General features: G+C 34.0%; 1 long non-coding RNA gene across 1 annotated transcript; it reads left to right on the top strand.

Annotated features, from left to right (window-relative positions):
- Window positions 1-5,210: 5,210 nt before the first annotated feature.
- LOC116419983 lies at window positions 5,211-120,348 on the top strand. The gene is made up of 4 exons (XR_004230304.1): window positions 5,211-5,262; window positions 6,682-6,788; window positions 12,818-12,881; window positions 120,162-120,348. It is a non-coding gene; the product is annotated as an uncharacterized LOC116419983 (long non-coding RNA).
- Window positions 120,349-126,445: the final 6,097 nt, after the last annotated feature.

The following is a 126,445-nucleotide window of genomic DNA, read 5'->3' as shown; positions in this document are numbered from 1 at the left end:
CCTTATTTTCTATAGCTGTAAAATGGAGTGATAATAAGCAGCACCTACTTCATAAAGTTGTTCTGATGATGAAAGTCAAATAAAGAAAAAAAGAAACCTTCACAACCTATAAAGCGCTGGCTATTATTATTATCCTTAAATATTGTATGAAAAAATAAGGGAATCATACTTTTAAAATCCCTTGAAGTTCTGACATATTTCAATTTCTTTTCCCTATCTTCCTCTCATTTCCTTTTTCAGCGACTTTTCTTTCTGGGGGAAAAATAAGTCATGAATCTTATAATGATCATCACAATTGTGGTCAGACTTTCTCTACCTAAGCCTCTCTCTTTGGTCCTCCACCTATTCAGCCTCTCCAGAACAGTGTGCATTAAATCTGAGGATTCTTTTAGCCATCTCCCGAATTATTTTGGGAGCTGTGAATAAACTCAGCATATGTCCTGCAATAATACAAATGGCTTGAGCAGTTGTTCTTCTGTTGAATGTTTAAATGATTTCCCCAAAGCCCATTAGTTTGGAAGTCTTTCATTATGGGTAGATTTGAAGGCCTGTCCTGCATTAGAGTAGATGGGGGAATTGGTAAGAGATAAGAAATTCAGTTCCCAGGTGTTCTTTTGGGGATTCTTCAAGGCCTGTTCTCTTTGAGACTTTGCTCAGGGTAAACTCTGTCTTGGTAGGGCTGGATTACTTTGTTCCTAATGGGAGACATCCTTCACTCCATATTGTCTGTTAAACATTTTCCTTATATATACCCTCTCATTTCTCTTTTATGCAGATTTGGATAAATAGACATCTTTGCAATTTTCTATATGTGTTCAATCTAATCATATTCCCTAAATGAACAATATTTAAAGGAGGAGATATAATTCTTGCCCAATAATCCTTCCCAACTTCCTGTTTCCTAATCCTGGCAGAAATGAAAGTCTCCCTTGGAGAAGCAAAGGCTAGAGATGGGTCTTCTGCCTTTGAACCATGTGGTGAGAAGCCCTGCCATAAGTAGACACTCAGTATACATGTGGGGAATTCTCTTTTCCTTACAAATGTTATTAAGGAAAACATATGAATGGGAAAGGGCTTTGCAATAAGTCAGAAATACTATTGCTTCAGAGAAAAACAAATGCCAAAGGTTCTAAACGTTCTTTGTTTTTTTTCTGGACTCATGTGTGTTAGAATCTTCTACCTTCTTTATACTTGGAATACTTTCCCTCTTCAAGTCCACTTTTTGAAATCTTTCTTATTTTTCAAGACTTAGCTCCAAGTACCACATTTTCCCTAAAATCTTTCCTAATTCTAGTTGGTGGTAATTTTCTGTTCTCTGCATTATTCTAATACTTTGAACATCTTATATATACTCAAATACTTGAGGGATTTATAATTTTTTTTTTGTTTTTTGGGAACTCCTAGTATGAGTACTTTCTCTAGCTACCCAGATTACAGCCCATATACAAATTACAGTATTAGAACGTTGCACAAAACTTATAGTGGCTGTTTATTTATGTTTATCTACCCCTGTTTATCTAGGTTGGAAGCTCCTTGAGACATGAGTACAATGTCAAACATGTAGGAGGACATTATTTTGTAAAAATTCTGTTTTGTACAACTTGATATGCCTGAAAAATACGGGGTCACAACAAGCAATAACCAAAGTTGGCATAAAGCCTAGCTCCTGATAAATTAAAGCATTTTTGAATGCTGATCTTTGCACTCAGCACACTTTTAGGATATAAATTTGTTTTCTCTCTTGACTGGATAAAAGCCAATCATATTGCCAATTTTTGATTTGCCAGTTTTTAGTTGTATAAAATTTCTTAAAAGAATTGTTAGAAAAACATTTTCTTTCACAAGGCTCTAAAGTAAATTATTTCATGTTGTCAAGTTTTGATGTTGAAATGGCCAACTTACAAAATTTATTGGGTCCATTCAAAATCTATGGGAAGAAGAACTTATTTTACCACAAGTGCTTGTCTTTCATCTGGTGTGGGCAATAATAATAATAAAAATAGCTAACTTTTTTTAGAGCTTACTATGTGCTAGGCACTGTAATGCTTTATAATCATTACCTCATTTCAATCTCACAACTTTTGGAGCTACATTGTGCCCTATAGAAATATATTAGATGTCAATTCTGTAAGAATGGGGATTTAAAAGTTCAAAGAGTAGAGTTTTCAATCATTCCTTTCCTTTAAAAAATTGTTATCTTTGTCTGTGACATATTTATCTCTAAATTAATCTTTTTTTCTGCCAGAGATAATGAGGCATCCCTTCTAAAAGAGATTAAGCGGCGGGGGGAGACACAGTTCAATAAAAGCAAGCATGTACTCAGTCTGACAGCATATGTAATATTTCACATCTATAATCCCCCACTATGAAGGAAAGAGATGTACTTTTTAAAGCTCAGGATAAAACTTGTTATTATAATTGCACAAAACTCAAACTTGTTTTTGTGTTCTTTTCCTTTATTATCATAATAAAATCAATCAATAAACAATTATTAGACCCCTAGACAAGTATCCCTGAGCTTCTCTGAATTTTTCTTTTTCCCTGTTTTGTATGCCACAAAGATATTACATTTTATTATATAGCATAATCTATTCCCTAAATTATGGTCTTTTTCTTTGATGATGACAAATAGTCCCCAAACTATATGTAAGGATCCCTGTAGGCTGCATGTTGACTTAAAAATCATGTACTAATGTAATCTATATTTACTATTATTATTATTGAATTTACTTATTTTGTTAATTAGTTCCCAATTACATCTTAATATGGATTGGGCTGTACTAGAGAGTACTGTGAACCATTTTGACACCTCAGTTTGCAGCCCTTTGCTACTACCAAAAGTGTTGCCAATGTTTGGGTCTATGTGGGAATCATCCTGTCTTTGTATTTCCCATTCTATAAACTGGGAGTGTGCTTCCACTCTGTAATTCCAGAGATATAGTGATTGATATCTGTTTTTATTTATCTAATTATGAACAATGAGAAAAAAGTGGATCTTAAAATCAATTAGAATTCTAAAGGTATTTCATTTATATTTAGTTCTTTAACCAGGAAATCTAAGGTATAGAGAGACAGTATCAGTCCCAATCAATGTTAATTTGGAAATTGCCTGTGCTGTCACTGATTCAGTCACCTGGAGGCTTGCTCCTCATTTGCTGAGTCTTGGTCTGTGCTGGTGTGGCCTGTGTTGGACAGTGCTCTAATCCTGATGCAACAGATCTTTTCTGCTTGTCTTCTAACTTGTCTTGGGCTGGAAAATTGTTTTTCTCCATATTTTTGTGGGTTCTTTTGTTCTGGAATTTGTTTAGAGTCACTATTTAAAGGTAATTAGAGGGGTTGGGGGAGAGTTCATGGAAATGTCTACCTTTACTCTCTATCTTGACTGTTGCCCCCAATCAATAGTCATTCAATTCAATTTGATACACATTTATTATGTCTTTGCTCTGCTCAGAGACACTGTGCTACATTGGAAAGACAAAATACAAAGACAAAAAAAAAAAACAGTTCTTCCCCTCAAGGAGTTTCCATTTTCTTGAAGAAAACTACACAAACATTCATAAAATTATCTTGCTTTTTCAGCACTTTAAGAAAAGGAAGGGAAAAAGGATCTCAGATATGGGATCATAGAATGTGACACAGAAGAGGTGATGGCCAAGCTAAGTCCTAAAAAAAGTTAAGGGTCATGAAAAGCATGACTGAGAAATAAGTACATTGTGGGGAGGAAAAGCCATGGCCTTAGCCAACGCAAAACGTTGGGTGATCAAAGGTCTAGCTTGTAGTACAGTTACTAGGAGAAGCTGGTTGAATCATAGAATTCATGCAGGAGAATTATGTGAAATAAGATTGTAAAGTAGGTAGGAATTATATAATGGAAGGCTGTAAAGGCAAGTGTTAGAAATTTACATGTTAATATAGAGTAAAAATTCTAAATTTGAGGTCCAAGACCATTTATATATATATAAACATATATATATATATATATATGTAACTGCATTTCAATATAATTTGTTTTTTCTGTAATCCTCTGTATTTTATTTTATGAATTTAAAATATTAGTCTCACAAAGCACCCAGAGGCTTTATTATTGTGCCAAAGAACATCATGTCACACAAAAAATAGTCTAGAGACTATGATCATGGAAGTCACAAGAAATTTTTAAGAAGAATCACTTGATCAGGTCTGGTTTGTATTGGACTAGATGGCCACCTATCTTCCCTTCAGTTAAAGATGTATGATTTTATAATCTGAAGATAATTTTAGTGTCTTTGTGGAGCATAGATTGGGCTTAGACAAAATTAGAAACTAAGGGATCCATTAGGAAGATATCATAATAGTACAGTTAAGAGATAGATGGTAAGTGACTGAACAACATTAGGATTCATGTTACACACTGCAGACAGTGTGAAGGTAGAGCTTTTTTACTGTTATTTTAGAAATTAAAGCTGGATATATAGATGTGATAGTTATCTGGAAGGAAAAAAATTTCTGTCAGTGAGATCTATTTGAAAAAGGAAGGACTGAAGCAAATGCTGGATGACTACTTGTCAGTGGTGTTGTAGAGGAAATCCAATGCTTAAGTTGTTGGACTGAGTGGCCTCTCAGATCCCTTTCAACAACTTTTGTCATTTATTTGGAAAATACTTAAAATAGGCTTCCATTTATTTCTTTACATATTCTTCTTATCAGTGGTTTCTAGTATGGATTGCATTTTCTCATTAAAAAAAATCAGCACTTTGACAACTTTGCTTTTCAAGAGAATCTAATTTTTTTTAAACACTGCTTTGTTTTTTCTGAGTTAATTACGTAATTGTTCAGAGAACAAGGGGACGGGAATGAGTAGAATGCATCCTACTTCAGAATAATGAGCTATGGTAATAATAAGGGAAGTAGAGGAATGTATTACAGATTAGCACAATTACAAAACTTGAAGTAACCAGAGGCCATCACTAAATTAGACTTGATAAATGACATTTCTCCTAATTTGACAGACTTCCTTGAAAAAAAAATCATCTTTCATTTGAGAAGAATCTCATTTAAAAAACCTCATCCCCCAAATTCTTCAGTGTCTTAATTTTTTCTTTTGTTTTCAGTGAAAAGTCTGAAAGACAAAGCCCCTCCAGAATCAAATCTCCTATCCTCACCCTTTCTGTGACCTACTTCAGTTGATGCTACATCATTGACAACATGATTATTTAGTCACAGAGGGTCATTTTTCATCTTGTTCCATGTTCTTATAGAGGAAACATGGAGATCTTTTTTGAGGTAAGATCATTTAGGGCAAGGAGTCCATAATTACCAATATATAATTTACACAGCATACAGATAGATTATTGCTTTCTTCTTTTATTCCCCATGGGATATGTAATAGGCCAGCAATTTATAAGAAGGTGAAATTCACTTTTCTGGATGACAAAATGTCCTATGAGGAAAAGGGTTTCTAACAGAATTCACTATCCTTTTCACTTACTCTTTTATGCTGTGCAGGTATTGTTATTTAATGACGATTCTCCAAATGGAATTATAATAAGCTCAAACCTCCTCCACTCCCAGAAATGGTGAAGACATTTAGGATAGCAGGAGACTTTTTTTTCATATGTTTTTAAGTGAGCTATGATAAAATGAAAAGCTCTCGAACAATAGTATTCCTGGAGCATTTTTCTTTTTGCTTGATCTCTACTATTCAATAGGATGGTGACTCCCTTCCTGTCTCTAACACTGAAGCTAACTTACTGTTTAATTATGTCTGAGTGCACACAGTGACTGACATAGGCATTATGTAAAGACCTTCTAAATGCAATTTTCCATTTTAGAGTTATACTATTTGTTCAGTGCAAAGTCCATAATTTTGAATATTTTCTATATTAAAGAAATGAAAAAGAAAACCAGCTTTACCAAAAGTATTAAATTCAAATAAAAATTCTTTTGCAAAGCCCAGGACAATACAGCACTGTACATATCTAAATGCCTTTCCATATTACTAGAATTTGGTAATTCTTGAGCTTATTCAACACTATATGACATTTCTCCCTCAAATATACAGTTAAAAGTTTGGAACAGAAAAGTAGAAAGGAATTATTGGTAAAAGAAGAACATTTCACAGAAAACTGTAATGCTTTGTACTTATGAGTCAAGTTTGAGCAGTTTAAAAGAATTTTCAAGTGAGAGCCTGTTCAATTCATTGAGTTTGCAGAATGGTGACATTTTGTATGGGAATCTATAAAGGTTGTCAATAAGTTTATTGGCATCTTGTCCAGACCACTAAAGCCATTTATTGTCCCAGTGAGTGGGACTGCTCCCAAGATGAATTGGTTGGTTTGGAGTTACTCCTTGATATGTTCTGGAGGATAGTTTTTAATAATAGGGACTTTGGCAAAATGAGCTGACTGGCTACTTTTGGGAGAACAGACTTTATGGGAAAAGCCATACTTTTGAGCTGATCTATAAAAAGAATCTAACAAAGCAGAGAACTATTTTTTCCTCTTTCTACATATTTCCCATAGAGATCACAAAAGTTCAGCAGGTGTGGGTATTGTGGAACTGTTAAATGCCAGGAGCTATTAATGGAAGCTTTGAAAAAGCACAAGGAAGAGATTGACCTGTGCTTTTCTATACAGCTTGGGCAAGGAGTTTCTGAATCTCAGGTTCCAAACTCCTTTTAAATTTATTTTTCCATTTTTTGAGTCCAAACTAGGGAGATGAGATGCCTGAGAATTCAAGAGTTTGGGTTCAAGAACTAGCAGATTGAGGAGGCATTGGTGCAGTATTAAGAGCTTCTGAGAGACACACAGGTAAGAGAAATTAAGACTAGATATGTAACTAGGAAAAACTAGTATAATTAGGAAAACAAGGATTCTCAAGTCCCTTATGCTATCATACCCTTATCTTTAGGTACTCTTCCCCCCAAAATATAAATTTTGATCACTGAAACCTTGTAAGATACTTTGGGTTTATAGGCTAGATTTATTTCTTAAGGACCATGCCTTAAACCCAAGTCATTCTGGCTCTCATTGATTGGCCAAACAATGGGTCTCAAGCCCAAATCCCATGTGGTCATTGTTTGGGTCTTGTTAGCTTAAAGTGAATGTATATAATTACTGTTTCTGGTTTTGGCCAGCCCGACCTTACTTAAATACAACACATTTGTAAGTCACATCATCACCTTCCTCCTTCCATAGTCTTCTTGAGAAAGAAGGACAAACCAAAACAACAGTGACATGTCAGGGAGAGTGGGAGGCAAAATCTCAGATATGAAACTTTTTCAATTTATATGTTAACCATTCTGTTAAATTAGATTTTTTTGGTCATTTCAGTTTCATAATAGATTTAAATTATATACACTTACAGTGAGGTTTATGACTTTCTTTTAAAAAATTTTAGTGTCAGCTAGGTGGTGCAGTGGATAGACACCAGTCCCAGAATCAGAAGGACCTGAGTTAAATTTGGCCTTGGACACTTACTAGCTTTGTGATCCTAGACAAGTCACTTAACCCCAATTGTCTGTTTCTTCATCTAGCTATATCTCACACAGATATTGTAATATATCTGGTTTTCTTTGTATATATATTTTATTTTATACTCTTGAAGATATTATGTTGACAAAGGGTTTCTTTGTCTTTACCAGGCTTCTAAAGGGGTCTAGAACTCAAAAAGGACTTCAAATCCTTCATTTTACTATAAAGATAACTTCTATGAGTACTCAGGCAGAACCAAGGACTCAAGAACCCAAAGTCTCTGATTATAAAGCCAAAGCTGTATTCCACATAAGTCATGTAAAACTCAAATAGAAAGGAAAGCCACTAATCCAAGGATTCCTATGGGCCATATAGTAACTTACTTTTAAAATGCAACATCATCTTTATTTTAATGTATTATTATTTATATTGTTGAATATTTTCTAATTACATTTTTTTCCTTTCTTTTTTTGGTAAGGGAATTATGGCTGACATGCCCAAGATCACACAGGTGATTACTGTTAATTGTCTGAGACTAGATTTGAATTCAGATCCTGTGCTCTATCCTCTACACCATCTGGTGCCCCTCTTAATTACATTTTAATATGGTTTGGGTCTCATTTGGAATTATTGTGGACTTCATGTGACCTTTAGGCCACATGTTTGACATTTCTGCTATGTACCATGCTTGTGTCATCTTGCAGATGACCATTTTATAATAATGGTATTAGATGTATTTGTCTTTTGAAGTTGAGGATTTGTTTTTCTGATAATAAAAGAACACCATTTTCAAAATAAAAACATCATTTGCCTTTATTCATTTTTTAGATATGATGGACGTACCTAAAAATAATTTTCTGCTTCCCTTTGTAATATTTTTTGTAAGATATATCTTTCCCCTTTATTTTCAATCCCTCTTTGCCTATTATTGATGCTCCAGAAAACTCCCTTTTACAAACCAAGCATTACAGAATTAGGAACAGAAACTTAGGAGAAATGGTATAGGAAAGAACCACAACAGAGGGATAGACAGAAAATACAAGATTGAAGTTAACAAAAATATTTTTGTACTAAGAAATCAAGCTTTCCTTTAAGTCAGCTATTCATTTCTTCCTTCATTTTTTCCCACTCATATATCCTTTCAAGTAAATAATTTGTAGGTTTCAAATAACTAAGGTTCATATTTCTTTTCCCACTAATAGTAACTGTGAAATTTGTCCATAAACAGAAAAGCTGCTCCTTCTCTTTCACATAGGAAATTCTATTTAATGTCCTAGGGCTCTTGTTTTTTCCTAGGCTGAATTAGAATTTTAAAAAATAATGGACAGAACAGATTTTTGATTTCATATTCTACATCCTTTGACTTTTAGTCACTTTCTAGTAGTTTATGATATTCATCTAACTAATAATTTTCCAAGTTTCTTTTATTAAGCATCATCAAATAAGTTAGAAAATTCTCCCTCCTCAAAGATATTATGTTTTATTTTAAATTCTAATATCCTGGGAAAGGCCTCCATTACATCATAAATATAGTTAATCTTTACATAGAATTTTTCATGTTCTTTTTTCTGTCATCCTTCTAATTATTCTGTGAGATAGAGATACTACTAGTGTAAGGATGGGGGCCAATTGCAAGTAATTGCCTCATTCCCCCTTAAAATAAATGACAAGATGGTACATCCTAATATCTTAACCAGGTGAGAACATTCACTGATTGTTTCAATTCATAATTGGCTTTAAATAAAATGCAGAAGTCTTAGTTCAATTAAAATATCTTTGAAAATCATTGGATGGATTGGAAAGATGGTACACAAAAATTAAATTCAGATTGATGAAAAAATAGCAAATATGCTCAGAACCCAGAAATTTAAGCATCTGGAAACTTAATGATGGAAGCTAAAAAGGAATTACTTTGGAGTGGGAGGAAGAGGAGCCCTGGCTTTGGTTTTCAACTCATTTTTCCCTTCTGATTTTTTCTCTTTTGGAAGACATAGTGAACCTTACAGAACCAGAGGATTCAGATTTCCCACTGATATCCTAGAAGTGTCCCTGAATAGCAAAAGGCAGAAGACAGTGTCTGCATCAGGAAGTGTGAACCAGAGACCCTGAGGAAAGACAGCTTCTAGAACTCTCCAATGAGCCCAACAAGAAATCTAAGAGGAAAATCTTATGGACACTAACAAAAAGACTACCAAAAATTGTGTTATTACTTTTGCCACAAATGTTCTCAAAGCCAGAATGAACTTTCCTCTGGCTTCTGGGACATTGTGTTATATATACTTTTAGAGGGAGATTACATAACAATTCTTAGTGTCCAGATGAGTGTGGGAATCACACCATTGGGAGCTAGTGAATTATAACACTAAAATCTTATAACTCTGCTGGGGCTATAGCCTTTGAACTTTGGTTTCCTGTTTTGCCACCACCAATGGGAGGTAGGAGATCTCTCAACATAGTTCTAGATCATGAAGTTCACAAGTATTATTACCCTCATTGTACAAATGAGAAAATGAGAGATGAAGTAATTTACTCATGATCAGAAAACTAGGATCAAATTAATTAATGTTTATAAAATATCTTATATTAGTTCTTTCTGATGTCAAGTCTAGAACTCTTTCTACCATAACTGTTTGCCTTTGCATTATTTTTTTTTTGAGGAACTCTAGTACTTCATATTAGAAGAGGGTATTATAGAGATGGATAACAATAATGGGCATTTCTATGTCACCCTTAAGGTTTGTACTATATCATTTGAGACTTCTACCAACTGCATGGAGTAAGCAATGATTATTAATTTGTTTTCATGATCTAAAAAGTTATGAGCACTATTGATCTTTAATAGTACTACATTTGCACATCAACACAGAACAAAGTTCTGGCCCACGGGTCACACAACAAAGCTCCTTTTACATTCGTAGGTTGGAGCTGTTATGTGTAGTGTCTATTACTATTTGTGACTTTTCCCTTGGACATTTAGTTTTTGTTCATGATGGAATATCTCATTATGGAATATTATTGTTGCAGTCCAGCCTTGTCTATCTGCCACTGCCATTTCTTTTTAGGCTATGTCAAAGTGACATTATTTGAAATTGTTTTCAGAGTCTCGTTAAAGTATTTTCTCATCCTTTTTAGATCATAAGTATTTGGGCTTCCTTCCATAGGACAGTTTCTGAGGCATCCTGTTACTTGTAAAGGCCTCTATAACCTGACCCCCTTTACTAACTCCACTTGGTTTCTCTTCACTTCCCAACACAAATCTTCTTTTCAGTCTAAGGCTGGATTCCTTAACATACTATCACACCATTCTAATGTGCTTGATGTCTTTGTTATGTTGGGATTCCCTCTTTCCTTCCCCGTATTTATTACATCATTCAAAGGCAAGTTCAAGTTCTATTAAACCTATTAGATAATGGTAGACTCTTTCTAATCTAATTTCTACAGCACTGTACCAATATGTCTTTTGGTACATTGTTCTGCATTATTCTTTAATTGGTTCCAAGAAGCTGTGAGATTCTTGAGGATAGAATTCATGATTTATTCATTTTGTGTATCATCTTTCCATACAATGTCCAATAACATACTAGATAGATAGTAGGTATAGATTAAGAGCAAGAAAATCTGGGTTTTGGAGCAGCTCGGTGGCCCAGTGGATAGAGCACCAGCCCTGAAATCATGAGGACCTGAGTTCAAATCTGGTCTCACACACTTAACACTACCTGGCTGTGTGACCCTGTGCAAGTCACTTAACCCCAATTGCCTCCCCAGGAAAAAAAAGAAAGAAATAACATCTGAGTTTAATTACAACTTTTCCCACTTGTAGCTAAGTGATCTTGCTCAGGTAACATCAGGTAGCTAGGGTTAATTTTCTTGATTTATAAAATTAGGAGCTTGTACTATGTCATCTTTAAGGTTGCTTCAACGTCTAAAATCAGATAATCTTATGAATTGAGTTAAATAATTCATCCTTACATAAATGTAAAAATAGTAGCAATTGTATTCTTTCAATGGTGGTAGTATAACAACATAGTAGAATGACATTATTTCTGATCATTACATGCTAAAATTAATGGCATAATGGCTCATATATGATGCTTATAAAACTGCTTAGAAAGTGGCTAGAAATCTTTTGTTCATATAGTAGGCTAAGCACCTCTAGTAGTCTGTAAAATTTGAATTTCACTCAAGTGTGATATCACATCGATGTGAGGCTACCATTCCATCAAATAACAAGTTTTGTTTCTTCTAAGTGGTCTGTGTTTAGTGTAACCATAATGATGGATAGAGCTGACCTTGGAAACAGGAAAAAGTGTTATTAGGACTGTGTGACCCTGGGCAAGTGATTTGATCTCTCAACATTCTAGTCAGCTCTTTACAACTTTAAGTTGGAGAGAATGTGCTAACTTGCATTGAAAGAGTGAATTTCCTCTTTAAATTTTCCCTCATATTTATGAAATCACAGGTCCAAGTCCCCTTTCTTCTCCTTATCATCTGATGTAGTTTTATAGACTTCAGTCATTGCTTTCTACTAAAGATCACCAGTGAGAAGCTTTTACTCTAGGCTTTTCATCAGCATATAATCATCAGCATATACACAGACTGCATGGTCCATAATAATTTGCTGCCTTTGGTTTATGTTTTACAGTCACCATAACTAGAAGAAAGACACTCTTGGCTGATTGAAATTTCCTGCATTTTAGATTGAAATTATTAAATTGAAAGAGTTGCTCAGAAAACTAATTGTTTTCTTATGATGTTTGCTAGGATAATATACTTTTTGTATATCATCTCTCTCAGTTCTTACTACAACCCAGAGAGTCAGGTGCTATTATTGTCTCCATTTTATGGATGAGAAAACTAAGGCTGGGAGGATAAATGCCTTACTCAGGATCACACAAGTACTAATATCTGAGGCAGGATTTGAAATCAGGATTTCTTGATTCTAAATCAGGCTAATTATTCTTCCTAATTATTTTTAATATTATTTTATGAAATCCAGAGATTTTCTTCTTTTCATTACTATCATTTTAGTACTGACAATAATAGTTCTGCATAAAGTCCATGTTATTTGATCTTGAAATAACATTTCACATGAATTTGAACATTGATTTTGGAGTTTGTGCTAAGAAAATTATCTGAGATTGGCAGGGATCTCCTTTAGGTTCCCACTCTATCCAAGATGAAGGCAATTTGGTATTATGAATTATAAGGTGTAGCTCCTGTCCTGCTTTCCTAAAAGCAGTTTCCTTTTTGTTCTCTGGATTATCAGCTTGTGTTCTTGGCCCTGTTTAGTATGGCTCATAATGATTATGATTGTCTGGGGAATCTATTTTGGAAAGACATTCATTCATTGCTCATTCTGTTACCAGCATCTGGGATGAGATGTCTGTTCTGAGACGGAAGCCAAGATCCTATGGAGCTCAAGGTTTTATGGTGAGTCACTTAAATGGTCCACTTTCCATTTTGCATTTATAGATGAGAAAGATTAGGACATTTTAGGAGATTTCAGAGGCTTACATAAATTCAAATACCTGATCCTTTGCAGACATCCCACTAACAAAAAATAAGTTAAAAGCAAATAACATTTCTATATCATTGTTGAATTCATGCTATCTTAAAGTTGTGTGTGGTAGGCAGGACATGATATTGGTGATGATAATCTAACTGCTGTGAATTTGGAAGTGTGTCAGTGTTCCTCATATGGGATGGTTAGGGTATAGCCAAGTGATATTGAGTGATATTCAGTAGGTTTGGCAAGTTTAAGAAATCAATAAAGTGGAGGCAACAAGTGTGTACATGTAGGTGAAATAGGACTCCAATCAGTTCACAGGAGAAGACAAGTCAGGCATGGGAGAAAACTGGAATTAAAAATATTCAGGATTCAAGAATGTTTCTAATATGATTAATAGCCTCATGGTCAGTACAAGCATTGATGGAAATCAGGACCCCGGATAGCTCAAAGAAAATTAAGACAAAGCTTTTGAGCTTTTAGCCAAGCAATTGAAGGGATGACTGCAGTTCCTGTGGAAAAACTTTCTGAAATTTAAGGTACCCTTGCTCATTATTGAGTTATTTTCTTTGTTGGAGAATGTGTCCAACATTATTGACTTAGAATCCTTTGGTATGTTGGTAAAGCCAAGTCTTTTGACCTGACAGATTGTCAGAGGGTACTTAAGTACCCTGAGATATGGGACAAGATCTTGTCCCATATAGAGAAAGAAGCACATAATTCCTTCTTCTCTTTTGGAGTTTGCATTTCTCAAACTCTCTATTTATTCTGAGGTATAGACCAGAATCATAAGAGAACTTGAAGTCTTGATGCTAGGCAGAAGCAGGATTTTTGACATTCTCTTTTATAATTTCATGAGTTCTAATGAGTTCTAACTAGAACTTTGAACTAAAAAAGTATCTTAGAATATATCTAAAAACCTCTTTATTTTATGTATGAGAATAGAATTCAGAAATAAAATGACATGCTTAATGTCACTCTGATGGTAAATGACACATCAGGGATTTGCATCAAAGTTCTTTGGCTTCTAATCTGTAGAATATTACATTATTCTACCCATTTCACTATTTCTATTGATCCTGTGACCTTAAAATGTGCCTCTTAAGATTTAGCCACTTTATTTCTAGCCATATGAAAAGATGCTCCAAGTCATTATTAATCAGAGAAATGCAAATTAAGACAACTCTGAGATACCACTACACACCTGTCAGATTGACTAGAATGTCAGGGAAAGATAATGCGGAATGTTGGAGGGGATGTGGGAAAACAGGGACACTAATACATTGTTAGTGGAACTGTGAACACATCCAACCATTCTGGAGAGCAATTTGGAACTATGCTCAAAAAGCTATCAAACTGTGCATACCCTTTGACCCAGCAGTGTTACTACTGGGCTTATATCCTAAAGAGATTTTAAAGAAGGGAAAGGGACCTGTATGTGCAAGAATGTTTTAGCATTCTTGGCAGTGCTCTTTGTAGTGGCCAGAAATTGAAACTGAATGGATACCCATCAATTGGAGAATGGCTGAATAAATTGTGGTATATGAATATTATGGAATATTATTATTTTGTAAGAAATGACCAGCACAGTGATTTAAGAAAGGCCTGGAGAGACTTACTTGAACTGAATTTGAGTGAAATGAGCAGGACCAGGAGATCATTATATACTTCAACAACAATACTATATGATGATCAATTCTAATGGCCGTGGCCATCTTCAACAATAAGATGAACCAAATCAGTTCCAACAGAGCAGTAATGAATTGAACTAGCAACACCCAGCAAAAGAAGTCTGGGAGATGACAATGGACCACTACATAGAATTCCCAATCCCTCTATTTTTGTCCATCTGCATTTTTTATTTCCTTTACAGGCTAATTGTACACTATTTCAAAGTCCAATTCTTTTTGTACAGCAAAATAACTGTTTGGACATGTATATATATAGTATTTAACTTATACTCTAACATATTTAATGTGTATTGGTCAACCTGCCATCTGGGAGAAGGGGTCAGGGGAGAGAGGGGAAAAGTTGGAACAAAAAGTTTTGCAATTGTCAATACTGAAAAATTACCCATGCATATATCTTGTAAAAAAAGCTATAATAAAAAAAGATTTAGCCATTTTAAACATATTAATGTTTTTCCCCAAAAGATTGCTAATGATTTCATATATGATTTATTACAAACATATTTGGAGAATGAGAACTCTTTTTCCTAAGAGGCAGAATCTAAAAATCATAAGATTGTAGGATTGGAAGGGACTTCAGAGGTATCTTAACCTACCTATGCTCCAGACCTGAATCTTACCACTAATATTAGTGATGAGTGGCCATTCATGTTCTACTTGAATTCTTTCAGTGATAGGGAAATCATAGGAGAACACATTTTATTATTGGAGGATTCTAATGATCATGACTCTCCCCTTATATTAAGATGAAATCTCTTTCTTTTCTCTCATAATTTCCTTCATTGTGGTTTTATTTCTCTGGAGGTCAAATAGAATAAAACTAATCTTTCTTTAACATTATAACTCTTCAAACATGAGAAGTCAGTTAATTATTTCCTCTCCAGATCTTCCACTCTCCAGACCAAACATTTTCAGTTCATTCAACTAATTTTCTTACGCATGACCTGATCTACTTGTTAACCTGGTCACAATCCTTGAGACATATTTTAGATAATCAGACACTTTTCTAAAATTGTGACATTAGGATCATCTGGAAAAAAGTATAATAAAACACTAGACTTCTATTTATATAATGTATTTTCACTTAAAAAATTTTTGGCAGCTAAAATACTCTAATGACTTTTACTGGGAAATAAACAGCAAGAATTCTTGGTACCAAAGTCCTTGTCAGTGTCAAATGATTTGGTATTAGAAAGTGTTATGATTTTTATCAGTAGGAATGTCATTAAAAAAGATGAATTGATATCTGCTTTGTCACAATACCTTAAAGACCATGAGACTTTTCCATTGGGCTTATGTTTGAAATCTTCCATCTGTGTTGTTGTCCTCATTAGAATATATGCTTCTTGAGAGCAGGAAGTGTTTTATTTTTCTGTTTGAATTCTCAGTACTTTGCATATAGTAAGAACTTAATAAATATTTCATCAATCAATAATTTAAATCATATGCAAACATGTTGCTACCTACCAATATAGCAAAACTCAAATCTTTTCAGATATGCTATTTTTAGTTGTATATCTTACCTAAGACATACTTTTAATTCTAAAACGTCATCAAAAATTTGGTTCTTTTCCTGGATGCAGATGACATTTTCTGTCCAAAATCAATGGGAATTGCTTTGCTTCACTGAACTACTGAGAAGAACCAAACCTTTCATAGTTGATCATCTTGTATTCTTGCCATTATTATGTACAATATATTCCTGGTTTTGCTTGTTTTGTTCAGCATCATGTAAATCTTTCCAGGTCTTTCTATAATCAACTTGTTTTTTATTTTTCAAAGAACAATAATATTCCATTACCTTAATATATCACAACTTGTTCAGCCATTCCCTAACTGGTGGATAGTCACTTCTTTTCTAATTTTTTGCTACCACAAAAAGAGCTACTGCTACAAACATATTTGCACATGTGGGTACTTTTTCCTCCTTTATGATTTCCTTTTGGATACAGAACCAGTAAGGGCATTGCTGGGTCAAAAGTGATGTACAGTTTGATAGCCCTATGGGCATAGTTCTAGATTGCTCTCCAAAATGGTTGGATCATTTCACAACTTCACCAACAATGCATTAGTATCCCAGTATTCCCACATCCCCTCCAGCATTTATCATTTTTCCTGTCATCTTAGCCTATCTAAGAAGTGTGAGGGGTACCTCAAAGATGTTTTATTTTTTCTTTCTCTAGTCAATAGTGATTTGTAGAATTTTTATATGCTTGTAGATAGCTTTAATTCCATTATCTAAAAAAAATTGTCTTTTTATATCCTTTGACTATTTATCACTTGAAGAATGACTTGTATTTTTATAAATTTGGCACAGTTCTTTATATATTTTAGAAATGAAACCTTTATCAGAAATACTGGCTATAAAGACTTTTTCCAGCTTAGTACTTCCCTTTTAATCTTGTTTTGTTTGGTTTTGTTTATGCAAAATCTTTTTAATTTAATATAATCAAAATTTCCTATTTTGCCTTTCATAATGTTTTCCAATTCTTCTTTGATCATAAATTCCTCCCTTCTCCAAAGATTTGATAAGTAAATTATCTTTTGTTCTTCTAATTTGTTTATGGTATCATTCTTTATTCCCAAATCATGTATCTGTTTTGACTTTGTTTTGATATGAGGGAATGAGATGTAGCTCTATGCTGACTTTCTGACATATTATTTTCCAGTTTTCCCAGCAATTTTTATTATGTTAGTTTGCCTTAGCCATGAAAAATGGATATATTTCATTTTGTTTAGATCTGATTTTATTTGTGTGAGAAGTGTTTTGTAATTGTGTTCATCTAGTTTTTGGGTTTGTCTTGGGAGGGAGACCCCCAAATATTTTATTTTGTCTACAGTAATTTTAAATGGAATTTCTCTTTCTATGCCTTTCTGATGGATTTTGTCAGTAATATATAGAAATACTGTGTGGGTTTATTTTATATCCTGCAACTTTGATAAAGCTGTGCATTATTTCCAGTAGATTTTTTTCTACTGGATTTTTTTTAGGATTCTCTAAGTATATCATCTGCAAAGAGTGATGGTTTTATTTCCTCATTGCCTATTCTAATTCCTTTAATTTCTTTTTCTTTTTTATTGTGAAAACCAACATTTTTAGTTCAATGTTGTAGAACCAGTAGTGATAATGGGCATTCTTGTTTCACCTCTGATTTTTTTGGGAATACATGCAGCTTCTCTTCATTACTTATTATTTTAAGGAAAACTTCCTTTATCCCCATGCTCTCGAGCGGGTGATGTCTTTTGTCAAAATCTTTTTGTGCATCTATTGAGATTATTGTATGATTTCTGTTGGATTTGTTATTCACATGGTCAATTATGGTAATAATTTTCCTGATATTCAAATAGCCCTGAATTCCTGGTATAAATCCCACTTGATCATACTGTAGTATATTGCCAATAAATTGCTGTGATCTCTTTGTTAAAATTTTATTTACATTTTGGCATTAATATTCATTAGGGAGATTTGGTTTTTGGTCCTTCCTGGTTTAGGTATCAGTGCCATATTTGTTTCATAGAAGGAATTTGGCAGAATTCCTTTTTTTATCTATTTCCCCAAATACTTTGCATTGTATTGTAATTAATTGTACTTTAAATGTTTGATAGAGTTCACTTGTGAATCCATCTGGTCCCAGAGATTTTTTCTTAGGGAGTTCATTAATGACTTGTTCAATTTCTTTTTCTTAAATGGGACTTTTGAAATATTTTATTTCCTCTTCTATTAACCAGGGACATTTATTTTTTTGTAAGTATTCATCCATTTTGGTTAGATTGTCAGACTTGCTGCCATAGAGTTGGGCAAAATGGGTTCTAATTATTAGTATAATTTATTTTTGATTGATAATAAGTTCACCCCTTTCATTTTTGATGCTTGTGATTTATTTTTTTTCTTTTCTTTTTCTGATCAAATTAACCAAAGGTTTATCTATTTTGTTAGTTTTTTTATAAAACCAAATCTTAGTTTTATTTATTAGTTTAATAGTTTTCTCTGTTTCTATTTTATTAATTTCTTTTGAGTTTTAAAATTTCTTATTTGTGATTTAATTGGGGGTTTTATTTATTTTTTATTTTTTAGCTTTTTTATTTACATGACAAATTCATTGATCTCTTATTTCTTTATTTTATTTATGTAGTTATTTAAAGATATAAAATTTTCCTTAATAACTGCTTTGGCTGCCTCCCATAGGTTTTGGTATATTGTCTCATTATTGTCATTTTCTTGGATGAAATTTTGAATTGTTTCTGTGATTTGTTGTTTAACTCACTCATTCTTTAGAATTAATTATTTAATTTCCAATTGATTTTTAATCTAGATTTCCATGACCCTTTATTAAATATAATTTTTATTGCACTGTGGTCTAAAAAGGAAGCATTTACTATTTCTGCCTTTTTCTATTTAAGTGGAGGTTTTCAAGCCCTAATACATGTTCAATTTTAGTGTAGGTGTCATGTATTGCCAAGAAAAAGGTGTATTTCTTCCTGTTCCTATTCAATTTTCTCCAGAGGTCTTTCATATCTAGGTTTTCTAGGATTCTATTAGTGTCCCTAGTTTCTTTCCTGTTTATTTTGTTGTTAGATTTGTTTGATTCTGAGAGGGGAAGGTTGAATTATCCCACTAGAATAGTTTTGCTGTTTATTTCTTTCTGTACCTGGCTTAAAATCTTCCCTAGGAATTTGCCTGTTCTACTACTTAATGCATACACAGTTAGTATTTTACTACTTCATTATTTATGGTACCCTTTCTCAAGATATACTTTCCCACCCTATCTCTTTTAATAAGATCTATTTTTACTTTTGCTTTATCTGAGATTAGAATTGCTGCCCCTGTTTGTTTGTTTGTTTGCTTTACCTGAAGCATCATAAATTCTGTTCCAGTCTTTTACCTTTACTCTGTATGTGTCTTTTTGTGTCAAATGTGTTTCTTGTAAACAACATATTATAGATTCTGTTTTTTAATCTACTCTGCTATTTGCTTCAGTTTTATGGGAGAGTTCATCCTATTCACATCAACAGTTTTGATTATCAGCTCTGTATTTCCCTCCATCCTATTTTCTACCCTGTATATACTTTGTTTTTCTCTTTCCACACTGTCCTTGGTCTTGTGTTTTTTTAACCCACTCCACCCATTACCTTATCTTCTATCACTCCCTCTTCTCTTGCTAGTTTTTTTTTACCCACTCCACTCACTACCTTATTTTCTATTAACTCTTCCTCCTTTCTTTTATCTTTTATCCTAGTATTTCTGCCCTCCCTTCTATCCTGCCCCTCCCTTTTCTTTCCTCTTTCTTCTACTTCATTATAGAGTTAGATAAATTTCTATACTCAACTGAATGATAAAATTCTTCTATCTTAAAGCCAAAACTGATGAGATCAAGCTTCAGACAATGCTCATCCTCCTCCCTTCTTTCCCTTCATTGTAAAAGATCTTTTGCACCCTTGAATGTCAACTAATTGTCCCATTATACCTTCCCTTTCCTCTTTTTCCAGTATAGATAATTTCTCATTCCTCAATGTCTTTTTCTTTGATCTCATCACATCAGGGACCATTCACAACCACACCTTCAGTCCATGTGATGACCCCCTCTGTCTACCCCAGTGACAGATACAGTTCTCAAGAGTTATAGATATTATTTTCCTCCCTAGGGATGTAAACAATTTCATATTCAAATATATTTTCCTCTGTTTACCCTTCTATGTGTCTCTTGAGCCCTGTGTTTGTAGATTAAATTTTCTGTTTAGTTCTGTTTTTTTTTTCAATGGAAATGATTGAAAGCCTCTTACTTCACTGAAACTCCATCTCCTCCCTTGGAAGATTATACTGTCTTGAACTTTCGGTCTTTTGCCTTCTGGAATATAGTATTCCAGGCCCTCCTATCCTTTATTATAGAAGCTACCAGATCTTGGCTAATACTAATTGTTGCTCCTTGATATTTGAATTGTTTTTTCTGGCAGCTTGGAGCATTTTTCCCTTGAGATTATAGTTTTGTAGGTTTGCAACAATATTCCTTGGAGTTTTCCTTGTGGAATATTTTTGATCCTCTTTGATGGGTTCTTTCAATGAGTATTTCCCCATCTGTTTCTAGAGTATTGGAACAGTTTTCCTTAATGACCTTCTGTGGAATGCTATCCAGGCTCTTTTTTTGGTCATGACCTTCAGGTAGGCCAATTTTCTCTCCTAGATCTATTTTCCAGGCTGGCTGTTTTGCTAATGTTGTATTTCACACTTTTATCCATTTTTTCATTCTTTTTAGTTGATTTTCTTCAGTCATCTTTTGTATCTCTTTTTCCATTTGATTTATTCTACTTTTTAAGAAGAGTTTTCTTAATAAAATTTTTCCTTCCGTTTCCAAACTTTTGACTCTCTCATGAAAAATTCTCATTTTTTCTTTTACCTCTTTTTTTTTGCCTTTTGAAATCTTTTATGAGCATTTCTAAGAAGCCTTTTTGAGCTTTAGACCAATTTACATCACTCTGAGATTTCTCTTTCTCTGAGTTTTTGTATTGAACAAACAGCTTGAACAGTTTCCTAACTTTACTCCACCATCTTGGCTCCTTTTGTAATTTCTTAGTAGCACTAGCTACTTGCTTGTGTTTTTTTTCTGCACAGGTAGCCCAAATCTGTCTAATCACCAGTCACTAAGTTGGACTAAAATAAAATCCTTAGGTTCTGCTTAGATTATGAACTTAAACTACAGGATGTTGGAATCTGCATTCTTATTTGCAAAAGACAGGAATCAGGAGGACTGACTTAGACTTAAATCACAGTAGCCTTTGGGGCTTTGGATGTTGAGATCCAAATACTGACAGTAAAAAGTCAGACTATCTTTTGAAAATCTTAGTAAGAAGGAATTCTTGGCACCCTTCTCCCTCTAATTTGTCCCTTGTTATCATTATTCCAGTTCTCAAATCTAGATTCTGTTCTTTTCTGTGTAATTAAAAATTCTTCAATGACCCTTTTCTTTCTTTCTTTGGTGGGGAGAGGGAGAAAGGGAGAAACCCCATCTTCCATCTCTATCCTACAAATTAGAGAAAAGAAAAATCTTGTAACAAATATGCATAGTCAAGCAAAAAAAAAAAAAACAACAACAATCCTACAACCTCACTTTGGTTATGTTAAAAATAGTATTTTATTCTGTTTTTTGAATTTATCAATTATTTTTCAAGAAATGCTTCATCATCCATCCTTTGGAATCATGTTTGGTTATTATATCGATCCACATTACCAAAGGGTAGCAGGAAAGCAGTACTATTAATCAGGAATCAGATCTCACTGAAGTCCAGAAATTGGAAAGAATGAGAAAGTAAGAGATTTAAGATGAAAGAAAGTTTGTTAAGACAGAGTAAGAATTCCAGAAGGTACAGTGGAAGGGCAGGCAGATTGGAGTGGGATGTTGTGGGGCTAGGGCTGAACTGGACAGGAGCAAGGAAATAACTATTTGGGGATGGGGAACAGGGTGTGTATACTGGCACCTAAGGCTTTTGAACTGCAAATAGAATCTGTTATGCAAAATTAACATGCAACATACATTTTTCTTTGGAAAAGTGAAACTACAAAAGGCCAATATTCTAACAAAGATATATATATATATATATACATATGTGTGTATATGTATGTATATATATTTAAATTTCACATCGAACTAGGAGCTGAGATTTGTCAGAAATAAGCAGAATGTTTGTACAGCTGGAGTTTGAAGATAAGTGCTTAATTTCCTGCCATTCTTCTCTTTTGGTCCTTGCTTCACTTAACTTCTCTCTCATCTTTTCCTCCCAGGAAAAGATAAAAAAGGAAGTTTGTTATATATGTAATTGGTTTCAGCAAGTATGTTTTATATTTCAAAGCAAGCCCAGCCTTTGTCTTTCTGCAGTCATGGTGACCCAATAAGAAGTTATAATGTAGTAAAATTTAAAGTTTTTTGCAGTTGTCATACACCTTTGTAATGAATTAGTGAACTTGGCTTTCAATAGGCAATGTGATTAGAAAGTTGATGAGTTTGTCAATTTAATTCAAGCACTGGAATAAAAATAAATTTTAAAAGATCATTTTCTTTTTGGCAACTACCTTAAGGCAAACAGCACACCTTATTAACTCAACATACCCCTAGTGTAATGACCATGCTAGAACAATGACTTTCTCGCTCTCCCAAAGAAATCATAAATTGCCTTTGGGTTTACTGATAATCAAATGAAGGTAAAACAAATTGATTGAAGTATTATCTTGTTTAGGCACAGGGAAATATCAAGCCAGAAAATTTCCTTTAATTTCTGTTCCAAAAAGAAAGTCTGTATGTAACCTAGCAAAGTCTGAACAAGCTTTTGGGGTCTGAGCTGATCTTAGTTATAGTGTAGTAGAGAGTGGAAGTTAGGTCTTTGAAGACTTAAGTTATATAGTTCTAGGTCAGGTGCTTAAAAGTTCACTTGGTTTCATGCTATTTCTACCATATTTTTCAAGGATCTACAATTTCAATGGTGTTTGTATGTCCTTTACTAATGAAATATAACTCTTCTATAATTCAGCCAGTAATTGTTAAGTTTGTACTATAAGTCAGTCACTAGACTAGAGCAAGTAAGATATTGAAACTGTCATTGTCCTCCAGGAGTTTACATACTGTGGAGGGAAAACAACCTGCATCCAAGTAAGTCAATAGAAGGAGGTCACTAAAGTGTGTGTGTATATATATGTGTGTGTGTGTGTGTGTGTGTGTGTGTGTGTGTGTGTATATGTGTGTGTGTGTGTGTGTTTATATAGCTATCTATCTATCTATCTATCTATCTAGACAGGGAGAGTGAGGGGGGAATGGGATGAGAAAGAGCCTTATCTAGGAGGAGGTATTTTAAACACTACATTTTGGAAGGTAGAGAAGTATAACAGAACCAAAATAAACAACCAAATTTCTTTTTGCCAAAATTGATGATGAATCAATGAGGCATCAGAATAACACCTAAATAAATATTCCCCCAATACTTGTGCTGTTAATAATATGATAATTAGGTAGTGATGGAGAAGAATTAATGTAACCATAAGAGGTTGAATTATTTCTTTATAATTAAATATCCATTTTCTCTCAAATCACCTTAAAGATACCTTTCTTGATAAATATTCAAGCAAATGTCTCTACAAATACAATTCTCTGAATATATTAAGGAAAATTATTGCTATCATTGCAACTTTTAGTATTTGTCATGTACTACTTTTATAGTTTACCAATTATTAACAGAAATGAAGGATTTTGGCTTTATGCAAACCAATACAATTCTTGTATTTGTGTCCTTTGTTCTTATATTTGACCCAAATTTATATATATATATATATATATATATATATATATATATTTTAGTGTTATCATTATTTGAATTATTGTAATCGCTGTGTATGTTGTACTTTGGGATCTACTTTCTTCATTCTGTATTCCTTTTTTTCCCCTCAGGAATTCTTCATATTTGTCATTCCTTATGACACACTAATGCATATTTTATTATGTTCCTACTCATTCATTTTCATGACCTTTCCATAGCAAACATCATGAGACTTGGTCCAGACATCAAGCTTTAGAGGTCTTAATTCTTTCATTCTTAGAACCTTTGTCTTGGGTCCCCACAGGAACCAATTGGCGATTGCTTTAGTCACTTATGCTGGGACTCCACCTACGTTTTGCTTTACTCCTAGATATCTATATACTAATTTCTTCCCTTTATTCCAGTTTTAAACCATTTTCAAATCCACTCTGTCATTGTTCCTGGGAGAATACATTATTCTACTCCCCTGTGACTTACTCATAATTCCTCTAATTTTCCAAATCAAAATGTTTTTCCCTTGACATCACTACAGCCTGTATATTGTTCTATTTGTATCCTTAGCACGTAGCAAAATGCTTGGTGCATAGTGACCATTTAAAAATTCTTTTTCATTCATTCATACACATTGCTATTCAGTTCCATTCAATTTTTGGACATGAATTTTGTTTCTAGTTTTTTTTGTTTTCATAAAAATGTTTCTGTGAATATTTTTTCACATATGGATCTTTCGTATAATGTCAACACAACTGAATAAAGGAATCCCTGGGTCAAAGAGGGATGGAATATGAAAGAGGTATTACACTTCTGTTATTTGGTCTGAGAGGATAGAATTGGAAGTAATACTGGAAATTATTAGGAATCAATTTAAGTCTGAAGAAAGGAGAAGCATCCTGACAATTTGAGCTGCACCAGACTGAAAAGAACTGTTTGGTAATATGTACTTCTTCCTCTTTGAAAGCTGTCAAGCAAAAGCTGCAGGACCACTTCTCAGGTAAACAATGGTACAGGCAATTATTTTTTAGGCATAGTTTGTCCTGGATGGTTAGAACATGGGCCTGTGGTAGGGTAGATCGAACTTCAAACTGAATTCAAGGTACCTGAGTCCAAAACATTTACTAGCTATGTTACTCTAGGCAAATTGATTAACCCTTTGTCTGTCTTAGTTTATCTTCAACCTGGGCATAATAATAGTACTTACCTTCAAGGGTTGTTGTGAAGACAAATGAGATATTTATAAAGTGCTTTGCTAAACTCAAAGTGATATATAAATGTTTTGATGATAAAAAATGAAGCTACTTGCAACTCTGAGGCACCTTCCAACTTTGAAATTTTATAAATTTGAGAAAAATCTGATAGTTTAATCTTAATCATTTTCCAGAAGCCAATTCCATAGCTTCACCAGCAGAGAATTTGTGTTCTTGATTTTTTATAGTTTTTCACATATTAAGTCTTCCTATCTTTGTTAATTTTATAGAACCTGAGCAGTAGAATAATGGCAAGAGAATAACTGATAAAAATGAAATAACTTGTAATTGAACTTTAAAAAGTTTCTTTTATAATCTCCCAATAAGTTTATTTTTATTATGGCAATTTTGTATAACATTTTTTCCAAAGCAATTACTTTTGCCCATGTTTAGCGCAGCATGGCAAATTTGAATTATTGAGAAACAACAAAGACCTTGGAATAATAATTATCTGTGATCAATACTCGATACTGCTTTGTTCTAATTTCCATCATTATTAATGGTTTTTTAGAGAGTATGAAAATCAAATATATCCATCTGTTCTCTCTCTCTCTCTCTCTCTCTCTCTCTCGTTCAGACTTTTTCGTTGCTATTGAAGCTTAACAAACCTCACTTTCTATTGTGACATCAACTGTCAACATGGACTGAAGAAAATCAGGGAATATGGAAGTTTTGAAGCAATTAAATCAGAAGTGTTTTAAAACCACAGAATCCTAGGTATCCATTCTATTAAAATGATCATTAATAGTGTCTGCAGCCTAAAGTCTCTACTGGGATTGACTCCTTTGGGGCTTCCTTCTGTGGTTCTGGTTCTTACCAGATGATGGTATTTCAACCTTGATTTCTCTCTCCAGATGGACTTTTTTGTTATTATACTGTATTCAACACACTCTCACTGGAATAGGCCATCTGCTACAGACTTCTATGTTGAGTCCTGTCCTTTTTGTAGATTTACTTACTCTCACTGGTCCACAATGACTTTCTAGGTAGAAGGAATCTCTTAAGGGTCCAATTTGAAAGATAAATTATGAAATAAGCTCTCTAGAAGGTATCCATTGACATACTAGCTGGGATGTTCTGCTGGAGATTGATGCAAACTCCGCCCACCCCCCCCCCCACTTCTTCCCTAAAGCCAACATAACTTTGTTTTTAGTTTTTTGGGGGTGTGGTCATAAGAGGCTTCAATTTATCTCTGAAGGGCAGGATATTTGGGAGTTTAAAGTCCTTGAAGGGATTCTTTTTGAAAGGGAATCAAGTTGTTCTAGGTGCTTCACTCAGAGATGAATTTCTACTCTGTAACATGTTCCCTAGATTTTGTAATACCTTCATTTCTGAAGCAATAAATTTATCCTTCCTCACAAAACTCTATTGTTGATTTAAAAAAATAGATAAAAACCTCAAGATTGTCCCCATTACTTTTTGAGAGCTGTCTTTTTGGATAAAATAACCTTTTTTCCCCATTACAAACATATTGTACATTTCTATAGGAGAATTTTTTGGAGGACACAGATTTGCTTTTGCATAAATGAAAAGCAAGTTGATTTTGTTTTATAGTTTTCTTTTCCATCAGAGCCTTTCTACATTCTTTAGATCTGGTTCTATTTAAAAAACATAATCAACAAATGTTGGGAATAGTGCTAAAATATGTTATGATACAGGAGCCCTTTTAGGATTAAGATTAAACATTGACATTTATTTTTGTGATTAGAACCACTGGGTTTGAATAAGCTTTTTATAGCAGTATCAGCACATTGAGATTCTAACTTTATTATCTTATCAGTGTGGGGCTTACTTTAATTGACGCAGATCACAACTTTGCCATGTTTTCCAATCCATTCCTGTTCCCATTCATGCAGTTCTCCATAGAGGATCCACCAAATGTCTCAGAAGTCTTTGTTTTGTGGCTTTTTACTTTGTGGGTAAATCACTTAAGCTTTATTTACCTTACTTCCTCATCTATAAATGGTACACTGGAGATAGAGATGGAGATGGCAAACCACTCCAGTATACTTTCATCCCCACAAAACCAACAGCAAAACAAAATCTGATACAAGTGAATGACTCAACAATAACAACATCCAGTATGTCTCAGAGCAGGGAGTTGCATCCTATTCTTCTGACTCAGAGGTCAGCTTCTTGTCCACCAAAATTACCTTGCTTGTGTATTGTGTATGTATATCTATCTATCTATCTATCTATCTATATCCATATGTACATGTTGAGTCAGGGGTCTGAGTCTGGGAAGACAGAGAGAATCTCAGCTGATCAGGAATGCCAGGCCCAACTGCGTGGCTGAGATCCTGGGCAAGAAGGAGCCCGCACACCCAGTGAGTGCAAAAGCAGGGGGTCAGGGGCACTCCTGACTGGGCACTCACAGGAAGGAGAGTCATTGATTTGGAGTTCTGGGTTAGAGGAGAGAACTGAAGTGAAGCTACAGGTACTATCCCCTCACTACACGATTTATATTTACACAAATAGTTGTTTTATTTTTATTTGTTTTAAAATGGATAGACGAAGAAGAAAGAATCAAACCATAGAAACTTATTATGGCAATAGGGAAGATCGGGATTTATCTTCAGAGGAGCACAGTGAACAAAAAAAAGCCTCTTCTACTTCAAAGAGTAATATTAAATGGCTATCTGACTAGAAAGAATTTATAGAACTCAAAAAAGAATTTAAAAATTTAATGAAAGAGATTGAAGAAAAATGTTTTTTAAAAAAGGACCATTTTAAAAAACAAGAAGTTTATTAAAAAATATGTTAACCAACTAGAAAAGGAGATAGAGTCTCAAAGATGAAAATAACTCCTTGAAAATTAGAATTAGACAAAGGGAAGCCAGTGAAACTATAAGTGACCAAGAAATAACAAAACAAAATATGAAGAATGAAACAATAGAACAGAATGAGAAACCTAAAAACTACAGAACTGGAGAATAGATCTAGAAGCAAGAATATAATAATAACTGGATTACCTGAATGCTAAGGCCCAAAAAAGAACTTTGATACAACAATAGAAGAAATAATCAAAGAAAATTGTCCTGGAGTGAACAAACAAGAAAAGAAAGTAGAAATAGAAAAAAAAAATTCACATATCACAAACTAAAAAAGATCTTACAAAGAAAACATATAAGACTATTATTGCTAAATTAAAAAAAAACATATCAAAGAGAAAATTCTACAAGAAAAAAACCCAAAGTAATTGAAATATGCAGGAGCTATAATTAGAATTGTACAGAATTTATCAGTAGTTGCAATAAAAGACTGCAGGTCCTAGAATAATATATGTTAACAATCTTAAAAACTAGACCTGTGGCCAAAATATCATATCATAGTCGTCAAAACTAACCATAATATCCATATTACCATAACATCCATAACATCTATCTTTGAGCATTAGAAAGTGCTCATCAGAAAACAAAAGAATAACATACAGGGAAGCAAAGATGACAGTCATAAATATGATTATCTTCTATTATATATTCTTTCTTTAAATGGAAATTTATTATTAAATATTTTGAACCTTCCCTGATGTACTGGTGAGTATATAATGATGCTTTTTTTTCATTTTCTGTTTCTGTTTTTTTTCTATTTTGTATTTTTTTTATTTTGTATTTAGTTTTAAATGAATGAATATATTAAAAAATACAGAATCCTTTACTATTTCAAAGAGCATTACAACATGTTTTATTGGTATAGGGACTTCCATTTTCAGGGTTTTATAATGACTTTTCATAGAAAGGATACAGCAAACTTCCAGGGTGCTAAAACATGACAGATTTTCTTAGGCTTGTGTTTTTGCTGAGAGATAAGGAGAAGGTGATTCAGCATGGAGGTGGGTGGAAAGAAACTCCTTTTGCCTCAGTACTTCCCTTATCCTACAAAAGTCCCTTCATTGGACAAACATATATTCAAGAAAAATTATTGCTCCAAGCATATTTTTTTAAAATCTGTAAGTTTTGATTTCTTTGGAGAATTAGGAAGTTTGACAGAATAGAACTACATTTTTAGTAAACTGTGAGCCTTTCTATCTATTAGGAACTAATAATAGTACTTCTGGGCTCTTTTCTTATCTCCTCTAGAGATTCAAGTTGTCCCATATTCAATCAGGGGCATCAAAGAGATCTCTGTCAATTGAGAGAGGAGCTGCTCCTCATTGATCTTTGATCTTCAGTTTAGCATCTTCTTATGTCTTTATTTTATGTGTCTGTGGGAGTGTCTCTCCTGCCAAGAAGATGGGATTAGATTCACTCTTGGTCACCCAGGGAAGTAGCTCCTGACGTACCCTAGATGTTAGCAAGCAAAGGAGGTTTCAGATTTTTGTGACTCTCTATGAAAGCTGATTCTTATTTAACATTAACTGACCTCTTTGGTGGGGATAGACCTCATTATTTCTATTTTTGTGGTAGTAACTTTCAAAATAAAAATGGTCATGGAATCAGTTGGAAAGAGTATTAAAGGTTTAGGGACCTATATCTAAACATTTAAAATGACATCTCATCAATCTATAAGGATTTTCTTCTTATTCTTTTTATTGTTATTGTTATTCTCTTATATTCAGCTGATTCTAGCTGAAAGAGGGAAGGAATAAAGCAATGTTATAGAACCCTTTCTGTCTTGAGATAATGGTTAAAACAAATATGGTTTCAGCCCTTTTAGGCTGAGGATTATGATACTATCCAGAAAGCAGCCTGTGCCCATAGTAAGGAGAGCAATGCTTATGTTTACTTAAAAAAGGCTTTTAATCGCATCTTCTCCTTTCCTTTTTTCTTGTAATTATATATGACAAAGACTTCAATTCAATTCTTCTCCATTTTTTGTGGTTGTGATTGTTGTTGTTGACTTCTTAAGGAAGGGATGCTTAAGGTTTCACTTCCATATAGGCAAGTATAATTCTCAGGATTCCAGGTCCGCAGACATATTTTCCTAGGCATTCTTTTTCATGAAATTTAAAGGAGGTTTGAAGAAGAGTATTGATAAACCCACATTTACCTATGTACACAGTTTATATATAGATACATAAACATATATCATACCCATGTACACATAATACCATAGTGTTATATAATATATATTATATCTGTTTCATAATATGAAGGAATCCATGGAGGATATATATATATATATATATACACACATATGTATTCTGTCTATATATGCATATATTTATATTTTATAATAGTAAAAATATCTGTTTGTATTATCACTGCCAGAATCTATTGAGGATAAGTACTGTATATACATATTCATGCACATCTCATACTATTAACTATGTGATTTAGGGCAAATGTTTTAATCTCTCTGAATTTTATTATACTCATGTACAGAATAAAATTATTATATATCTATTTTTAGGCAAGCAAACGAATATATATACATGTAAATTAAATTATACATATACATAATCAATGGACTATAAAATGATATTATTGATGGGCTTTTTTGATAATAGCTTTTTATTTTTAAAATATATGCAAAGATAATTTTCAGCATTTACCCTTACAAAACTTTGTGTTCCAAATTTTTCTTCTACCTTTCCTCCTATCTCCTTCCCCTAGACAGCAAATACTCCAACATAGATTAAACATGTGCAATTTTTCTAAACATATGCCTAAATTTATCATGCTGCACAAGAAAAATCAGATCAAAAAGGAAAAAAAAATCAGAAAAAAAAGCAAGCCAACAATGGCAAAAATTACTATGCTGTGATCCACACTCAGTCCTCACAGTCCCTCTTTCTGGATGCAGATGACTCTCTCTACCACAAGTTTATTGGAATGGGTCTGAATCATCTCATTGTTGAAAAGAGCCAAATCTGATGGGCTGTAAAAAAAAAAAAAAAGAATTTTGAATCACTGAATTTCAAACCATTTTTCCAACATATAGCAAGAGGGGTATGAAAAATAATTGTATGTGCACATGTTTAATGGATTCTACATATATGGACATATGTACATATACATGTATATGTTCTTAGATACAGGTATACTGTTTTCAGTGTTTTCAGGTAGCAGTTTTCAGCTGTTAACAATCTAGGCAACTTGATTCAAGGAACTAATATATAATTCTATTAATGTGATTTTGTATAATTATATTATTTTAGTGATTAACATCTACAACTATTCAACTGTGTCTTTATGACAGAGAGACAGAGAGAGACAGAGAGAGAGACAGAGAGAGAGAGAGAGAGAGACAGAGAGAGAGAGAGAGAGAGAGAAACAGAGAGAGAGACAGAGAGAGACAGACAGAAACAGACAGACAGAGAGAGAGAGAGAGAGGGAGAGAGAGAGAGAGAGAGAGAGAGAGAGAGAGAGAGAGAGAGAGAGAATTTTGAGTTTGGAGGATGCCCCTTGATGGTGATTATGATGCTAATAAATGAGGCTGTGGACTCTTTGGGGTATATAAAATATTAGACATGAGAGATAGCAGAGTTATAACTAGCTCAGGGTGAATGGGATTTGGACCCCAAATCCTGTGGGATGTGCACCCTTTCTGGAAAAGTACACTTCTTTCTCATGGTGACTACAGACTCTGGCATCTTTCACTTCTCTGGTATGCTATTATAGATTCGCTATTAATCTGTGGAACACCATCTCTAGAATCCTGAATGTATCTACTATTGGACTGTCCTCTGTATTGCTTCTACTCCTGCCCCAATCAGACCATATTCTAATGTATTCTACATGGCCTAATCCATTGGACCTGCTCCATCATTTTTGTTCCAAGTGAAGAAATATTTATTTATAGCTCTTGAATACAGCCAGGGGAGAAATGATGCAGTTATTCTATCATGTGAATTGCTAGAAATTGTGAAACATTCCCAGATCTCCTAAAAGATAATTGGCAAGCAAATCAATAAACATTTAAGTGCCTACTATGTGTCAGTCACTCTGCTAAGTCAAGCACTGGGTATACAAATAACAGTAAAAGAAAATCCTGTTTTCAGAATTTCACAGGCTAATGAGGAAGACAACATGTAAATAACTATGTACAAACAAACTGTTTATAGGATAAATTGGAGACAATTGGTACAGGGAAAACAATAGCATTAAATAAGGTCAGGAAAGATTTTGTGTAGAAGGTGAGAGTTTAGTTGAGAATTAAAGACAGGGAAGTTAGGAGATAAGAAAAGAGAAAATTTCAAGCATGAGGGACAGTTAATGAAAATGCACCTGATGGCTAGATGGAGTGTTCTGTGGCAGGAACATCAAGGTCATTCATTGTCACAGGATCATAGAATAAGTGGCAGCAAGTGTAAGAAAACTGGAAAAATTGGAAGGTACAAGATGAAAGCCTTTTAAAAACCAAAAATATACTTTTATATTTTAGTCTGGGGGTGATAGGGAGCCATTAGGGCTTGTTGAATAGAGTGACAAAGTGGTCAAACTTGTACTTTGGAAAGATCAATTTGATAACTGAAGAATAGAGTGAAGTGGGGAGACACTAGAAGGCCTGCCTTATTCAGTTGGACCTAGGATTGGGTTCAGTTTCTTAAGTATGTTTGTTATCTGACTATGGCTAATCACTTAACTTTCAGTGCAGCATCAGTATAAAGTTTACAAATGCATATATATATATATATATATATATATATATATACATATATATACAAACTAGTCAAATAAGAGGCATTTTGGGAGGGAATGAAATGGCTTTAGAAATTAGGAAGATGAAGAAAGGTTTCATATATTTAATATTTAAATGTATTAATAAGATTTAAGATGGAATTTTAAAGCTACATCTTAAAGAAAAAAGTGGAGGTAAAAAGGGGGTGAATTCCAAGGATGTAGACATTAGGTACTAATACTATTACAACTAAATAAGATTTGGTGAATGAGTTGGCTCCTTGTCAGAGCACGATAGACTGAGGACAGCATAAAAGATCCACTGAAGATGGGTACACTTCTGCATCAGGAAGAATGTCACTGGCAGTGGTGCAAAGTCTATTCCTATAGACAGACTGTGACCCAAACAGCGTGATTAGAAGGAATCTAATAAAGTCAGTGTAGTTAAGTGGTTCATTGGACAGAGCACTTGGACCTGAAATCAAGAAGATTCATATTCCAGAGTTTAAATCTATTCTCAGACACTTACTATCATCTCTGTGATCCTGGGCAAGTCATTTAACACTGTTTAACCTCACTTTCATCATTTGTAAAATGAGCTAGAGAAGAAAATGGCAAACCACTCCAATATCTTTGTCAAGAAAACTCCAGACAGGATCATGAAGAGTCAGCCATGACTGAAAAACTATTGAAAATATAAAATCCATCTCATTTGAGCTTCATGGCAACCCTGGAAAAAAACCACTGAACAACAACAATATGCAAAGTTACTATAGTCTCAAGAAAGGGAATCCTTGCCCACTAGGAGAGAGTCTCTTAGAGTCTGGCAAGCCACAGAAAGAATGCAGAAGTGTCAGGACTCTGAAGCAAATTGATGCAGGAGATTAATGTAGAGCCTCAGAAGACCTGCTTTTGATATTGTGCTCTTTAAAAGTGGGACACCCTGAGATCATGGCCTTTAAATATTTTCAGGTGTTGGACAGCCAATTTGAGGTCAGCTATTTGCAGCCTCTCCATACCTTTTACAGGTGGGGATAGAGCTCACTGTGTTGCAATTGGAGAGGCTGCTGGGGAGGAGATAATTACAGGAGACTGCAATAGATAGAAAAGATAGAAAATGAAATATATAGATTCAACATTCCTTGGAAGGACCAAGGCCATGGTTTTAGGTTCATGTATTATTTCAGCTCTGTATCAGTCTCATCCCTAGTATCTGTCAATCATGCAAAGAGATCTGTTGTATTTGTAAAACAGTCCATTAACTTGGAAAACGTAATGGTTGTTGGAGAATGTTAGGGAGCTAAGAAGGAAGCCAGATGGAAGTATGTGGGATGATAATAAAGTTGCCATCTAGCAGGAATCATATTTTACTATATGACTGTTTGGTTTCAAATCACTCCATTTCAAACTGAGCATTATTTCCCTCAAGTTAATTTTTGGGAACAAAAGTCTGGCTCACATTGATATTTCGTGTCAGTAATGGGTTATCAAATACAACCATGTAATTTATGATCCAGCCAGACACCCACAATTACAACTAAGAAAGAGTGCAACAAAACAAAAAAAAGAAAAAAAATCCAAGTTAAAAAGAGGTATATAAGTTCTCTGTTGTATATGGTTTTGTTCCTGTTCCAGATGATTTTCTGAGTTCTTCTTCAAAACAGAATTCTCATTCTGCAATCCACGATGACTTTATGCCCACTTAATGGAGGCAATATTGTTATAACATTGTGTTTTTCCAGTAAATTATGGTGTAGAAACTAAAATTTGAATCCTTGCTTAATGACTTTTGTGGCTTTCTTCATGTTACTTCACTTCTTAGAGACTCAATTTCCCAGCCTGTAAAATGAGGGGTATGAATTAGATTAACTCTAAGGCCTTAAATTTGATGGGATGTAACTTTAAGGAGAACAGAAAAGTCACTTCTCCACCCCCTTCCAAATAATTACTACTATTTCCTAATTAATAATTATCTAAGGAGCTGATTTTTTTCCCTCCTTTTAAAATACAGATTTCTTGGGAGGAAAAATATATAGTAAATATAATGTTTTATCAGTTAATTAACAAGAGTAGGGAAATTAGGTGATACAGTAGATAGAGTGCAATGGGTGTGGACTCAAGAAGATTTGAGTTCAAATCCAGTCTCAGATACTAAATAGCTGTGTGATTCTGGGCAAGGGGCAACCATATTTGCCTCAGTTTTCTCATCTATAAAATGAATTGGAGAAGGAAATGGAAGACCATTTCAGTATCTTTGCCATATTCCAGATAGGGAAATAAAGAGTTGAACTTACTGAAAAATTCAAATAATTACACCTTAATGTTAATTTTTATTGGGGTCCTTTTTGAGAATAAGTTTTGATGGAGGGCTAAACAGGTAAGATATTAACTCAGTGGTACACTAGAAAGAATAGTAGATTGGGAGAAGATGATTTGAGTTCATATCTCACCTCTGATATTATTTGGGGTAACTCTTGGAAAGTTCCTTACTTGCCTACCCTCAGTTTCTTAAAGTCTTTTCCAGATCCACATCCATGATCCTTTAACACTGAACCTGTAAGTGGGATCATTGATGGGAGAATGGGAATGTCAGCGGTGGGCCATAGGGTTGCTGCTGGTAGGACATCACAAATAGGAAAGGTGGGATGTATCCAATACTAATAGCCTGCCTTGAGAGGAATTATGTTATAATGGAGAAAGCATTGTACTTGAAATCAGGAAAACTTAGTTTAAATTGTACCTGAGACATTTCTTAGTTGTGTGTACATGGTTAAGACACCTAATCCCTCATAAACTCAGTTTATTCATTTGTAAAACCAGAATACTGCCTATTATACAAGGGTTATTTTTCATACCATAAATTTCACTTTCTTGGGCCCTAGTTTCCCACTCTATAAAATCTCTATGGCTCTGAATAGTATAAGGTGTAATTTCAAAGATACATCAAAAACACTGCCTTTTTCCTCTCCATTGAATTCCTGCTTCCCAAATAATTACTAATATCTATTTAATTGGTAAATATATAAGCAACTAATTTGTTGTTCAACACTAATACAGGGCAGCTAGGTAGCATAATGGATGGGATTCTAGGTCTGCAGTTGGACATTTACTAGCTGTGTAACTCTATTTGCCTCAGTTTTTTTTCCCAAAATGGAGTAACACCAATTTCCCAACACCAATTAGGTATTGTGAGGATCAACTGAAATAACATTTATTTTATTTTTTATTTTTTATTTATTTTTATTATTATAGCTTTTAATTTACAAGTTATATACATGGGTAATTTTACAGCATTGACAATTACCAAACCTTTTGTTCCAATTTTTCCCCTCTTTCGCCCCATCTCCTCTCTGCGATGGCTGGTTGACCAATAGATGTTAAATATGTTAAAGTATAAATTAAATACAATATAAGTATACATGTCCTAACACATATTTTGCTGTACAAAAAGAATTGGACTTTGAAATAGTGTACTATTAATTAACCTGTGAAGGAAATCAAAAATGCAGGCAGACAAAAATATAGGGATTGGGAATTCTATGTTTTTAGTGGTTTTAATGGTTTTTAGTCATCTCCCAGAGTTGTTTCTTTGAGTATAGCTGGTTCAATTCATTACTGCTCTATTGGAGCTGATTTGGTTCATCTCATTGCTGGAGATGGCCATGTCCATCAGAATTGATCATTGTATAGTACTGTTGTTGAAGTATATAATAATCTCCTGGTCCTGCTCATTTCACTCAGCATCAGTTCAGGTAAGTCTCTCCAGGCCTTTCTGAAATCATCCTGCTGGTCATTTCTTACCAAACAATAATGTTCCATAATATACATATACCACACTTTATTCAACCATTCTCCAATTGATGGGCATCCACTCAGCTTCCAGTTTCTGGCCACTACAAAGAGACCTGCCACAAACATTTGTGCACATACAGGTCCCTTTCCCTTCTTTAAGATGAAATAACATTTATTAAAAAATGTTTTGTAAATCTTCAAACATTATATTTTTAGCAGCTTATCAATTGTATATGATTCTTTGTTACCCCATTTGAGTTTTTCTTGGCCAAAAAAGTAGAGTGGTTTGCCCTTTCCCTCTCCAGCTCATTTTACAGATGAGAAAACTAAGGCAATAGGGTTAAGTGACTTGCTTAGAGTCACATAGCTAGTAAGTATCTGAGACTGGATTTGAACTCATCTTCCCGACTCTAGACCCTGTGCTACGTAGCTGCCAAAATCACAATATACATTCTAGGTAAAGATTTTTAACTATTATGTGTCTTATTGCTTCCTTATTGTGTCTCAGTCTGGTCTTGCTAGAATTTGAGCATGGCCATAGGAAAAATGCTTAGCTAAAAAGGTGATTTACTGCCTAATCCAGGGAGAACTTGCCAATTATAAACCCTTGGAAAACTACACTTGAGAAGAAAGAAATCAGTAACAATTGATCTTTATGCTCAACTGAGAGGTCACATGTCTTTGAAGTTTGTAAATGCGATGGTTAATTTTGATAACTTCAGATTTATTTATTTATTGAGATAAGATGCAGAAATTAAAGATTAATAATAGATGTGCCCCTCCAATCATTTATAGGCTTGCTTTTAATCTCAATTGTACTTGATCCTGAGATCTCTGTTACGGAACATTAAAAATTCATTTAGGTAAGAATCATCCCACAAATGTGAAATTGGACAGTTCTATTGAGGGACTTGTGACTTGGCCTGTACAATCATGGACGTAAGTAAATGCTTACATTCCACCATATTTACTCTGCAGTGGTCTTTCTGCGGCATTTTAACTTTGTTTTTCATTCTCATAGCAATGTGGGTGGACATTTACAAGGGCAACTTAGTCAATGTTTATTTCTTTTCATAACCATTGCCTTGTCATATCAATTTAGAAATGATACAGAACCAAACTGCACAATTTGGGGGATTACAACCTGTTGAGAAATTTATAGTTCATACTCAAAGATAAGTTTTTATGAGTGAAAGAGAGTGGTTGGTGGGAAAGCAATGTTTCATCTGGAGCAGGAAAGTCTGTGATCAGGGAAAAGTAAATGAAACTTGATCATGACAAGGAATCTTTAGATTCCTCTATGACTGCTATTGTCATCATGGAAGGGATGCTTGCTTAGTTTGATGCATTTAAAAGATTATGGAAGAGAGAAATCTGGATAGATATATAGATAGTTGAGGCTATTTGGGGAAATCCATCAAACTCTGCTTCTAGGATCTGTTAAAATTATTTTTGGTACTAACTCTTTAATTCTATGGAAGATGAGTCATCTGTATTAAATACGAGGAACATTTAGGTTATATTTATAAATTATTAATATTGTTATTTGTTATTTCTTGAAATGATACTAGAAATTATTTTGTGACATGCAATGTTATAATAAAATATCAAAGCTGGAAGATATATTAGAATTTTTTAAACATTTATTTTATTTTTAATTTATGAAATAAAAAAAATCATCTTTTCCAATCCCTTAAACTGATAGGTGAGGAAAATAATATAAAGAGAGGTCAAGTAATTTATCTCAAAGTTATGTATGATCATTGCTGAGTTGTAAATTGAATCTGTGTTTCTCAAATTGCATTCTAGTGCTCTTCAAATGATTTATTAATGATATATAAATATGTTTATATATATGTATATATAAACATATTTATATATCATTAAACCATAAGTACAAGATGAATTGCTAAGGAAAAAAGGTATATTAACTAATTCAAAAGAATCTACTGAAAACATATGCATCTATTTTAATATACATCAGAGGACAAAATGTCCATTTTATGTTTTCTCTTTATACTTTGATCAAGATACTTCATTTGCACATTTAAATTTATTTGGCCTTTAAAATATTGTTTTGTTCAGTGTTTTATGTGCCTCCATTTTCTTTTTATAGTTTAAGCTACAACGGCTTCTTCAGAGAAATCTAGTATTATATCTATAGAAGAAGGAAGTGTTAATTTTTCTGATTAGTATTTGAAGTATCAGAGAAAAGTCTTCAAAGGTTTTGGTGGATTTTCTGTGCAAGGACATATATCAAAGGGTCACAGGCTTCTAGAAACAAGAATTTAAAAATGAAGAAGACTCAGAGGAAAGAGATCCAGAAAGGTTAAGTGACTTTTTTTTTTCAATCACTCAACCAATTGCCAAGCATATATTAACCCCATGGTAGACATGGTAGGTATGTAGGTATACAAATACAAATTATTTCTACTTTTAAGGATTTTAACTAATTTTTCCTTTGTCACTGTTTTCTGTTCTAGTTATAACATTGCTTTTCCACCAAAGACCTTAAAGTGTTTCATTCATAAAAATATAACAAATGTAATAGGTGGCAGAAATGGGATATTAATGCATGACTTCTGTTATCAGATTAGCAGAGGAAAGGGCAAAGATTGTTTCTAAACCAAATGTGGTTCAGAAAGTTTACTTTGATGAGATCATGAAGAATTGAAATATAAAGGAAAGGATTTTGAGTGGATCATACTATACAACACAGGTAAATAGTATGAGACAGAAGCTATTAATATGTAATGGGGTAGATTAATGATAGCAGTCTTTATCAATTTTCCACCCACCTCCACCCCTTACTTTGCTCTAGATTATATAATGACTTAATAACAGAAAGAAAGAAGTGGATAAAGAAATTAGGGGTTGAGTTTACATAAAGTATAAAAAAAGATTTATACTTTTTTCCTACTCTTTTATAAAGAATGAATAAATTATTTGGAACAACTGTGATGGAATTAGAAGGCAGCTTGCCATTGGCTAATCAAAGATTGGCTATACCCTTGGTGGTTTTTCAAAAGCTATCTTGACCATCAGATAGGAGACATTTGAGAAGCCCCTGAAAGCAAAAGAGTGGCAGCTTTGGAGAAAGATTATAACTCTTTTTTCCCCTTGTGTGTCTACCAAATGGCATCAGAGATGAAACTTTCAGTTTCTCCTTCTATTCCTTGCTACCTCTTTAGTCCCATATCCCTATGGACAAAATATCTCTTTGAAGATTTATTTGCTTATTAACAGATACTGTATCAAACTGGGAGCAAGGGAAAAAAAGAGTTGAAGTAGGTGATACATTTAGGAACTTAATCTCTGGCAGCAGAGAAGAGAGCTAGCTATGGATTTATTACAGAAATGATTTTAGCAATTGGAAGTCAAACTATGGAGGACAGCAGGCTCAGGGAAGTCAGGGGAGAAACTACCTAGTAGAGTTGCTAATTTGCCTGCGGAAAGGTACTGGTGGTATGGAAGTGTGAGGATACCATGGGAACAGAAAATATACACTAGAGCCATGCAGTACTAAATGAACTTTTGTAATTTTGCCTTTTGGCTGATCTCCTTTCCTGAAGTCTATCCTCCACTCAGTTGTCAAAATGACCTTCCTAAAGTTCAGATCTGATTATACTACTCCACCCCCACCTCTTCCACCCCTGCCATTTAACAGGCTCTAGTGGTTCTCTTTCTTCTCTAAGACATTGCCCCTCCTGCTGTTCCTCCCGAGACATCCTTTCTTCTTATTTGGCACTGGTGGCTGTAATTTTTCTTTCCCATCTCTGTCTCAGGCTTTCTAGGCTTCTTTGGCTTCTTTCAAGTTCCCCTTAACAATCTCACCTTCTACTGAAAACCTTTCCCAATTTTGCTTAATGTGAATGCCTTCCATCTATTATGTCCCATTTATCTTGTCTACATCTTATTTATATGTTTTTCAAGAAATTATTTCTTTCATTAGACCATGAATTTTTGGAGAGCAAGGAATGGTGTTTTTTCTTTTTCTTTTTTCTTTTTATTGTTTCTCCAATGTTTGCCACAGTGCTTGAAACACATTAAGTGTGTAATAAGTTCTTGTTGACTGAATGACTGAATGAAAGAGTTGTCTTTGCCACATATATTCCCTCTCAGTTTCCTCACCTATAAAATGAAGTATTTGGGTTACATGGTTTATCCAAGATCCTAATATAACCTTTTTGCACTAAGCTAAATGCATTTATTGTTGGACTGCTAAAGATAACTGAGGGTTCTCAAACTATGTTTTTAGGATGTAAATCCCCAAATTCTTTGAACATTGAGTAGTAGTTGCCATTCCTAAGGACCCAAACTTCTAGCTGGGAATGCTCAATTGAGATGTGACAGATAGGTGGCCCAGCAGAGGAACTATGGATGTATCTTGGGGAGCAATGAAACTGTAATATTTCTGCTATGGTGCCCATGATTGGGCTCTATGTAGAACATAGATGCATTGGGGTTGAGGATCCCTTGTGGTATAGGCTGAGGCATATCTTGCTTCAGATATGACCCAAAGTAAGCATGGGGTTAGAAGCTTTTCAGAATCATACAAAGTTTAGGGGTGGGAGGACCATATCAGAGATATTATACCTACCAAACTAAGGGAACGGAGTTAAGAATACTAATTATCTTCTTGATTAAAATATAAACTTCTCATGATAAAGGATCATTCCATTCTTTGTACTTGTATGCTCAGCATCTAGCAAAGTGCTTGGATAATAATAGGGACAATAAATGTTTGTTGATTGGTGACTGATTGATGGAAATAGGAAGCAGTATATGAATACAAGGAGTGTGATTATAGCAGTCTGAGCAGAAGGCAAAGAGATGCAGGAAAAGGAGCCAGTACTGAAAGCAGGAGGAAGTTTCAAATTTAGCACAGTAACCACGATCGCTTGTTATACTCAGTATCTTGGAAAGTATATTTGTGATATATATGTAAGTATGTATGTATATATATATATATAGGGTATTTCAAAAATCTTAGTGCAGTTTTAAACTATTAAAACTTAGCTGTACTAAGGCTTTTGGGATAGCTTATACATATACACTACATACAAACACACGTGTATATAATACATATAGATGTATATGTACACACATATAGCAACATGTATATATACATCTGTGTGTATTTATACATAAGCATATAAAGCTAGCCTTGCTTTATATCTGTGCATATAAGGCTAGCCTTGCCTTTCTGCTTCCTCTGAATGAGTTTCAACTGATTCACTCCTTACTACCATTAAATGCATTGTGCGTAAGGGAAATAGTCATTTCTAAATGGTAAAGCAAGTAGAAACTAAGAGATATACATAAACAATTTTGGCATGCATCATGCATTCAAGTTGTAAATACAAAAGTGTGGTGCTGTTGGGAACATTTTTTACAAGTTCTAAATGGATAGGTATAAGAATTAGACAAGTAATTTCATTGAAAGATAAGGAAATTCCCTTTACCAATGAATTCCTCTGCAATTTACAATTAACCTAGTTGCCTAGAGCAGTGACATTTAATGAAATGGATCCCTGCTGCTTGCATATTGACTTAGAAAACCATAAATTAACATTATGTTGTATTGTATTTTTATTATTTTATTAAACATTTCCCAATTACATTTTAACATGATTGGATAAAACATTTCTTTCCACCTGAGTTTGATACCTTTGGTTCAAAATTCTTAGAGATTATGATTTTCCCAGGATCACATTGCTACCATGTGTCATATTCTTAATTTGAAGCCAGGTCATTGTCTCTGAGGATTTTTTCTTTCTAGTATTGTCTGTTACTTCTCCTGTAGTGACCAATTGTCATTTTCTTTTTTTTTCAAGTTGGCTGTTATTCTGGGTATGTATCCAACTCAATCTTCCCTCTTGCAGTGATTCTACAAGTATGTGTTGAGACTAAGTATAGTCTTAGTCTTAAATAGTAAGACTGTCTAAGTAAGCTTGTGTTCAGTCCTGCAGAGGCTTTTTGTCTCTCAAGCCAGAAAAATTTTAACTTATTCTTCCAATAAGCAGTGGTATATGATAATCATCAATTCCCTGGAACCTAATGCCCAAGAATAAACATCCAATATTTGTTCTCTTTGTTATTTCATATTTATATGCCATCAACACCAAATCAAAGTGCCCTTAAAATTTCCATGTACTCAAAGTTTATGTATACATACATGAGTGTAACATCAATGCTTAAATGCTTAAAGTCTAGACAAAAGCATGGATTTGGAACCAGAGGACCCGAGACTGAATCCTAGCTCCCATTTTGTTTTTTGTCCAATATTGGTCAGGTCTCTCTTTTGATTCCATAAAATCAGGATTTTAGACTAGGTGATCTCCATGGTCTCTTCTTGCTTAAGATTCTATATTAATATTAATAACTGTTGACACATATAGAACTTTAAAATCTGTGAAGGTGTTTTTGTTTTTATTTTTATTTGTTATAAATTTATTTTATTATTTATTATAATATATAAATAATAATATATTATATATAAATTTATTATAAAATATTTTATTTATTATTATTTACACATGTTGTCTCACAACATCTCTGAGAAGTAGGTATGATTTTGCAGATGAGGAAAGTGAGACTCAGAGGGAATAAGACACTTGCCCAATGTTACAGAATTTGCTGTTCCCTTCTGTTAGTTGTGTCCAATTCTTGTGACCACATTTAAGTTTTCTTGGCAGAGATATTGAAGTGGTTTGCCATTTCCTTCTTCAGATAATTTTATAATTGAAGAAGCTGAGGCAAACAAGGTTAAGTGACTTACCCAGAGTAACACTGCTGGTAAGTGTTGTAGGCTGGATTTGGATGCAAGCCTTTTTGACTCTAGGCTGGGCACTCTATCCACTGAGACGCCTAGTTGCCCTTCATATAAATAGAGACTATTTATATCAGGATTTGAATTTAGATCAATCTAAATCTAAGCCTAATTTTACTGACCGTATCAAGGGTTTATTATAAGTGGAATATAACCTGCATGTCAAGTTTGAAAGATCTCTGTCCAGTAGGTGGGCAGATTGTCATAATATTGGACCACGAGGCAGTTTCCAAGAATAATAGGCCATGATTATCCTTTCTCCTCCTGGAAAACTTCCCAAATAATGAGAAAATACCTTATTACACTAGAAATCCCAGTGTGTCACAGACCTTCACAAATAGTCTGTGCCCATGGGATTGAGGAAGAATCAGAACAATCATCAGGAGTATTTTTATTTTTGCCAGTCAACTATCATTTATATATACTTATTATGTGCTGGGAAATGAGATAATCACAGAAACAAAACAAAATCCCAGTATCTGCCCTCCTCATAAAGGATGATGACATAATTAAGAAAATAACTAGGTACATACAAGTGTGACGGGGTCTGGTCATTAAACCCAGTTCCTATGTATCAATGTGCTTGTCTAATGCTATTTTCCACAATGAAGAAGCTGGGGATTCCATTTCTAGCACAGGTTAGATGATGGTCAGACTTTGGAGTCATCATAGACATTCTTTTATTGGTTGTAGTTGGTTAACTATGTGGACCACAGGATCTTTAATTCACTACAGTTAATCAAATGAAACTGGGAGTACCTTCAAAAGACTTTTGTCTGCCTTGCCCTCACTCTTCCATGATTCTATTCTGCTGAGGTTGACTGGTGAGCCCTTGAATTTTCTTCCTCTGAGAATAGCATAAATATGGACTTTAGTACTTTGTCTTTCTCAGTGTTCATTCCTTTATTTTAGGTAAAGGAGTTTACTCCTATGGCTCTAATCTTGTGAGTTTTGAAAGGTCAGGAGAGTGAAACACCTGAGAATTAAAAATCTGGGAGACTAGAAGTCCATTTCAGGCTGAAATGTGCAGTCAGCCCAGCACTGATACCCTGGGAAGGCTCAGCTTTCAGGACTCAACCCAGTGTTAGGTGAGAGGAGGACTTATCTGGCAGTGATATTGTGTTATAATAAGAACTTGATGGAATCAGTGTTACATAGAAATGTTCCAGAGAGAGTCTACTCCCGTCAGAGACTAAGGTGGAATAGGGGATATGAGTGTATCTAGGAAGTGTTGGGGGAAGTGTTTGCACTTTTGTTACTGCTATATCTTCCAAGAAAATATCACTAGGTCTGCTTATACTGAATATGGCTTTTCAGTTTGGACATTTCCACCGGAGTGGGTTTTTGTCCAGGCTTAATGCAAGATTTAAATGTAAATGAGAATAATAATTCCCTAGAAACCAAACCAGCAACATTTTCTGTTTGTAATGGCTACAGAGCCAGGAGATCAAATTGTTCTTTTATTTTACTACATTTTAGATGATTCTCTATACAATTTCTCTCATTTAAAAAAACAGAGTTATTTTTATTTCATACATCTTGTCAGGGAATATACTGAGTGAGGTTGAGCAATTTTAGGGCTGACTAGTGTGGCAATGCTAGAAATATATAGTTTGAAAATGTTTCATAAGTTGAACCCTTATTGTTTCATATTTCATATTCTTGCTGTCATCCCTAAAAAATTTATAAAGTGCTTGTGAGTGAACCTGATCAAGTTTGATAATATCTGTGGGAAAAACAAGTATTATTGTAGTCTAAGAACTAACAAATGAAAGTTTGTTGTCACTGTAGGGAAAAAATTTATTTTGCTAAATTATCAACAATAGTCATTTTGACTAGAATGCATGAGAACAAGTAACTAAAATAAGTCTGATTAAGTAGACTGAAGCCAAATTGTGAGAGGTTTGAGATGTCAAATAAAATAATTCATATTTTATCCTAGAAGTTATGGGGGTCTACTAAGGCTTCTGAAACAGGAAAGGGTCAACGTCTGGATTTTGCCTTAGAAAAATGATGATTTTGGCATTTGTGTGGAGGATTGATTGAATAGGGAAGATACTGGAAGCAAGGAGGCTATTATGATAGTCTAAAATAATGATGATAATGATTTCAGCAGAGATGATGTATTACATTCATAGACACAACACTTGTCTAGATCACCAACAATCTCCCTATTTGTGAAATTAAAGCACATTATTCCATTCTGATATGTCCTGTACATCTACATTAGTGCCATATAAGGAGGCTGTTTTTGAATTTTAGAATACTGGTGATTTATGCAATATACATATAATAATAACATTAATAGCTGATATTTATGATTGTTGTCCTTCATTCTCGAAGAGGACCAAAATGACATCCCTATATTAGAGTTGAGTTATAGTGTGTCTGGCTATGGCTGATCAGACCAATATAAGAGCTTTAGAATTCTCTGACTCAGGTTGGACACAAATACTCCATACGAACATTTGGGGTGGATTCTCTAACTTTGTGCATCTTACACTTCCTGTGCACTAATTGAATTCTGTTTTGCTCATAGAACATAGCACCTTCTATGATGAGGGAAGCCATGCTGGGAGGTTCTGTACTAGTGGCTCTCATGTCATTCGATTGATTTTAAGGTTCTTAAGAGAGATCTTGAGAGTATTCTTGCATCTTTTTAAACCACCTTTTATATTTTTAAGGAGGTTTACAATGAGTTTACATATATAAGGATCATTTGAGCTTTTTATAACTCCTGTGAGTTAATTGCAATTATTGTTCTCATTTTGTAGCTAATGAAATTAAGGTAAACAGAGATAAAGTGATGTGCCCAATGTCACATAATACATTTAAGTCAAGATTTGAATTCTGTTCTTCTTACTCTATAGAGTCAGTATTCTTATCCATCTACAGAGTTACCTCTTAATTGTATTCTTGCTATAAAACAGAATTTTTTTCCTAGATAATTTAAAAAAAAACTTCAGGCATTTTTTCTTACATAAATTATCCTGGTATTTCCAATGTATTTCTTGCCTACATTAACTCAGGAAATCTCAATAGAAACCTTTCATACTGTGAGCTTTACAAGGAAAGAATTAATAGATGACACACACTAGTGTCTTGTGGTGATATTTGGGATCATCAGTCAAAAAGTCTCTTTTAACTTTAATGAGTAATTGTAATCTGTATTGTAGACCTCACGAAGGACTCTCTTCAAGGTGTAATATGCAGCCCATTGTACAGTAATTCATTCTAATATTGTGATTTGAGTATTTCAACTCTGGCACAATAGTTGTTATTCTGTCAAGGAAGCTGCACTGATATTTATCAAGACTTGAATCTTGGATAAAAACAACAACCTTTTTATCAGACAGTCACTATAGAGAACAAAAATTCTGCCTTCAGTTCTATTCATTCTTCACTAAAACCAAAAAAAAAAAAAATTTCTTGCAGGTGGATGAGGTAATCTTTTTTTTTTTATTTCTGGTTTCAAAAATTAAAATATTTATTAAGTAAACAGTAGGGGAGTTCAGGATTTATATAAAGTTTTTTAAACTTTATATAAACTTGGTGAAAGAGAGCCTCAAACCCATGCAAAATGGTGTGCTAGTTTCTTAAACAAGGGAAATCGAAAATAAAAAGTTATTATCATCATCATTATTAATAAATGCTTATATCATGCTAACAATGAACTTATCTTTTCTATTAAGACAAGAAAAAATTTGGGGGAAAATAAAGTTTTAATTTCCTATCTATACTTTTTCCCCCAAGTATTATTTTCTATAGAAACTTTCTCTTAGAGAATTAACTAAGAGCAATTTTTAATCCCAATTTCACTTCCTTCTGCCATGCTAATATACTCCTGAAAATTCAGCTAAGTAGATCTGAATTCAAAGAAAGTGAGAACTCATTTTAATACTCATCTAAGCAAAGATGAAGAAACCTTAGATGTTATTTAGTCTAATCCTTTAATTTTACACATGAGGAAAGTGAAAAGAGAGATTAAATGATTTGTTCAAGGTCACTTGAGTAGTAAGGAAGAGGGGGAATGGAAGAATCTGAATCTGGGACCTTCATGGAACTCTCTCCATACAATGTAATGAAAAACAAATATGTAGTTTTCCATAGTTTTGGATTATGTAGGATACTAATTTAACCATTAGTATAGAAAATAGAAGTCAAAACTTTTTTAGAATATTACCTTCCATCGATGTTATTTTTAAGCAAAATTTAACCCCCTCAATTACATGTTGAAGCAATTTTTTAAATGTTTAAAAAAAAGTCTTGATTTCCAAATCATATGTCTCTCTTACTCCTTCTCCCTTCCCCCATGATAAACAATCAGGTGAAGGTTATACATGTGCAATAAAGAGAAGAGAAAAAATAGTATGTTTTGCTGTGTATTCAGACATCAATTGTTTCTCTGGGGGTAGATAGCCTTTTTCATCATGAATCCTTTGGGATTTTCTTGGATCATTGTATTGCTGAAAATAGCTAAGTCATTCATAGCTGATCATCCCACAACATTGCTATTATTGTGTTCACTGGATTCTGCTTACTTCATATTGCATCAGATCACGTAAATCTTCCCAAGTTTTTCAAAAACCATCCTGCTTGTCATTTCTTATAGCACATCAGTGTTTCATTATAATTGTATACCACAACCTATTCAATTATCCCGCAGTTGATGCCCATCTCCTCAATTTCCAATACTTGGCCATCACAAAAAAAAGAGCTGCTATAAATATTTTTGTACAAATTGGTCCTTTTCCCCCTTTTTTGATCTCTTTAAAATATAGATTTTTGTAGTGGTATTGCTAGATCAAAGGATTTGCATAGTTTTAGCCCTTTTGGCCTCGTTTTCAAATTGCTCTGCAGGATTAGATCAGTTGAGAACTTTATACAACAGTGCATTAGTATTTCATTTTCCCCACATATCCTCCAACTAGATATTATTTTTATGGTACTGTTGTTATTCAGTCATTTTAATTGTAGCTGACTTTGTGACTCCATTCAGGATTTTCTTCCCAAAATTACTCTAGAATGATTTGCCATTTTCTTCTTCAATTCATTTTACAGGTTAGGAAAATGCAATAAACAAAACGAAATGATTTGCTCAGGGTCTCACAGCTAGTATGTATCTAAGGCTGGATTTAAATTTAGGTTTTCTCTACTCTATCTGAGTATATATATATACATATATATAGGTGTGTGTATGTGTGTATATATATATATATATATATATATATATATATTTTCTTGTTCTCTCTCTGTGTTAAAATATACCTCTATAAAATCTCATACTATATTTCCTAGTGAACTATTTGGAATGGTTTGTATGTCATATACAAATATAGACACATATATAATATATACCCTAACTACACACTTTACATATGTATGTATACATGTAAGTATATCTTATGTATATATGTACAAATACATATACATAGTACCTAAATAACTTACTAGTGAATATGATGAGAATTTATTAGCTCATAACATGCATATTAGTATATTATGGAATAGAAACTATCATCTCATATTGGATTAATAATAGAAAATTAAAATTGGGAATATGCACTATATAATAATAGCAGGCACTTTATCACATTTCTTTAGTTACTATTTGTGAGTCACTCTATCGATTATTTTTCTTGTTTCAATCCTCCTACTTTTCAATAAATTTAAATGATCTCATTTTAAGGTTAAAATAGTTTCTTAATCAGTGAAGTCAAGCAGTCAAAAAAAGATAAAGTTAGCATATTCTATCTTCACTCTATAGAGGACAGTTTCAATCTCTAATCTAACTCATCAAGTATATATTTAGTGCTTGCTATGTGCCAAGGCTTGTACTAGATTCTAAGATGGAATCAAAAAAAGTAGGGATAAGTAATCTTGGCTACTGTCATCAGAGAATATTCTCCTGTTGGTCCCATCGGACCTTACACCATAGTGATCCAAGGTGAATCAAACAATGGCTTGGTGGAGAATAAGAGTAAGTCTGAGATATTGTTGCTAGATGCATAGGGTGAGGCTAAAGGTTTGAGAGGGTAGCATTTATATTCCAAATCCACCTTGAGTGAATGGTCTGGTGTTGCCCCTTCTCATCTCTATTCTGTTAGGCTTCTAACCTCAACTGTCTTATTGATGAACTGGGATAACTACAGAGTTGTAGTTCAGGAAATTGTCAGGGAATAAAATTTTCATTTGAGTTTGTCTCCACTTGATGATACAATTTCAAACTTCGTGGTCCTGTAACTCTTAAAATTTACTTACATTGTAATCAAGATTATGCCTAATGCACAATTCAGTGGGTTAAGGCAACTAGGTAGATGCATTAAGTCTTTTTCAAGGCATTCAGAACAATCAGAATGGTGAAAGGCTTTGTGACTATGTTACATGAGGACTGGTTGAGGAATTGGGGATATAGATTTTGAGAAGAGAAAATGTGTGTGTGTGTGTGTGTGTGTGATGTAGGAGAGCAGTCATCAAATATCTATCTCTTAGAAGAGGGATTAGACTTATTCTGTTTGATCCTACAGTGAAAACTAAGAATAATGGGTTAAAGTGACAAAAACAAAAATTTAGGTTAAATGTAGGGAAAAACTTCCTATTAATCCCACTATTTCAAAGTAGAATTCATTGGCTTTGGAGGTAGTAGAGTCCTTTCACTAGAAATCTTCAAAGGGTAGATGGTCACTTGGAGAGAAGAGTCTTCTGCTAACAATGATTTGGATCAGATGATACCTAAGGTCCCGTCTAACTCTGAGATTGTAATTCTGAATTGAGCATATTACAAATTACGAATGTTCTGTCTTAATCCTGCCTTCATTAAATATCAAAAACCAAAATGAACATCATGTTTCTTTAATTTATTACAATTTAATTAATATTATGTGTGTGTGTGTGTGTGTGTGTGTGTGTGTGTAATGCAGTAAAATGCAAAAAATATGGCTCCAAAATCAGAGGATCTAGGTTCAAATCTTGTCTCAGATCCTTCTAAGTCACCCAATTTCCTTAAGCCCTCAGTTTTCTCCTAAGTTAAATGAGGAAGCTGGACCAAGTGGCATCTGAAGTCCCTTCTAATTCTAGATGTATGGTGCTATTTAGTTTTTACTATGTGACAGAGACATATGCTAGATGTTGGCCATACAATGATGGAAATGGACCAATCCCTGCCCCCACAGAAATTATATTTTTCTATCATATGCATAATGAGTAAATATGGAATATATGAAAAGCTATTGTGAGGAAAGGAATACTATGATAGACGTGCCATTTGAACTGAGCTTTGAAAGGAGCTAGGAATTCTAAGACACAATGAGGAGGAGAGAGCACACTCCATGTTCTTGGAACAACCAATACAACATTCCAGAGGTGGGAGATGAAGTGTTTTGTGTGTGTATGTGCAATATCAAAATTGAACAAAGTGACTGGAACAAAATATGACTGGAACAAAGAGTGAGGAGTACTATGAAATTACTTTAGAAAAGGCAGTGTTTAGAAAGTCAGAGTGTGAAGAGATACTCCACTTTCTTTTAGGTCTCAAAGGATATTGTATTTGAACAGACAAGAGAACTTCATAAATAGCCTCCATATTACCCTGCTAGCTTTAGGATTTAGAATTTGGATTGAGTTAAAAAGCCTCGAGTTCAAACAGGTCTCAGATACTTAGTATCTGGCATTCTTGGACAAGTCACTTATTCCAATTGCTTCAGTTTTCTTCTTATTAAACTTTTTTTTATTATTTAATATTATTATCGGATGATGAAAACACCCAGCTTCCACAGTTATTGTGAGAATCAAATGAGATAAAAATTATAAAGTATTTAGCACAGTACCTCACACATAATAGACACTTATTTAAATCCCTTTTCCCTTCCTTCTTTCCAATGGAAATTTTATGTATTTGAATTTGCAATTCATCAGCACTCTTATTTGAAGGTATATGCAACTCAGAAAAAAGAAATTGCACTATTCATCCACCCACCTGCTAAAGTCTTCCTCAAAGCCATTTAAATAGGAGAGATTTTTTAATAAAGGATGACAGATTTATTGTTGAAATGACTTGATCACTTTCACAGTTGGTCAAAATCAGTCAATTTTGTGAAACTCTAAACATTTTAGGGTAACAAGTCCTTCATTTACTACAAATTTAATAATCCAAATATTAATTCTGCTATAACAAATCTTGGAAAACCTATGAATTATCTGTAAGACTGGAAGTCTCAGCAAGATCACGAGAAAAAATGATTGATGATCTGTATTTAGGACTCAACATTTTGGTTTTGCAGTTTCTGGTGTGTTATTTTTATTAATGCAGTTAAGCTTACTTTACTTTGGCCCTTCTGTTGCTTGAGGCTAGAATTGTGAGGCAATTCTCATCCATCTATCTTAAAGTATATTTCATTTCAGAGAAAATGGGTGACTTAGATGGATATTTATTATTTTCTTAATTTTGTAATTTCAGGAGGTAGTTGATGGATAGCATCTCAAACTAAAAATCTTTCTTGTTACTCATGCTTTCTAGAATTTACAGAACTCATGTAATGGAAAATAAATAGCATGCTCCTGCCAATGATTTCATTTTAATTCTACAAATTTTCTCATTATTGGATTAACCATTAGCCCACTCACTATATAACTATGATGGAGAAAATATTTTGTTATCATCAGGCAATTTGCTAACCATGATTCCTATGCTAATTGGTCCTTTATTTTATGACCTGATGGCTATTGCAGAGGGATTTTTGTCTTTAAGGATAATAAATTAGTAAAAAGCTCAAATGATACAATTTACATAGTTTGATCAAGGATGGACTTGAAATATACTTTTATCATAAATTAAGACTATAAATTAAGCACTAGAACAGATTTTGTAGAACTCTCCATTTTATAGAAGAAGACATTGAGACCCATAGAGGTTGAACTCAAAGATATTTGAAAAAAAATCATGGAAAATGAGAGCACTGCTGTAAGAATGGAGAAAAGTAAAATTTGCTCTAATTTTCAAAAAAAAAAGGTAAGAAAAAAGTTTGTACACTATAAGCCAGTGAGTTTGACTTAAATTCCTGAAAAAGTCCTAAAGTTGATTGCTCATTAAAGAGATAAAAAGATGTGTTGATTATAAAGAGTCAACATAATTTCAATCAATTAACCAATTAACTTCAAGAACACATTTTGTCAGATTATCTCTGGTTCCTTTTTTGATAGAATTACTGAAGTAGTATATTAGGAGAGTGCTTTTGATTTAATTTGCTCACATTTTAGCAAGATTTTTGATAACTTATTTCATAATAATAGTGATAAAAAGATCTCCATCTTCTTATCCATCTCCATAGAGATATGGATTAGTTATGATCAGATGTACTTAAAGCTGGTTGGATGGTTTGACTCAAAGAGTAGGTTTTAATGATTCAAGGTCAACATGGCAGGGGGTCTTTAGAGAAGTACAGACCCTCTGCTCTTTTTTTCATTTTTAAGGAGCTTTTGATTTTTCCAAAGTCATGCAAAAGTAGTTTGCAACACCTTGTGTTCCAAATTTATCTCCCTCCTTTCTTCCCTTCTCCTTCCTGTAGACAGGAAGCAAGCATTCAATATAGATTAAACATGTGCAATTCTTCTAAACATATTTTCAAATATTGTTATGCTGCACACACACACACACACACACACACACACACACACAGAGAGATCAAAAAGGGAAAACCATGAGAAAAAACACAAGCAGCAGCAACAACAACAACAAGGTAAAAATACGATGCTTTAATCCATACTCAGTCTCCATAGTCCTCTCTTTGGATGTGGATGGCTCTTTTCATCATCAGATAATCTTGTTGCCATGTACAGTGTTCTCGGTTCTACTCACTTTGCTTAGCATCAACTTATGTAAATCTTTCCAAGATTTTTTTAAAATAGGGCATCTTGTTATTTCTTAGAGAGCAATGATATTCCATTAGATCCATATATCACAGCTTATTCAGCCATTCAGGCCACTGATAAAGAGCAAGTCCTCTGCTCTTTAACATTTTGATCATTGACTTGAATAAAGGCATAATTGGTATGTCCATCCAATTTGCAGATGACATAGAATTTAGTATGATAGCTAAACAACTGCATGACAGAATCAGAATTCGAAAGTATTGTAATGGTTTAGAGTTTTTAATTGAACCTCATAAAATGAAATTAAAAAGGAATGATAATATAATAATAAATAGGATTACACTTGCAATCAGCTTCACACATATAAAATGGATGGGGCTATGATTAGATAAAAGTTGTTCTGATTTGAAGGTTCCAGTGGACTATAAGTTCAACATGTCAGCTGTATGAGTTGATATACAAAATAGTTCATATACCTGTGGGCTGCATTCCAGGAATAAGGAGATTACTACTCTGATCTTTTCAGACCTCATCTACAGTAATGTATTCAATTTTGGGCACCATGCTTTATCAAGAACATTCCCTAGATGGGGAGTGTCCAAGAGAGGGCAACCAACATATTCAGAAAAGGATGTCAAATCCACCTGATAGGAGCACTGATTGAAGGAACTGGACAAGTTTTGCTTGGATAAGAAGAGTTAGAGGAAAATGTGATAACTGTCTTCAAATATACAAAGGACTGAGTCATAGAGAAGAGAATAGACTTGTTCTATTAAACTCCTGAGTACAAAACCAGCAGAATGGGTAGAAGTTGCAAAAAGATAAATTTACATTTAATGTTAGGAAAAGAAAAACTTCCCAACATCTGGCACTGTTCAAGAGTGGCCATAGGCTACCAAGAGAGATGACAAGTTCCCACTCCTTGGAAGGTTTCAAGTAGAGATCGTATAACCCTTTGTTGGCCATATTATAGTAGGGATTCCTTTTTCATGTGGGTTGTCCTGGATGATTTCAGAAGTCCCTTTCAGTGCTCCAATTTGGTGATTTTGTATTATGGCTTCAATTTCAAAACACTTTATTGCATTATGCTGTTTCTTATTCCTTCAATTCTGGTGCATATTTTATTTGGGATTCAAATGCCATAACTAATCCTTTGCAATATATACATGTGTGAGTACCCTATTCAACATAGTAAAGACCTAAATAGATAAGCTCAGATACTTTGGAGATACAGCAATACCCCTCTTCTCAGCCTCCATTCAAACCTACACTTCTTATATTAGTGGCCTTGTATAACATGATCTAATCAATGCACACTAGCTTTATTTACAATATCTGACTCCTCTTGCACCCTGGCAGAAATGCCTGTGCAATCACAGTCCACTCTATTTTTTTCTTCCTCTTAATCCTGACCCCACAAAAATCTTTGGCATATAGAACAGATTCTTCCTGTCCCCTCTGCCACCTCTGCTTCCCACACTGAAGGGTCCATTTTTTCTCCTTTAATTTGCAGCAATATATTGAATTTGGCTCATACTACTAGTTCTTGATTACCACTTGTTAAGTTTTCAGTAGGAACATTTATATCTTTGAAGTTGGCAAACTCTACAAATCAAGATTTGATTTATTGTTTTATAGATTTCCTAGACTGAAAGTTATGGAGAAAATGTTGATAATGCAGATCAAATTTAAAAATATGCTGTGTATACATATTTTTAGAACAATTATTAATATTTACCAACACTTTCCTGTTAAAATATATATGTAAACATACATATATTTTAAATTAAATATTATTTATAGACCTTGTCAAGGTATATATACATAAATAAAAGTATATTTATTTTATTAAAAGGAAGATAACATACTTGAAGACAATTGACTGAATCATTGATTGATTAGCAGGAGAGAAAACCAGAAGCTCCTCCTAGGATAAGGTTATTACTTTAATATTGACCACTATGCTGCTAACTCAAACCTTGAATGATACCATCTCCCTCAGCTTCCTCATTCCTCTCTGGAGGGCTGGAAGGCAACTTGTTCTAATGTTTTCCTTTATAAAAGCAGAAACCAGACTATCTGTTCACTCCACTTGCCTCTGATGCCATGCTTGGTTTCAATTCCACCAAACAAGATGTTCCTGTGCTGGGTAACCCCTAGTGTCTCTTCTCCATCCTCTCACTTTCATGCCTTTTTTTTGTATGCTGTTTCCTCTTTTAGATTGTAAGCTCATTGAGGGCAGGGATTTTCTTTTTATTTATCACATTGCCAGTGCTTGGAAGCATGTGGTAGGCACTTAATAAATGTTTATTGGATTAGATTGGATTGCAGTGTTCAGAGATGGACCACAGGATATTCAGTCTATATCATATGAAGATCAGTTGAAATTGGAGTATGAAAGACTAAGAGGAACATGTGATGTCCAGTGTCTTGGAAGCTAAGAAATGGACAGAAAACTTTTATAATAAAAAGATGGTGAGAATAAAAGGATTTAGAGTTGGCTAAGGAGCTTAGAGACCATCAGGATCCTGTTTCCTCATTTTATATTTGAGGAAACAGGTCCAGAAAGGTTAAGGGCTTTATGCTTAAGATTATAACTGTATTAAGAATTGAGACAGATTTGAATCTAGGTTATTTGACATGAAACACATTGCTCTTTTCACTGAACCATAACTTGTCTTTCTCTAAGACACACTATGGAATTACAACTGGCATGTATTGAGGAAATAGGCTAACTCCTCTCTTGGAATATAGAATATTCTTAGGTGTTATACACAAGGGGAACTCTACTTATGGCTAAGGAAAAGAGAGGCAAAATGGAGGGAAGATATAGATGTGGACTAATCCCATATGGTCAACCAAGACAAAGAGAAATAAAGAGACCATAATTCTAGACCCTAGGAACAGAGTGTGCTAAAGTCAGAGCCAGAGCTTGAGTTAAGACAAGGAAGTCAATGTTTTGTCTCAAATTTTGCACTAAAATATGGAGGGAGCAAAAAATTTAACACATAATATACTTTTAAATTGCTAGATAAAGTTGTGGAATGAGTTTTCCCCACTTTTTTGGTTATGTAATACTTTGAAAAATCTGTTGAAGCTACTGGTTCCCTTCTCAAAGTAATGACTTTAAATGCATATAAAAAAGATTTCAAAGGAAAAAGATTACAATAAAATACAGTCATCAACATGTTTTAAAAAATCAGATTTACAGACCTCTTGAAACAAACACTTCTAAGGTTTGTAGATCCCAAGTTAAAAACTTTTGCAATATAGTTACTGCTCCCCCCTTCTGAACTAATTTTCAGAATTACATCTTGTAATTTTGTCACATTATGAATTACATGGTTGATTTGAGAGTTCTGTGCTTGCCTTAAATATTGAAATTGCTAGTTATGACTCTAGTAGAGATAATATTGTGCAATTGTAGATTGGGGATCTAGAAACAAGCCAAAACATTATCAAAAATGTGTCAATAGTGCTAGAAGGCATAGCATGAACCATACCTCTAGTGTATGATTAGCCACCATATTAAGGAGCCTTTGGTACCTAAGAGGACTTGGGCTCTGTCATAACAATATTTCCTTTTCTATTTCCTCAGATACCTTCTTAGTTGGGGGGTAGGCAATATTCTTAGGCAGTAAAGGAAGTGTCTAGAGGTTATCCAAGTGTGACTTTTTCAGTGCCCTTGTTCCTCTGTGGTCTGATGTATTCTTTAATGGGAAACTTGAGATTAGCTGTAGATCCTATGTCTTTATAAAAGGAAAGAAAAACAAATAAAACAGGTCCACTTCAGGCAGCTCTGCTAAACTATTTCTGTGGGTGATGGGGTTGAAATGATTAGTTACAAATGAGGCTTGCAGTTTAGCTGTGACTGTATTCTTGTCCTTCACTGCCACAAAACTGAACTATCTATAATTTGGAAAGCAGGGCGACCAAAAGCTCAATCAGATAAAGAATTGCAGATGTAATCAGTTTTTGTAAGTGTAAGGAGAGTGAAATCAGGTTTATGGTACTACCTAGAAATTATGATTGCTCATCTTCATTTCAAAGTGTTTTTAGAATAATCTATGCATTCTTCAGTCTTTGATGGACTCCAGTTTAGGGAAAAACCTGGTGCTTTTTTTTTTTTTTTTACTTTAGGATTTGGGGTTGGAAAAATCCAATAAAAGTTGATCCTTCTGTATAATTTTTCTTTTTCTAAGAAATAAAAATTCTTTTTCTATTCTAATAAAATAAAATAAAAAATTCTAAGAAATAAAAAAAAAAAAAAACAAGGGGATTGCGAGAATGTCTCACAAATTCCTGTTCAACTACAAAACTGAAAATACATCCATGAAATAGAAATGTACCATTCCACTAGCTAATTCAATCACAGAGGAAATGTTACCCTTCTTTCTCAGGATATTAAGAGAATTTTTTTTTTTGGTGTGTAATAGTCTGGATAATTCTTCCAAGACTATTTTACCAGGTGATCTGACCACTCACCATTTCACTCCTTGGGAAACTTCTGGCTATCTTAGAGGCTTATCAGGTTCACTCCAGAGTGACAATAAGCACAATCATTGAACTTGGAACAGCAAATTCTCAAAAGAGTGAGAATAGATAGGGGTTGGTAACTAGACATTAGGCTAGTTCCAATAAGTGAGGACTCTTGATCTCTTTATGAGGCTCATGCACTCTAATTCCCGATTTTATGTTGCAGAGTCAAAATGGGAAACTAGAAATTAGAAACAAGAATCTGATATTGGTGAAAGACAGGATATGAAGGCCAGAGAACCCACTAAATTTGTGTGGAAAATTTAGGCATAAGAGATACAGAAAAAGTTTTTTGGTTAAAAGGCAACATGGTACAGGAGAGAGAATGCTTGGCTTTAAATTAGGAAAAGCTATATTTATCTCCCATGTCATATATTTAGAAGATGGGTGACTCTGAGTAACTAAAGTTCTTGGAGCTTCAATTTTTTACCTGTAAAATAAAAAAAAGATATGATGACTTTTGGGATCCTTTTAATTTCCAAATATGAGAATTGCTGAGTGCCATGCATATTTTTATGTTACTCTAAGTATAAATTAATTCAAAAATCATGTGAAATCTAGGTTTTTCCAATTTGGTTTCAATTACTATAAAAGTCACTAGGAAAACATTGTATTCTTTACTTCTTGTCCTAAAGTATAAACTAGAGTTGCATGGCATACATGGATGCAAATGGGTTAGAATTTGTATCATTGGAGGGTTATCCATGTCAATGAGATTATAAACATGAGTTTTTGCATAATTCTCCCTTTATCAAACACCTCTTTGATTTTCTATCTTAACATCTTTTTAGATCTTATACTTGGATGAGATTGTTTGTCTTCAAAGCCTTAGATTAAAAGTGGGCCTACAGAAATCCCCAAACAAAAAGTCCCCAAATTTATCCATCATTAGAAAACTTTCAGTTACCACTATTGAGAAGACTGATTGATTGATTCATTCTTTCAAACATATAGAAAATATTAAAGACACTAGTGATACAAAGATATGTTCAGCAAGATATGTTTATCATAGATTATGAGCTCACGGAATTTGTAATCCAGTGGGGAAAAGACAGTTATAGAAATTATTTGGATACAAGAGACAGTGATATAAATGCAACAGAAAGATCTAGGCAAAATTATATGATAAATTTGAAGGAGAGATTGCTTTTATTTGAGTAAGAAAAGGAAATCAAGAAAAACTTTATGGAGGAGGTAGCATCTAAGATGGGCCTTGAAAAGAAGGACTTCTATGGGAGACTTAGAATAAAGGAACATTCCAGGGATGGGGAATATAAAAGAAAAAGCACAGAAACTGGAGAACAAATTTAAAAGTTGATAACAGATAGGCTAAAAAAGATAGGGAAAAAGGAATTGATAAAGATAACACAACAATTTCATGTACTAGAGACTTAATGGTAGTGCTACTAATTTGCTGTCAAATGATATCACATAGACACTACATAAATACCTACTATTTTACTAGGAAAAGTTAAATCAGGAAGAGAAAGAGATTGAGGTAGAAAAATTATAACTTGTTTTAGACATGTTGATTTTAAGATTTTGGTGAAAGATATAGTAGAAATAATCAGTAGGTAGATACAGATATGAGTCTGCAAATCAAAAGAGACCTCAGGGTTCAAAATATTGATGTTATCTGCAAAGAAGTTATAGCATAATGGGAAACAAATTGAAAAACAATTCCCTTGACTTCTTCATTTTACAGATGAGGTAATGATGTAAAACAAAGGAGAGAGTTAAGAGAGTGATTGGATAAGAACAGAAGTTTCAAGGGAAAAGTGTTTTTATTTTATTTTATTAAATTGAGGACATGAATATCTTTATAGACAACAGGGAGGAAATGAATGACAAGGGAATGGTTGAAGATGCCCGAGAGGAAATGTATTATTATTAGATTGAAGTATTGGAATGGGCAAGAAGTAATGGGATCAAAGATGTACTATATTTAAAAGTACAAGCCTTAATGAGGAATAGGGAGACCTTTCTTTTTATGTCCGAAAGACAGAGGGTTAAAAAATGTCATCAATCAGTCAATCAATCAATCAATATCTATTATGCAATACTATGTGCCAGGAACAGTGCTAAGAGCTGGAAATGTAACATTTGATTTACATGTAGCCTCCAAGTTCCTAAAATTTCTTCTAATTGGTAAATTAGCCAGAATAAATTTATACAGATGTCACTTTTATAGAACAAAAATAGAATTTTGTACCATATGGAAAGCAAATGAAAGTGAGTAAATTTTTATAATTCTGAAGAGGGCATAATTATTAGAGGAGCAAGTGATACACTAATGAGCCCCAGTTTGAAAAGCTGACTCAATTATGAAAATACTATTTTATATTGCTGCAGGCAAAATCAGGAAGGAAAAAAAGGTAAACAATACACCTAGTTTATTGGACTGAAAAAAATGAGGCCAAGGTTTTATGATTATCTCTGCACTAAATATTTGTGTGTGTTTTGGAATCACATGACTCCTGTTAGGCTTAATTTTTTGTTTGTTTGTGAAAGCATCTTAGTATAGTGAAAAGGATTTTGGAATTGGAAGAAGTCCCATTATGGCTGTACCCAATATTAGCTATGTTTCTATCTGTGTGACTTTATCACTCTAGGTCTCAGTTTCTTCATCTGTAAAATTCAAGTGGGGAGAGTCTTTCCTACTTTTTATATCACATCTGTTATCAAACTTTGACATTTGTTCTTCACTCTGTGCTTTTGTTACCATAATTCCCATTTCTGGAACCTTCTTCCTACTTCCATTTAAGTCCCTTTTGTCAAGGTCCAACTTAGGTACTATTTTCTCTATAAAGTTTTCCTTGATGTCCTTGCTTTGTTCAAGAAAAAGCAATCTTTCTCTTCAAATATATCATAGAATTTTGCCTAGACATTTCTGTTGTGTTTATACTACATTGTTATTTTGTTTGACACTCGTTACTTTGACATAGATATATCCTATTGACTTAACCTTTTTTACATTGGTTTCTCACTAAGGTTCTTATTCTGTAAAATGAGGGAAAGGGGGTCAAGTAATATGACCTCCAAAGTTCAGCTTTGGAGCTCCAAGCTCCAAGTCTTGTAGTCCTATATTGAACACTAGTGCTTCTTTGCTAAGAGTCATTGCCATAAGCTTTCCCCTTACATCAACTAGAACCTGAGACTTAGCAGGAAATATCACAGATTAAAAAAAAAATTGTCCACACTAATGGGGAGGGGACAGGAGTAAGAGGTACCAGGGACTATTCACCATTTCCTGAGATTTCAGCCTAGATGGTGCAAGAGGCAGAACATGGGTCTGAAAGGTTGAAAGTGTTATACTAAAGCATGAAGTGATATAGCATAGTTATAAGGGAGTCTATGGGGCATATGGTAGTAGTAAAAAGATTCTTTTTTTTCCCTTGGATTTTTTGGGAGCTATCTATTTTTTAGGTTCATTGTGGCCAAACAAAATTCAAGACCACCAGTTAACACTTACTGGTTCCTTACTTCAAAAGGAAAATGAAAAATATTTTGTCATATACTCAATATACAACATAATAGTATGGATAATTTTCAAAAATTCCAAAAAATGGTGCCGTATTTCTAGGGAAAAGAAAATTTCAGGATTCTATGACTTTGAACGCTGGTTTGACTGAGAGAAAAAACCTCCAGAATATGATGTCAAGGATGCGGCTATCATTGACTTGTGGTCTAAAGTAATCATTTCCCAGTCTTTAATTCAAAGCTTCTTAAACTGTGACTTGGGACCCCCAAACAGGGTTGTGTTACTGAATGTGGGATTCATGAAATTATGGTTTATTATTGATTATTTGGTTTTTATGCCTAATTATATATCTATATGTTTTATATATATGTAAACCTGGGTTTACATAAAATCTTCTTGGGCTAAAAGGGATTGAAAGTGCAAAAAAGTTTAAGAAGTCCTGCTTTAATATACTCTTTGCCTAAGAGTTCAGATTATGTCACTGTATGATGTATAAGACTCCCACCCTCTCTGTTCTTCCAAGCAAGGGACAAATATACATATAAAGGAAGATAAACATGGCATCCAGGGAAAGCAAACCAGCTAATCAGATTCTCCAGAATATTTCTTCTGACAAAAATAGCTCTATTTTTCTGCTTTCTGTTTCTCTCTGTCTCTGTCTCTGTATCTATCTCTTTCTCTGTCTCTGTTTCATTTTCTCTTTGTCTTCACCTAAAATTAATCCCAAAGTTATGGATAGTCTCAGGATGGATGTGGGAGAGAGATGGTGATATTGATGAAAACCTCTATTTTAACACCTTGTCAATTCAGTTTTGCACACATTTATGAAATTCCTTCTATGTGCAAAGTACTGTTCTAACAGACTGGTGAAAATTAAGATAAAAAATAAAATCCCTGCTCTAGAAGGGGGCTTAAAATCTATTGGAGAACCAAGTGCCTCATCTCTCTGATTTTGGAAACAAAACCTATTTTTATTAGCCCTGAGCTCATAAAAAGCTTCATAAAGTATATTTCTTATAGGGTTGATTAGTGATGATAGTGTCTATTATGGAAATCTCAAGGGCTGGATGAAAATTTCAAATTCCTCTCCCAATTTGGGCTTCAGTCATCATTTTGTTCTGGTTTCTGCAGTAGACTTGGGGAAACTGAGAATTGAACTGCTGTTAGCATTCAACTAATGGCTAGTTGAGATAATGTTGCCTCCTTTCCTTGACCCAGTGTAAAGCCTGATCCATTAGCTGTTTTTCTTTGATCCTTCTATTGCTGCTGCACATGACCAAGTGAAAACTGAAAACACAACTTATTTCAGAAAGCAACTGAACCTCTTAGGGCCTGCCGAATCTTAGCAGACAAACTCAATTTCACAGAAATCACCTCTTTTATTGACTTTGATCAAGAGACCTCACAAACAAAAGAAAAATCCAGCACTCAAATTTCTAGTCTGCCTCACAAAATCAAAGATTTATTAACATTGAAGAAGTGCTGTGAATTCCCTTCCTCTAAACTCAATTTCAGAGACTGTTTTATGGCAGTGTTCGTGTAGGTTACAAACCTCTGATGTCCTGTGACCATTTCTTTTGTTCTTCTTTGATTTCCTCAAAACTCATAGAAAATTCCTTCTGGCCCAATCAACAGGGAGACTGCAAAGACTCAGTAGTAAATATTTGAAAAGAATCATAGTAGAAGTCCTACAGGATAACAATAAGGATCAGCTGGTCAGATATAAAATAAATGTGATTCTTCCTTTACTCATCAGCCTCCTAAAGGCACATGATGATATAGTAACATGCCATATACTAAGTAGAGTTATTTCTTCTGTATCATAGAAGTTAGGAGAAGGGTACCCTCCAGTCCAGAGAATACAAGTAAAATATGTTGACCCTCCCTGTATAACAGAGAAAGTCTGAATTATTATGTTATTAAAAGATATGTTTATATTGTACAATACAATACATATATTTTATGCATTTCTGAGTTTCTAAACTTTTCCTGTATTCTCTACTCTCCATTATATGTGGTCCGTGATTTCCACAAATCTCCCCACCCCAAATGCCCTTTAATTTCTTATGCTGACCCTTGATATATTGGAGCTGCAATGAGGAAAGTTGCAATTTGGAAGGAATTAACTGTATATCCACTTTCTTTAGTTTCTCTTCATGGTGAATTTTGGCTGAGCTATATCTTTCTTTTCTTTCTTTCTTTCCTCTCTTTCTTTCTCTTTCTTTCCTCTCTTTCTTTCTCTCTTTCACTCTCTCTTTCTCTCTCTCTCTCTCTTACCTTCTTTCCTTCCTTTTTTCCCTCCTTCCTTCCTTCCTCCCCTCCTTCCTCCCCTCCTTCCTTCCTTCCTTCCTTCCTTCCTTCCTTCCTTCCTTCCTTCCTTCCTTCCTTCCTTCCTTCCTTTTTTTCTTGCATGAGGTCAAACAATGAATATGTGTTAAATATCTGAAAGTGGATTTGAATTCAGATCCTTCTGACTTCAGGGCCAATGTTCCATTCACTGGTCATCTAGCCACCCCAATCTTAATATCTTCTGAATCTGTTATTGAAATTGTCTTGCAGTGTCTTTTTTTTTTTAAACTCCACTCATGTGTGGCTTGTGATTCTTCCTTTACTCTTTCATGAGCTTCAAGTTTACCAGGACCCTTCTATCATTGCTATTACATGTGGCGTATCTAATCAGTTTATATGTTAAAATGGCCAATGCAATTTACATACAGACATATTTCCCTACCTAATGTCTCAAACAACATTGTTTTCAAATATAACTCTTTCATGCTATAGACAAACCCTGTTGTGATGTCACCCAAGATAATCGTTATGGATTCTCTCTAGCCTTATGGAACCTTGACATCTTTCTGGTGTGAAGTAGTTGACTGGACAATAAACTAAAGTCCTTAAGGTCTTGTTTTTCTTATGAAAACCTCCTTCACTTTTCTTTTCCTCTGCCCTTCAGAGACAAGAAACAACTAATGTTGTTGGATAGTATATCCATGCATTTTTCTTCATGAGAGCTAGCTAAAAGTGGGACAATGAGGCAAGATTCATAGATAATGAGGTTTTGGAGCATAAGGCACTGCTGGGGAAAGGAGGCACAGGTGGGCTAAATTCATGGGTCTCTCTGAGTAATCAGAGGCACAATTTGAGAACATTGGATATATTAAAACTGAAGGAGAGACCTCAGAGAGGAAAGAGGAGTTTTTCAGGTGTAGTAGGGTCATAGGACTCAGAGTTAAAATGAACCTTAGACATCATTAAGGTCCACAAAGTCATTTGAAGAGTGGGATAACTGAAGGCAAACTACCTATTTTAAATTTTGTCTAGAATTTAGCAGTGGTACTTTAAAAAAACCACAAATGCTTAAGGCAAAACACAAACTGAATTGGGATCTATGGAAAGTAAAAACACTCAGACCTCCAAATTTGCTTGACCTGACAAGAAACTGGGAAACCTAAATTTTAAATCATATCTCACACTTTAGCTGCATGATTCTGGAGAAGTTATATCTTTTTTAAGCCTCATTTTCTATATCTGTAGAATTGCAATTAAGCTAGAGAGATAACATATTGGATAGAATATCAAGCCTGGAATTAGGAAGATTCTTCAGGCCTCAGATACTGACTAGCTGTGTGATGCTGGGCAAGTCATTAAACCTGTTTGCCTCAGTTTCCTTATCTATAAAATGAGCTGCAGAAGGAAATGGTAAACTACTCCAATATCTTTGTCAAGAAAACCCCAAATAGAGTAATGAAGAATCAGATACAACTAATCAACCAAAAAAAACCACACCAGATTTATTGTAGATTTATGGACAAGAATCTGGACAACAATGTCAAAGGAAGAACAGTCAAGAATAAGTTGAAGTCTATAGGCTGCATTAATGGAAGCAGTCATCCCATTGGTGAAATCTGGGGATCTCTTGAAATATTGAATTTTTAAAGAATTCTAAGTAAAAAGACTGATTTTTGTCTATGGCTTACAAACTATTTTTTAAAGACAATTCCAAAAGAGGATTTCTCTATAGTTCATTCTAAGGCACAGTGCAATGCTGGCATATACATTCTACTCTATGTAGTATAGTAATGTATGTGAAGATCGTGTATTTTAAAATCAGCATGAGACAGGAATTCAGGTTAGGGGAAAATCGTCAGTCTTTACTCTCAGTGAAGAAAGATCGGAGGTGGAAGATAATCGGCGATAGCAATGTGTGCAGCTGAGTCAAGAAGCTAGCTCAACCAGCAGCCACACAACCAGCAGCTCGGAGTCTCGAACCCAGGCCCAATCTCTCCCGGCTTCTCTTCCTGTCTCTCTCTCTCTGCCTCCACCCACCAAAATCGTCATTTCCTATACAACACATCAGGACTTGCACGGAGAGTGGGCAGGGACCATTCTTTATTCATTCATGTATATTAATAGAGTATAGCCCAATTACTAGTTAGCCTCACGTACTTGGGACCTAAGTGCATCAACTCACGCCTCAGCCCATAACAAATGTAATCCAGCATTTAATATCCCTGGAAGAAAAATGGGGCTACTTGGGGGTATTGCTTATTAGGTAACACCTACTGGAAAACTTGATTTAGTCCCATAGAAATCTGCACAGCTGTCACTCAAAATTCTCTGGGCTAATTTCTTTCATTCAATTCTATTTTGGATAGGCAAGTAGATAAGAATTCCTATTATCAATAGGAGATAAATACCCTTGACACGTGAATGAAAAAAATCACAGGGAACAACTGCTCCTTTCTGAGGTGAGCTGAATTCAGTGCTGGGACTCCTTGCTTCAAATCTGAAGGTATTTTCTGTAGGATGGTGGATTGGTCATTATGTTGTGCCATTTATCCCAATAAGGGTGATCAACAGAGATGGAGTTCTATTTCCTCTCTTTTCTAAAATGACCCAGAGTGGTGAAATGACCAGACTTAATGCTTACTTCTGCACAGCTACATCCTTAATCAGTAATGCAAATCAGCCTATGCTCCTGGGCCTAGATTCCAGAAGAAATTAGAAGAGAGATAAATGCAACTCTACAGTCAGGGAATTCTCACAGTGTCATGTAAATGAGAGATATTATTACCAGTTTATAACTTTCATTTGTGGTGGTAGACAAGATTACTTTCCTATGTGATAGTTAGTTGACAGCAGGACAATGAGGAAATGTGAGACAGGATTCATGCATGGGGAAATTTTGGACCATGGCATTGCTAGGGAAAGCAGGTCTAAGTGGCTGCCATCATGGGGTTTGTTTTCTGGGCTCTCTCTCCCATTAATCTAAATTCTAGACACAATTTTGAAATAGGCAGTTTTCCTTCAGTGCCCTTATTCTTCAAATGACTATAAGGAATTTAGTGATTTCTAAGGGTCATTTAAGCTATGGCCTTCCTCCCCTCTCTCTGAGTTTTCTTATTCAGTTCCAGTATATTCATAGCTTAAGAAAACTGGATATATTCGGATTAAAGGAAAGTGCTCAGAGAGGAGAGCAGGGTCATAGATGTGGCAGGGTCATAGGAACCAGAGCTGAAATGGAGCTTAAAAATCATTGAGTTCCACACAATAATTTGAGGAAGGCACTGAAGGCAGACCACTTCAGTTAGTGTGGATGTTTTTTAATCAAGAGAAGAACGTTCAGGGACATTTTTAATAATATTCAGCTTTTCAGCAAATGAAAAATATTTTCTTATAATATTATAAGTATTAATAGCAGACCTACATAGAACTTTAAGATCTATAAATTCCATTTTCCACTTGATCCTCCCAACAGCTCTATAAAGGAAATACTATTGGTATCGTGATTCTCAGTTATTCCCATATTACAGATGAGAGGACAAGGGCTCAGTGATTAAATTCCTTGCTTATTTTTGCACAGTTATGTCAGGAGAAGATTGTGGTCTTTTCCTTATCCCAAGTCCAGTACTTTTTCTATTGTAACATATACAGAGATAAACATTTATTTATTGAAAAGGGATGCAAATGTTTTGAAGAAAACCCTTTAAAGCAGATTTTCATTCTAAGTACAAATGTGTAAGAGGCATGGAAATCTTGAATCAGGTCCAGAAGGGTATTAGAAATTGAAGATCCTTCTACTGTTTTCTCCTAGAAATATTCTCACTACTAATTACTATGATTGCTTTTCCTCTTTTTTTTCCATTACGATCTGTCTTTTTATATCTTCTTATATTCTGTAACTTTCTAAATACAAAAGTGAAAATGATTTTTTTCTTCTGAGAATTTCTGTACTTTCCTTTAACTGCTGTGTTCAGGCATCATTAGCTGGTTGTAGACATCAGACATTCAAAAATGGATGCTTTTAAAGCATTCCTAGGGGGAAATGTTTGACCTGCATATGCATTAGCTGTGCAGTCTGAGGAGAGTCTTCTATGTTAAAAAGGGTTCTCAGCCCCAGTATTTAGTAGAACTTCTGTTACACTTAGCAACTTCTAATAGATAGGGTTATATTAGTCAGAGAGAACTTTTTTCTTTCTTTTTTACATTTATACTAAGCTGGTAGTTTAAGGTAAAAGTGAAAGTGAATTATTAGAATATTGGTTTTTTTATCAATAGAAATAATTTTGCAGTCTCCAATAATGACTTTGGAGACCATAATTTACTGGTTACCAATAATCATTAGGTGTGCTTTATTACAAAAAGGATTCTGGGAATTACTCAGGCCATAGCTACCAGCCAAAATTTTTGGAGAGGTATTTCTATACAGTAGAATTCTAGGGAGGACTGATATTTCTCAGCCTTCGAGGATGCATATGTGTAAACATTTAAAGGACTACATGCATGGGGATGAAGAAAATACATCTCTAATTTTATTAATATGCAATTGAAATTTAACATTTCCTTCGATTACAAAATCCTACAATTACCACAACAAATATTATTCTAAAGTAAGATCCATAGGCCTCAGTAGACTGACCAACATGGGATTTGTGACTCCTGAATTAAAGGATCTCATTATTACATGGATGTTTTGACCTTTGATTATATAAAAAAGACCTGCTACTGAGTTTGTAGACACAGGCATGAGACAGTTTCTTTCTGCTGCAACATAACTGCATATACAGGGTATCAAAAAAGTTTTGATATAGTTTTAAGCTGTAATAGCTTTTAAGACTTTTGGAACATGCTGTAAAATAAAAGCCTCGTAGTCTTACTGATAAAAGCAATCAGATAAAAACAAGCATGTGTCTATAATTTCATCTTTTTAAAATTTAGCTATTGGTACAATGAACTCACCATTCTTTCCATGTCACACATACTTTTGCTCTAAGCATACCTCACCCATCAATATGCTGAGACCACCTCATTCTTATAAATAGACAAAGAAGTAATTAGCTCAGAAAACCCCTGCAATGAGACCAGACTGAATTTTGGGCCTCTGACACATACTATTGGGACCTAAATTCCTTCAGTCCAGATTTTTGAGACCTGTTTGGTTCTTTAGACCAGTTGGATTCTCTGTATCCTAGACCTCCAGTTTATTTCTGACTCTTGGTAAATTATTGATTCTCAGATGACTTGCTGACTTTTGGCTCCTATATACACTCCAATCCTGTCCTCTTTACCTAATTTCCTAACTTCCTTATATGCTTGTATATATATATATATATCTATATATATAGATATATATCTATATATCTATATATATATATCTCTCTCTCTATATATATATCCTTATATCCTTATATATGTATTCCTTATATGTTTTGTTTTTTTTTTTGGTTTAAGCCACAATCTCTACTTGGCTGTCCTGCTTTTGAACCTGGAAAATCCTAGATTGACCATCATCCGTGAAATGCACAGTTACTTGTACTATTGCAGGGAGTATAATAAGAATTTTCATTCCTCAAAATCATTTATTTAAAAAAAAAATGTGAGACAGACTTTGTTCTACAGATGTAGAGGCCCAGAAAGGGATAATGTAGAACACATGGGTTTTCCCAGGGGTATGTTGACTCAAATTTTCAATGTGAGCTACATTGCAAAAGCTATAAATCAAGACCTGATCTATTGTTTTGTTAATTGGGTAGATTTAACAAAGTAAAAGAAAAGTGTTACTGTAGATTAAACTTAAAGATGTCGGATCTTGTATTAGTTTTCTTTTCTTTTTTTGTTTTGGAGGGGGAAGGACAGGGGCAGTGGTTAAACATTTGCCAGAATATCGCTGGATTTTTTCATACTGAAAATGAGGGAGGGGAAAGAGTTTTCTCATTAATCTTTCTGGTGGCCTTCACATACAGATGTAAACTGTTTATTTCTTGGGGATAGTGTTTGAACTGGGCCAGCCAAGGACAGCTTTTGGTTCTCTTGGTTGCATAGCCTAGCATCATTGCATCAAGCCTGTGGCATCAGATATAGGAGCATGTGCAAAATTTTGAAGGAAAAGAAATAAAATGAAAGTCTATCGAATATGCTAGTTTTATAAACAAGTTGCTATATAAATAATAAATATAGCTTTGCATTCTTAAACTAAAAAAATGAATTTGTAGCAATAAAAGGCACTAAAACAATTGATTTACATATATTTCAAGTTTTCTCACAAATTTTGTTCTTCTCTATAATCAACTTTTTCCATCTTGGTTTTGAAATTTCCAGAAGTATTATGTCTACTTATTTTTGTCCCTTTAGAGAAACACCCTCCAAAACAAGACAAACAATGCTGGAAAGAAGTTTAATAAAAGATCCAAAAGATAAAGAGCTAATGTTGAAAATGAACATAAAGAAATAATGATCAAAATTAGTATCTAATAGATATGCTAATAATGGATTCCAGCTCTATAAACTGGCAAGTAAGTGAAAAGAAAGACATCTTAATTTTTTCCCTTATCAGCTGATTCTCATCATGGCCATGCCAAATTTCTGCTAGCATTATTTCCAAATATTGGATTGAGTCCTGAGTTTGTGTAGTGTATCCAATGAACTGGACACAAAGGGACTCCTTAAGAAACCCTAAGGAACTCCTTGAGGGAACCTTAAAATTATGAAGAGAACCGGACACTGAATATTTCTCACTTACATGAACTCTATGCTAAGCCTTTTGGAACTTTAGAACAACAGATTCCCAATATTAACCACAATATGTTTTGTTAGATTTTGTAGAGACTGCATATTTAGGATCTGAATTTTGTTTTTGTCTCAAGTACTCTTATTGTATTCACTTAATTTAGGCTTGTAAGGTTGGCTGCTAAAACCTGAGTTTTCTTTGGTGAGATTTTGCTGGTCATTGAATGGTTAGTACAAATTATTTCAAATAAAACCAGGTTTTCAGACAAGTAGAATCACTCAAAACTTGTAAGTTTCTTTCAGTCTGGAAGGTTATTTATCTCTTTTCCTTCTTTTCTTTTTGCTTGATATTTTCTTGAGATTTTGTTCTACTTGGATGGGAGCTTGTTGCTCATCTAAGATAGAAAATCCCCCCAAATGGCTTCCACAGGCTTAGATTAGAAGCTATTCTAAAGAATGACATGTTAAATACTTATATTTGTTTATTTAATACCAGAATTACAGTTAAGTTAATATTTATAAATATAAAAATAAATAAAGTTAATATTTATTTGAATGTTATTATCAATGATTTGACCATAGATGGCTGCTTACTTCATGTGACAATAATTCTCATCTTCTTTTACTCTCTTTCAGTGTTGGGCAATACTGTGGTTCTCAAATTTTCCTGGACCATTTTGCTCATGTATAATTTGATTTTACTGATAGAACATAAAAAGGGAAGTAGAAATAGAAAGGGGATAGTGTCAGAAAAAGGGAAAAGGGGAGATACAAAGAGGGAAACTACATCCCAGTATGAGGCAAAGGAAACATCATATTGGAGGGAACTTAGAGATGAGGAGGAACATTGTGTGAATCTTAACTCTCATCCGAGTTGGCTCAAAGAGAAAATAATTGACATATATGGTTTACAGAGAAACTTCTCTCACCTCATTAAAAAGTGGGAGAGGAAAAGGGAAAAGGAAAAGCATAATAAGGAAAGGATACAAGAAAGTGGAAGGGATTCAAAGGGGGTGGGGAGGACCCTAAAGAGGGAGAGCTGAGTGACATAAGTAGAGCCCATAAGTTTAATACTGGGAAAAGGGGAAAGGGAGGGCAAGAAAAAGAAAAGCATAATCTTGGGATAATAAGATGGCAGGAAATACAGAATTAGTAATTTTAACCATAAATGTGAATGGGATGAACTCTCCCATCAAGTGGAAGCAGATAGTAGACTGGATCAAAAGTCAGAACCCTACAATATGCTGTTTACAGGAAACAGTTAAAACAGGGAGATACATACAGAGTAAAGGTAAAAGGCTGGAGCACAATCTATTATGCTTCAGATAAAGTAAAAAAGCAGGGTTAGCCATCCTTATCTCAGATCAAGGGAAAGCAAAAATTGATCTAATTAAAAGAGATAAGGAAAGAAACTATATCTTGCTAAAGGGTAGCATAGACAATGAAGCAATATCAATACTAAACATGTATGCACCAAGTGGTATAGCATCTATCTTTCTAATGGAGAAGTTAAGAAAGTTGCAAGAAGAAATAGACACCAAAACTATAATAGTGGGTGATCTCAACCTTGCACTCTCAGAATTAGATAAATCAAACCACAAAACAAACAAGAAAGAAATTAAGGAGGTAAATAGAATATTAGAAAAATTAGGTATGATAGATCTTTGGAGAAAGCTGAATGGTGAAAGAAAGGAGTATACTTTCTTCTCAGCAGTTCATGGAACCTATACAAAAAAATGACCATGTATTAGGACATAAAGACCTCAAAGTTAAATGCAGGAAGGCAGAAATAGTAAATGCTTTCTTTTCAGATTACAATGCAATAAAAACTACATTCAACAAAAAGTTAGGGGTAAATAGACCAAAAAGTAATTGGAAACTAAATAATCTCATCTTAAAGAATGATTGGGTGAAACAGCAAATAACAGAAACACACAATTAATAATTTCACTCAAGATAATGACAATGATGAGACATCATAGCAAAATTTGTGGGATGCAGCTAAAGCAGTAATAAGGGGATTATTTTATATCTTTAGAGGTTTACTTGAATAAAGTAGAGAAAGAGAAGATCAATGAATTGGGCTTGCAACTTAAAAAGCTAGAAAAAGACCAAATTAAAACCCCCCAATCAAATACCAAACTTGAAATTCTAAAATTAAAAGGAGAAATTAATAATATTGAAAGTAAAAAAAATATTGACTTAATAAACAAAACTAAGAATTGGTTTTATGAAAAAAACACAATAAAATAGATAAACCTTTGGTAAATCTCATTAGAAAAAGCAAAGAGGAAAATCAAATTGTTAGTCTTAAAATGAAAAGGGAGAACTTTCCACTAATGAAGAGGAAATTAGAGTAATATTAAGGAGTTACTTTGCCAAACTTTATGCCAATAAATTTGATAACCTAAGTGAAATGGATGACTACCTCTAAAAATATAAGCTTCCCAGATTAACAGAGGGGGAAGTAAATTGTTTAAATAGTCCTATTTCAGAAAAAGAAATCAAACAAGCTATTAATCAACTCTAAGAAAAAATCCCCAGGACCAGATGGATTTACATGTGAATTCTACCAAACATTTAAAGAACAATTAGCCCCAATGCTATATAATCTATTTGAAAAATTAGAGAGTGAAGGAGTCCTACCAAATGCCTTTTATGACACAGACATGGTACTGATACCTAAATCAGGTAGGTTGAAAACAGAGAAAGAAAATTATAGACCAATCTTCCTAATGAATATTGATGCTAAAATATTAAATAAGATATTAGCAAAAAGACTACAGAAAATCATCCCCAGGATAATACACCATGATCAAGTAGGATTTATACCAGGCATGCAGGGCTGGTTCAATATTAGGAAAACTATTAGTATAATTGACTATATTAATAACCAAATTAAGAAAAACCATATGATCATCTCAATAGATGCAGAAAAAGCATTTGATAAAATCCATTCCTATTAAAAACACGTGAGAGTATAGGAATAAATGGACTTTTACTTAAAATAATCAGTAGCATCTATTTAAAACCATCAGTAAGCATCATATGTAATGGGGATAAACTGGAACCATTCCCATTAAGATCAGGAGTGAAACAAGGTTGCCCACTATCACCATTACTATTCAATATTGCTTTAGAAATGCTAGCTTTGGCAATAAGCGTTGAGAAAGGGATTAAAAGAATTAGAGTAGGTAATGAAGAAACCAAATTATCACTCATTGCAGATAATATAATGGTATACTTAGAGAACCCCAGAGATTCTACTAAAAAGCTATTAGAAATAATCCACACCTTTAGCAAAGTTGCAGGATACAAAATAAACGCACATAAGTCATCAGCATTCTTATATATCACTAACAAAACCCAACACTTAAGAGTTACAAAGAGAAATTCCATTTAAAGTAACTACCAATAGTATAAAATATTTAGGAATCTATCTGCCAAGGGAAAATCAGGAACTATATGAGCAAAACTATAAAACACTTTCCACACAAATAAAGTCAGATCTAACCAATTGGAAAAATATCAAGTGCTCTTGGATAGGGTGAGGAAATATAATAAAGATGACAATACTATCTAAACTATTTATTTAGTGCTATACCAATCAGATTCCCCCAAAATATTTTAATGCCCTAGAAAAAATAATAACAAAGTTCATATAGAAAAACATTAAGGGAATTAATGAAAAAAAATCAAATGAAGGTGGCCTAGCTGTACCAAATCTAAAATTATATTATAAAGTAGCAGTTACCAAAACCATTTGGTATTGACTAAGAAATAGACTAGTTGATCAGTGGATTAGATTAGGTTCAAAGGACAAAACTTTATCTAGTGTTTGACAAACCTACACATCCCAGCTTTTGGCATAAGAACTCACTGTTTGACAAAAATTGCTGGGAAAATTGGAAACTAATATGGCAGAAACTAGGCATTGACCCATACTTAACACAGTACACCAAGATAAGGTCAAAATAGGTTCATGATCTAGGCATAAAGAATGAAATTATAAATAAATTGGAAGAGCATAGGATAGTTTACCTCTCAGACCTGTGGAAGAGGAAGGAATTTATGGCCAAAGAAGAACTAGAGATCATTATTGATCACAAAATAGAAAATGTTGATTATATCAAATTGAAACTAATGCAGACAAGATTAGAAGGAATGCAATAAACTGGGAAAACATTTTCACAGTCAAAGGTTTTGATAAAGGCCTCATTTCCAAAATATATAGAGAACTGACTCTAATTTATAAGAAATCAAGCCATTCTCCAATTGATAAATGATCAAAGGATATGAACAGACAATTCTCAGAGAAGAAATTGAAACTATTTCTAGCCATATGAAAAGATGCTCCAAGTCATTATTAATCAGAGAAATGCAAATTAAGACAACTCTGAGGTACCACTACACACCTGTCAGATTGGCTAGAATGACAGGGAAAGATAATGTGGAATGTTGGATGGTATGTAGGAAAACAGGGACACTGATACATTGTTGGTGGAATTGTAAATACATCCAACCATTCTGGAGAGCCATTTGGAACTATGCTCAAAAAGCTATCAAACTGTGCATACCCTTTGATCCAGCAGTGTTACTACTGGGCTTGTATCCCAAAGAGATACTAAAGAAAGGAAAGGGGCCTGTATGTGCAAGAATGTTTGTGGCAGCCCTCTTTGTAGTAGCCCCACTCAGGGAAACTGAGTGGATGCCCATCAATTGGAGAAAGGCTGAATAAATTGTGGTATATCAATATTATGGAATATTATTGCTCTGTAAGAAATGACCAGCAGGATGATTTCAGAAAGTCCTGGAATGACTTACATGAACTGCTGCTGAGTGAAATGAGCAGGACCAGGAGATCATTATATACTTGAACAACAATACTATATGATAATCAATTCTGATGGATGTGGATTTCTTCAACAATGACATGAACCAAATCAGTTCCAATAGAGTAGTAATGAATTGAACCAGCTTTACCCAGTGAAAGAACTCTGGAAAATGACTATGAACCACTCCATAGAATTCCCAATCCCTCTATTTTTGTTTGCCTGCCATTTCTGATTTTCTTCATAGGCTAATTGTACATTATTTCAAAGTCTGATTCTTTTTGTGCAGCAAAATAACTGTATGGACGTGTGTGTGTGTGTGTGTATACATATATATATACATATATATATATATATATGTATATATATATATATATAGTATTTAACTTATACTTTAACATATTTAACATGTATTGGTCTACCTGCCATCTGGGGGAGAGAGTGGGGGGAAGGAGGGGAAAAGTTGGAACAAAAGGTTTTGCAACTGTCAATGCTGAAAAATTACCGATGAATATATCTTATAAATTTAAAATATATAGATAAAGAAATTAGTTCCTAATGGTTGAGTTAGATAACCAATGAAGGTCCGTCTAATTAAAATTTTGGATCTGATGCTATAGTCCTTTTTGAAGTGATGACATTGCTGTTGCAGAGGTTGTTTTATGCAGTCTTATACAACTAAGAAACTCAGTTATTTGGAGAAGCAAAAAAAAAAGTAGGACGGCCTGAGGATTAGGCTTTGTGAACAAAAGAGATCAATGGAGAAGGGTTTTCATGTAGAGGTATCGCAAACCATCAAACAGTTGAAGGATACTAAGTTTGGGGAAAAATCAATTAACCTTATATATAGTACATAAAAGATACATTGTGAAAATGGAAGTCGACTTCATTGGTGAGAAAGGCACAGGAGCTGGAGCAAGTTGAAATGGCCCTTTTAAGACCTTTTAAGAGTCAGAAAGTAGGAACTAGAGCATTTGAAGCTTGAGGCAGTCATTGCAAAGGCATGGAAATGGGAGATGGAAAATAGAGTATGCTGTGTGAGGAGTAGCAGGAGAGCCTACATGGAGAGGAGTAATATGTTAAAAGATGGGGAAAAAGGGAAGGAGTCATATTGTGAGGAGCTTTACATACCAGAGGAGTTGATATGTTACCCTAGAAGTAATAGAGAGCCATTGGAATTCGCTGACAGTGTTCTTGGCTAACTGGAGAATATAATACTTTTTTTTCTATGAATAGCCCTCATATTTCAACATTATTCTCTGTACATTTTCTGTTTATCCAGGCAGAGAAGTCCCTTTTTTCACACTTGCTCAGCCAAACAAGATAAGGGATCATAATTATTGAGAAATATGTATTCTTTGGATCAGAATTTCCTTACAAATTTATTTTTGTTGTTCTGAAAAAGTGAATAATCACAGAATCAGATATATTTACTTTCCCTGCCCCATGGCCAGATGAATTTTTGTCCCAAATTTTAATACTAGTACCAGGCACAGGAGAGGGGGAATGAAATGAATTTCTAACTAATAGAGACTCAGTAGGTTCACATTTTAGAGGAAAAAATGTACAGATTCTTAAACCAGAGAAAGATTTCTCATTATTGGCAAAAACAAGGAGCAATTGAGTTATGAGACTAAATTTATAGCTAAGACATTACATATCTGTACACAAACCAATATCCAGGTCAAACTCATTTTTCATTACTAGGAATCCTGCCTGGGATCGAGCAATATTTTTTGCCTTTCATGGAGGCATGAAAAAAGATCTCCCCAGCTATGCCTGCAGGAACAATTAGTTCCTATTTAATTTACCTTTAAGAATAGGGTGACCAGAAGGCTGTCTTGTCTCTTTGCTTTGTAATCTTTTAAAGAAGGGAATCACCTTGCCCCCCTTTCTTGGTTCTATTTCTTCCTCAATTTAATTAAACTCATTTGTCCTCATCTTATTGAAATAATAAATAGGAAGCAATTTGCAAACCTTGAAACCTATAAAAATGTTATTTATGATTCCTAGGAGAGAGGCAACAACAGGATGGGAAAGATCGAGTGCTGGATTTGGAGTTAGGGAGCTGTATGTTCAAATTATCTCCTTGACATTATCTAAGTGTGTGAATATGAGGCAAATAATTTAAATTTATTTGAGCCTCAGTTTCTTTATCTGTAAAATTTTGGGGTTAATATAACTTATGTCCAAGTTGAAGGTTTGTTGTAAGGCTTTAATTAATTAATGTATTAAAAGTATTTTGCCAGCCTTAAAGACTGAAATAAATACCAGCAATTTCTTCATCATCATTATCATTATCATCATCAATCACCTTGGTGAAATAATTTCTTTAGGTCTGAGTTTCCTCAAATGTGAAATATGGATATAATATAAGATCAGTGGTCTTTGAATTTTAATCAGTAATCTTTAATCTTTGGCAATCTCTGGGGGTCTATGGAATCCTCAGAATAATGTTTTTTTAAGGTTCATTATTGATGATTACTGTCTCAGGGGAACAAGGGGTGGGTGGTAGAGATAGAATTTGAAACTCAAACTGGAAACTTTTACATGTAATTAGGGAAAATAAAATATTATTAAAATCTATTCTAGAAGGAAATGCTAAGTTTCAGATAGATATTAGTGAAATTAATCTTTAATTTTTTTTGCCATCCAATTTAACAGAACTGATGAAATCTATTCAGGATACCCATGAGTTAAGAAGCTTTTTATTATATAATTTTGAAGATCTTTTCCAGCTCCAAGTCCTATAGATTTAAAGTCACAGACCAGAAGAGTTTCATCAAGAATTACCTATCATACCTTACCTTCAGAATCAGAACTAGGCAAAGTGGGCAGCCCACAAAGTGCAAGAATCAAACAAGTATAACAAAGGCCACTTGGTGAAATTACTTTTACTAAATAATAACAACATTATAAATAGTAATAGAGTATTTTGAAGTTCACAAGTCACTTTCTATATAAGTACCTTGTTATATAAGAAATATTGTTATTCCCATTTTGCAGAATAGGAAAATGATACCTAGAAAAACTAAGGCACATGTACTAGTCACAGTTAGGAAGACAAATGCATATATTTTTCATGGCAGAAAATTCTGTTCTTTGTGGTAAATAAATATTTATTATGAAATTCTAATGAATCTATGATTTTTGTCTGAGTAAGGATCCCCATGATCAAAGTAGATTATAATCCCTTTGTGCCAGTTTACTGGAGTGAATAGCATGCTGAATTTAGAATCAGAAAGTTCTGGGAGCAAATCCCATATTTGACACTTATTATCTATGTATTCATGGACAAGTCATTTAATGCCTCGGAATTTCAATTTCCTCATCCTTTGGAATCCATGGCAAAATGCAGGTATTGTCATTATTCTTAATTTCTGTGTATTCTCAGAAAATTCTCTATAGAGGATCTCTCCAATACTAGAGTCCTTCTCCCTTCATCTTTTAGTATTATGGGAGTATCTTTGTATGGCTTAGGCTGATCTCCATCTCTTTTCTTTCATTCTTACAAGATTAATCCACTTCTTTTCTGGTTTTATGTAATCTCAGTCATACTTTTCAATATCATTTCTTTCTCATAAATCATTCTTGGGCAAAAATTTCCTGGATCCACTGTGGTCCTTTCCGTTGCCCATTTATAATTTAATTCTGAGATCATGGTATATAGGTTACAGAACCAGAGAGCATCAGAGGGAGGCACACTGGTGTTGAAGAGACAGATTTTTGCATAAATAGCAAACACTTTGAAACTATTGAAAGCACTGCATGATTTCCCAAATGAAATCCCGCTTCTTTCTTTTTATTAAATGCCATGCCCAGTTCATTACCCATCTGTAGTGCTACTCAGAGAGATACATAGTAAATGACCCATTTGGTGGAATGCATATCCAATGGGATAACAACATTTGGGAAAGTGACATTTTCATGGCCATGAGTTCACTCCACCCCAGTAGAATACTGGACTTAAGACTCAGCAAAAAACCTACCTTTGAATCCTGACCCCTGACACTTATCTATCATCTGTGTGACTACAAGTCATTTAATTATGTGGCTTTAGTTTCTTTTTATGCAAAGAGAAGATAATAATGCCTTATACTACTTGCCTAACAGAACTATTGTTAATTAATTGAAGATCCTTCACAGTTTCTGAGATGAGGAGTACATGTTTTAAGTTTTCTAGAAACTGTTCTCCTAAAGAAGCATAATAATGTCTGTAGCACTGACTTTGGTCAAACTCAATGGTATTTAGTAGATGCTTATTAAATGCTTATTTCCCCTTCTTGCCCTTGTGAACCTTGCTAGGTTCACACCTTGGCACTTGGATACAGGTAAGTTCTGTCCATAGGGGTTAAGTAAAGTCTTTTACCAGATTAATTATTAAGTAGTAAATTTTCTAGTAGGAAAGGGAGTAGTAAATTATCTGACAGGACACATTTCATTATTAAAATAATATATTGTTTTTTTCACAGTACTTTATACTTTACATGATACCTTTACAAATATTATTATATTAATTTTTTTTAACTTTGGAAGTAACAGGAGGCAAAAGCCATTTTCCCATTTTATAGATAACACTAAAAGTCAGATTAAATTATTTTTAACAGTCTCTGGAACTCAATGTTCCGTGTCCTTTCTATTGCATTACACTCTTTATGTCATGAGAATGAAAACATTAAAACCAAAATTGTGGACTTAAAATTTTTGGATTTATTTACAAGTTTTATTTAGCCCAACTCAAATTCTTCCAGTAAGATGAATTCAAGTATTTTTTTTTCTAAACTAAAACACATTGTAAGGAAGCCTATAACCTTAACAATTAATGGGCTTATTTCACATACAAATTGATCCAAGTTTTCTTATCTACAGCCCTTATATGCAGTCTGTGCTTAAATTTTTGATTGCTTCCTCTATCTGCTTTGCTTCCAGCATGGATAATGATTTCTCAAGGTTGTTCTCAATATGCTGTAACTGTTTTTGCCTCTAGATTCCTCTCTTGGAGATGAATTTCCAAAATATATGCAGCACCAGATCATAAAAATATAAAATAGCAACAGCCATTCCTGCAAAGACAAGTCTTTGAATTTATAAAAGCCTTTTAAAGCATAAAATTTGTAACAAATGTGGCTTTATGAGACATTAATGAGTCCACAAGATGTATGCTTAATAAGCAGAATAAAATAATTTAATGCTTTATTAAAATTCTGGATTATTGAAGATTAACTCAATCTGTAATTCACAGTATGGGATGTCAATGGAAGAAAGCACAATATAGAAAACGTCATGGGAATAGTGAATTTGGCTTAACAAATAGAAAGCTAGTGTTTGAAAACATTTTGCATTTTAGTTCAATTTTCTCAATTAAAAATATCTACATCCTTTTCCTTTCATCTTCCTTCCACCTCAAACCAAACCAAAACCTTGAAACAAATGTACGTAGTCAAGCAAAACAAATTCCTGTATTGGCCTACTTTAAGGTATTAGAGAATTTTATAAAGGATTATTTTTAAAAATTTAAATAATTTATTCTTTTCCAATTACATGTTAAGACCATTTTAAAAAGGATTATTCTTTTTTAAAAAAAGGTATTCTATCTATCCTTTACTTTAAAAAAATAAAAGGTTAAAATAGCATATTTCTCAAAGTACTTAGAATTATGTACTATGGTCTACATACAAATGGACTTTTGGGGTCTAAGATTTGTGTTTATGTTTATTGACAATGAAATGAAAATAAAGCATATATTTAATTATCTTCTTCAGTGGAAGGGAGAATTGATACAGAGAGAAGGAAGGTAAAATTTTCTCTCTTCCACACATACATGCTCATTTAACTTTCATCAATAGAGGTTGACCCATATTTAGCCCCTGATTGTACTAAACTATCTCTACAGCATCTCACTAGGCATTCACAGTAACTGATTTTTGATTGGTCTTCCTGATTCAAATTTCTTCCATATTATAATGTATTCTCAAACAGTACTTTAATATATGATCCTGTTCTTTATCCATACACATAATTTGTCCTATTATTATAATCATATATATTGCTATAGTGTCAAGCTCAAATGTTTCCCCCATTCCCCTTCACTCTCTTTTCCTCTTCCCTCCCCTTCCTTCGCCCTTCCTCTTTCATTTCCTCTCCCCTCTCCTCTTTCCTTCCCTCTCTTTCCTCCTTTGTTCTTCCCCTTTTACTTTCCTCATTGCTTTCCCTGGCATGTACTGGGGTCTTCAGTATTACTGACTTTCTTATACTCCATGTCTTATACACAATTTCAATAGAAAATACAGTTGAAAAAGAGCTATATCACTTCAAACTAGAACATTTTAATTTTTTCCAGGAAGGAGAAAGGAACAAGCATTTATGTAATGTCTATATTTGCCAGGCTCTGTGTTAAGCCTTTTAAAAATATTAACAAAAATTACCTCATTTGACTCTAACAACAATCTAGTGAGGTAGGTGCTATTATTATCACCATTTTTTAATTGAGAAAACTGTGACAAACAACAATTAATTGATTTGCCCAGGTTCATAAAGTCAGGAAGTAATTGAGGTCAAATATGAATTCAGGTTTTCCTGACTCTAGAGTCAGTGTTCCATCCACTGTGCCATCACCTACCCATTCTAATCAGGTAAAAGAAATAAAGCTAGTGATCCATTCTACAGTGGAAAGTTTAAAATTGTTCTTTGTGAAAATGATGCACTATAGCCTGAGACCATTAAAAAATGCATAGGCCTGGAACTTAGAAATGAAAGGGTATAGCCTGATATGGAAATTCATGACTTTTTGCTTGTTAATTAACTAATTCCATGGTATGTGGTATTTTATCATATTCTATGCTCCAAGAGGGACCAAGCTCATGCTCAAAGGGACCAAGACCATGTTGGACATTGACAAAAATAGAAAGATGTAAGGTAATGTTATTAAAGCATGGGAAGGAAAGAAATTGGAAGATATTTAAATTTGTGCCATATCTTTTGAATTATGCCGGCCTTTTTTGGAGAAATGAGACACCAAGATGGAGTCTGGAAGCACAACTACATAGAAACTTCTTAGTTAGAAATGCCTCTCAAGGGCAGAGATTTTTGTTTTGTTTTTAGAACTTTTTATTCATCAATTTCTGTAATAAATTCCAGTGAAGTGGTTATATAAATCACAATTCAATTTTCCTCTCAAAAGTCTATCTAGAGATTTTGGTGCACCTGCACCACTGGATTAGACTTTTAATGGAGAAAGGAGGGAAACTGAAGGCTTAGTTATGGAGTCCAAAAGGAAGTCATGATGGTGGGGAGTTGTCTGGAATGAATTCACAAGTTCAAATAATCCCCAGGTCAAGCTTTATTATGAGCTTAATAAATGAGCAAAATTCCTAATGAACTTGTAGTAAACAAGGGAAGAGGTGAATCTTTTATAGGAAAGGACACAAATCAAGATTTGTTAACTAAGTTAATTGTGTACATCAGTAAATCGAAATAGCCTAGGGAGTTGACAACTCTAATTTAACCTCTGGATTGTATATTGGGCAAAAGTACAGGATAGCTCTGTTTGTACAAGAGCATTCTTTCAGATATTTCTACAAGTTAATTCTACAATCAATGTGTTCCTCATAGGGTCCAAATGTGAACACGGTTCACCAGAAAAACAGAGGAGCCATGAGCTAATGACAGACTGCAAGGAGGATATTTCTAAGAGGAGCAATGGTCACTGGGCAAAAACACAGAGAGAGCAGAAAGCTAATTCTACTTTGTTTCACTCCTGGAGCTGCTGTGGGACATCATGGCCACCCACATCCACTACTCAATTCCCTAGGAGATGGAGGACTCCCTATGAGTGGGCAACTTCACCCACATGTTGCCATGTTCATTCCTTCATTCCTCTCGATTTTCAATTACTGATTTTCTGGACATCTTCCTTCAACCTGCTCCTTACTGGGTCCCTTTTCCCTCCTACCCTTCAACAGAAGGTTTTTAAAGGTGGACATCAACAGGGACTATTATAAAAAAAAAGCTGGTTAAATTAATCAACATGACATGGTTTCTTCATCTACTTTTTTTTTTACTTTGGATATTTCCTTTATCTCTATCACTGACTATTCTGTTTCATATTAATTAGCATGGTATTAGATTCTTCTGTCCTCCTACACCGTAAGCTCCTTGATGTCAGAGATGGTTTCCGTCTTTATATCCACAGTATTTAGCTCACAGCAGGCCCTTAATAATTTATTGATGATGATGATTGCAGAAACATGTACAACTTGGCAATGTAAATATTTATAACTAATTCATAGAAAGTTTTGATAAGGATGTAAATCTTGGCACTAGATCTAGTGAGATGTTGAAAACAAGGGCTGTAATCTTTTGTGTACAGATAGGAAAACTTTGCCATGTGAAAAGAATGTTGAGTCTGATACTAAAAAACCTAGTCCAAATTTTGCTTTTGCTGCTATCCATATGATGATGACAAAATCATTTCTCCTTTGGTTTTCTCATCAATAAAATGAAAAAGTTTAACTGAATCTTCGGTGGTCCCTTCTAGCTCTAAAAGTTTCATGAGTATGTCTAATATAATGGTTTAAGATTTTGAAAACAGAGAATTCAAAGCTTGTGTGTGTTTGCTCCCATTTCAGGAGAAATAAGAAGTCAGATCACAGCATCACTATTAATTTGCTCCACATGTTAGGGAATCCTAACTAATCCTAATCTGGTACTGAATGCCAGAAATTTACCAGGAGAGAATAGTTTCTGTTAGTATGAGTCTAGTAATAAAGATTGGCTTGTTTATACTCTTTACGTTTGCTTCCATATTTTAAAAAAAATTGGGAGTAAAGTATTGGAAGTCTGAATAGTATAAAAATGATGATATCTTTCCTATTTAGTTTGTAAGGCTATTGTGAAAATGAATAAAATGTCATCTATATGAAAGTTCTTTGAAAAGCATGAAATATCACAACTGACATTTATATTGAGCTCTAATATATACAAAATACTTTGCACATATATGTTGATCCTTACAACAACTGTATAAAGTACAAGTATTATTCCTGTTTTACAGATGAAGAAACTAAGACTATAAGAGATTGTGATTTTATTTATTGGCCATATAACTAGAAATGGACAGAGCTAGAACCAGAATCCCCTCAATTACCCTATATTTGCTTTCTACGTTTTGTATTGATTTACCTGTATCCATATATCCTTGCTGTTTCCTTGACATAGAATGTAAGCTTTTTGAGAACAGGAACTGTTTTCATTTTTCTTTATATCCCATTATTCAGTGCAATGTTTTGGCACATAGTTGTTGGATTATAAAACTGATTGTTAAAAAAGCAGTTAATTGGTTACTTTAGAGTATTGTCTACCTTCTTAAAACCACAATATAACATCAAGACTAAAGTACCAAATTTATCACATTTTTTTTTGCTTCCCAATCCTCCTTTAACCCAAAGAATAAAACTGACTGAAAAAGACATGTAATTAGCAGTTTTACCTACTCATTCAGCATAAATTTGTATTGCCTTTTGCTACTAAAGAGAATGATTCTAATCAAGGCTGAAATATAAACTGCATATCTTCCACTGGAAGAAACAAAAAGTCTACTTAATAAAAACATCTTGGCCCCATATGTGTTCACTTCACTGGAGCTACTTATAGATTTTAGGGATAAGGAAGAGAAACTTAGATTATATAGTGAATGATAGTGAAAGGCCCATGATTCTTGGCAGGGGCTCCAGCTTTTTTCAAGTAATTGTTAATAAAGGCCATGGGGACAGAAGGCAGTAGAGAAGAAACTCTTTGGTTGTCACCTAGGGTGCTTTCCAAATGAGCAGTCTTGCATCAGAGTAAAAACAAATGATTCTCTCAGTGTGAAAAAATCTCTGCTGAGATTAAAATGGCTATCATTATTCTTCTCGAACCATTTAGTAAAGAGTTATCCTACAAATAAAAACTTAGAATATTAACTCATAGAAAAAAAGCTATTTTGTTTATCATGCTTTCACCTGTCCATCAAAGAACTTCTATAATATTAAGCTGTGAAATTCTTGGTATAAACTCTTTGGGAATCAGGGCTTGTTACAGGATTAGAGAACCTTCCCTTTCTTCTAAGTTAAACTCTGCCTATTTTCTCTCTTGAATTTAGAATAAATCATAGAGTAATTCAAATTAGAGTTTTGCTTAAAGTTTGGAGAAAGACTCATGATTATACACAGGGAAAGAACTTATCATAAAGTTTCCATGATGTCATGAATCCACACATAAAAATAAATGTACCACTGGGTACAGTGAATCTGAATTATATTATTCTCTGAATTATATGCCCACAGGGAATGTTCATGTATTGGAAGGGACTAGAAGAACTCTCTTCCTGTCCAGCTACAATATAATATAATTGGTCAACCAATCAACATTTACAAAGTGCTAATGTGACAAATAACAAAATATGTTTAAAATGATAACACATATTAAACCTTATTCAGATTGTTTGCTACTTGGGGAAGCAGGAGGTGAGGAATGGAGGGAGAACATTTGAAATACAAAGTCTTACAAAAATGAATGATGAAAACTATTTTTACGCTTGGAAAAATAAAATGCTATTAAAAAAAAGATCTTGAGAATTAAAAAAAAAAGAATAGAATCTATAGGTCCATATAGTACTTGGGTAAAAAAAGGATCTTTTAAAAATAGAGATGTAATTCCTGTATTGTCTATTGTTATATGACTCTAGTCTGGGTTTATCTTAAATGCAATTATAAAAAATAAATTTATTTCAAAGAGGAAAAAAATTACTAAGTGGTTATTATGTAATGGTCCTATATATAATGTTGGGGATTCAAAAAACAGGCAAATCCCTACCCTTAAGAAATTTATAGTCCAGTGAAAGAAACAACATGCAAATAGTCATATGTAAAATATACAAAACATGTTATATTTAGCATAAATAAGAAATAATTAACAGAGAAGGAACTAGAATTAAAATGGGAAAACTTCCAATAAAAGATGAGATTTTACTTGGGATTGAAAGGAAGCCAAAGAATCCAGGAACAAAGTAGAGGAGGAAGAGTGCTTCAGGCATTGGAAAGTTAGTAAAAATTTGCAAAGTGTAGAAAATGAGAATTTTATTCCTGAAACACCTAAGAGATCATTGCAAAAGGTAGCAAGGAATATCTGAAGCACTAGAAATATAAAGATAAGTAGGAAACAATCTCTGTTCTTAAGGATTTTACATTCTGTGTCAAGGTGGGGAGACAGAATGTACATATAAAATAGAGCATAACAATAATTGTATAAATATGTATGCATATATTGAATTGAACATATTTCTACAATGTTTAACATATATTTGACTACTTGCCCTCTGGGGGAAGGGTGAGAAAATTGGAACACAAGGTTTTGTAAGGGCTAATGTTAAATAATTGTCCATATATGTGTTTTGAAAAATAAAAAAAGAATAAAAAATATATAAATAGAGCATAAGCAAAATATATAAGATAAATATCAGGTAGTTCTTGAGGGTGGGGCACATGACTCAGAGATCCTGAAGGTCTCTCCTGAGGGCAGCCTTCTTGTTAGAAACTTTTATTGAAGTTCATAACTGTTCAGATACTAAGCTAATAAATAAGAAGAGCCAGATGATGGGGAAAGGGTTTATTATAAGTAGTGACTTTATTCAACCTCCAATTTATGCATATAGTTTGTCCTTTTTATTTTTTGATATTCCATTTCATGAAACTTTTTTCTTTTGAATTGATTTTATATAATATAGGTCTTTTATTAAAAAGGGTTTCATGTAGAAGGTATATTTTGAGCTGAGTTTTGAAGGAAACATGGAGTTCTAAAAGACAGTTTTAAGAGGGGAAAATTCGCTTCAAGTATGGGTTAGGATTGTGTGTGAGAAACAGCAAGAAGGAAAGTTTATCTGGACCATGGAATGTTGGACAAGGAATAATATAGAATGAGGTTGTAAAAGATGATTGAAGCTGCATTTTGAAAGGATTAAATGCCAAAGGACATAAGTATCATGTTTACATCATTAGGTTTTGTCCTCAATTAGGATAATCTATATAACTTTATTTTAAAGCTACTTGATTAGATGTATTCTCTGCATGAGGAAAAGTTCATTGTTCTAAGTATTTTGAACAGTAACACAGATTTTGGTGCTTTTTTGACAGCAGAACAAGCTCTCTCTGCTTAGAAAGTTTCCAAGATACTTTCCATTTGGATCAATTTTTTTTTCCTTAGTATGCATGGTCTTTTGGATTATATTCTTGGAAACAATTATACCAGAAGGACAAAATGAATAGGATTTCTTTCCTACTTGCAACTGAAAGCTGACCTATACTAAAGGCATGTTAAATTCAAAAACCTAACTCCAGGTTTCTAAGGCAATGTTTCTTAACTCAATCTGTATAAGTAATCTACCTAAATTCTTTACTTTTCACTCTGTTTTGGCTTTAGTAGTTTCACAGTGGTCCCTCAGAGGGAGGAAGCAGAGGTTGCAAGGGAAAAAAAGGAAGGCGATTTTTTTAAAGCTTCATAAAAAGGCACTTCAGTAATATAAGATGAGGAGAACATTTGCTATTAGAGAACCAGTGCTCCCCAAAAGGAAATCCCCTCTTTACCATATGTGGGACATATCTGATGATGTGATTACTCCATACAATGTAAATTCTTTCAAGGTAGAGACTAGGTTTTGTCTTTGTATCACTGTCATCTGGCAGAACATCCTGAAAGTAGTAGGCATTCCATAAATCTTTGTTTATTGAACTGAATTATAGATATGGGTCGTGGAGTGAAGCAGAGATAGCTGAAGTGATTTCCTAATAGATTGATAAAAATTAGCTTGAGGTGAAAATATATTATATGTTCTAATGGAGAGGGAAAGAGAAAATACAGGAAAAAACAAAGAGAGGAGTTCTTAACCTGGGAATTCATGAATTTTAAAAAATAATTTAATTGCTTTATTTAATTTCCCCTTGTAATCCCATGTATTTTACTTTATACATTTAAACATGTAATCCTGAGAAGGGATTCATAGACGTCACTTGATTGCCAAAGGGGTCCATGACACACAAAAAAATTAAGAATCTTAAGAATAGATTAGTAAAGACTTTGGGTCATGCCATAACATACTAATTAAAAAATGTTCTATGGGAGGATGTGAAGAAGTTAAAGGGGAAAGAGAAAAAAAGGGACTTAAGAGAAAGGATTCATCAGCAAGGAATTTGAAAATAGAGATCAGAGGTACAATGGAAAGGATCAATAATGTCATTTCAGGTGAGTAATGTCAGGGGGAATCCATTCAAATTTGTCTAAATCCAAGAAGCTCTTGGGTTTCATTTTAGAGAGTGATTTATAGACCTAGAGTCTTTCCATGAAGATTATAGCAAGCACAGTTATGTTTTGTTTTGCTTTTTCCCTTCTTGCTGTGTCATTTCAGACCATAGAAACCATTAGATTCTCTTTAGTTCTATACTCTCTTGTTTCCATGTTTCTGGCTAAATTTTTTGCTTAGAATGCTCTTTTTCCTCCCATTCCCACTTCAACACCCACTCTGCCAGTTAAAATTTGCTTCTTCTTTAAAATCTAACTTAAATAAATATCTTCCCTCTCATCCCCATAAAACCTTGCCTCATTCTTCCCTTTCCAAGTCAATAACAACTGTCTCTCAATGCAATTGCTAATTATCTCTTTTATTATTTGGCTTATGACTTTCTTAAATACTGTTTAGGTGGTTTGATTTTTCCTTACCAATTTTCTGATTATTTGTATCCTTTCAGTTATCTTGAAAAACGATCAAAATTAATATTGCCTTGCATTTCTACTGTATTGATTCTATAATGTAGTTGTTCTTATGCTATAATGATCTTTATAATTGAGTCTGCATTTGCCTTTCTGTGACCTTGAATTGAGCTCAGGAATTTAGCTTTCTCTCTGAGTTAGGTATAATTTAAAAACAAATAAACAAACAAAAAACATCTTGTTATTCCTCACAATTTCAGCTCCTGAAAAATTCAAGGACATTTATTTATCTGCCTTTGAAGGCTGCAAGCTGATCTGGTATATTTCCACAAGATATATTGTCTGTCCTACTTGTCCTTGAGCAATTAGGAGCATTTTTCTCTTTTTCCAAGAAGACAACAAATTTGTAGTTTTTAAATTCCTTAGCAAAGATTACAAGATTCACACAGATTACATAAAACAATTAATATTTTTTAATTCTCAGATAGGGTGGTTACTTATCCCACATGGGTTCTAACCTGTTTACTTTAAAATAACCTATCATGTTGTCCCAATCCTCACAGTATTGTCTAGCCTCTAACCAGGCTAGACAACCAGGGGAGGCAATCACATTGCCTTCCCCACCTACCAAACTGTATTTTCTAAAACTGTATGAAGGCTAGTAAGTTCTGTTTAAAGGTCTTTGGTTATTGAGAAGTCATAGATTCAATTTAGTGATTTCTGCTAGCCTTACTAATAAACTGACCATGTTCAGATCATTGTCTCTCAGTTTTCCTTAATTTCCAAATATAACAATTTCCTAAGAATGGTATATAGGAAATCTGTTAAGAGCCAGTATTCTTTTTGCCTTTGATGGTAGTGGCCACAATAGTGATAGGTAATAAAAACAAATTAGTTTACTTGAGAGAACTATATTTAGTGGGGATCATTCAAAATATAGACTAAAGATGGCATTTTTTTTAGTTCAGTACAACTATGCAAATTCATAAAAAATAATTTCCATATAATGAAATGAGAAGTAATAAGGAATAGAGAATTGGCTTTGCAGTCAGAAAGATCTGGGTCCTTCTTCTAACTTAATGTTCATGTAACTTTGAATATGTCACTTGACCTTTAGACAACTTTCTAAGACTAACTGGAGAAAATGCCAAACTACATTGTTATAGAGGTTTCCTCTTCTACATGAGGATGGAATTACATTGAATTCCTCCATAATAAAAAGTTAGCTATAATAACAATACAATGAAAAAACTGTCTCCAAAAAAGGATAGAAACATAATCTCAGTTATTACCTCTCCTGGGCTTTTTGAAATATGTCATGAAGTTTCTAAAGAGAAATGTAAATGCAAATGTCCTTCTGTCCACCATGGAAGAGAGTAGTGGTGGGAAAGGAGAACAGTGAGGAGAAAAGTAAGATTTTGGGTACTATGAGCTTCCAGAAGAGACAAATTCTATCATAAATGCCCTGAAGGATATTAGTTAATAAGTCCCAGAAAAACTATTTTTCTGATCAAGTTTGGCTAACTGGTGGAATTCAGGCTTGTCCATTTTTGCCCACTTGAGAAATGGAGAGTAACATCAAAATTTATATTTTGCAAATTCTACCAGATCTGATGATCAGTGTATGTGTAGTCTTTTTCAAATGAAGGATTCAATTTTTAATCAAGGGGATCATTCCTAATTCATGATACAGAACTTAATAAATGCTGACAGCCTGATTGATCTTATCAACATGACAGGTTCTTGGATAGTACCAAGTAGAATAAACTGAAACTTTATCATTTGTTCTCTTCACCTTCATCCAAACCTCTGGGAGGGTGTTAGGCATTAGTTATGATATTTCCATGAATACCTGACTAGGAAGTACTTAATATTATTGGAATCATCCCATAGGACCATAGATTGAGAAGTGGAGGGGACCTTAGAGTCTGTAGAATCCAATATCTTCATTTTATAGAAAAGAAACTGAGGTCCCAACATTCAAATAACTTGCATATAATAACACAGCTAATATTTGAGGTAGGATTGAACTCAAGTTTTTCTATTTCCAAATCCAGTGATCTATCGATTATACCATTCCATTCCATATTAAAGTTCTTTGTAGAAATGCTATTTTCCATTAAACTATAAGTTTTATGAGTGCATGAACCCCTTGCACCTAGGAGAACTCTTTAAAAATAGTAATAACTTCACTGTTTGTGTTAGAATTGAAGTTAATACTATTTATGTTGGTATAGAATATGTTTTCAACATACATAACTGCAAACATTTTTAATATTTTCAATTTGGCAAAATCAACTCCAAAGAAGAACAAATAGATGTGAGACATAGGGGAAAGGAAAATTCTAAGTTCTTGACCTACTGCTTAAGTTAGAGAAAGGAACTTTGAGAAATGTATTTAACAATCACAATGGAATTGAGAACATTTTTCCTTCTTTAATTTTTATTCATCTTTACTTTGCCTGACATCTGGTTTCTCGGAAACCAAGACAAGATGAAACATTCCATTCTTACTGCATAAGTTTCCCATATTTTTAAAAAAATTTTATTAAGGTGACAAAAAACCCCACAAGCATATGTTTTTTTCTTATTTAAAGTAAAGTATTTATTGAATAAAATTGTATAGAGAATGATAAGTGGAGAAATTAAAATAAGTAGGAATGACCCAACTTTAGCATATCCATATAGCTAGATGCTATGTGCTATAACATCACCTGAAAAATGAAGGTGAGTCATACTGGTAGAAGCAAATGATTGATGTTACTGTTGAAAGAATATTAAACATGAAATATTGAAATGTATCTGTGAGAATGAAGTTTCTCTAAAGACTTCACAAAGTGTCACAACTTTGTCAAAGAAATGAATACCTTAGATTAATAATTTTCATTTCCTTAACTAAAAACAGTCAATTTGACAGGTTTACAGATGGCATAAATTAAACTAAATTATTCTTTCTGAGATTTTCTTGATCAAATAGTACCTACTAAAATTGCCATGCTATGTTGGGAATTATTTTGGTTTGAGGACAATTCCAAAGACATTGTATGTGAAAATGATCTTAAAATAACATTTTTTATGGGCTAAAAAAGTTAATTTCTCTCATGTAGTTGAGTGAGTTAAGAACTTAAAATCCAGTCTTGTTTGGCCTGCATTTCCTAATATATAGAATTGAGTAGTATTTGTACCAATTCACAGTATTATTATGTAAAAATCCAAAAAGTTCATGTTAATACGAAATATTTATGAAAAATATGAAAGTGTTGGGAGAGCAGAGAAAGGGTTTTACCAGGAGAAAGGAAACACTCAATGAGGTTGGGGCACTCTCTTAGCTGGCAGGCTAAAGCCGAAAAGAGACTTAACACCCCAAAAGAGTTAGCTAGCTAGGAAGGAGGAAAGTGAGGTTAGGAGAAGCCCCACAAGACATGAGGGAGGGCTAGAGGCAGAGGGCTATGGTGGGCTGACCCAAAAGAAGGCAGTCAGTATGAAATGGCCATAAGTAGATTTTATAGGAAAAAATTAACTCTGGGACATGACTGGGATTTCTGACAGGACATGGCAAAGTGAGAATGCCCAAGACCCCTACAGAAAGAGGGCCCCAGAGGTTTGACATAACTAGGATTTCTGACTGGACGACTTCCCCAGAGATAGAACTATGGAGTTAAATTGATCTGTATCAATGTCTTCTCCCTGCTTGTCCAGGGATCAGTTCTTCAGTTTCTCTCTGTCCAACACACATTCAGGACCTCATCAACATCAACTACAAACTCTTGAATAAATATGTGCTATATCCCCACTCATAATAACTTCAAACAAGGAGTTCATTACAAAGGAGATGAATCATGATATTTAGTCACCTATAAAGTGATTATTTTATATTTATATTTATATTATAGAATCTAAGTTCACTAGATTAGTCCAATAGAGTGACTCATTTCTTCCTAAATAGAGGATACTACATAAGTAGTTCTAAATAGATATGAATTTTGAAACCAGCCATGCTCAGGTATAGATAACTGACAGTACATTTGACTTACTATATTTTGCTAAATTCTGTTTTAATTTTTATTTTTCTTTCGACCCTGTTTCTGACTTTCTGGGATTCCAAACCATATCTTCTCCAGTATTTCCTCATCCCAGCACTTTTCTCAGAGTTTAGGGCCTCCTTGCCCTGGAAAGCCTAATAACCTCTCTTCAGTCTGTTCACTCTCAGAATTCTCTCCCTTTTTCCCATGGATGAATTTCTCTGGGAGTTTTATTTTATGGATGGCCATTATTATCTTTCTTTATTATTTTCCTGGTCTGTTCTCCACTTTCTAGATTCCAAACCATGCCTTTATACCACATACCACTCTCTTTTGCTGTTCAGCTTCCTTTTATACCTTATCTTCCCTCATTGGAAGGTGTGTCTTAAGGACAGAAGTTATCTTTTCTTTCTTTTTCTTAAATTACAAACTGTCTTTCTTTTTGCTTGTGTTTGTCTTTCTCTGCTTAGCAGATTGCTTAGCATATTGTAATAATACACTAATAAATTCATTTTTCTTTATTCCTATAAATGTTAATTTTTAAAACATTATATATATTAATTAAAAAGAAGGAAAATAGCTAATTGTTGTTGCTTAGTCATTTTAGACTTTTTGTGACCCTATTTGGGGTTTTCTTGGCAAAGATACTGGAGTAATTTATCATTTCCTTCTTATTTTACACATCAGGAAACTGAGGCAGATAGGTTTAAGTGACTTGCTCAGGGTCACATGTCTGAGGCTACTTGAACTCAAGTTCTTCTGAGTACAGGACTTGTCTATCCACTATACCACCTTGCTGCCCTTACCTTAAGCTTAGTTTGATTTAAATTAGGAGACAAAGTGGGATTATTTAGTATGTCATATCTACTCACTTTCAATGATCTCTATGACTATTTAACCAGACAGGAAAATTTGTCTCTTTTTAACTGGCATAATCCTTCCTAGTTCCCAGTTTTTTGAAGACTGAAACTGTTATAAATTTTGCATGAAATTGCTTATTCTTTAAACATACTATTGGGTATCCTGCTGCTTTGTAATCTGATCATTAGTGGGTCAGAAATATTGACACACATGGTTTCTTTCCTAAAGGAGTTTGTAATTTTTAAACTCTTTAACAGCTCGTTAGGAAACAAGCCTCCAGGCCACTGACATGTTTTCCAGTCTCCTCCTCATGTTTCCCTTCTCCCATTATCTCTACCTCAATGGAAGCAAGGACTCCCTCCTTGGTTCTAACACCCCTCTCGCCTACTGCAATAGATAAACCTTTTTGTCTTATCTTTCTAAGAACCAAAGTTTCCAAGCCCGGCTATTTCTGGTGGTCTTAGGGACAAGGAATGCTTCAGTATTCCTTTATGTTACATTTCTTAAATTCCTTTTTTCTTTACCCCTTGAGAACTGCAAGCTCCTTGGTAGAAAAGGTTGTCTAACTGGTTTTTGTATTCCCTCATTGCATTTTTTACACTTTGCACAATACCTGACACATAATTGACCTTAATAAATTACCTATTTATCAGCCTATCTTTCTATCAGTTTCTTCTTCTTCTTCTTCTTCTTCTTCTTCTTTTTTGGTAAAATACATTTAAACAAAAAAGTACTTGAATGGATGGATTTATGACCTCATCCCATGTTTGCCCATGCTATTTGATTTTCCTTTGTAGTATTAGCATGTCCTGTCCCATCTCCTAGGCTATTAAAATTTTTACCCCGTCTTATGTGTACAGTTTTAAAAAAGTAGATATACAGTATTTTACTTTGGCAACTCTTCTTATAGGAATTAGCAAAGGACCTTGTTCTAACACTGTTTACCCTAGAAGAGTTCAAGTCCTAGAATAGTTTTTTGGAGAAGGTGTCTGTATTTTTCAAAGTATTAAATAATCTTTCCTTTTTACTTCCCCTCTATTAAGCTTGTAAAGCCCTTGAAACTACCCTTGCTCTACTTAGGCTAATTGACTGGTTCTCTGTAATGAGGGGAGAATCTGAGATCAAGATTTCGGTCTGTACTTTTCCATTGCCAGTCTCCATGACTAATCTTAGAAGGACTCAGAAGAACTGGTTTTACTGTTTTTGGAACAACTCTGTTAGTTTTGAATAAGACAGATTGAAACTCTCAATCCTAATTCAGTTGGCTTACATATAGACACAGATTTATTAATTTTTCCTCACAGATGTTACTAACAAAGTTAGGTACAAGCTTTCACACTTTCCCCAAACATCTTTGTCTTCTTCTTTGCCAATATGCAACCTTTTCATTCTCTCACATTCAATGCAAAGTTACCTTCTTAGTTAGACCAAGTTTGATATGGGTTCCTTTATTCCCTACAAAAAGAATCAGGTGTATATATATATGTATATATATATATATATATATATATATATATTATATTTCTGCATCTTTGTATTGCTTATGACTGCTTATCATTTCATCATCTTGGTGTTTGATATCTCTGTATTCAGGCTGAATTCTTCTAGCATGATTTTTTAATCTTTTCAGCTTAATTAGAGTGAATTCAGTTAGTAAAAGACCAACAATGGGTTGCTATACTGTAATTATTCCATTATATTTTGATATTCTGTTATTTATATGTACTGGATTATATTGCAGGGGATGATAAAATAATTGCATTTTGTTATTGAATTAGAGTATTGAGATACATGCACATCTTTTGTAGGCTCAATAAAGACATATTTGGGAAGACTCCAGTAGTGTAGACAGGATGATGGGGATGATATATACTTCATTCTCTTCCCACATGGTTTTGATTACCTTTGCTAGATCTTTAGTCAGAATCCTTCATTCTACATAGCTGGAGAATGAGTATTTGTTATTGTTACATGGTTATTACCTTAAGGATTCATGACTTTATTAATATGGATTCTTATTTCACTGACACAAGAGTGCAACTTCTCTATGACTTAATGGGTTGTTTAGTGACTTGCTATAGTCGAAATTAAAATTAAAATTTTTTTACCTGGCGGGCTAATATCTTGCTGATTTAAACCTCTCTGAACTTAGGTAGCATAATAGTACTTTAAGACTGCCAAAGCACATTAAATATATTACCTCACCTGATCTGTGCAAAAACCCTGCAACGTAGGTGCTATTCTTATTCCCATTTCACAGATAAAACTGTGTCTAAGAAAGATTAAAATATTTCTTCATTGTCTGTGAGGAAGTGTCTGAAGGAAGATTTGAACTCAGGACTTCCTGATTCTAAATTTGGTGTTTTATCCAATACATTAATTGGGAACAGTAAGACTAGACTATAAAGAAGAGATATACATATGTGGTTCCAAATCAGACTTCAGGTTGCCAGAGCTTACACTCTTGCGACAGACTTTAAGAGCTCAGAGTCACCTCTGCACAGTGCTGAGGCAAAATATAGAAAGGTGAATTTTCTGTATAATCCATGTTAAGTGACTAGATATGAAACCCCAAGTCCTTACAGCGAATTGGTAAGTATTCACTGAAAATGAGTAAGCAAGATTCCGGTTGCATTTTACTTAGGGAAGCAGGGTTCAGGTGCTGTCATTGCAACAAATAAAAGGACCCTGGCATTGGGGGGGAGGCATTAGGTGCTGGAAGCCAGTTCATGCTATTTCTCCAAAACCCATTTTTAAATTTTCAGTGTGAGCATTTATTTCTTTTTTGGAAACCAGAAAATGATGCAAAACAGGGTTTGATTTACTATTTTGTGGATTGCTTAGGCTTAAGAAAGGGATGAAGAAAAGGTTATTAATGCAGATTAAAATTGAAATGTGTCTTATATACATTTATGTTTGAGAAAAATAGCTGTTAAGTATTTACCAGTACACTACTGGAAGCAATGGGATAGTTAACTAAAAATAAGAATCAGTTGTAGGATGGAATGTAGAAAGGAGCTTTTATCTGCTGATTAGTGAGCCTGAGGGCTTAGGTTAAAGTTGGTACTCAGCATAAACCAGGAGTTGGAGATTATAGGAACTTCAAATACATCCACGTGGCCTAGAAAGAAAGTATTGATTTCTAAAGGAGGGAGAAAAGAGTTTTGGTAAATGGCAAAAAAAAAAAAAAAAAAATCAGTGACAGGATAGTTTCTCAGACTGATGGGTATCAAAGCAAGATCAGAGGCAGCATCATTTAATGGAAGAAGCTATGGATTGAGAGTCAGAAGATGGCCTATGTATTAATGGGCAAATTATTAACTCCTTTGCCTCTGTTTGCTCATCTGTAAAATGGGGATAATAATAAAGTCACAATAACTTTGTTCCAAGATTGTTGTGAAGATCAAATAACAGTTATAAAGCACTTGGCACAGTGTCCAGCAAACAGTGAGCATTATATAAATGTTAACTATTATTATCATTATTAATTCAAAAGAAGTATCAAGTGAACTCAGGAAGCCTTTAAGCCTACCAGGTAGAGCACATTTATTGGATTATAGATTTATAGGATTATAAGATTCCTTAAAAGGGGAATTGAGGGACCATTGAAACCAGCCTTCATTTTTATCGATGAAAAAACTAAAGTTACAAGTTAAAATATCTTGCCCAAAGCCAGAGTCAGGATCCAAACTCAGGTCTCTGACTTCTAGCCTAATGTTCTATCCTGTACCACTTCGATGACTCATCTTAACCCTACATGAGGGCTTCTATCCAGCTTTTAGACCCTTTTCATTGATGAGGGCTCAGATACTAGACCTTCTATACTCAGTGCTGGGGTAGAATGCCACTTTTTCTATGGTTCTCAGCTCTTCATTCTATTCCTCAGTTGTCTACTTCTTTGAGAGTTGGCAGTGAGCCTCTTTTCAGTCTAGGGGGTTTGGTCAGGATGGATTGTTCTAACTTAAATAATGGTTTGAGCAGCCCCCACAATCAAAAATCTCCACCTTCTTCACTTATGCTTTATTTCTGTTCAATGAGTCAACTTATATGAATGTAGTGTAATGGAGCCAATCCTATAAACATGACTTTACTGTCTTGTTTATAGTTTCTTTGCTTATAAACAAAGTTTTAAAAAAAAGGAATAACATCAAAGAGATATTTAAATGACTAACACAGGGACTACACATGAACTTCACGTAAACGCTTCTTAGAGGAGGCATCCCTTAACCCATTGGTTCTCAAAGTCTGGTCCAGAGCATCCTGGGAATCTCTGAAATCCTTTCAGAGAGTCTACAAATTCATAATTAGTTTTTATTTTTAATGTGATCAATATCTACAACTATAAACTACATAAACAAAAACTCTTTGGACAGATCCTCAATCATTTTTAATAGGATAAAGATATTGAGAACAAAAGTTTGAGGACTACTGCAACCCAGTCTATAAATATGTCCCCAGCTTAGGAACTCCTATTCATTGTTCAGGTGCCTGAATTTAGCTGTTCCCAGCAGAAACAACTCCCAATGATGGTTGTAAAAAATAATCCCATTCTTTTCTTACTTATGGTTTAAATACAGATACACATATGCATGTATATTATATATATATATATATATATATATACACATAATCTGTATATATTATGTATGTATATATGTATGTGTATATCTCTACATGAACAATGTAGGGATTTATTTTGCATATTTGTTACAAGGATTTTTTTTTTCTCTCAATGGATTGAAAAGAAAAAAATAGATTTTTGTTCATTGAAAAATAATTTAAAAGGAATCAATCAGGGAAGAACAAAATAATTGTCATATAACAATGAGAGTACAGTTAATATTATCTAACATAAATGTGTTGAAACTTTTTTTTACAATATTTTCTTTTTTTTTTCTTTTTTCTTTTTGCTGAGGCAATTGGAGTTAAGTGACTTGCCCAGGGTCACACAGCTAGGAAGTGTTAAGTGTCTGAGGTCAGATTTGAACTCAGTTCCTCCTGACTTCAGGGCTGCTACTCTATTCACTGCACAAACTAGCTGCCCCTTATCATTTTATTTTAATATGGTTGGTTTCTTTTATAATCCTATATGTTTTATTTTATTCATTTAAAAACATTATTCTGAGAAGAATTCTATAGGCTTTGCCAGATTATTTAAAAAATAAGTACACATACTCTAAATACATCAAAAGAATAGAAATGGAAATGGAGAAATAAATGTTAGAGACTGCTCAAGACTGATGTTTTGGAAGTATGTGAATGGCAATAGGATAAGGGGAAAGTTTATAATTGAATCAATTCAAATAGGATTTGAAAGGAAGAAAATAAACCCAAACAGGGATGATAGGCAGAGAATACAGTGAATTAAAAAATTTGGAAGACAAGGTACAGATCATCAGTGTGTTATAGTGAGGCAGAGGAAGAGATGGAAGAAGTGAAGAATACGATAAAAGAAGAATTTCAGGTTTCAAGATCAATTACAGGGCATAATTATGGGTCATGGTCAAGGTGAAAGTATGTCTACTTCCTTTGATAAAGGTGTAATGAAAGTATAAATTATGGAGCTTGAGGAGATTAGTGTCATAGAGTGCTAGAGTACTTGAATGGACATACACATACCCAAATTGAGTATCCAAATATTAGAGCAGGGATTAGGGTAGAAAGAAAAATTTTGAGAAGGAAAGAAAAATGATGTAAAAGTTGGTAGATAATAAAAGCAAAGATCTAATCAGAATGATAGACACAGAATGAATATCAAAGGAGGTGTTTATTTCAAGAGATGGTAGCAGGGTGAATTTGGCTTCTAGGAACTTACTGGCTTTCCCCATAATCAGCAACAATGCTCTTTAAAATAGTGTCCTTTATCATAAGTCATCAGCCACAACATGAAAGATGACTAAAGCATAAAGCTGAGATCAAACTGATTGGGATGAAACTTTAGCACCTTTTGTGATTTCCAAATAGGTAGGAAATTTGTGGAAGTATTGCAGAATACTTTCAGTTTGCAACATGTTGGTTTTGGCCATTGGGAGATTCTGGCTTCAAGCCTACTATGTGAATTTACACATGCAAGAACTAACAGGTTGGACACAGGTATCTGAAGATCACAGTAGCTTTAGTTCTTGCTCAGTTCCATGCCATGAGTTTCCTGTCAGTTTTTTTTTTTGTTTTTTTTTTTTGCTTGTAAGATGTTTATTAGATAGCACATGTAGAACTCACTCTGTCAGATATCCAATTTAAAATTTAACTTTAGTCCTTTAACTTTAATTCTATGAAAGACATTCACTGTTATGCACAAGCTCAGGTTTGGGTGGAAGATATTTTTAGACATGTGTTGTTATCCATGAGCAGTCAGAGCTTTTGATAACAATGGAAACATGTAGAAACAAGATCAATCTCCTCAATTCAAAGTCAATTATGAGTAAGAAATAGAGAATTTTAAAATAAAAACAAAGAATAAAAAGAAATCAATTCCTCTTTTCAAATAAAGTTTTTCTGACTAAAAGTATATAATAAATTAAATAGTATAATATTTAGTAGAGTATTTACCTATTTGTAGTAACTGAAAGTAAACATTTCTCTAAATAAAAGGGATCATCTGTTTTTCTTCCGTGTGTTTTAGTTTTATTATACTTTGACAGAGTCAAGAATTAGTTCTAAGAAAGAAAAGTGTAAGGGGATTTTTTTTTAAATTTGGAAATGGGGACATTGATCACTCTTGAAATATTCAGAAAAATTTGAAGAAAAGAAAATAAAGCCCACTTCTTTATCAAAGGGAAGGGAGATATGTAGCACTATTACTGATTTCTAAGATGTTTAGATAATGCAACTCATTTATATGCATATTCAGATATATGTATATATATATATATATATATATATATATACATATATACATATATTTCTATATATGTGCAAGCAAATACACATATGTCCAAATATATTTCTTATCAGACCCTGTAAGGTCTCAATGAGTCTCTCTCATTCTCTTTATAGACATACATACTTTCGTATGTTTGTACGTATATACATTTTTTAGATGTATCCCTGTCTAGAATCTTATTGAACAGAAGTGACCTCAGATTTTCAAATGAAGGTAGATTATTCCTCTACTGATTCTCTTATAAAAGATGAGAGGTAATTGGTTTGGGGGCTTTAAGTAGTTTTGATTAGATTCAAGAAAACATTCCTGAGAATTTATCATAGATGACTTACTATAATTAAACATTCAGGAGAACACCCCAAGTCCACAGTCCTACAAAGGAGCATTGACCGCTGAGGTGCTGTCAGTGAAGAAAGGGAACTCCGGTTTTCATTTTCACTTCCATATTGGGTGCCCTTAATGTCTCATCTTTTCTAGCCTGAAGACTTCTTGAGAGACATTCAGGTCATCATCATCATTTCTATTCCTTTGACTATTATCCCTCAAGACACTTCACTAAAATATCATCAAACTCTCTTTAGGAGTGCCATTGAAGATAGAGATAATAATGAAAATTAGGATGAATCATTTTAAAATCTATTACTGAAAATTCAGTCAGTAATCACAAAGGCATTATTTATGTATTGTTTCTAATGATTTCTAATTTCTATCTTTTAATCACACAATTAATGTTGAAATCATATTCTCTTTACTTGAGTATCTTAGTGGTTTTTTTGTTTATTCTATATCAGTTTTATGCCTTCTAGAAAAAGGTGGAAGGTAAGAGGGCATACAGACATATGATTTCATCAATGAAGGAAGCTTCTTTTAAAAATTTGGACCTGCAAATGATCTCTAGCTTATTATCTTAGAGAATCTTCTTGGGGCTCTAAGAGGTCATTTGGTTTACCTCTTATAATACATCTGGTACGTGTTTGAGTCATCTTGACCCAGGTCTTCATGACTTTGACACTTGTTTTCTATCCACATAGATATCCACATCTCATTTTACATCTTTGCATTTATTCTTGGTCCTAACTACTTCTGTATTTTTCCATTTGTACCTTATCCTCATTCTCTAGAGGTTTTTATTTGTTTTTATGGTATTTCTTCAATGGGTCATATATAGTGAAGATAACTTTAGATTCAGGACACCTGAGTTCTTATCTTAACTTTGCCTTTAGCTTTATGGCTTCATCTTCTTGAGCTCTGTAATAACTTTCCTGAATAATAGTTTCTTCATGTGTAAAATAAGGATATCTCCTTATCCACTAAAAACTTTCTATGGGAAGAAGTTAGTCTCCTCTTCTTTTATTGACAGATCCTGTAAATGCTTATCTAGGTACATATTGCTTATCTCTAGTAGATTGTAATTCCTTTAGTGCAGGAACTATTGTGTAGCCAATATTGGATCTGAGATGATTGGCAAATCCCATATTTGGATTGGTAGGTCAGGCCCCCAGAGGGTGGCTGGCTACTGTTCTCCTCAGAGCTATAATAGTAACCTTGAGGGTTTGGGGATTTGTAATACTATTTGTGATGAACCTCTCCTGATATGTTCCTCCCTTAATTATCAGTTGCTAACAAGATTTAATTAATTTTCACAATGGGTATCAACTAAGATGCTAGTTAAGGTACAAAATATTTAGTTCTAGAATCTGAACAGACTGGGAACACACACTCTTACATATATACTCTTACATAAAGTCCAGGGGAAAGTGGGCTCAAGCTTAATAAATAGCATAGATGGCAAAGGGATAGCTCATAATTCTTAGTTGCTGAAAGTATTATTATTATTATTTTGACAAATTTGACTATTACTTTGACAAATTTGACAATTATTTTGAAAAATCTCACAAAATCTTTGCTAACTTAGAATAAATGCTTTGACACATACCCTTAATTAATGACTGCTGAAGAGGTTTCTGTGTATGATTGGAGTACAGGGGATTTGGAGAGGGACCCTGTGGAGGACCTATTTGTAGGGTCCTTATGAAGTTCCCTATAGACATGGTATAGTTTCGGCTTGGCTATTTGTAGAGTCCTGAAGCTTCTTGTTTCCCTATGTTTAATATATCCTCAGCTTTAAATGCAGACAGTACCATCTGCCTGTGTTTTAGTAGGAACATTCCTATAGTCAAAGATAAAAAAGTCCTAAATCTTTTGACTTTTCAAAATTTGCAAAATCATCCTCTGGTCAATGGGAAAACAAGGGGAAAATCCTTACTTTTCTAACCTTGGTACTTAGCATAGTCAGCTAATAAATGTATGCTTGATTGGATTGGGAAGGCTGTTCTATGGGAATTCTGAGGTCCTTTCCAGCTCTAATAGCTGAATTTATTTGAAAGGCTATCTCCGGATATTGTAATCTAATGATGGACACTCAGGCATTTTGGAGTCTACAAAACATTTCTATTATCATATGCTTTTATATATTGAATAGCCTCAAGGTTTAGAGTATCAAGGTATAGGATTCATCCAACCATAGGGCCAGAAAGAAACATTTTTAAACATGCATAACTTGTTTCTAAGTGCTCTGTTTACTTTCAGGCTATTTCTTATAAATACAAAAGTTTACTGGTCTTAAAATTTTATGGTAACTGAAAGACTAAGGTTCTCTGATGTCATGTCTGTGTTCCCTCAGACTGCTCTAAATATTTTAAAATCCTACAGCTGCAAGTGTTTTCTTGTCTTTGTCACAATTCTTCAGTTTTGTTTTTTAGACACAAGTGGTTCATGCATAATCAATTGTGTCTTTGTGGAAGAAGTTAATTACTGAAATTTTAACTATTAAATTTCATTTTAAAAAGAGGTCATTTAGAAAAGTTCCATTTTTGCTTACCATGTTATTATGATATAATTTTCTTATATGATATTTATTATATAATTATGGGAAATCAGGGGAGACACTTTTAATTTTATTTATATATTAATAATTTCCCAGTTACATTTGAAACAATTTTCACTTTTTTTTTTAAATTTTGAGTTTCATATTTTCTCTAGATCTCTACCCAAAACCCCATTAATAAAGCACATGCGAGGTTATATAAAACATTTCCATGTCATGTTGTGACAGAAAACACAGATCTCTCCCCAAAAATTTTTTTCTCAAAAAAATAAAGTTTAAAAAAGAGAGAGAGAATATGCTTCAATCTATATTCAATCACAATTCTTTCTCTGGTTATGGATATGATTTTTCATCATAAGTCCTTCAGAATAGTCATAGATCATGGATTGCTGAAAATAGCAAAGGCATTCACAGCTGATCAAACCAGAACATTGTTATTACTTTGTACGCAGTACATTTCATTTTGCTTGAATTCATGGAGGTTTACAAGTTTTCCTGAGAACATCTTCTCATCATTTCCCAGAGAACAATAATATTCCATCATAATCACATACAAAAATTATTTAGTCATTCTCTAATTTATGGGCATCTCCTCAATTTCCTTTTTTTTTTTTTTATCATGAGAAAAGAGCTGCTATAAATATAAATAAATAAAGAATTTAAAGTTATTTTCCTTTTTTTTTTTTAAATCTCTTTTTGGTGTAGTATTATTGGATCAAAGATATACATGATGTTATAGCCCTTTGGACATAGTTCACATCTTTTGGTCATTTGTCAATTGGGGCATGGCTCTTATTTTTTATAAATTTGACTCAGTTCCCTCTATGTTTGAGAAATGAGGTCTTAGAGAAACTGCTTCAAAATCTTTTTTACAATTGCTACTGCTAACTGTATTTGCCTCCATTTATTCTGTTCTTTCTCTCCTTTTACCCTGTCCCTCCTCAAAAGTATTTTGCTATTGACCACTTCCTCTCCAATATGCTCTTTCTTTTATCACCCTCCCCCCTTATCATATGTCATCCCCCTCCTGCTTTCTTGAAGAGTAAGATAGCCATACTGAATGTTTGTGTTATTTCCTCTTTACTTCACTATTTTTGAATTGTTTCTTTCTGTATACTTGCAATGTTTCTTCTTGATGTGGTAGTTCTGGAATTTGAATATGATATTCTGGAATTTTTTATTTTGGGATCTTTTTCAGGAGGTGATCAATGAATTCTTTCAACTCCTATTTTACCCTCTAGTTGTAGAATATCAGGACACTTTTCCTTGATAATTTTTTGAAAGATGATGTCCAGGCTCTTTTTTGATCATAAATTTCAGGCACAGCAATAATTTTACAGTTACCTCTCTTGGATCTATTTTTCAGGTCATTTTTTTTCAGTGAGATATTTCATTCCCCCTCCTATTTTTTCCTTTTTTTGTGCTTCCTTATATTTTCATTTCTCATAAAGTCATTAGTTTCCATTTGCTCAATTCTAATTTGCAAGGAATAATTTTCTTCAGTGAACTTTTGTACTTCCTTTCCCATTTGACCAATTTGCTTTTTAAGGCATTCTTTTTCTCATTAGCTTTCTGTATTTCCCTTTGCACTACTCTCAATTCTCTTATTTTTTCCTCTAACTCTCTTAGTTGATTTTCAAACTCTATTTTGAGCTCTTCCATGGTTTGAACCCAATTCTTTTTTATTTTTTTGAGTTTTAGATTATAGGAGGTTTGACTTTGTTATCTTTTCTGCATGTATGTTTTGATTTTCCTTGTCATCATAGTAACTTTCTATGGTCAGAAGTGTTTTCTGTTGCCTGCTCATTTTCCTAGCCTATTACTGAGCTTTTAACTCTTTGTTAAAGTAGGGCTGGGTTTCCAGGGTGGAGTGTGCCTTGTCCCAAGCCTCAGGGGTTTTGTGCAGCTGTTTTCAGAGATCTGTCTAGGGACCTGACCAGGATCCTTCTTTTCTGCCCTGGAATTGTTAGGAATGTCCCCTCCTCACTGTAGCTATAAGATCTGATGTGCTAAAGCCACAGAGTCCTTCCTCAGTGCTAATGAAGAGCTCTCCTGTGGGCTGAGCCCTGAGGGAGCAGCCTCCACTACTACTACCCACACGCACTCTTGGTTTGCATTTCCTAAGACCTCTCACCCTACTGACAAACCTTTTCTAATGACCTTGCAAGTACTCTTTTGTTTCTCTGAGCTGAGAGGTCTGGCAACTGCCATTGCTGCTGCAGATTCAGATGTTCTGCTTTGCTGGCACTGGGGCTGGAGCTGGGGCTGGACTGGACTGTCTTGCCCCAGGACTGGGACTCCCACCCTGATGGCATAGACTTTTTTGCTGACCTTCTAAGTTGCCTTCAACTGCAACATGTTCTACTCCATCTTTTTGGTTGTTCAGATGCTCTGAAATTTGTTAAGAGTCATTATTTAAAGAAATTTAGAGTGTTTTGAGGGAGAAGTTGGTGAGTTCCTGCCTTTATTCTACCATCTTGGCTCTGCCACAGGGAAGACGCTTTAAAAATGAATAAAGAGAAAAATTTATTTTGTTTCTGGTACCATTGGAGCATTGAGATCTACATTCTATATAATTTTTATGAATTCTTAAGCAGGGTGGGGAACTCATTTGTAGTCTTCAGCAATATGGAAAGAGGCAAGATCAACATTCAAAAAGTAATTTATCAAAGAGCATTGTGGCAATCACTTTTAATAACCTCCTCTACGGTTCTCCTTCCCACATCCCCTTGACCCCAGAAGTGTGTGTGTGCGTGTGTGTGTGTGTAAAGTGCTTCGGCAGTGGTTAAAGACATGTTTCATAGCATTTATTCCAATTAAACAAACACTTTGTGCTACTTGCTCTGAGCACAAAAATAACTAGTTACATTTGTGTTGCATATATTTAGTAAGTGAGCCTGTGTGTGTGTGTGTGTGTGTGTGTGTGTGTACATGAAGCTACTAGTGTAAAGAAAGTCTTAAACCAAAAAGGAGAAATTATGGTAGTAATCACAAAAGATAGCAAAGTGAATTGCTAAGAGAATCTTTACGATTTGTGTTGTTGGTGCTGAATAAATACTTCTTTATTTCTGATAGCCTATTATAAGAAATTACATTATCTCCTTTCTACTCCCCCTTGTCCTCACCATGGGCAAAAAAAAAATTGAGACAAAAATGTTTTATGATTAGTATGAAACTCTTTAGTGATTAATAAAATTAAGTTAGATTTTAGACACTTAAGCTTTAATATCTCTTAATTTTTCTTTTTCAGCAGTATATAATATATGAGGACATTTCTGAATCTAAATGAAATTTTAAACTTTAATTAGTATTTCTAAATATGGCAAATGACTTTCAGTAAGTATGAGCATAAACACATCATCACAGTTTCAAGATACTATAATTTATTGAAAACATGGTTTTCTGATTTAAAAAAAATTCTAATGTTCTTTGGTTTGTCTTTAAACATAATTAAAAATAAACAAGAATCAGCTGTGCTTGGATTTGTGAGATAGCTAATAATTGGAATTCACTTATGAAACTGACTTTGCAGGAGAGCTTTGGTGACCACATAGAGAGGGAGAGGGAGAAGAATTGCCTTTTCTTTATACCTTCTGCTCTGTAGTGGAATTGTGCCCATTTAGATGTGAGCACAGATGGGAAAGGTTGGAGACATGCCTAGGGCAAAAGAGATAGCAACATTTGTTATGACATCTCCCCTATCCAGTAATTATGCTATGAATGATTCTGACAGGGAAAGTCTATTCTGGTTTCAAACTGAGCATAAATTTCTCCTGTAGAAATGGTCTATTGTAAAATTATATTATATCATGCTATAATATATTATTTCCTTTACTATCTTGGGAATTGGACAGGAATTCTGGCTCTTCAATTTTTAGGATCAGATCTTTTTCTTTCTCTTAGATTGTAAATTCTTTGACATCAGGACTCAGGTCATATTTATCTTTGTGTTACCAAACACTTTGCACAGTATCTAAAAAATTTAGTGAATGACAATTGGGTTGATTTCAATCTAGATACTTAAACAAAAGTTTTGGGAGTTTCCTGAATCACTTGTACAATTCACACAGGGACATTCAGTCTAATATCTGTTAATACTTTCTTACTTGAATGATCATTCTTAGTAGTTATAACTCTTTGTGAATCATATTGACTTCAGCTATCCCCTTGATCCCTTATTTCCCTAAGAGCAGCCAGTATACCTAAGGATTAGTCTGAGCAGTCAATCTGGTATTGCCCAATCATAGAAATTATAAATTAAGATTAGCCTGTTAAAAGCAATCTGAAGCAATTTTCCTGGAATTATTTACTTAACTACTGGGGTTTCAATGTACTGATAAAGAAAAAATAAATAATAGATTATAGCTTTTCCTGACACTGGTAGCTCTTGATAAAATGTAACAGTTGCTTAGGGACTTTTCAATTCAAAGCTTTATATTCCAAAAAGGTTTATTTAATGATGACATCATCAAGGGATATAGAAAACCACAAAGACTTTAAAAGTTAATAAAGTCACCCTAAATAAAGAATTCTTGCATAGATGTTACATAGGATTCAATTGAACTTTGATCAAATAACAGAGTCTATGGTTATGAGTTTCCTGGAGTTATATCATGTAATAGGAATTACACAAGCTGATTTTGTTCCTTTGGCTCACATTTAAGTTGTAATAGAAAAGTCATTCTGGAATGAATGCTAATGTACTGAATATCTTCAATGTGTAATGAATGATACTGTCCTTCCCTTTGGAAAATGAAGCTGTTAAGTGATCATCATAGAACACAAGCTTTGAGCACATTACATTGACAATAATAGCGCCTTCCCTCTGAGATTATCCCCAATTTTTCTTGCATATATTCCATTTGTATATAATTGTTTGCAAGTTCTCCCCCATTTGACTGTGAGCTTATTTAGAACAGAGACTATTTTTTAGCCTTTATTTGTATTTCCTGTGCTTAAAGGCAGAATACCTGGCACATTTTCCTCATTTTTTTTCAGTTGTTTCTAACTCTTCATGACTCTATTTAGGTTTTCTTAGGAAATTCACTTGAGTGGTTTGTCATTTTATAGATGGGAAAACCAAGACAAACAGGACTAAGAGACTTGCTCAGTTACACAACTAGTATCTGAAGTTGTATTTTTGTGCATGAAGATGAGTCTTCCTGACTTCAGGTGTGGCAATCAATCCACCTAACTGCCCTATCTGGCATTTAATAGGTGCTTAAAAATGCTAGCAGATGACTAATACTACTCATTTATACTTCAAAAAGTATAATCTTTTCAGCTTCTAAAGTGTTTCACATATGAATTCTTTAAGCAATTAAGCAATCAGCCTTAGGTAGAAAAGGTACTGCTGCAGAGTGATTTGGATTTTAGTTCTATCTCTAAAAATCCTGAGATTTTTGAGTATGGTCAGCACTTAACCTCCAAGGGCTTCGGTTTATTTATCTGTGAATTTGGGATAGTGCTTGTATTATTTTCCTAAATATTTCCTAAATATATTCCTAAATAATTTCCTAAATTATTCCTAAATATGTGCTAACCTTGGAGTGAGGAAGACCTGAGTTCAAATCCACAGACATTAACAAGGTGTATGACCCTAACCAAGTCATTTAGCCTTCTGTTGCTTCAGTTTCCTCATCTGTAAAATGAGGGATTGGACTTTATAAACTCTAAGGTCTCTTCTAGTTCTAAATCTGTGCTTCTATGATCTATGATCTCCTCTCACAGTATAGTTTTAACGGAAGTACTTGTGAACTATAAAGTATACTATAAATTTTAAGTAATGTTAGTCAGGGTACATTTTTTCTTACTTTGCAGAAGAATAAGCCAACATTAATAGAACTTTCATGCCTTGCTTAAGGCCCATGCTTAGTAAATGGCAGAGGTGGAACTCAGCCCTACTGCTCTATCCATCATACTGAACTATGCTTCTAGTGGTAAGAGATTTATATTGATCCACTCAGGGAACATAACTAGAGTGAGGTAATCAGGTCTTTTCTCCAGGGCACAAAATTAAGAGTATCTATCAGTATTGTCCAGGGCTATAATTCCTACACTGCCAAGCCCTACACTTGAGACTTTAGCACTGGTGGCCTCCTTTTGGGGTTTGCTCACTCCCCTTTTCACAGTCTAGAAACTTCATGAAAACCCAGGGTGCATTTCGTCCCAGATGACCACCCTAGGGGAAACTACAGTCTCTCAATTTGCTATTGCCACTTGCCCCAGGTATAAAAGTGACTAAAAATGGCTCTACTTTGTTTACACACAGAGAGTTTTAATGTTGCATGAAAATAAAGCATTTTAAAAATATACTTCAAGAGCAACATTTAGTTATTACTTACCCTAAGAAGGCAACCAAAGCCCCTCAAATATTATTAAACTATTTGCTGCCTCTTTTCATTATTTTACAGATATACTTTGCTGGAAGCAGGTTTAAGATTTTTAGTCTGCTCAGTTCCCTCATTTTAAAGCTGAGGAAACTGAACAGAGATGGAATGACTTGTTCAAGTTCATATAACTAGATTGATAGAGAACCAGGATCAGAACCTCAAACTCCTGACTCCTGATTCTTATACTCAAAATCAATTACAATCCCTCAAGTCCTCTAAAATACAAATACTGTTACTTTATGAAATGTTAACAATATTAATTTCTACAGATGGTGTCCTTTATTTCAATTCATTCATTCAATAGACAGACATTTATCAAACCCCTACTATGTGCCAGGAATGTTGAAAAATGTTGGAATGTTGGAAATAGAAAGGAAAAGAAACAAAAGAATTATCATTTTTTTTTCAATTCAAAAATATTTATTAAATTCTTACTATGTGCAGGGCATAGGTATAGGTACTGAGATTTACAAAGATGAAAAAAAGGTTTCCTCTATTGGGATCTAAACTTTAAAAAAAAGTTTGATCACTGTATCTCAATAGAATTAATTTCCTTTGTAAAACTACATAAAATTATTTCATGCATTTGAAAATGCTATTCTACAAAAGGGTCCCTAAACTTTACAAACACTGACAAAAGGAGCATGACCACAAAAAAAAAAAAAAGATAAAGAAGCTCTTTTCTACATCATTGACAAGTGACCACTCAGTCTCTGTTTGAGATCTCCATAAATGGGGAACCCATTATTTTTATTTTTTTATTATAGCTTTTTATTTACAAGTTATATGCATGGGTAATTTTTCAGCATTAACAATTGCCAAACCTTTTGTTCCAATTTTTCCCCTGCTTTCCCCACCCCTTCCCCCAGATGGCAGGTTGACTAACACATGTTAAATATGTTAAAGTATATGTTAAATACAATGTATGTATACATGTACAAACAGTTATTTTGTTATACAAAAAGAATTAGATTTTGAAATAGTGTACAATTAGCCTGTGAAGGAAATCAAAAATGCAGGCGGACATAAATAGAAGAATTGGGAATTCTATGTAATGGTTCATAGTCATCTCCCAGAGTTCTTTCCCTGGGTGTAGCTGGTTCAGCTCATTCCTGCTCTATTGGAACTGATTTGGTTCATCTCATTGCTGAAGAGGGCCATGTCCATTAGAATTGATCATCATATAATATTGTTGTTGAAGTATATAATGATCTCCTGGTCCTGCTCATTTCACTCAGCATCAGTTCATGTAAGTCTCTCCAGGCCTTTCTGAAATCATCCTGCTAGTCATTTCTTACAGAACAGTAATAAGAAGAATTATAATCTAGTGAGAAAAGACAAAATACAAAAGGAAGCTATAAGGGGGTGGGAAGGACAACGGGAAGTACTCAGTGTAGCAAGAAGCACATCTTGTTCAGACCAAAAAGAATGGAAAGTTCCTCTCAATAAAGCAAGACTTTGGGAGGAGTTTAGCACTGTACTTTCCAGCCCTCCAATCAGAGAGAAGAGGTTGAGGGATGTAGAGAGTTGTTGAGTATCTAAGGTTGAGTTTAATAATATGATGAAATTTTAGACAATCAGCTTTTTCTAGGAGGGTCATCCATCACTCCAACCAAGAAGTCAAATGCAGATGGACAGTGACAAAAAGTGTCAGAGATGTCAAATTCACCTGTGGGCAATGTGGTGAGCACAGTTTAAAATGTAATTGGGAAATGTATAAGAAAATAAATAAAAACACAACAACAATAATAAATTATATTTATATAGTGCTTACTATGTGCCAGGCCCTGTGCAGAATACTTTACAAATAGGGCCTCATTTGATCCTCACAAATGGATGGTAGTGCTATTACCCCCCTTTTAATAGATTGTGATAGAATCAGGACAAGAATTTTAGATCCCTGACTCCTCATCCCAATGACCAGCAGTCCCTTATGATTCCTCAAAATGCACAAAAATGCATTAATGCAAATAACAATATTATCTCCTGGAATGTGAATGATATTTATTTCTATGGAGAATGTTTTTTATTGAATCCTAGAGTAAAATAACCATTGACTTGATCTTTAAAGTTAGGGTCTAGTCTCAAAGCAAAGCTAACTTTTTTTTCCCTTTTATGAGGAATCTCTCTACTGAATTTGCATATCTATTGGATTATAACTCTGCTGTTTCTAACTACTGTCTCACATTTTTGCTTTGGTTAACATTAAACAAATGGTGCTTTTTGATTTATTTTTCAAAACAGCTATCATGTCTTTCATAGAAATCAAGCTGTGCTGATCTAAATGTGCTGTCTTTTATATTTTAATTTCCAGCTATCAAAATCACTTAGTCTTTTATGCCAGTATTATTGAGAAAGTTATTAAATGTTTTTGTTGTGTTCATGCAGTTCTAAACATCTGATAAAATATAAATTTGGAGTCTTTAGAAAATTTAATCCCATAGATCATAACAGTGTAACAGAGAGAAACTGCTATTCTTAATAGAATATATAGACTGGTAATACAGTTTTGGTTAAATAGAACCAGGTGAATTAATGAGGGAGTAGGAAAGACTGGAAAGAAACATATTTGAACTACAATTCTAAGAAACAGAGTAAGGAAGTACATGAAGGTCAGAACTCAGGAAGAAAGAAATAATATTACAAAAAAAGCTAGGATCCATCACTCTGAAATAAAAATGAAATTAAATCAAAATCCCCCATAATAGGTTAGAAGCTTAACCAAAGAACTAATAAAAATACGCCTAAATAATATCTCTTAAAGAAGATTTTTAAAGACAAATGGGAATCAATTGTTTAGAATAGATCATGGGAAACCTTAAGAAATAAGTAAAACTATTAAAAATGAAAATGGCATCTATAAAACAACAACAACAACAAAGGTCCAGAGAAGGAGCAACAAATATCAGAGCAAAATTGAAAAAATAGAATTGAAGCCAGGAAGCATGAATTTAAATCCTGCTATAGAAAACTGCTGGCTGTGTGATTTCTCTATCATATTCTTCATCCTGGAGGATCACTCCCTCAAAGCAGCACTCCTCTTCTGGCCTTCTCCATCCCACCTCATGCTAGGTACTTTTTCTTCCCTCCCTCAACCCTACTCTTTTAGCACAGGAACAGTTTTTCTTTGTATTTTTATTCCCAATACTTGACATAGTGTCTGGAATATAATAAATAAATTTAATAAATATTTTTGATTGGCTGATTGTTGAAGTTCAGAACTGTCCAATCTACAATAAGAGAAATTTTGGTAGAGTTCTGAACCAAGAGTTTTTTTAATTAAAGAGTCCATGGCTCCCTCTAATAAAGTGGATCTCATCTCTTCCTCATTATCTGAAATATGTCCTGGGGCATTTTTATAGTGTTCTCTACTCAGAGGCACAAAGAGGCAAGGTCAAAAATAAAGTCTCATTGGTAGATAGATCTTGATTTTGACCCTCCAGGAGAGCCACAAATGATGTATCAGCATGGGTGGTCACATTATGGGTAGGCAAGAGTCATCTCCATTGAATAAGTGGTCATAAGAGGGGTCCTTCTTCATGTTGAACAAGAGAGTGTGGTTTGGAGGCATAAAAACAAATTGGGAGATTTTCCATATTACATCAAGACATCTCACCCAATGCTGGGCTTGGTCACAATTATTAAGCAAAAGAGGTCCTTTAACCCAAATTGGCCTTAGTCATGTACTCATCAGTCAAAAGGGGTCCTCCAGTCAGCATTCACCTTATAATAGTTAATGAACAGTGAACTTACAGCTTGGAGTTTAAAATTTGGGGTGTTATTATAAGAAAGTATCTTTTTTTTTCTTTTTTTTTAATAGCCTTTTATTTACAGGATATATGCATGGGTAACTTTACAGCATTAACAATTGCCAAACCTCTTGTTCCAATTTTTCACCTCTTACCCCCACCCTCCCTAGATGGCAGGATGACCAGTAGATGTTAAATATATTAAAATATAAATTAGATACACAATAAGTATACATGACCAAAATGTTATTTTGCTGTACAAAAAGAATCAGACTCTGAAATATTGTACAATTAGCTTGTGAAGGAAATCAAAAATGCAGGTGTGCATAAATATAGGGATTGGGAATTCAATGTAATGGTTTTAGTCATCTCCCAGAGTTCTTTTTCTGGGCATAGCTAGTTCAGTTCATTACTGCTCCATTGGAAATGATTTGGTTGATCTCGTTGCTGAGGATGGCCAGGTCCATCAGAACTGGTCATCATATAGTATTGTTGTTGAAGTATATAATGATCTCCTGGTCCTGCTCATTTCACTCAGCATCAGTTCGTGTAAGTCTCTCCAGGCCTTTCTGAAATTATCCTGTTGGTCATTTCTTACAGAACAGTAATATTCCATAATATTCATATACCACAATTTATTCAGCCATTCTCCAACTGATGGACATCCATTCAGTTTCCAGTTTTTAGCCACTACAAAAAGGGCTGCCACAAACATTCGTGCACATACAGGTCCCTTTCCTTCTTTATAATCTCTTTGGGATATAATCCCAGTAGTAACACTGCTGGATCAAAGGGTATGCACAGTTTGATAACTTTTTGAGCATAGTTCCAAACTATTCTCCAAAATGGTTGGATTCGTTCACAACTCCACCAACAATGCATCAATGTCCCAGTTTTCCCACATCCCTCCAACAATCATCATTATTTTTCCTGTCATCTTAGCCAATCTGACAGGTGTGTAGTGGTATCTTAGAGTTGTCTTAATTTGCATTTCTCTGATTAATAATGACTTGGAGCATCTTTTCATATGACTAGAAATAGTTTCAATTTCTTCATCTGAGAATTGTCTGTTCATATCCTTTGACCATTTTTCAATTGGAGAATGGCTTGATTTTTTATAAATTAGAGTCAATTCTCTATATATTTTGGAAATGAGGCCTTTATCAGAACCTTTGACTGTAAAAATATTTTCCCACTTTATTGCTTCCCTTCTAATCTTGTCTGCATTAGTTTTGTTTGTACAAAAACTTTTCAGTTTGGTATAATCGAAATTTTCTATTTTGTGATCAGTAATGAGCTCTAGTTCTTCTTTGGTCATAAAGACTTTCCCCTTCCACAGGTCTGATAGGTAAACTATCCTGTGTTCCTCTAATTTATTAATAATTTCATTCTTTATGCCTAAGTCATGAACCCATTTTGACCTTATCTTGGTGTATGGCGTTAAGTATGGATCAATGCCTAGTTTCTGCCATATTAGTTTCCAATTTTCCCAGCAATTTTTATCAAACAGTAAGTTCTTATCCCAAAAGCTGGGGTCTTTGGGTGTGTCAAAGACTAGGTTGCTATATTTGTTGACTGTTTTATCCCTTGAACCTAATCTATTCCACTGATCAATTAATCTGTTCCTTAGCCAATACCAAATAGTTTTGGTAACTGCTGCTCTATAATATAATTTTAGATCTGGTACAGCTAAGCCACCTTCATTTGATTTTTTTTTCATAAATTCCCTTGAAATTCTATAAGAAAGTATCTTATCTAATTATTTCTAAATGGAATGTATGTAAAGCATATATTAATACATATAATTTCTGTAGTAATATAAATTGACTACATTAAGGATATATTAATGGATATGCATATTGCTATAATCACTACTTTTATGGAATTACATTAATTGATTAATACTGATTGGAAAAAAAGAGATTGCATGAGAGCTTCCTCTCATGATTATGGGAAAGGCAATTAATTTCTTTCAGATTCAGTTTCCTCATCTTCAAATTAAAGTATTGAGAAAGACAGAATCATATTGTGAGGGACTTATAGAGTCTAGGGAACTTCTGCTGATTCTTTTTTAGGATAATCAATACATTAGCATATTGAAAGGTTGAAGGGAAGGATTTAGTAGAGAATGGAGAGATGAAAGATGTAAGGAAGATGCTTGCAACAAAATCAGGCAACAAAGCTGGTGAATGGGCTGAGGTTAGCTTTATCAAAAAAGAGGACTCCTCCTTCCTCTGAGACTAGGGAAACAGGGAGGGAAGGCATAGGGAAGTTGAAGAAGCTTCTTTTTAGTGTCCTCAATCTTTTCATTAAAGGATAAAGATAATTTTCTGAAAATGATAATGAAGGGGCTTAAAGATGAGAGAAAAGGTTTGGAATATTCATTGCTAGGAGTTAATATATGATAGAAAGGATTGCATTAATCAAATGTAAGTACACATTTGGCAGCTCAGGAACTCAGCTCTATCTACAAAGGAGAAATGTGGAAGGTATTAGCTGTGGCTGAGGATAGGACTAATATTTGAAATAAACTCCTCACTTGAAGTGGAGATAAGGATGAGGGGATCAGTAAATAATCTGCCTTGGTCAAGTACTAGGTGAGAGTATGTGTCTGGATCCATCCCTATAGTTTGATATAATTCCAAACAGTAGAAGAATATAGGGTAAATGCAGCACAGGAGAGAGGGAAAGTGGGCCAAGGAAGAAGAATGTGACAGTCACAGGATCTGTAGGGGCTGTGGGATGGAGCTGGACAAGGTGATGGGGATAGGTATACAATAGGGCTATGTATAGTGTGAGGGCAGGAAAGCAGATCTGAGAATTGCCACAGGGAGGAATTGTACCCTCTAAGTTATTGGTTCCCCAGAACAAAACCCCAGCTGCTCCAACCTTGTTATAATTCTTACTCAGGGTTAATAAGGAAGAAATGATGGAAAGTTAAATGATAAAACACTCAGGGTCACAGGATAGGGTACTATTATAATAACAACCCCCAGGGACATGATTAGTGAGGAAGGAAAATAAAGTTAGAACATGATTCTGAGAAAGCAGAAAACATTGATAGATTGCAATTTAAATAAGCATGGACAAATATGAGAGGACTAATGGAGCTGGAGAGGCAGATAGGGGATCTTAATCAGAGAGGAAGATTTCAACATTCAGGATCCTGGATGTGTAACAGTTTTGAGTAATACTAAAGTCTAAGGATTCACCATCCTAACAATTTTGCTGTTCTTACTGGACTTCTGCTTTTATTGATGTAGGGAATCTTTAGTGATGAAAATTCCTCTAATAAATGCAGTTCATCATCTTTTCTGAAGTTTATTGTCTTAGAACTGTCTGGGGGCACTTGGCCATAGTCATACATAGAAGGAGCACTTGATTCTACTTCTTAACATTCAGGTCAACTCTCTGTTCATTAGGCCATGCTGCCTTCTATTTAGCTGGCATAAACTTTCTTTTCTAGGAGAGAATTTTGAGTGATAATGGGAAGAGGAAGTTGAATTGAGTCCACCTCAAATCCCTGTTATGTAGAGGAAAGTAAAAAGTAGCTGGGAGCATTATGGAAGGTAGAGAGAGGTTTTGTATTCTCAAGTTGGAAATAAGGAAAAGGGATGATTGATCTTCCTTCTATCTCTATTTCAATTTATCTTGGGGCAATTTAACAAATATTTACTAAATGCTTATTAGGTATAAAGCACTGGACTTCCACATTTTACTTTGACTCCACTCTCCTTATTTCTGTTCTTTCTCCCCAAAACACATTTAGGTTGTAATTATAAAGACTCAGAATAAGTAATAAAGTAATTAAAATAAAATAAGTAATAAAATATTGAACAAGTATCTTGTTAACTGTGATGATGCAGTTTGCCAGTGGAAATGACAATGTCAGAGTTGGAAATGACCTCAGAGGTTGTCCAATCCAACCTGAACTTGTACAAGAAGACATTCTTCAGCATAGGAGCATAGATTTATATCTGGAACCTAGAGATTTCCATGTCCAAGTCTGTTGTTAGGTAGATAGATGGATGATAGATTGATTAATAATAAATAATAAATACACCATGATTTACTATGTGATTATCATATATTGCTAAGTGTTAGTAATATGAATACAAGCAGAAAGAAAGATAACTCTTGTCTTTAAGAAGCTTACATACCAATGGGGAAAGGTAACAAATAAAAGGGAGCCAAAAAACAGAAGTGGGGAAGAAAATATATGTAGGAAAAAAATAGAATATATCTTGAATGATGAGCTGAGCTGGGCTAGAAGTGAACATCATTGGTATGGTTACTTGTGAGAAGAACTCACCAATTAAAGGAAGAGGGGAGTCCAGTGGAATTAGGCATCTTCCAAACTGGCGGAAAAAATAGTTCAGAGAGTCAAGAGCTGAGTTATGTTAGGGGGTTATAGGTAAGGAAATGAAAACCAGAGAATTTATAAAGGCAGCACTAAGTCTCCTAAGATATTTTATTTCAATCTGGGATAACTCCAGATAGAACTTGTTCCTTAAATAAAACTTCACATCTACATCTTTTCAACTTTCACCCATTCAGGCTGAAATATGTTTTCTTTTTCCAGTAGCAATTGTTTTTGTTTCTCCATAGTCACGTTAGTTGAATAGCTCAACTAGCTCTCAATAAGCTCAACCTTATCATGATTCCACCATGATTGTTGTAAGAAGAGTAATATCTATTAGGATTCTTCATGTCTTACTGATTTACCTGGAAAAATGTATTACTTTCCCTTGAGAACTTTCCCTGATGTAATTGGTTCCTTCCTCCCTTGATATAACTTCGTGGTAGTCTCGGGTTGTATAGACATATTTCTTGATCATTTGAGATTATGAAAAGTTGATATGAATACATTGTTGATGGCATTGGGAACTGATCTACCACTCTTGTAAAGTCTGCACTAGCTCTCTGGAGGATCTTGGAGCCAGCCTGAGTCTTTTATATTAGAAGAGGAGTGAAGAGGTGGGACTCATGTGGATGATCAAAGATGGAGTCTGTTTATTGCAAATTCTCTCAGCCATTTATATATTATATATTTATATAGGGTATATAAATACCCTAATACCCTTATGTAAGTATATCACAGTGCACATGTGCTAACTATATATGCTACACTTGTGGGACCATATAAACAGCTTGCTATTGTGTGCGGATGTCTCTTTGCCACTTAATATAACTCTGCTTTAATTACAAGCCCTGCCCCCTGAGTTCTCAGGAAGGCTGAGATTCCTTAGGGTAGATGGAGAGCCAAACCAGACATTGTCAGTAAGCTTCCTTTTACTGGATTAAAGGGTCTTATACCTCACCCAAGGTTCCCCACTAACGGTGGCCCCTACACATTCTGGAGAACAAATTGGAACTATGCCCAAAGGATTATAAAACTGTGCATAGTGTTTGAAGCAGCAGTGCCTCTACTGATCTGTATCCCAAAGAGACCATAAAGGAAGAAAAAGGATCCTTATGGACAAAACTATTTGTAGCAGCTCTTTTTTTTTGGGGGGGGGCAAAGAAGTAGAAAATGAATAGACACTTATCAACTGGGAAATGGCCAAATGAGTTATGGTATATGAAAATAATGAAATATTATTATTCTATAAAAACTATGAACAAAAGTTTTTTAGAAAGGCCTGGAAAGATTTACCTGAATTGATGCTGAGTGAAACAAGCAGAACCAAGAATACATTGTACACAGTAATAGAAAATTTGTTTGATGATCAACTATGAAATACTTGGTTCTTCTCAACGGTTCAGTAATCTAAGACAACCCAATAAACTTTGCATAGGAAAAGCCATCTGCACCCAGAAAGACAAAATATGGAGACTGAATGTAAATCAAACATGCTATGTCCACTTTTTTCTGGTTTTTATTCTCTCATGGTTTTTCCCTTTTGTTTTGATTTTTCTCTCCCAATATGATTCATTAAGAAATGTGTATTTAAAAGTTAATATACATGTATAACCAGAAAAAATAAAGCAATTAATAAGATAAAACGATTATGAAAAGCCCCTTTCTCCTCCTGTGGAGTCCAGGTGCTTTTACTTGGTGTATGTCTTACCCCGCACTTCTAAGCAAACCTATTTCTATATGTTTACAAATTAGGAATGGGGGAGAGCAAAAACTTAGAATCCAAGTGCCATTGTGTTTTTGTTAATAAAGCAATTAATAAGATAAAACGATTATGAAAAGCCCCTTTCTCCTCCTGTGGAGTCCAGGTGCTTTTACTTGGTGTATGTCTTACCCCGCACTTCTAAGCAAACCTATTTCTATATGTTTACAAATTAGGAATGGGGGAGAGCAAAAACTTAGAATCCAAGTGCCATTGTGTTTTTGTTACATATCCTTATGACAAAGGATTTTTTGTAAACTTTTCAATGATGTATGAACACATCATTTCATCCTAACATTAAAACTGAGCTAATGGTGCTGGTCTTTGACCTGCCCTGACAATACATAATGACCTTGATTGAATGTCAGTATTTGTTTCTCTGCTCCTTCATTGTTTTTCTACTCTTTTCACTAGGAGCCATTTCTAGGCATCTTGCAACTGGACCCAGACAACACTGGAGAAGAGAGAGGCTGGTGTTTTTGCCCAGTCCCGCCTCAATTAAGTGTGATTCCCTTGCAAATCATGACGTCATTCTCACAATGTCAGGACCTCTTCTAGAACAAATAAAGAATAAACAGCTCTCTTCACCTTTGCATTCTCACTGTGATTTTACTAACACTTACAAAGTGTTAACTCACTGGAATTAATAGAAACAATGCTTATGTACTTAAGTTTACACCTTTGAGATTCACACATTAGCTCATACCTTAGAGTTCACAAGTCTGGGAGATTCACAAATCAGAAACCCACAATCCCCCTCTTGGAGGAGGAGTCAACCTTTGAGTTCACACTTCTAAAAGAGCATATAAAAGGACAAGTACTAGAGACTTTTGGGAGATTGAGAACAAAGGATTCGGAAGAGGAGAGGCTGAAGCTGGCAGAGGCAAAAGACTAGCCATTGCTAATCTTCCCAGAGCTCTGGGAACCAAAGAAAGCTTACCTGGCTATTTTGAAAGAGACAATAAAGGACTATACTTTAACAGCTGGCTGCATTTGAGGTGATTATTACTTGGAACTGAAACTAAGACTGCCTCCAGAAGCTCCCCAGGAAACCTGCTCCCAGAGAACGATCATATTTTTGAAAAGAAGAGAACACTACAGGACTACCTAAAGTAAAATAGTTAAATAGACTCCTCTTTCTCTCCTTTGTTATACCCTCCATTTACCCTTTATGATTAAAACCTTTATTTCAGAAAAAGATCCATTATCTCTAATTTCTGTATTTAAGTTTAAGTTATTCCATTCTCTCCCTTAGAAGTACTTGCATTTAAGTCATATCCTAATAATTAAGGAATCAAAGACTTCACTATGAAACTATTTTCAAATAGGAAAGAATTGGTGGGGGAGAGGCTAAGTGCTATAATAGGCCAGGAGTTAAATGATAATCTGGAACCACATATTTTCTAGCTAGGAAAACATAATGAAATCAGTCTTAAGGAACTTAAGTTTACTAGTTGATTTTTTTAATGGGGGAAAATACTACCTTCAATAATTATATCACAAGGTTGTTGTGAGGGATCAAATATACATAGGGCTTTGCAAACATCCAAATGCTGTATTGTTATCCATACTTATTTATGGGGAAGGAAAATTTTCCACATTGTCCCATTCAGAAATGATATTTCCTCTCTTTACTCTATCAAACTTACTTTTCAAATTTTATTTTGCCTTAGAGTTTTTGTATAGCTTGTGCATAAATGGGGTATTGCCAGTACTAGGTTATAAGCTCCATGAAATACGGTCCCAGAGACTGACATGCAGTCTCCCATCTCTTTGTATTTGCCCAGACTATCTCTTCTCTTATGGTACATTACTTCCTCATGGCCACTACTCAGAAGCCTTTTCTTTCTTTAAGGATTGCCCAGGGCATTTGGCCTACCTGCAAAACATTCCCTCCTCACACCTCCCTTTCAGAAGTCTCTTCTTTCTGCAAAAGTCTGCTAAAATAGAATCTCTTCTTGTGAAACTTTTTCTGATCTTCCCTCCTCCCAACGAAAAAGCTCCCACCTAAAATTTTTTGAGGGCTTTGAATCTATGCTTTACTTGCTTAATGTCTTCTCTTGTATTAAACTGATCTTATCTATATGCATGTCATATCTTTTAAGTATAATGCCAGGTCCTTGAGGAAGAAAACACATTGATTTTTATCTTGCACTTAGGTGTAGAATAAACTTTTGTTCAAATGAAAGCAAACAGTTGGAGATTGCATTACATTTCAATTTTATTAAGGTAGTAAGCTTATGTATGAATATTAAATGAAATGTTATACAGTTGAGTTGGACTTTTCATGACCTTGTAGATCACATCAGCCATGGAGTTTTTCAGGTAAAAATATTGGTAAAAATATAGTTTGCCATTTCCTTCTCCAGTGGATTAAGACAGGCTTAAATGACTTGACTAGAGTCACAGAGGTAATAAGTATCTGAGACCAGAGATGAATGCAGATTTTCCTGACTCCAGGACCTGTGTTTTATCCACTGAGATAGGATAGATTTTATCCTAGCAAAAATATAGCAAAAATAATATAAGTTATAAAGGAGCACTAGTGCTGTTTTTTGTTTCCCAAGGAAGAAGACAGTTGGAAAGTGAGGGATCTGGGCCTGAGACTATTGGAGATAACCAACAATGAACAGAACTACAGAAAGAAGCAAAGATAAGTGTGTTTGTGTGTGTGTGTGTGTGTGTGTAAGGATGAGTGAAGGGAGATGTGGAGATAGGCAGGATGCTTTGTATAATTAGGCATTAGGTGAACTGAACCGAGGAAAAACTAGAAAAAAAAATACAGATGAAAGAAGGGGGAGGTCAGTGTGTATCAAGGTAAGGGTAGCCTTAGGGAAGGAGAAGTATAAATTGTCAGCAACTGACTGCAAATTCAACCCAAGACATAGCTTTAAAATAGAATTAATGCTCACCACAGTATCTTTTCTTCTACCCACCTGTCTAAATCAATTTTATGTACTTGGTTGTAGTCTTACAGTGTTATTATTGGTATTATTCTACTCTTTATGATCCCATTTGGGATTTTTTTTTGGCAAATATACTTGAATCACATTCTCCAGTTCATTGTACAGATGAAGAAACTGAGGCAAATGGGATTAAATGACATTCCTGGGATCACACTGGTAAGGATCTGAAGCCAAATTTGAACTCGGGAAGAGGAATCTTCCTGACTCCAGCCATGGTGCTCTATCCATTGTACCAATTAGCCACCTGTGTGTAGAATGATGTACTAGCAAATTAAACAGAGATCATTTTGAATTTGAGCTACATAAGCACATCCCCAAAGTATTTCTGTAGCTTGTAGCATAATCTATCTGTCTCAGCATTTTTAGTGTCATAGATATAGATATAGAATTGAAAGATGTAGTGGATCTTTTTGCCAACCTTCCACATTTTACATATGATTTATTGGAGCAGGAAGTATACATTGACTGAAAAAAAAATCTTTATTTTGTGACATCCACTTTCAGGTACATAACTTGACCAATGTCAAAGAGGTAGTAAGTGACACAAATGGGATTTGACACTAGGGATTACAGAGCAAATTTCTCCCTTGTGTCACGATGGATTGCTGTCACCAACCTCAATGGACCTAGCATTTCTGTTTTCTAATAGCTAATCTAAGCAGCTGGAAGGAACATTGGATTTAGAAACATGAAGATCTGAGTTTGAGTCCTGCCCAGATGTTTACTCCCTGTGTGTCTCTCAGAAAGTCACTGACTTATTTTGAACTCACTTTTTTCAAAAAAAGTGGGTGTTGGATTTGATGACATCTAAAGTCCCTTCCACATCTAAATCTATGATTCTATGACAGTGCAGTGTTCTTTCAAAGCTCCCACAGTGATTATTTTTTAAAGAAAAAAATCACCTTTATTTTAAACATTTATTTAAAAAAATTAAATTCCAGTTTCTTTTACTCTGTTCTATCTCCCACATTTATTGAGAAGGAAGAAATATAATATCACTTATGTATATGAAATTAAGTAACACATTTTCATATTAGCCATAAGCGAGTGATTCCTATTCTTTTATTTAAAATTTTTATTAAAGCTTTTTTTTTATTTACAAAGCATATGCATGGGCAATTTTCCCAATATTAACCCTTGCAAAACCTTTTATTACAAAATTTCCCCTCCTTCTCCAAACCCCTCCCCTAGCTGTCAGGTAGTCCAATACATGTTAAATATGTTGACGTACATGTTAGATCCAATATATGTATACATATTTATACAGTTATCTTGTTGCACAAAAAAATCAGATTGAGAAGGAAGAAAAAGAAAAACGGAGAAAGAAAACAAAATGCAAGCAAATAACAGAGAGAATGAGAATGTTATGTTGTGGTCCACACTCAGTTCCCACAGTCTTCTCTCTGGGTGTAGATGTCTCTCTTTGTCTCTGAACAAATGGAACGGTTTAACTCATCTCAATGTTGAAGAGAGCCAATGTCCATCAGAATTGATCATTGTATAGTCTTATTGTTATTATGTATAGTGATCTCCTGGTTCTGTTCATTTCACTTGGCATCAGTTCATGTAGGTCTCCCCAAGCTTCTCTGAAATTATCCTGCTGGTCATTTCTTACAGAACAATAATATTCCATAATAATAAACCACAATTTATTCAGCCATTCTCCAACTGTTGGGTGTCCATTCAGTTTCCAGTTTCTTGCCATTGCAAAGAGGGCTGCCACAAACATTTTTGTACATGTGGGTCTCTTTCACTTCTTTAATATCTTTTTGGGATATAAGCCCAGTAGAAACACTGCTGGATCAAAGGGTATGCAGTTTGATAACTCTTTGAGTATAGTTTCAAATTGCTCTCCAGAGAGTGACTCCTCTTCTAAAGCTGATTCTGCCTTTTAACTTTGTTTAAGCAGATACTTTTGGCATTTTCTTTATATCTCAGTTTCTTAAAATGTGGGTTGCAACCCCAGGCAAGACCCATGTGGTTCTTGTAACTAAAAGTGGTTGTCACAAAATAACGATTTATTTTCAGTAAATATATACTTATTTTATATACCTACATACTCAGCATCATGTAAAAATTTCTTAGGTGAAAAGGTGTTGTGAGTGGAAAAAAGTTTAAGAGACTCTGCACAAGGAAATAAAATGAAAAACTGGGGTTAGATGATCTTCCTCCCCCTTCCACAAACACATTGCTTCAACTCACTGATTATTATTAATTTTGAAAACTCACAGATGAGAAAATCCTTCTTTCAATGAAAGTCATCAACTTCTGGTCTTCAATGGTTTGCCTACATCATTGAAAGGTTAAATGACATTCTTTGGGTCATAGAATCAGTAGGTATCAGACATAGAACTTGAACCTAGATTTTTCTGGTCTTAAGGATGATTCTTCATCAATTCTGCTAGTAGCTTCTCCTGGTTCAATAAGATGATGAAAAATAGCTTCCCACAATTCTTCATAAACAAAAGATAGGAGTCTGTTGCTTATGATTTAAACTGTATTAGTTTATGTCAGTCATTTGAAGGGAATAATAATTTTTTTAAAAACCCAAATCTTGCTTTTAGTATTTACAAATACAGTTTTAGCCGTTTAATTCTCTAGGCTACAATGCCCAGACAAGGAGAGACCAATGCAAAATTAGGGTCAAATTGCATAGTAGTACAACAGCACCAGAGTCCCTATCTTCTCAAATTGTGATAGCTTTATCATTTAAAAGTAGGAATCCTCTCTATTCTGTTAATAAATTTTTCTAAACACAAGTAGGCTAAGGTACAAAGCCAGTTTAACATCTTGGTAGGCTCATTGAAAATCTGTTATTTTTGAAGCTATACAACATTATTTTAATTATGTAAGTTAGTATCTGATCTTGATAAATGGAGAAGGGTACACTCAATGTTTAATCATTGTAGCATATTTGGTACATAACACGAAGAGGCAAACAAACAGAAAAGCACAGTGTTTAATAAATCTACTTACTGGAGTAAGGACTATTATTTGGCAAGAACTTCTGGAAATCTGGAGAGCAGTTTGGTACAAATTAGGTGTAAACTGCTTCTCAATCCAGGATAAATTCCAAATGAATACATGAGTTAGGCATAAAAGATAACACAATAAACAAATTACAGAAGTGAGAGAGAAATTAACATTCAGATATCTGTTGATAGAGGAGAGAATAAAACAATGGAGATAACAGAAGATAAAATGAACAACAGTGATTTATTAAATTTTAAAAGTTTTTCTTTAATAAGTTCAATGTAATGTAAAATTGGAAGAGAAATAGTTAAAAGGGAAACAAATCTGTACTGCAAGTTCCTCCAAGAGATTGTATGCTTGATATATATATAGATAGATATAAATATATTCAAATGGATAGATATACAAAATCCATATATATGTATGTGTGCAAATGTGTATGTGTATATTATATTCATATTTGTATATATATATATATATATATATATATGCATGATTCAAATTTATAAAAATAAGCCATTTTCCAATAGGTAGATGGTCAAAGAATATAAAGGATATAAATAAGCACTTTTTAGATTCAAATTATCAATAACTATATATAGAAGCTCCAAATAACTAAAAATCTAATAAATACAAATTAAAGAAATGCATTGGATTGGCAAAGGTAAATGAGGAAAATGAGAAGAGTTAAAGGAATTGTAGATGAACAGGTATAGACACTTACTACTGATGGAGTTGTGAATTGTTTCAGTCATTCTA

This window comes from Sarcophilus harrisii, chromosome 6 (genome assembly GCF_902635505.1).
Source record: "Sarcophilus harrisii chromosome 6, mSarHar1.11, whole genome shotgun sequence".
In the NCBI taxonomy this organism is placed as follows: Eukaryota; Metazoa; Chordata; class Mammalia; order Dasyuromorphia; family Dasyuridae; genus Sarcophilus; species Sarcophilus harrisii.
Note: the sequence above shows the minus strand (reverse complement) of the source record. Positions and strands in the feature narration are given on the sequence as shown.